A 134,554-nucleotide genomic window follows, 5' to 3' on the forward strand; every position below is an offset into this window, starting at 1 on the left:
TTGGTCAGGGTGTAAAATGGTCTTGTTGTAGGCAAAATGTTCCAAAGAGCACTACCTAGCACAGGCCATGTAGCCTGACGATTGACGGCAATGGCACGTTGAAGAGGAAGGCACAGGCCAGGCTGTGCCAGGGTGTGGCTGCATGTGGTGGGGGTGCGAATTCAGAGATTCCAGGTCACACAGCTCCCGCCTGCCTGATATGCCCCAGGAGCAGATCCAGGGGTGGGTTCAGGTGGTCCACTCATCTGGGCCTCAGTGGCTCCAGTCCAGTAGCACAGCCTTGTTCCCAGTCAGCACTCACAGAGCACCTGCCCCTGACTGATGCCCCTAGGGCTCCAGACACCCACTGGGGTGCAGATGGGGACCCTGCTAGGGCCTGCTGCTCTGGAGGGGGGGCTTCCTGGGAGAGGTGGTCTTTCCAGTTGGCGAACTCTTGGCTCCTCCAAGTTCCTGGCGTTGGCGTGGGGCCTGCAGACCCTGAAGGCGCCCGGGCGCGTCCGCCCCCCCTCACCCCCCCCCCAGCCACCGCGTGCTGGCTGCCTCGCCTGGTGAGCTCATCTCGGGGGGGGGGGGGGCGGGGGGCGGTGTCGCCTGTGCGGCCTGGGCGCTCCAGCTCGTCGCGCACCCCCGCCCCCGACTTCTGGGCGATTTTACCAATTAAGGCTTTCTCGCCGGGCCGGGCCGGGCGGCGCGGGGCGGGCGCGGGGCGGGGGTGCGGCCAACAAGAAGGCGGGCGGCGGCGGGCCATTCGCGTGGAGGCGCACTGCGCGCAGTGGACTAGCAAGCGGGCAAGCGCAAGGCACGGGCGCGACAGGCAACCAGGCGCCACCCCGCGGTCGGTCGCCGGCAGCCCACAGAGACAGCAGGTGAGCGCGGGAGGCCAGCGGCGCGGGGCCCAGGGCGTGGGTGGTGAAAGTGGCATTGGCGTGCGCCTGGCTTAGCCAGTGGAGCTAGGCGCGAGAGTCGCGTTCCCGAGCATACCTGGAGCGGGCGGGTCTGTGCCAAGGAGACTCGGAGCCACGGCCCAGGGTCCCTGCATGCTTGGCAACGAGAGCCAAGCTCCTTGGGGGCTGAGCGTGAGCGGGCACCTGGGAGCTAGGCGGGCGCCCACTTCTCCCTGCTGGTTCGGGGCTGCCACGCGCGGTGAAGCTGGGGCGGGGGTGTGGCCGGGCCTCTAGGCTTGATCCGAGGCTTTGTGCAGCTCAGGACCTAAGCTATCGGCTGAGCCCCAAGACACCGGAGTGGAGGCTGGGAAAAACTGGTCATGTCAGCTGGCCCGTCCTTGGGCCGTTGTGTACACGGTGCGCGCGGCCAAGGTGGATGCAGAGAAGCTGTTTGGAAAAGGGCGCCCTCTCCCAGCCTCACGCAGATTCCCTGCGCCAACCCGGGCCCAGTCTGGCTGTGCCAGTCTTCTGCCTCGGGCCCTCACGTCCTTCCTGGCCAGCAGACCTACAACCAGCTGGCACTAGGGGAATTCCAGTTGAATAACCTCTGCACTCGGAGCCCCCTCTGGAGGGCCAGGCCTGGGGTCTGAAAGTTGGCGTGAGGGCGGAGCGGGGTGGGTCTCACATCCAAGAATCTACTCCAAATAAGGGAAAATATGAAAGAGCTGGATTTTGGCTTCCTGAGACTGCCCGATCTGGGGGCTTGGGGGTGGGGCGCCATCTGGTGGATATACTCCGTCCTCTAGGTGCAAGGACCCTCTCCATGTCCACCCTTCTCTCCCCAAATAGGGAAAGCCTGGGGCCAGTTGGGCTGGAGAAAGACAGGCAGGCTTTCTACTTCCGTAAAGAGTTATGGTGTGGGAAACCCACAATGGCTGTTCTACCCTGTCTCACAGAGTCTGAATCCACTCGATGACATGAGTTTGGGGCCCGGGGGTGGGGGGGCGGTGTTGAGGGCTGGAAGGCAGAACACCCTGCCTTCTGTATCCGTTGATGCTGACACTGACCACTGAAGAGTTCCAGGTGCCCTTTCCCTGTCTGACGGCTAAGGAATAGATGACCACATCCTTAAGGACCCTGGAAAATGCACTAAGTAGAGAGAGATTCACTTCTTGGATGAATATCCATGCTGCTGGAACCTAGGTTGCCAGTTGGGGGCAAGGTACGGAGACATTGGGCAGATAACAATGAAGATAACCTGGAAGACAAGGGTTCCTACAGGGCCCCCCTTTATAACTTCCCTTCACCTTTGACAATCAGAGGGGAGAGTGTTGGAGAGTGGGTCTTAGGACTGGGGAATGCCATTTGGAGCCCCTGCCACCACCATTGGTGGGGGAAAACCCACTAGGGGCCATGCAGACACCCAGGGCCAAGCAGGCATCAACCATATTTGGGCATGACATGCTGGAGTCCCCAGGCCCCCTTCTCCCACCAATCTAGCCCAGAATGGTGCCACACTGAACCTGCACCTGCTTCAGCAACCCCAGCAGGAGGCCCTGAGACCCTTACCCAGGGGAAGCCAGTGACATAGGAGGAGGCAGCCCTGGGGGAGCAGGTTGTCCCTCTTCACATCTTCACAGTACACAGGGTGGCACTGTGCTGGGACAGTCCCCTTGTCCCTTCTCCACAGGGCCTCCCACAGTCTCAAATGATCTGCCTTTGGGACACATCCCCAGCTCCTCGGAAGCTTCCCTTGCCTTCTACTCCTTGGTCCACCTTGCATTGTCTCTGTGCCCCAAGCTGCTCACACACGGGAATCAACAGCCTACCAAGTCAGCTTTAAGAATCCCAGCCCCTAGCAGGCCTTTTAGTCTCTAGAAAGCCAACTTCCAAACTTCCAACTCAGTTCGGGGTCAATGTGTCAGGAGACCAAGCCCCTGTGCCCTCCTTCCCGCCCAGTCCCACAGGTAGGTGGTGAGGTGCGGGCAGTCGGCCTCACTCCATCATCCCCACTCGCGCACTGCATCCTGTCCTCTGCCAAGGCCCACTGGCACGCCTGGCCCCTTAGAGGGCTGGCTGAGAGCTCCTGGAACGCCTGTTGGCAGCCTCCTGGCCCAGTGCCCCACTTCCTCCCCTGGCAAGCAGGCAGGGAGGCGGTGGTGGGTGCCGCCCATGTGGGAAGGCAAGGGGTCTGAAGACTCCCTGCCTGGGCCGGCCAGGACAAAGGCTTGGGAAGTGGCCGGCCTGTGGGCCGTTCCCTGTCGCTCTCCACGCAGGGGCCTCGGAGGGGAGGCTGGCCCTGGTCAGCGCTAGCACCAAGGGTCTGCTCTGGGTCCTTGGTCTTTTCCTAGGTACCCAGGCGCCGACGCCGGGGATGGGTGCAGGGACCCGAACGGGGACCCACGCAACTTCCAGGGCCCGTGCTACCCTACACCCATCCCAGGCAGGAAAGTCCCTGTATGGCGTGGACTCAGCCGCTCAGCTGTCCCGCACTTGACGCTGCTCAGTCTTCCCAGTCCTAGGGCCCCAGGCGCGTTTCTCGGGATGCAGATTCGAGGCAGAGGCACAGACTGGTGGCCCAGGCGTGTCCTTGACCCTTTTCGGCCTGCCACCCTCCCCAGAGCCCGGGTGTCCCGCAGCCGCCAAGGCCAGGGCCAACTGGATAAAACGGGGGTCGCAGGGGGCATTCCAACGGGCGGGGCAGGCCGGACGCGCCCCTGGAAACTCCGCCCCTCCTCAGCTCCGCCTACGGGCTCCGCCCTCCACCCGCATTTAAAGGGCTCGTTCTCTCCGCAGCCCAACCTCTGCTCTCGGCCTCCGTCAGTGTGCGCCTGGGTGCCTGCGACTTTAATTAAAGGGCCGTCCCCTCGCCGAGACTGCAGCACCGCCCCCGGCTCCTCGCGCCTCAAAATGAGTAGCTCACACGCCCGGGCGGGCCAGAGCGCTGCGGGCGCGGCTCTGGGTGGAGGCGCTGACACGCGGGACTCCGAGATGCCGGCCACCGAGAAGGACCTGGCGGAGGACGCTCCGTGGAAGAAGATCCAGCAGAACACGTTCACGCGGTGGTGCAACGAGCACCTCAAGTGCGTGAGCAAGCGCATCGCCAACCTGCAGACGGACCTGAGCGATGGGCTGCGGCTCATCGCGCTGCTCGAGGTGCTCAGCCAGAAGAAGATGCACCGTAAGCACAACCAGCGGCCGACTTTCCGTCAAATGCAGCTGGAGAACGTGTCCGTGGCGCTCGAGTTCCTGGACCGCGAGAGCATCAAGCTCGTGTCCATCGGTGAGGGCCCCACGCGCGCTCCCCGCCCTCCCCTCGCCGGCCTCAAACAAAGGCGCCCGCGGACCGCTAGGCGCCCCGCCCGCTGGCCCGCTGGCCCGCTGGCCCGCACCCAGCTGAGCTCACCGTCTCTGCTGGCCGGGCCTGAGCGAGCCAAGGCCAGGGGCGCGGCGGTCCGGGAGCCCCAGGTTCGGGCCCATTGTCTGGGCCTCGCGCTCACTCAGGCCTGATTGGCACACTCCAACCCCCAGTTTAAGGCGGGCCCCGGACCTTGGGAGCAAAGGCGATGTCTGGCCCGCACAGGGAGCCCGCGCCTCCAGTCGCTTTTGGCAGCACCTTGCTTGTGCTTCGTCTTGGCCTGTGCTTGCTTCGTGGAGGGCCAACCAATGTTCTGTCACTGGCCGGGATAGGCTGGCCTGCGGAGGCCAGAGGCCTCCTGGAGCATCCTCTCCAGATGGGGGCCCCTAGGTGGGGAGAGGAGCCAGGGATGGAGCCAGAGGTACGGCGGTTCTCCCTGCTGGCCCACATGGGTCGTCCTGAACCCAGACCCTGCGTGACAGACGAAGGTGCCCCCACCACACAGAGGGCAGGTCCCAAGGGTGGCAGCTATTTCCGCTAAATGCCAAGCAAGAGGAGAGGCCCACCCCTCAGTTCCAGCCTCAGTCTAGTCAAGCTGAGTCATCTCGGAGTCTTAGGGGTGGGGGTAGGGGGACAACCGGATGTGGGGAGGCAGGGGGACCACACCCCAGTTCTGGGGGGGTCTCCTCCTCTCTGCTCCTTCCCCTCCTCCCTCTTTCAAGCTGGCTGGAGCAGGCCTGGTTCCCAGAGCTTTGCCATATAAGGCAAAAAAATGTTGGAAAGCAGCAGTGATTAGGGGAGGGTGGGGGCGGGGCTATCCTACCAGGCATTCTCCCCGCCCAGGCCTCTTCCCTCCTTCCTTTCCTAGGGGGAAGGGGGCCCACATAATCTGGCCTAATATGGTTCAGGAACAGGCCCACCAATGTGGGGGCCTAGCCTGGCCTCCCTGGACCTTGCCAGGACTACACTGCAGCCTGGATCTGAGCCCTTGCCCCCCACTCCCCTGCTTAAGGGAAGGACCAGGCCTGGGGTTGGTGGGTCCTCTGGGCTGCCCAGCTGGTCCTCGAGGCTCTGCCCGCATGGCCCACTGATGGCCCTTCTGATGGGGCCCACCCCCTCCTCACCTGGCCTCCCTTCCCCACTGACTCAACACACCCCACTGCCTCTGCTCAGGGGCCTTTCAACCCCGGAGGGGATTCCAAAGACCACTTCTACAAAGCCCACCTGCGGGTCTCCTCCCCTCTGTGCAGCACCCCACCCCCCAGCAGACACCGGGCGGGTGGGCGGGCCCAGGGGTTGCCATGGTGACAGGGGTGCAGGATGCCCGCCCAGGGTGGAGGAGGCACTACCCCTAACCACTTCCCCTGTGGTGAGCCGGGCGGCCACCCATGGCCCAGACACCCGCTAGGGTGGTGGGTGGGGGGCTGGTGGGCGGCCCCAGCTGAGCTCTGCGGAAGTCGGGAGCCCCACCCAGGGCCTCTGTCTGACACTGAACAGGGACATGACCCACCCCCTTCCTCCCCACCCCCTGCTGTCCCCCACCCCAGCTCACTGGTCACACCCCTACTCCCATGGGGGCAGGAAGGCCTTGGGATGGCCTCCTGCCAGGCAGTCCCCTGTTAAGCCCCAGTGAGTCAAGTCCAAGCCGCCCACCCACTGGGTCCTCCAGGCCCCTCCCTTGCGCTAGCCTGCAGTGCCATCCGCTGTCAGCTTAGCTGGGAGTGGGGGCCCCACACACTAGCACCTAACTAACTAAGGAGTCCTTGCCCAACACCTCCACTTCCCGGCCCCACCCCCACCCCAGGGCAGCAGTGGAGTTTCCCAACTTTCACACCTCCTTCCGCGCCTCCTGCCTCCGGTCCCCACCCCATCCCTCCAGCACAGGGTTGGGGCCCAGCTTCTGGGCTCTGCTGCCACCTGCCCACCCCCACCCCCAGGACTCCCGGAGATGGGTGAAGGCCATGGGTGCACGACACTCACCAGTCACCCTTGGGAGCCTGCCTGTCCAGACCCTCCCTGGCCCTGCCTGGGGCTGTGCCCGGCTTGCCTCTGGCCCCCACGGGTCCCAGACTGAGCTCCACCGTGGTGTGTGTGTCAAGACGCGTCTGCCCCTCACCTCTGTACCCCCACGCCTCACCCTGCAGACCCCAGGCTTGGAGGTCGATGGCCCTGCCCATGCCCAACCTCTTCTGGGACTGAGGGTTCACCCCCACCCCGGGCTGCTAGGCCCCTCGCCGACCTGGGGCCGCCACTCCTGTCCCGCACAGATAGTAAGGCCATCGTGGACGGGAACTTGAAGCTGATCCTGGGCCTCATCTGGACCCTGATCCTGCATTACTCCATCTCCATGCCCATGTGGGATGAGGAGGAAGACGAGGAAGCCAAGAAGCAGACGCCGAAGCAGAGGCTCCTGGGCTGGATTCAGAACAAGCTGCCGCAGCTGCCCATCACCAACTTCAGCCGCGACTGGCAGAGCGGCCGCGCCCTGGGTGCCCTGGTGGATAGCTGTGCCCCAGGTGAGGCAGGACAGGACCCACCAGGGTGGGGGATGACTGCGGGTGCCTGCGGCCCAGGGGGCCTCACAGCTGTCCCCTCCCTGCAGGCCTGTGTCCCGACTGGGACTCCTGGGATGCCAGCAAGCCCGTGAACAACGCTCGAGAGGCCATGCAGCAGGCCGACGACTGGCTGGGCGTCCCTCAGGTACTTGCCAGGCTGACCAAGGTTGGATACAGTAGCCATCAAGGTGCAGGGGCTCCATGATTCTTGTCTCCCCCCTGTGGCAGGTGATCACCCCTGAAGAGATTGTGGACCCCAATGTGGACGAGCACTCCGTCATGACCTACCTGTCCCAGTTCCCGAAGGCCAAACTGAAGCCAGGGGCACCCCTGCGACCCAAACTCAACCCAAAGAAAGCACGTGCCTATGGGCCAGGTGAGTGGGGGTGGGGTGTGCAGCCTTCCCCGCAGGCACCTTGCCTCCATCAGGAAGTTTCAGCTCCTCCAGCTGCCCGCGCTGGTCAGACCGGAGCTCACTGAGGCTAACGCGGCTGAGCCAGGCTCAGGCAACAGGTCTGCTGTGGGAACGCTGGGAATCAGGGACCCAGGCAGGGACTTGCATGCGCAGGGTGGCAGAGTTGGTATTCCAGAAACAGACCAGGCCTGCCCCACAGCTCTGTGCAGCATGGTCCTCCTGATAGACTTCCTGCCGTGGGTGTACAAGGTGCTTGGCTAAAACGGCAAAGGAGGGATACCTCCTGGTCCCCAGGGTGAGGGGTGACAGTGGGTTTATAGCCTCCTTCCTGCTCCTAGGCATTGAGCCCACAGGCAATATGGTGAAGAAGCGGGCGGAGTTCACTGTGGAGACCCGAAGTGCTGGCCAGGGCGAGGTCCTGGTGTACGTAGAGGACCCGGCGGGCCACCAGGAGGAGGTAGGGGTACCAGGAGGCAGGAGGGGACTGTGGCAGGCCCCAATGGGTGGGGCACCTCTCAGCAGAGGCTCATGGGCTTCCCTCACAGGCAAAGGTGACTGCCAACAATGACAAGAACCGGACCTTCTCTGTCTGGTATATCCCTGAGGTGACGGGCACCCACAAGGTGAGCCCTCAGCCCCCAGGGAGCTGGGAAGGGCTGGTGGCAGGGGCCCCAGGCTGGTCCTCACAGCTGGCCCCTCCTGGAAACAGGTCACTGTGCTCTTCGCCGGCCAGCACATTGCCAAGAGTCCTTTTGAGGTGTATGTGGACAAGTCGCAGGGTGATGCCAGCAAGGTGACTGCCCAGGGTCCTGGTTTGGAGCCCAGTGGCAACATTGCCAACAAGACCACTTACTTTGAAATTTTCACAGCCGGTAAGCAAATGGCCGAAGGGGGCGCGCGGAGTGGAGGGAGCTGTGGTGGTCCCCCAACTGAGCCAACACTCCCGGCAGGAGCGGGCACGGGTGAGGTTGAGGTCACCATTCAGGACCCCACTGGACAAAAGGGCACGGTGGAGCCTCAGGTGGAGGCCCGGGCCGACAGCACTTACCGCTGCAGCTACCAGCCCACCATGGAGGGTGCCCACACAGTCCATGTCACCTTTGCCGGCATCCCCATCCCTCGCAGCCCCTACATCGTCACTGTGGGCCAAGGTAGGCTGGCCCCGGCCCCCCTGGCCTCTGCCCTGGGTGTTCTGTGGCAGGGCAAGGGCTGGTTGGGTGGCTGGCTGCAGCCTCACCCTCCTGCACTTCCACTGTCTGGCCACGCCTTCTCTTCTCCCTGCGGCTCCCTGTCCTCCTCCTCTTGCCCGGTGGCACTCTGTCTTTCCTCTCCATGCTTCCACCTTCGGAAGAGCTCGGCCCAGCTGTCTAGAAACCTGCTGCTCTCTGCTCTGCCCTCGGGGCCACGGTACTTGGACCTGCTCTGTCTTCCGGGGGGGGTGGGGTGGAGGGTGGTGCGAGGGGTGGGGCAGGGGCTGATGTGACAGCAGAAGTAGGGGTCCCCCACCTATGTCTGTCTGGCTCCTATTCTGTCCTAGGGGGAGGGCGGGAGGGGTGGGTGACCTTGGCACTCATTGACCCCTTGGCCTACAGCCTGTAATCCTGGCGCCTGTCGGGCCATTGGCCGGGGACTGCAGCCCAAGGGTGTGCGGGTGAAGGAGACAGCCGACTTCAAGGTGCACACAAAGGGTGCAGGTAGCGGCGAGCTGAAAGTTACTGTCAAGGGCCCTAGTAAGTGAGGGGTGGTGGTGAGGGGGGCGGTAGGGGCCCCCTGGAGCTTGGCCTGAGGTCCCTTATTTTACACAGAGGGCGAGGAGCGGGTGAAGCAGAAGGACCTGGGCGATGGGGTCTATGGCTTCGAGTATTACCCCACAGTCCCTGGCACATACACTGTCACCATCACGTGGGGTGGCCAGAATATTGCGCGCAGGTGAGAGGGGCTCTGGGGTCTGGCACGGACCTGCTGCCCCCTTGGGTTGCACGTCTCACCCAGGTGGCTCTCCCCTTCCAGCCCTTTCGAGGTGAAAGTCAGCACTGAATGTGGCAACCAGAAGGTCCGGGCCTGGGGCCCTGGGCTGGAAGGTGGTGTTGTGGGCAAGTCGGCAGACTTCGTGGTGGAGGCCATCGGGGATGACGTGGGCACCTTGGGTAAGCTGGGGCTGGCTGGGGTGGGTCAGAGCCCTCTTCCTGCCCTGAGGCTCTGGGCACTGATGATCTGGGACCCTCTCAGGCTTTTCAGTGGAAGGCCCATCCCAGGCCAAGATTGAGTGTGACGACAAGGGCGACGGCTCCTGTGACGTGCGCTACTGGCCCCAGGAGGCCGGCGAGTATGCGGTGCATGTGCTCTGCAACAGTGAGGACATCCGGCTCAGCCCCTTCATGGCGGACATCCGAGAGGCGCCTCAGGACTTCTACCCAGACAGGGTAAGCCGGCCAGGTGGCCCCGCCCATTGCCAGCCACTCTGTACCTCTGGCCCCCCACCCTGAGGTCTCGCTGGTCCCCGGTAGGTGAAGGCCCGAGGGCCTGGACTGGAGAAGACCGGCGTGGCGGTCAACAAGCCTGCGGAGTTTACAGTGGATGCCAAGCTTGGAGGGAAGGCCCCCCTCAAGGTCCAAGTGCAGGTGAGGTGTCCCCCATCCCAAGAAGCAGAGGACAGGGCCTGGCACCCTAGGCCTGGAGCACTGACAAGCAAGCTGCTCCCTGTTCCCACATTCCTAGGACAATGAGGGCTGTCCTGTGGAGGCGACAGTCAAGGACAATGGCAAGGGCACATACAGCTGCAGCTACGTGCCCAGGAAGCCCGGGAAGCACACTGCCATGGTATCCTGGGGCGGCGTCAGCATCCCTAACAGCCCTTTCCGGGTGAGCAGCTATTCGTCTGTCTGGACCTAGCCAGGAGCTTGTTTGAAAGGGAGTCAGACATCATTTGTGGCCCAGGATCTGGCATTCTCAGCTCGGCTTCACTTTTTCAAGGGTCACCATGTCCTAGCATGTATCAGGGCTCCTTTTCTCAATGACCGAGTCCCCATCTGGGATCTCAATTCGAGACATGTGTACTTCTTCATCAGTTTTGAATAGAGCGATGACAAACATGCTCCTTCAAGTGTTAGTTTGGGGATCTGCCTGAAATTCTCTGGGGTGCCTACCTAGTGGGAGAATGGCCAGGCCCTGCGGGTTTCCCTGGCAATATCCAGGGATTCCGGGCTGCCCACACCTGCCGCCGCTTGGGGTTTCCAGGTTTCTTCTGAGGCAGGGCCTCGCTAGAAGGTTGGCAGTCCAGTCTATCTCCAGGCACCATGAAAGGAAAGCCTGGGAAAGTTAGCCATGGAAACCCTGAGCGGTTACTTCCCAGTCAGGCTTCCCCTCTTCTCCAGACACCTGGGTGAGGGCTCTGTTCCACCGGCCTTCCCCAGACCAGTCACACCGCTCCTCCCCACCCTGCAGGTGAATGTGGGCGCCGGCAGCCACCCAAACAAGGTGAAAGTCTACGGCCCAGGCGTGGCCAAGACTGGGCTGAAAGCACACGAGCCCACCTACTTTACTGTGGACTGCACAGAAGCAGGCCAGGGTGCGTAGGGCGCTGGTGGGCATGAGGGCGGGTACAGGTGGGTCAGCTCCATGTGACTGGCCTACACCCCTGCACCTGTCACAGGCGACGTCAGCATTGGCATCAAGTGTGCCCCAGGTGTAGTGGGCCCGGCTGAGGCTGACATCGACTTTGACATCATCCGCAATGACAATGACACGTTCACTGTTAAGTACACACCCCGCGGGGCTGGCAGCTACACCATCATGGTGCTCTTTGCTGACCAGGTGGGTACTGCTTGGCTCAACCCTCCTGGCTGCCTTGGGGGTCCAGCTGCTTTCCTCACCTGCTGCCCCGCCCCCATTCTTTCAGGCCACCCCCACCAGCCCCATCAGGGTCAAGGTGGAACCCTCCCACGATGCCAGCAAGGTGAAGGCAGAGGGTCCTGGCCTCAGCCGCACTGGTGAGCAGACCTGTAACCTGGTGGAGGGCAGGTCTGAGGGCTAGGGTGATTGGGCATCTGGGCCAAGGCACACTTAAAAGGCCACTGTGTCCCTCAGGAGTCGAGCTCGGCAAACCCACCCACTTCACAGTCAATGCCAAAGCTGCTGGCAAAGGCAAGCTGGATGTGCAGTTCTCGGGCCTGGCCAAGGGGGATGCAGCACGGGATGTGGACATTGTAGATCACCATGACAACACATACACGGTCAAGTACACCCCTGTGCAGCAGGTAGGTGTCGGCATAGCGGGCAGGGCCGGGACCTGCCTGGGGCCACCTTCCTGAACACTGCCCCTTTTCTGGCGGGGCCCTGGACCAAGGCCTGAGGCTTGTCCTTTCTGTACCTCTCCAGGGCCCAGTGGGCATCAATGTCACTTATGGAGGGGATCCCATCCCCAAGAGTCCCTTCTCTGTGGGGGTGTCCCCCAGTCTGGACCTCAGCAAAATCAAAGTGTCAGGCCTGGGAGAAAGTAAGTCACGGGGTGGAGGTTGTGGCCCCTGGGTGGCCTGAACTGGATGCCACAGCCAGCTCCCTCCTACCGCTTTTTGTTGTCCCCATAGAGGTGGACGTTGGCAAAGACCAGGAGTTCACAGTCAAGTCCAAGGGGGCTGGTGGCCAAGGCAAAGTGGCAGCCAAGATCATGGGCCCTTCCGGTGCCGCGGTGCACTGCAAGGTGGAGCCTGGCCTAGGGACTGACAACAGCCTGGTGCGCTTTGTGCCCCGGGAGGAGGGGCCCTATGAGGTGGAGGTGACCTATGACGGAGTGCCCGTGCCTGGCAGTCCCTTCCAGCTGGAGGCAGTGTCCCCTACCAAGCCCGGCAAGGTAAGAGAGCCTGGAGAGGGGACCCCATCATCTAAAGTTCTGTCCTAGCTGCCTTCCTTTGTGCTCTCTGAGCACTGATCCAGCCTCCTGTGCTCAGCTCCTGACCTTCCTTCCTACCCACAGGTGAAGGCTTTCGGGCCTGGGCTGCAGGGGGGCAGCGCAGGCTCCCCTGCTTGCTTCACCATTGATACCAAAGGGGCGGGCACAGGCGGCCTGGGCCTGACGGTAGAGGGTCCATGCGAAGCCCAGCTCGAGTGTCTGGACAATGGTGATGGGACGTGCTCCGTGTCTTACGTGCCCACGGAGCCTGGGGACTACAACATCAACATCCTCTTCGCTGACACCCACATTCCTGGCTCTCCGTTCAAGGCCCATGTGGTGCCCTGCTTTGATGCGTCCAAGGTCAAGTGCTCGGGCCCTGGCCTGGAGCGAGCCACAGCTGGCGAGGTGGGCCAGTTCCAGGTGGACTGCTCCAGCGCTGGCAGCGCCGAGCTGACCATCGAGATCTGCTCCGAGGCGGGGCTGCCAGCTGAGGTGTACATCCAGGACCACGGCGATGGCACCCACACCATCACCTACATCCCACTCTGCCCCGGGTCCTACACTGTCACCATCAAGTACGGCGGCCAGCCTGTGCCCAACTTCCCTAGCAAGCTGCAGGTGGAGCCTGCTGTGGATACGTCTGGTGTCCAGTGCTACGGGCCTGGTGTTGAGGGCCAAGGTGAGGGGATGTACTGGGAGATGGTAGGGCAGGGTAGTGCTCCTGGCCCTAGAACCCCATAACTCCCTGCTGTGTCCTGCAGGTGTCTTCCGGGAAGCCACCACCGAGTTCAGTGTGGACGCCCGCGCTCTGACACAGACTGGAGGGCCACACGTCAAGGCCCGCATTGCTAACCCCTCTGGGAACCTGACGGAGACGTTCGTGCGGGACTGTGGTGACGGCATGTACAAAGTGGAGTACACGCCTTACGAGGAGGGTGAGTGTTGGGGCTGGGGTGCCGGTGGGCCGGCAGGCTGGTGGGCAGTAGCCAGGTACCTCCTGACTGGTCTGCCCTCAGGTCTGCACTCTGTGGATGTGACCTATGATGGCAGCCCTGTGCCCAGCAGCCCCTTCCAGGTGCCCGTGGCTGAGGGCTGTGACCCCTCCCGAGTGCGGGTGCATGGCCCTGGCATCCAGAGTGGCACCACCAACCAGCCCAACAAGTTCACTGTGGAGACCAGGTAAGGGTGCCAGCCTGGAAGGGAAGGGGCACGCCCTGGGGCATCTCCCAGGGAATGACTGTTGTGTGTTTGGACCTAGGGGAGCAGGCACTGGGGGTCTGGGCCTGGCTGTCGAGGGCCCCTCAGAGGCCAAGATGTCCTGCATGGACAATAAGGATGGCAGCTGCTCAGTCGAGTATATACCTTATGAGGCTGGCACCTACAGTCTCAACGTCACCTACGGTGGCCGCCAAGTGCCAGGTGAGGGCAAGGCCACAGGACTGGGCTGGGTCACTCCCCTCTTCCCTACCTCACCTCATGTCACTGCTACCTCTTCTCTGCCCTCCAGGCAGTCCCTTCAAGGTCCCTGTGCATGATGTGACAGACGCATCCAAGGTGAAGTGTTCGGGACGGGGCCTGAACTCAGGCAAGGTCCGAGCGAACCTTCCACAGTCCTTCCAGGTGGACACCAGCAAGGCGGGTGTTGCCCCACTCCAGGTCAAAGTGCAAGGCCCCAAAGGTCAGTGCCCTTGACCGAGGAGGTGGGTGAAGGAGGGGAAAGAGCCGGTTAGAGGGTCCCAGATTGGCACCTGGACTGGGGGGCCGGCCCTTCGTATGGATGGGGAGGTCATGGGGCGGGCAGGCAGTTTGATGCTGTGCTGTGGGTCTGGGCCAGGCCTGGTGGAGCCAGTGGATGTGGTGGACAACGCTGATGGCACCCAGACTGTCAACTATGTGCCGAGCCGCGAGGGGCCCTACAGCATTTCTGTTCTCTACGGGGACGACGAGGTCCCCCAAAGGTGAGGGGCCAGCCCTAAGCCTGCCAGAGGAGGAGTCTGGCTGGGTGCTGGGAGCTCTCTGACTGAGCCCCACCCCCTGGTTCCACAGCCCCTTCAAGGTCAAGGTGCTGCCGACACATGATGCCAGTAAGGTGAAGGCCAGTGGCCCCGGCCTCAACACCACCGGTGTGCCAGCCAGCCTGCCCGTAGAGTTCACCATTGATGCCACGGATGCTGGGGAGGGCCTGCTGGCTGTGCAGATCACGGTGAGCCTCGCTCCTGGAACAGGGCCTCAGCGGGGCAGGGCTGAGGACTGGGCCAACCGCTGCCTCTGTTCTCCCCGCGGCAGGACCCTGAGGGCAAGGCCAAGAAGACCCACATCCAAGACAACCAGGATGGCACCTACACGGTGGCCTATGTACCTGATGTGACTGGCCGCTACACCATCCTCATCAAGTATGGCGGCGATGAGATCCCCTTCTCCCCATACCGCGTGCGGGCCGTGCCCACAGGCGACGCCAGCAAGTGCACGGTGACAGGTGAGCGCAGCCCCCAGGGGCTCGGGTGTGCCTAGAAGCGAGAACTAGAAGCGAGGGCTCGCTGCCCCTGGAGTGACTCACTTTCACTTGTCCTTTCTCCTTGCTCTCTGCCCTCTCACCTCAGTGTCAATCGGAGGTCACGGGCTAGGTAAGCTGCTTGCTGGGGCCACTCCCCATGCCCCTCCTGCCTTCTCTGTGCTCCCCCAAGGCAGTCCCTGCTGCAGCTCTCTGGAGGGACGGGGGAGGGCGCAGGGGCCAGGGAGGCTTGAGAACTTGGGGTACAGCCAGGAGCTTTCAGGGTGAGGTGCATTGTGAGGGCACCCCATTGTAGGAGCTTTGGGGTCTGGGGATTTTGGTGCCCTGGGGACATGCCTGGGATAGGGCAGCAGGTCCGTCTTCGGCCTCAAGGGCGCCTGTGCTGTGCATGAGCTAGAGCTGGGGGTGCAGTGCCGTGCACCTGCTGCCCTCGTGCTTGGGTGGGCAGCCCCCCTGCCAGCTGCCCTTCTTCGCCTCCCACCCCCTGCAGTGACCTTAGGGAGGGTTGCCAGCCACTCCAAGGTTGCTGAGAGCTGGGGCAGGGCCTAAAAGGCTGCAGCTAGGAAGGGGGCGCTGCTAGGTTAGCAGGGTGACAGTGTGTGTGCAGGATGGGGGGTTTAGCAGCTGTAGTAGGCTGGTGGGTGACATGTATCTCTGTGTGGTGTGCGCACACAGGGTGGAGGAGGTAGGAGCTGCAGGCTGGGGGGAAATGACAGGCATGTGTGCAGGAGTTTTAGGCTGGCAGGGGGGTTACAGATGTGTGCGCAAAGATGGGGGAGGGGCATTTAGCCACATACGTTGGGGTCGCGATCCGCCTGAAGGAGTTTGCCCAGACTCTGAGTGGAGGATGGAAGCAGGAAGGGCAGGGGTAGTACAGCAGGTGAACTGGGCCAGCGGCCACGAATTTGAACTTGGAGAGCAACTGGGAGCCACTAGGGAGATGGCAAACAGATTCAGGGAAGCCTGTGGGCTCTGGTGAAAAGTAGGCCGGCGTCGTGCAACCCCTGAGCCGACGGCTTACTCCGAGCCACCATGCTCCTTGGCAGTGCACAGCGTCACTGGCCCTCCCCATCCTCAGCTGTTTGCCCTGGCTGCGCGCTCTGTGCTAACCCCACTGCCTGCCTGCTGCCCCTGCTCTTGGCTTGGCCGGCTGCCTGTCCTCCTGCCACCTCTCAGTTATCAGGAAACTCCAGTGTCACCTTCAGGCCTGGGGGGCACCACACCCCACGCTGCCGCAGCTCTCCCTCCGTCCACACGCAGGGCTGGGCCGCAGGTGGCAGGAGGGGCCCCTTGGCCATGACAGCAGCAGTGATGGTGTGGCCCTCCATGCCTTTTCTCCTTCCTCCCTGTCCCCGGGTGCCACCTCTTGGGCCCCTCCCCATCAGGGACCATGCCGGAGGTGCCTCAGGAGAATGTTTCCTGCCTTCTGAGAAGCCACTCACTGTCCCCAGCTTGGGAGGGCCACGGGCGGGGGGCCTGGCCAGGCTGGGCGGCTGGCGAGCAACTGGAGCACCTAGCTCATGACTGCCCTCCCCTTGGGGACAAACCCTGCCCCCTCAGGTGCTGGCATCGGCCCCACCATCCAAATCGGGGAGGAGACTTTGATCACAGTAGATGCAAAGGCGGCCGGGAAGGGCAAGGTGACTTGCACTGTGTGCACACCCGATGGCTCAGAAGTAGACGTGGACGTGGTGGAGAACGAGGATGGCACCTTTGACATCTTCTACACGGCGCCCCAGCCTGGCAAATACGTCATCTGTGTGCGCTTTGGCGGCGAGCACGTGCCCAACAGCCCCTTCCAAGTGACGGTGAGGGGCAGGTGACACAGTGGGCGGGGGTTTCTGGGCTTGGGCGGCGAGACTACAGCTCTTGCTTTGCCCCACAGGCCCTGGCTGGTGATCAGCCCACCACCACTCAGCCACCATTGCGGCCGCAGCAGCTAGCCCCACAGTATGCCTATGCCCAGGGTGGCCAGCAGACTTGGGTAAGCACTGCCTCCTGGGGTGCCCAGCCCAGCCCTCCTGGAAGCCCTTCCCTCCGACTTGTCTTCTTTGCAGGCCCCTGAGGGCCCCCTGGTGGGAGTCAATGGGCTGGACGTGACCAGCCTGCGGCCCTTTGATCTGGTCATCCCCTTCACCATCAAGAAGGGTGAGATTACTGGTGAGTGGCAACAAGGCAAGGGGCGGGGCAGCCACAGGGGCAAGAGCTCTGGGCTCCCCAGCAGGCTGCCCTGACCCTGCTCCCCTGCCACCTGCAGGTGAGGTGCGAATGCCCTCGGGCAAGGTGGCCCAGCCTGCCATCACGGACAACAAGGACGGCACCGTGACGGTGCGCTATGCCCCCAGTGAGGCTGGCCTGCATGAGATGGACATCCGTTACGACAACATGCACATTCCAGGTGGGCCTGCCTGTCTTACTACCTCACCTTGGGCCAGGCTGGGAGGGGCCGGGGTGAGGGGAATAGAGACCCACACAGCCCTCCCCCTCCTTGCCTCAGGAAGCCCCCTGCAGTTCTATGTGGATTATGTCAACTGTGGCCATGTCACCGCCTATGGGCCTGGCCTCACCCACGGTGTGGTCAACAAGCCTGCCACCTTCACCGTCAACACCAAGGATGCAGGCGAGGGTGAGCCCTTCCTCCACCATCTCGGGGCCCAAGATACCCTCAGGTGGCCCAGGGCTGGACACGGCAGACATCCCAAATGGAGGCTCTCTCTGAATAGACGCCCCTCTCAACCCAAACCAGCCCCTTCAACAAATAGTCCCTAAACAGAGATGACACCAAACCAAACTCTTGGCTTTAATTTTCCATCATAAGTAGATCCCCAGGCCTTTCTTCTTCGGCACTTTTAGTTGAGTTTTATTTGAGTACAAAGTCCCCCTCAATGGAGTTACACCCTGGCCTCTGCTTGGTGGCCCGGGCCCCTCGCTCTTCTCTCCAGGTGGTTTGTCCCTGGCCATCGAGGGCCCATCCAAAGCTGAGATCAGCTGCACCGACAACCAAGATGGCACGTGCAGCGTCTCCTACCTGCCTGTGCTGCCCGGCGACTACAGCATCCTCGTCAAGTACAATGAGCAGCACGTCCCAGGCAGCCCCTTCACTGCCAGGGTCACAGGTAGGCAGCACGGGGGTCAGAAAGGGTGGGCAGGTAGGCACACACACCCCACCCACGGTTGGACTGGCAGTGATGGATGTCCACCCGTCCATGCCCAGGTGACGACTCGATGCGCATGTCCCACCTGAAGGTGGGCTCAGCCGCCGACATCCCCATCAACATCTCAGAGACGGACCTCAGCCTGCTGACAGCTACCGTGGTCCCGCCTTCAGGCCGAGAGGAACCCTGTCTGCTCAAGCGGCTGCGCAATGGCCACGTGGGTAAGGAGCGGGTTGGCTGGCCAGTGGTGAGCCCGGACCTTCGGCAAGCGGAGCTGACTTACCACCACTCCTTCCTGTTGTGCCAGGCATCTCATTCGTGCCCAAGGAGACCGGAGAGCACCTGGTGCACGTGAAGAAGAATGGGCAGCATGTAGCCAGCAGCCCCATCCCCGTGGTCATCAGCCAGTCAGAGATAGGGGATGCCAGCCGTGTGCGCGTCTCAGGCCAGGGCCTTCGTGAGGGCCACACCTTTGAGCCCGCGGAGTTCATCATCGACACACGGGATGCAGGTAGGCAGCAGCCTGCCAGCTGGCCGGGCAGCACCTGTGGTCGCCCCTGACTCAAGGTTGACCCTCCTGCAGGTTATGGGGGTCTCAGCCTGTCCATTGAGGGTCCCAGCAAAGTAGACATCAACACAGAGGACCTGGACGACGGCACATGCAGGGTCACCTACTGCCCCACGGAGCCTGGCAACTACATCATCAACATCAAGTTCGCAGACCAGCACGTGCCTGGTGAGTGTGGTGGCACTGTTCACCCACTCCCCAGAACCATGGCAAACCTGTAACCTGGACCCTCTCCCTGCAGGCAGCCCCTTCTCGGTGAAGGTGACCGGCGAGGGCCGAGTGAAAGAGAGCATCACTCGGAGGCGACGAGCCCCCTCAGTGGCCAACGTTGGCAGCCACTGTGACCTTAGCCTGAAGATCCCTGGTAGGGCTAAGGAGGTGTCTGGAAAAAGCCTGGCTACTCTGGCCAAGCAGGGGGGTGGGAAAGTGGCTGCCCTCTTACCACTGCCCCCCTGGCCTTACAGAAATCAACATCCAGGACATGACTGCCCAGGTGACCAGCCCATCAGGCAAGAGCCACGAGGCAGAGATTGTGGAGGGGGAGAAGCACACCTACTGCATCCGGTTCGTGCCCGCTGAGATGGGCACCCACACAGTCAGCGTCAAGTACAAGGGCCAGCATGTGCCTGGAAGCCCCTTCCAGTTCACCGTGGGGCCCCTAGGGGAAGGGGGTGCCCACAAGGTCCGAGCTGGGGGCCCTGGCCTGGAGAGGGCTGAAGCTGGAGTGCCAGGTAGGGTGCTGGGGCCCCTGGACAAGCCTTGGGAGGGAACAAGGTAGGGGGAACGAGGAGCAAACCTGAGCATGTGGCTTCTGTCCCTGCAGCCGAGTTCAGCATCTGGACCAGGGAGGCCGGGGCCGGGGGTCTGGCCATCGCTGTCGAGGGGCCCAGCAAGGCTGAGATCTCCTTCGAGGACCGCAAGGACGGCTCTTGTGGTGTGGCATATGTGGTCCAGGAGCCAGGTACTGGAGGGACCAGGGAGGCAGAGCCCTAATGCCGCAGACCTGGGGCCTCCCAGCCCAGCCTCCCCCTCTCTCCCTGCCCAGGTGACTACGAGGTCTCCGTCAAGTTCAATGAAGAGCACATCCCCGACAGCCCCTTCGTGGTGCCCGTGGCCTCTCCGTCTGGTGACGCCCGCCGCCTCACTGTTTCTAGTCTTCAGGTGAGGCACTGAGAGAAACCACCAGGACCGGGACCCCTGCCATCCCGTCAGGCCTGGACGCCTGGACCAGACCAGAGGCGCCCAAGGCAGGCCCGTTCTGGCTGTGGGCGCCCCACTCAGCCTCTGCTCTGGTCGGTGCACCCACGCCCAGCGGCAGGCGGCAGGGCCCTCCCCGCCTAGAAAGTGGGGTTTTTCTCGTGCCTCAGGTCTAAAGGCTTGGAACAGAAGCCCGTGCCCCTTGAGCACCAGGGCTGAGGTCTAAAGAGGGAGAGCCTGCCACTGCCCTTCCTTCCGCCAGTGGGGTGGGGGAGAGCTGCAGAGTGGGGGGTGGGGGGTGGGGGCGGGGCTGGCGTATGCAGCAGGGATGCTGGGTGCCTGTGGCTTCCTGCCCCTTGCTCCTTGGCTCTCTCTCTTTAAACCACACTGGACACCAGGTGGGTAAGTGTGGCCTGTGGGCCTCCCATTCTCCGAGACCAGCTCTCTGCCCTCTGCCCTGTCTAAACCTGTCTGCTGTCCTTCTAGGAGTCAGGGCTCAAGGTCAACCAGCCAGCCTCTTTTGCAGTCAGCCTGAATGGGGCTAAGGGGGCGATTGATGCCAAGGTGCACAGCCCCTCGGGAGCCCTGGAAGAATGCTATGTCACCGAGATCGACCAAGGTGAGGCCCTGTCCCTGTCCGGCCACCCAGCCATCTACCCTGGCCCCCTCAGGGCTGGCCAGTCAGCCCTGAGGGGCAGGAGGCTACAGTCAGGAACCAGTCGACAGCCAGACCCTCACCAGCCAAGTCCTTGCCAGCCAGCCTTCCGGCCCAGCCCTAGGCAGGAGAGGCCCATTGCAGAGTAACCAGGGGCTGGCAGCCAGGCCAGGGGCAAGGTGGGCCTTGCTCATAAAAGTTTCAGTCCAGTTGGTTGTGGCTGCCAGCCCTGGGGGTGTTCCGCCTTCAGGAAGTCCCAGCTGGGCCCTTCCGGGTGGGCATGCTGCTGGGGGAGAAGTGGGCTGCAGCACCTGCCTCTGCTCCTTAGATAAGTATGCTGTGCGCTTCATCCCTCGGGAGAACGGAGTCTACCTGATCGATGTCAAGTTCAATGGGACCCACATCCCTGGAAGTCCCTTCAAGGTCCGGGTTGGTGAGCCTGGGCACGGAGGGGACCCAGGCCTGGTATCAGCCTACGGAGCTGGCCTGGAAGGTGGCATCACAGGTAGGGGCTGCCCCGCGGGCCCATGAAGGTGGGTGAAAGGTGTGACCCGGCCCTGGAGCCAACCCCTGCTTGAACCCCCTTTGTTCCCAGGGAGCCCCGCTGAGTTTATTGTGAACACAAGCAGCGCTGGCGCTGGGGCCCTGTCGGTGACCATCGATGGCCCCTCTAAGGTGAAGATGGATTGCCAGGAGTGCCCCGAGGGCTACCGTGTCACCTACACACCCATGGCGCCTGGCAGCTACCTCATCTCCATCAAGTATGGCGGCCCTTACCACATTGGGGGGAGCCCCTTCAAGGCTAAAGTCACAGGTGAGTCTGCCACCCATCAGACTCTGCCCCACCCCCACTGCCTGGCCCTCAGGTCTTTACTCAGCCCTACTTCCTCTGCTCCATAGGCCCCCGCCTCGTCAGCAACCACAGTCTCCACGAAACCACATCAGTATTCGTGGACTCCCTCACCAAGGCTGCCAGTGCCCCCGCACATGGTGTTCCTGGACCTAGTCCTGCAGATGCCAGTAAGGTGGTGGCCAAGGGCCTGGGGCTGAGCAAGGCCTATGCGGGCCAGAAGAGCAGTTTCACAGTGGACTGCAGCCAAGCAGGTGGGCAGTCGAGGCCAGGGCTGGCCCAGGGGAGAGGGAGTGGGGGAGTAAGGAGGGGCCTGAGGAGCTGGTCTGGGACTGAGAGCGCCCCCATCGTGCAGGCAACAATATGCTGCTGGTGGGTGTGCACGGCCCGAGGACGCCCTGCGAGGAGATCCTGGTGAAGCACGTGGGCAGCCGGCTCTATAGCGTCTCCTACCTGCTCAAGGACAAGGGGGAGTACACGCTGGTGGTCAAATGGGCAGATGAGCACATCCCCGGCAGCCCCTACCGCGTCACAGTGCCCTGAGCCCGGTGCCCCACCCTCACCTCTGGCTGCCTCTCACCCTCCCCCACCTGTGGTCCCAGCTTTCACTTTAGGGCGACCCACCTGTCTTCTTCGGTTCTGTGAGGGTCGGGGGGCCTTGTACCCTGCCCCCACTCTCCTCCTGCCGAGAAATAAAGTTCTGCTTCTGTCTCCTGTGGTGGATGAGCCTTTCTCTTTGGGGGTGTGAGGGCTAGATCAAGCCCATCCTGGCAGCTGACCAGAGCTCCTGCCTCTTACCTCCCTCATGGTCCACTGGCACCTAGGAGAAGGGGCACCAGAACCAGCAACAGGAGCAAGGTTCCGAGGAAGGCCAGGGCGGTTGCTGAGCACTGTTCTCCTGGGGCCATCCCAGCCCCACCAGGCCTGCCTCAGAAGACAGTGTGGTCACTCCTCCACACCCACACTAGACCCACCCAGCAGTACCTACACCTAGACCAAACCCAGCAACACACCCTCAAGGGCCCTGTGCCACCAGCCCTCGAGGGGCATTGGCCACTCTGGCCACCATCCCCTGGGCACTGGATACACCCCCTCCACAGACACACTAGGGCAGGATGCTTCCCTCTGAGCCACAGGCTCCCACCCTAATCCTGACACCTGTCTGAACCTCGGGGGCAGGAGTTGGATACCCAGGAAGGGGAGGCACCTGCAGAGAGCAGACCTTCTGACTTAAGACCCACTATGGTGGCAGCACCCCTCCTCAGAGAGCCAAGGAACCTAGGCTGGGGGAGGGGACTCATGGTGGAAGACATTTGGATGGGCAGAACACTGGTCAGACCCCATCCCTTGCCTCACCACTGCTCCTGCTGTCCCCATTGTCTGGTTGGGAAGGGGGAGGGGTAAGGTGCACTCCAGAAGCTTCTAGAAGCTGCTCAGCTGGAGAGGGTGTAGGTGGCATTCCCAGTGGCCAAGGGACACCCATAGGGCCATGCTGTGAAGCCAATGCTGGTAGGAAGTGAGTTCCTTCCCCCAGGCCCATTGGGGCGGGTGGGTGGGCAGGCACAGGCATGAGACCACCTTGTTTCTAATGTTGCAGCGAACTGCAAAGTACAGTTCAATTGGCTACCTGTCTGCGTTCTGGGAACTGGCTCTAGGGAAGGCAGTCCTGTCTGTCTTGGGCATGGTTCTTTAGCTGGTTCCTTAGAGATCTCAAGGAGTCCTGGCTGCAAACCACAAGGTCAGCAGTTTGGATCCACCAGCTGCTCCGCAGGAGAAAGATGAGCCGTCTGTGCTCTCATCTCCAGCAGCGGTTCTCAACCTGTGGGTCGTGACCCCTTTGGGGGTTAAACGACCCTTTCACCACTGGGGCTGCCTGATACATAACAGTAGCGAAATGACAGTGATGAAGTAGCAATGAAAATAATGTTATGAAAAAAAAGAAAAAAATAATGTTATGGTTGGGGGGGGTCACCACAACATGAACTGTATGAAAGGGTTGTGGCATTAAGAAAGTTGAGAACCACTGATCTACATCCCTGGAAACCCTAGGGTCTTCTGCCCTCGAGAGCCACTCAGGCAACCAACTCAATGGCAGAGGGTTTGGGCTTGTGGGTCTTGGAGATTTCCAGTGGTGTGACAGCTAGCTCCCCTCACATGGCCTTGCTCAGCCTCCTGGCTGAATCTGCTCTGGTTTTTATCTCAGTTTGTCTCACTCCCTACATACACCTCTCTGTCATCATGACAAAGACCGTCCATTTCCCAAATGGAATAACAAGTAAAGGGATGAGGACTACCAAGCTTTGGGGGTAGGGGTGGCTATTCCATCCATACATCCATAATAAAGGGAGAGTAGACAAATGAACCCGAACCCGGAAGGCACGCCAGTAACCCCTTTCTACTAGTAGCAAATGGTGAGCCTCATCGCACTGAATAACCCCCCACGGGGCCTGCCCTTGCTGGAGGAAGGCAGAAGGGGATCTCCAGCTTCCCTGAGACCTCCTAACCCTGTGGGTGTCATACAACACACCCCAGGTACCATGTGATTTACCTGGCCACATGTTCTTCATAGTTTGAGCTTCTGTTGGACCCAGGTCACCAAGAGGGCTAAAGGTGGTGGGAGATAGCCCAGTTGACTGTCCCTTCACTAGTCCTTCAATGTCCCTCTGACTCTGTAACCTAACTTGCCCCTCTTGTCACTGCCAGCCCATCCCTTGGGAAAAGGACAGGTTTGCAAAAGAAGTAATTGCCCCTAGGGACGAATCTGAGAACCTTGGCACAGGGACTACACAGGCTATAAGAAACAGGGCAGGACACACACACAGAGGAGACACAAATAGACAAGTGGGATATACTGAAGATAAGACACCTGTGTACAATGAAAGAATTCACCAAGAGAGTCCACTGACTGGGAAAACATCTTTAGCAATGACACCTCAGACAAAGGCCTTATTACTAAAATCTACAATACTCTGCTAGCTTCCAAAAAGAAAAAAACTAATAGCCCACTTGAGAGGTGGGCAAAGGACTTAAACAGAAGTTTCACAGGGGCAGAAACCCGAATGGCCAATAAACATATAAGAAAATGTTCCCTATCTTTAGCCATAAGAGAAATGCAAATTAAAACAACAATGAGGTACCACCTAACACCCTCAAGGATAGCCCAATTCAAAAAATCAGAAAGCAACAAGTGTTGGAGGGGCTGTGGGGAGACAGGAACTCTCATCCGCTGATGGTGAACCTGTAAGTATGTACGACCACTATGGAAATCGATCTGGCGATATATAAAACAGATGGAAATTGAGTTACCATACGACCCAGCAATCCCCCTACCGGGCATATACCCAGAAGAAGCAAGAAACAAACCATGGCCAGACATCTGTGCTCCAATGTTCATTGCGGCACAGTTCACAATTGCAAGGAGTTGGAAACAACTCAAATTTCCATCAACAGACGAATGGATTAAAAAACAGTACATACATACAATGGAGTGCTAGGCATCACTAAAAAGCAGTGATGAACGCATGAAGCATATCAATGCATGGGAAGAACTGGAGGAAATTATGTTAAGTGAAGTAAGCCAAGCACAAAAGGACAAGTACAACATGCGTCCGCTGAGTTAAGTTTATTTATTTATATATGAAAAAGAGACCAGAAAGGTAAGTGCAAAGGGGGCACAGGGAAAAAGCTACTGTATACAAACACTCCAGGCTTGAGGTCGATGGTATGGCAGGGGCCAGACCAAACCCAGGGGTGCATACGGTAGCCAACTAAAATGGGGGTGGAGGGAGGAAAGGGAAAAAAATGATGTGTGATGGGGGAATAGGGCACTGATCCACCCAAGGGGAGGGTATTGCTTGTGTCTCCACAGGGAAAGAGGGACCAGATATAAAGCCAGTGCCAGACAACTGCAGTGTGCCGGCAAGGAGTGGCAGCCAGTGGAGGGGCCTCAGGGCTCGGCCACCATACCAGCTACGTGGACAACTACCCCTCACCCCAGAAGAATTTACTTGAGAGGACGGCACTGAAGCTGCAGCTAGGGGAGAGGGGCCTGTCTGATCAGAGCAAATGGGAGCAAAGAAGGGGAGGAAGAGAGAGTGGAGCACATCCTGGCCCATCAGGCCTGGAGGACGATATCCCCGCTCTGAACAGCCAATGGACAGAGTGGACAATATGGCTGATCCCACTAGGAGACACATCGTCCCTTGATGGCCCAGGGCCCTAAGGGGGACTGCACTGGAGACTCAGGGCCAGGACTGGTCCAGACTGACCCTGTGACACTGAGGCAACACACTAAAAGTGTGCTACACAGCAAGAGTGGGAGCAGAGCAGGGAGCCCCTGAGGGAGTACAAAGGACAGACTCTGGGACCAGAGCATGGTACTCCATTGGACCTGACTGAAGGGCACGACTAGAGATCAAAAATCTTTCTTTTAAATTTTTTAATTTAATTTATTCTTCTATGGGTAATTGTTTTCCCTTTTTGTTGTCATAGCTGTGTTCTCACTCATTGCCTATCTTTCAATGACTTGGTTTTTGGTGCATATTATTATCTCTACAGATCTGTCTAGACAAGATGGACTGGACGAATAGTCTGGAGGAGAAAACAACGGGACCAATGGTTCCGGGGGGACATGGGAGAGGGGAGGAGGAGGCAGGGAGGTGGTGCTGACCAACCCAGGAACAGGTGAGCAGTAAGTGATCCAAAATCAGTAGCAAGGAGGGTGTGAGAGGCCTGGTAGGGATTCAGCAAGGGCATGGTAACCGAGAGAAATTACTGAAACCCAAATGAAGACTGAGCATGATAGTGGGACAAGAGGAAAGCAAAAGGAAATGGAGGAAAGAACTAGGTGACCAAGGGTATTTATAGAGGTCCAAAGATTGGAATGTACATATGTAAATATATTTATATAAGTGTGGGGAAACAGATCTATGCGCATATATTTAGAGGTTTAGTATCAAGGCAGCAGATGAACATTGGGCCTCCACTCAAGGATTTACTCAATGCAAGAACACTTTGTTCGAATAAATTGGCATTCCAAGATGCACACCTTCCCAACACGATTGCTGAAGAAAAATGTGTGCATAAGCAAATGTGGTGAAGAAAGCTGACAGTGCCCAGCTACCAAAAGATATAGTGTCTGGAGTCTTAAAGGCGTGAAGATAAACAAGAGGCCATCTAGCTGAGAAGCATCAAAGCCCACATGGAAGAAGCAAACGAGCCTGTCTGACCACAAGGTACAGAAGGGACCAGTTATCAGACAGCAAAGAGCTAAAAACCTTATCAGTGGGTGCCCACCTCCCTGATACGATCACTGAAGACAAATGTGTACATAAGCAAATGAGGTGAAGAAAGCAGATGGTGCCCAGCTATCAAAAGATATAGCCTCTGGGGTCTTAAAGGCTCGAAGATAAATAAGTGGCCATCTAGCTCAGAAACAACAAAGCCCACGTGGAAGAAACACACCAGCCTGTGTGACCACGAGCTGTTGAAGGGTTCAGGTATTAAGCATCAAGGAACAAAAAATCTTACCATTGAAAAGGTGGGTGAGTGCAGAGTGGAGACTCAAAGCCCAAACGTAGCCAATCGGACACCCCTTGCTGAGGGGCTGTGGGAAGGAGAGGAACCAGGCAGGGTGCAGGGGAGCAACGATGAAACATACAACTTTCCTCTAGTTCTTAAATACTCCCCCCCCCATTATCATGATCCCAATTCTACCTTACAAATCTGGCTAGACCAGAGGATGTACATTGGTACAGATAGCAACTGGAAACACAGGGAATCCAGGACAGATGACTCCTCCAGTACCAGTGATGAGAGTGGCGATGCCTGGAGGGTGGAGAGAATGTGGGGTAGAAAGGGGGAAGTGATTACAGGAATCTACACATAGCCTCATCCCTGGGGGAGGTGCAGCAGAGAAGAGGGCAGGGGGAGACGTCAGATAGTGTAATATATGACAAAATAATAATAATATATGAATGATGAAGGGTTCATGAGGTGGGGGTAGTGGGGAGGGAGGGGGAAAATGAGCAGCAGATATTAAGGGCTCAAGTGGAAGGCAAATGTTTTGAGAATGATGATGGCAACGAATGTACATATGTTTTTGACACAATGGATGTATGTATGGATTGGGATAAGAACTGTAAGAGCCCCCAATAAAATGATTTAAAAAAAAAAATAATTGCCCCTAGAAGTCAGGCTGCCAGCCGCTGTCTAAACCGTGATCAAGCCCCAGCACTTCCACCAGGAAATGCCGGCAGGGTCCTCAGTTCACTGCCATGGAGTGAATCATGGAGACCCTGAACGACAGGGTAGAAATGCTCCTGTGAGTTTCTGAGACTGTAACTCTTTACAGAGTAGAAAGCCTCTTTCTCCCACGGTTTCAAACTGCTGATCTTGTGGTTAGCAGCCTAACCCATAACCATTACACCACCAAAACTCCGAGGATTCCACTGTACAAGAGCCTCCTCACCCCACTCCTAGGTTCTGCCCACCCCACTGTGTGGCCATGTTAGCCTGAGAGGGGAGCACACAGGTCAGGCCTAGAGGACAGGCTGTAGAATGGAGAGGGCAAAATGGGGCAGGAACTAGTTACCTTTACCACTGGGGATACCCTTACCTGGGGATACCCTTACCACTACTCAACCCAGACACCCATGCACATCAGTGGAAAGGGAGTCTACAAACTCCCAGGTAAAGCAGGGCACCCTGGCCACATGGTGGACACCTGGGCAACGTCTGACAAACCTCAAGACCACGAAGTCAGGACCTAATTCAAAAGTGGTAAGAAGAGAGCAGTGAGAAGCTCCTGAGAGCCCAGAACACTGAGTATGAAGTGGCCACCACCGCCCCCAGAGAAAGCCCAGGGCCAAGGAGCAGGGGCCCCCGAGGAAGGAAGGCAGTGGTCTCCTTCCACCAGGAAGGGGATTCTCCTAGAGACCATCTGTTCCATAGCCACAACATGGGGTGGGGGGGGCTCTATGTCTCCAGGGCCGCTGCTGGTTCTGGTGACAAACGGCTGGAGACTGGCATTTCAGCCTCGATGGCACCACCCAAAGCTGGCCTAAGCCATAAGGCCATCTGCGCAGGGAGGGGACCACCAGCCACCCAAGGAAGTGTAGTGGGAAAGGGCCTGCTTCCAACCACCTTGGGGACAGCCACGCCCACAACCCAGCAGGCTGTGGGCAGGGCTGCTTCAGTGCAGGCATGCCCTTCCAGGCTGCTGGTTCAGCCCAAGCCTCAGGTCAGCGACCCTGTGTCCTCCTTGTCCCGTCCACACACCCCGGCCCCTTCCTCTGGTCGCTGTGGAGTGCTTCCTGTGACACTGTGCCCTGTAACAATAACAGGCAGCTCACTCTCCCGCCCGGTCAGGAATGAATGCCCTGTAACAGTAACAGGCAGGTCACCATCCCCCCCCTCCCCCGTCAGAAATGGAAACATTTTTAAATTGCAGCCTGAAACAGGTGTAGCCCAGCCCAGGATGTTTCCACTCCAAGAAGCAGCCTAGCCTACCTACAGTATCGTTTGGCAGACCACTGGGGACAAACTGATCTTAAATGTAGAACTTACTTCGTTAGCCTTAAAAACTGTTTTGTTTCACTTTCCTGAGAATGCTTTGCCAGTTTCACACAAGAACTTGCCTTCCCCCCTCCCCTTGCTTGGCAAGATGCCCCACAAGGATGAATAATAACTTTCCTTTGAAGCTGTTCGGGGCTCTTGCCTTACAGACTGAACCTGCCTCAGTTGCTGGTGAGGGCCCAGATTCGAATCTATCTGAATAAAGCTTTACTGTTTCCATCTGTTTCAGTAAGTGGTCTGGGTGAGGGTCTCGCTCGCTAACACTTCCAATGCCTGGCTCGCTGCCTCCCTCCTGGCAGCCCTACAGGCAGTTGGTAGGGGGTTGCTGAGCCCTGGCCACCCCATCACCACCTGGCCTGCAGATGGCACCTTTCAGCTGCGACTCCAGGCAGGGGAGAGAGGGTCAGTCCCGTCCCTGTCTTTCTCAGCCCCCATACTGGGGGCAGGGACACCTCCCCCAGCAGCAGCTCTGCCCCAGCGCCCCCATCCCCACTTGGCCAAGCCTTGGTTCCTGGGGGGAAAGATGGCTGACTCATTGCTGCTGCCCGGGCCCAGAAGCGTGTATGGACCCCTCGGGTCACCAGCTGCACCAGGGCTCTCCTGGGGTACCCCTCTGGCGCGCGCGCGAGTGTAGTGGGGGCGTGGAGCCCCGGGCCCTCGCCGTCAGCCCTGCCGGAACCCCGCTCGGGAGCCTGGGCCTCGGCTGCAGGGGCCGGAGGATGGGGGGCGCCCGCGCGGGCCTGCAAGGTCAGAGCTCGCAGCCAGGCGGCGCAAGGGAGCGGTCACTGCCGGCCGGGCTGCCACCCTCTTCCCGCCGTGCGTGCGCGGTTCCCTCCCCAGCCAGTCCCACGGGAGGAAGGCCACGGTGGGGACAGGGGTCCCGGCTGCCCGCGACGCGGGAACTGTCCGGCTCCGGCACAGCCCTTCAGCTGTGCGCAGAGCTCGGGGCAAAGCACGGGCAGACTCTGGTTAGACTGGGGGGCGGCCCTCCAAGTCTTCTGGGACAAAGGCCGGCAGCGTAGTCGCGGGCCCTGCGAGTCCCCGCCCCAGGAATGACCAGGGGGCGGGGTGTGGCCTGGACCCCGTCCTCTGGGAAATCCAGGCTTGGTTGTCCCAAGCCCACCCAGGGGGCCGTTCCTCATCTTCACCGTAGTTCTTTCATTATGAAGGCCCAGCCTAGGCAAAAGATCAGCTCCCAATGCCGCCTGCGGGACGCAGGCTGCCCACGCCCTTGTGGCAAAGCCCCATTCGTTCCTTCGCCACCCGCTGGGCCCCCAAAGCTAGCCATCCAGGAGCTGTGCGCATGTGCCTCTCTAGGCACGCAAGCGCACAACGCTGCTGTATCTATGGTCGCGACGTAGGGAAAGAGCGTCCCTACGCCCTCGTTCGGAACTCTATGGTACTTGCGCAGAAGATGGGCGGAGTATATAAGCCGTGCGCAGGCCCGGGAGCTTCTCTTTTCCTTCAGCGTGGTGAGTGTGGTTGGCTGTGTGCTCGCTGTCCTCGTCCACTGGCTTGGGCCTACCCTTGTCTCCTGACTTTCATCTGTTTTATTGCAGCTACCTGGATCCTGGTGTCGCCATGGGCCGCCGCCCTGCCCGGTGGTGAGTAGCAGATTCTCGGCATTTCTGTAGTTGGGCCGAGTGAATTGTACTGGCCATTGAACACCCCCACCCCCTCCCTAACGCCACTACCAACATTGGGCCGAGGGCGGAGGCTGCTTAGTGCAACTGACCTACTCGGGAAGGACCCGCACGTTTTCCCCCAGCCACTGAGAACGTCTCTCGGGCTTCGATTGTGCTCAGCGTTTCATTCCCATCTAAGTTGCATGCTGCTGTCGACTTTTCCCTCCTCCTAATTATTGGGGTGCTTGGCCAGCAGCTATCTTTCTAGTACTACGGATTCGCCCTCTTAAGCTCGGTTCCTCCGGGTCTTTGTGTGGGATATCTGTATTTCCGGGCGGCCGTCCGCCATCGGCAGCTGCTAGGCCTGTGCGGCCGCCTCGTGTGCCCTGCAGAGGGCGCCGTGGTCACCCCACGTTGTTCATGGGAACTGGGCTGCCAGTGTTGTGGCTACTTTGTAGCGCCTAGTGCAATTTAGTCTCCAGGACGAGAGCTAGGCTTAGGTAGGGCGAAAGGCTCGATGGGCTTGGCCCTGCTATAGGATCTCCAGCGCTGAGGAAAAGCACTTTTAAACATGGGGTTTTCCCCCCTCTTGCAGTTACCGGTATTGTAAGAACAAGCCCTACCCAAAGTCGCGCTTCTGTCGAGGTGTTCCTGGTAAGTAGTACGAGTGCCCTCAAATTGGCTTGACCATGTGAAGCTGCCCAGGGCTTCGCACACACGTAGCTGCTCTTTTCCAGATGCCAAGATTCGCATTTTTGACCTGGGTCGGAAGAAGGCAAAGGTGGATGAATTCCCACTGTGTGGACACATGGTGTCTGATGAGTACGAGCAGCTCTCCTCTGAAGGTGAGGCAGTTCCTTCTTGTTCCACCTGGAGCTGCTCAAGAGCGTTAGCTCCACAGCTGCTCTCTCTGCTGCCCCCGAAGTGACCTTGGGTTTGCTGGAGGGCAGCTCCTCCGAGACCTGTGCTTAGGGAGTTCAGTTTCTGTGGTGCAATCCTGTCTCCTTTCTCGTTTAGCCCTGGAGGCTGCCCGCATCTGTGCTAACAAGTACATGGTGAAAAGTTGTGGTAAAGATGGCTTCCACATCCGAGTAAGGCTCCACCCCTTCCACGTCATCCGCATCAACAAGATGTTGTCATGCGCTGGGGCTGACAGGTGTGTGTGTGTGTGTGAGGGGGCTGTGTTGGGACAGCTCAGTGAAGGGTACCCCTCCTAGCCATTTTCAGCTGACCCAAGCCATACCTGAGCAGAAGTAGGGGTGGGGGCAGGGTTTCTCAAGAAATTTGTGGGTCTTCTGGGTAGCTTTGGGATGTTTTGTTCTCTGCAGCCAATTAAGCCGACCGTCCTCCTCCTTGTGGGGGCCGGTGTGCAATGGCTGCAAACAGCAAGCCTCCTCGGGAGTGTATGCAGCCTATTGGTACGTCTAGGCTGCTCTAAGGGACCTTGGAGACAACCTTTTGCTGCTTTTCGATGCCTCTGGCCTGGCTAATTTCTGCTCTCCCTAAACTAGGCTTCAAACTGGGATGCGAGGTGCTTTTGGGAAACCTCAAGGCACAGTGGCTAGAGTCCACATTGGCCAGGTTATCATGTCCATCCGCACCAAGCTTCAAAACAAGGAGCATGTGATTGAGGCCTTACGCAGGGCCAAGTTCAAGTTCCCTGGGCGCCAGAAGGTGAGCCATACAGCCATCCCTTTATTTGTTGGCCTGTCTTTCCCCTGCCTCACCTTCCTGTCTAATGTTCTTCTCTCTCCTTAGATCCACATCTCTAAGAAGTGGGGCTTCACCAAGTTTAATGCTGATGAATTTGAGGATATGGTGGCTGAGAAGCGCCTCATCCCGGATGGTTGTGGAGTCAAATACATCCCTAACCGTGGCCCCTTGGACAAGTGGCGGGCCCTGCATTCATGAAGGCCTTGGTAGACCTGTGCTACCTCTTGTATCCACCAAATAAAAATTGAACTTCCTGATTATCTTGGCTCTGGATTTCCTACTGGGAGATTGGGGCTGGACCTGGGTGGGAAGACCCTTGGACATTCTGCCCCACTAGCTTGAAAAGTGGCTAGACCATTATAAGTCACAGGGAGGCATTTCCTCTGAAAGCCCTGGTCCTGCCCTGGCTGATAGGTGGTAATCATGATTGAGTTTGGCTGCAGTGGCATGTGTGTACCCCACTGGCAGGAGCCATCCTGAAAGGATCTGTTTGCTAGTCCTAGTTGGGAGTGCCAGATCCCATGCTTCCTGTTCTCACCTGTTCTTGAATCCCTCCCCACAGGCCACCTGTGTCCCCCTGCTCGTGCATGCACACAACAGCAATCCCAGCCTGTAGCCCAGGCATAACAAGTTTTAATGACCTTTATTTTTGTTCTCATGGTTACAATACCACACATCTAGTCCCATAAAGGACCAAATCCTTTTCTTGTAGGGTCACCTGACCCAGACACTGACATGGGCTCTATTTCTGAAGACAGACCCCAGCCCTTGGAAATGTGGGGTGGAGGCAAGATTAGGGTGTCACAGCCACCCCATGTAGGCTCACACCTGATAGGTGGCCTACTGGTTACGTGGCATCTTGGGATCTTAGCATTTTACTAATGAACAGGTCAGGCATGAGCCTTTGGCCTAGCTGCCACCCAGAGGGATATCCCTCCCATGGGCCCAGGGAAGTATTCCTTAATAGAATTCCTTAAGTTGTGTTTTTTTTCATAGAAGATCTTGGGGTCTCTGGTCATTGTCTTGGCTGGGCCCCCCTCCCCTTCCCCAGCTTCCCATGGGCTACTTTGTCCCCTCTCCTGATACCACCTGTAGGGTTTAGTCTAATAAGCAGATGACCAGGCTGCTGTTCTGTGGAGGAGTCATTGCCAGGAGGGCAGATCAGGTGGCAGAGCCCAGCAGCAGGAATGCCAGCAGCAGGATCACCAGGCAGAGAGGCTGCTCCCTTGGCGCTGCCCCTCTGAGCTCCACCTCCACCGGGTAGTGGTCGCTAATGTTGAGAGCCTGGGCATGAGGTGAGACAAAGGTTGGTGCCTTATGCCCAAGGACTGCCTTGATCTCCCCACTGCCACCCAGCCAACCCCGGGGCTCACCTGCTCCTCGCTGAGCTGGAAGCTGTGGGGGAATTCAAAGGCTGAGGCGGTCTGAAGCAGGCCTTGGCAGAGAGGCCCGTGCAACACGATTCGGTCATAGGCGCAGTGGGTGCTGGCCCGCACTGTGGTGTCCACCCCATCAGCAATCGCCCACAGAAAGCCCATCTCCTTCCTCAGCACCAGCTCCTCCAGCCGCTTTTTGGTCAGTGATCCGCAGTCAGCATTGAAGTCCCCCAGCAGGATCATCTCCTGAGATAGGGCAAGGGTCAAACCTACCACTGGGCCCCCTGGTCCAGGTGCCACTCGCCCCCACCCCCACCCATCTCCCCAATGAGCTGCCTGTCTGTTACCCCAGCTCTACCTTGCTCTGCCAGCGCTGGGAGACGTCTTGGAACACATGATAGAGGGCATTCAGCTCCTTCTCCACAGCCTTTGGGGTGGTGTGCAGTGGGACCAGGGCCAGGCTGGGCAGGACTGGAAGGCACCTCATGAGATGGAGGCTCCTGCCACACCCAGCCCCCAGACCAGCAGCCCTACTCCACCCCAACACACCAGGCACCCTAGACCCTCCTACCCTTGCTGGGCAAGGTGAACTGGGCCACGAAGGGTTCCCTTGCAAAGAGGTCATCTTGGTCGTTGTACACATAGGACTCCAGGACCTGTGTCCTGTGTGACCTGTGAGGACCAAGGGGTGGGGTTCCCCGACCTGAGGCCAGAACCTTCCCCCCCCCCCCCAGGAAGAACACTTTGTCCTGCCCCATTCAGCACTCATCAGTCTCGCATTTCAGGTTGATGTGCAGGTTGCTGGGATGGCTTTCCCTTAGTGGTTTGTTGGTCTCAGTTTCCCCATTATTCCAAAGCCAATGGGCTATCATTTCATCTACAGAGACGCCAGCTCCCTGGCACCTCTCAATCCTTGTCTTCCCAAGGACTTGGGTGTGCTTTTAGAAGTTTGGCCCCACACAGAGGAGAGAAAGAGGCAGCTAGTGGGCGCTCTCTTGGCCCTGTGCTCACCGGTAGATGTAGACATACTTCTCCATGTATGTGCTTCGGCCCAGCAAAGGGCTGCTGAGGGAGCGGTAGGACCCTGAGTCATCATATCTATGGGAAGGGAGAGGCCAGGTCATGCACCACAACCCTCCCCCCCCCTGCCCGCCAGGCTCCTGAGGGACCCAGAATTCTAACCACAGTTCCTTCCGTACCGGTTGAGTTCTCGAAGCAGGAGCGGGATGGCACTGCCAGTGGAGTCCACTACTTCCTGCAGCACCATGATGTCACAGCGAGCCAGAATCTGCCAGACACCAGGAAGACAATGAGAGAAGACCGTGCTACCCTACCCATCTTCCAGAGGCAGAGCCTGAGGCCAATGGCAGGGACCCAATGGCTCCAAGTCTGCACTGCCCGGCATCCTGATGGCCCTTCTTCTCAGGGAGGAACTTACCTGCACTAAAGTGTCCATCACAGGCTCCCTGGCCACCTTGGCCAGGGTCAGCCGCTGAGCGTTGAAGGCGCAGATTCGAAAGGCCTGGGCCCCCCCAGCCAGGAGGAAGAGCAGAAGTGCCACGTGACAGAGCATGGCTGCTGGCTCCACAGGGCTCCTCCTGCTCCAGGAGTGACAGGGGTGGCGCAGAGAAAGTGGCCTCCCTGCCACCTGCCCTAAGGCACTGCTTGCCCCCAGCCCCAGCCTTCTTGAGCGGGTGCTTGGACTGCTTTCAGCTTTGGTCTTGCACCCAGTTGTGTGGGAGGCATCTTGATGCAGCTACCACCCTTCTCGGGAGATTTGACCTCTAAGCAAAGCCCCGAGGTGGAATCACTGTACCCAGGCCTCCTCCCACGCCTGCCTGCTGTCAGTGTGTCTCTAGGCTTCCTTCGGTCACTACCCCTTTGGTCGCCACCCTCTCCCACTCCCCTTGGTCACCATCCCCCTCTCCCAATGTCCTTTTCCCTCACTTCCTCACTTTCTGCCACGAGGCGGCTCACCCTCTGCTCTGCTCTGGCCCTGCTGTCACTGCCATCCTCCTAGCCACCTGTCCTCTGCCACTCCTGCTCAGCCTGGCACCTTGCCCTGGGCCAGCTCCATGCTAGCACTGGCAGGCAGGAGGCGCAGGGCTCTCGACCCCCAGAAGGACTCTGGACAAAAAATGACTCTTTCTGGCTTCAGTCCCACACCCAGCCCAGGCTCCCCAAGCTGGCCTGGGTTCCAGCCCAGGGCTTCCATTCCCGCCTCTGCCCTTCCCAGGGCAGGCAGCAGCTTCTGCTTCCCTCAACCCGAGGACTCCCCCCACACCAGTACAGACCAGTGACAGACAGCGCAAGGCCTCACCGCATCTGCCTGCTTGCCTGCCTGCACAAAGACGAGGAAGAAAGTAAAGAGGAAGAAGAGGTTTTCCTCTACCCTCCCCAAGGAGGCGGGCGCTGGCTAGGAAAGGTGGCCCGCCCTCCACTCTTCTCAGGCCAGGCTGTTGGGAGATGACAGATCTCTGAGTCACTGGAGAGTGACAGTCCTGCCGACGCCAGTGCCTAGCAGGAGTAGTCCAGTAATGAGTGGTTAACTGAATGAAAACCAAGAGCCAGTTCCCCGGGCGTCCCCAGCAGCATCTGCTAAGGAAAACAAGGGAGCCTCCCTCTTCCTTCCCCCATCTGTCCAGACAGTTGCCAGCGCTGGGCCCCAGCGGGTGTGGCTGTCTGCTTGGAGTAGGGTGTGGCTCCTCAAGTGCCCACCTCCAGGCCAGGGCGCTGACAGCAGTTTAATATCCTGAAGGGACTCTGCACACCGACTAGGTCCCCACAGAGGATGGCTGTCGTGTCTAAAATGTAATTCAATGAAATAGTGCTTAAAAAGAAGAAATAGTTCTAAAAAAGAGAGAAATAAATGTGTATAGCAGCCTACACAGCAGCCCTCTGTCCGTGAACGGACAAATGGAAAAAGACAATGTGATCTACCCCAAAAAACTCAAGTTCACGGCTAATGAGTCGGTTTACGCTTCTAGCAACCCTGTAGGACAGAGTAGAACCGCTTCCGTGGGGTATGAAGCAGGTTTTGAGACTGTAGCTCTTTGAGAGAAGAAAGCCTGGTCTTTCTCCCGCGGAACAGCTGGTGGATTCAAACTGCTGATCGGGCGGGTAGCAGCCCAATGCATAACCATTCCGCCCCTAGGGACCCTGGGCCCACCCTCAGCGTGGGATCTTTTCTTAGCCCTGCCCAGGAACAAGGTGTTGGTACACAGACTAAGGACACCTGAGTCAAGAACTGCAGCTTCATTCTACTCGGGTCACCCGGAGTCCCAATGCGGCCGAAGGCCGCGGTTTGGCGGGCTCCTTGAGGGTGAAAAGAACGTAGGCGAAACAACACTGTGTCCCCAGTCGGACACATGGCAACTTCATTTCCTTTACTGTCGTGAGGTGCAGCTCAAGCGCTCTAAATTGTATCTCAGTCAAAAATCACAAAGTAATGCAATACGGGCGCTCCGCCAGCTCCGCCAGCCCCGCCCCCGGCCCGCGCCTGCGCAGTCCGGTCGCTCCCGAGGTTTGCTGGGGTAGGCCCGAAGTCGGCAGGGGCGTGGCCTCTCGTCCAGCCTCGCCCCCTATGCCGTCAAGCTGGGGCTCGCGTTTTGCGACAGGAGCTGGCGCGCGGAGGCAGCGGGTTTGCTGCGGGCGTGCTGTTGCCCGTTGTGTTCCGTGAGGCCGCTAGGCGGCCGGAGGGGCGGGCCGGGCTTGCCCGGCAGTGAAGTGACCTGGGCCGCGTTGGCGAACGGCCGCTGGCCATGCCCCTGCACGTACGGTGGCCGTTCCCCACGGCGCCGCCACTGGCCTGGAGCCTGGCCAGCAGCGTCGTCATGGGCCTGGTGGGCACCTACAGCTACTTCTGGACCAGTGAGTGGGCGCGGCGGGGGTCGGGAGACGGGAGACGGGGCACGAGCCGTGGCCCACCGCCCGCCTTCCCCCCACCCCAGAGTACATGAACCACCTGACAGTCCACAACAAGGAGGTGTTGTATGAGCTCATCGAGAACCGGAGCCCCCGAACCCCGCTCATCACCCTTTCCAACCACCAGTCCTGCATGGATGACCCTCATCTCTGGGGTACTGGGGCCCCGGGTTTGGGGCCCTGAGGAGCCTCTGGGAACCCAGTCTGGTCTCCAGGCTGCTGGTGGGAGGGCGGGAAGAGGGGCTTTCCCAGCCTTATGAGGGTAGGCAAGGCAGAACAGAGCCAGGGACCACTAGGACCTTCTAAGATGTAGGGGGCACAAGGGTCCAATCTACATGCCTGGGGAGGGTGACAGACCACACAGGGTGCTCTAGAGAACCCCTTGGGACATCCCATGGGGGTTTCCAAGGGTGACAGCCTTTATAAAAGCAGCCAGCCTCGTCTTTCTCCTTCGAAGTGGCTGGTGGGCTCAAACTGCTGACCTTGAAGTTGACACCCCAGCTTGTAAACTGCACCACCAGGCCTGCTATTCCTCTTCCCTAGGGATCCTGAAGCTCCGCCACATCTGGAACCTGAAGTTGATGCGTTGGTGAGGAGGAATGGGTCCTACCTGCCTGCCTAGATTCACTTCCTCCTGCTCTGCCCAGGAGGCAGTGTCCAGTAATCGATGCAGGGCACAGGGTGGGGCCCCAAAGGCCCTCCCCCTGTGCCAGACACCACAGGGGGCAAGGGCACCTCATGGGTCCCGGACAACGACCTCTGCCCTCTGCAGGACCCCTGCCGCTGCCGACATCTGCTTCACCACGGAGCTGCACTCCCGGTTCTTCAGCCTGGGCAAGTGTGTGCCCGTGTGTCGAGGTCAGCCGCACCCTGTCTGGGTCACTCAAAGGGTCGGGGGCCCAACCTGGGACAGGGAGCAGATGGTGGCTGCTTTGGGCCAACCTATCACGTGGGTCTCTAGGAAGGTGTCGGTGCTGTAGGGTGAGGGGTCTGATGTTGAGACCCCCCCTGGGAGGAAAGGGCCCCCTCAGCCCCCATTTCAGACAGGAAAATGGGGATTCTGAGCGATGAAGTCAGAAACTGAGGTCAGGGTCGGTGCTGGCAGTTGGGATCCGCACCTGGGTCTCTCCCCACCCCTGGGAAAGTACTGTAGGACTCTTACCAAGCACCATATGGCCACAATTGGTCTGAGACTGGAGAGTTAGTGAAGTTCTGGCTCAGGGGTTGAGTTGGAGACAGGCTCTGATTGAGTCTGTGCTTGGAGCACGATGCCGATGGCAGCAGGACCAGTAGCTGAGAGCAGGACAAGGGGACTTGGGTCTTTCAGGGGGCTGGGTGGTGTCTGGTGGGAGCAGCCGAGTTTGGTGTGGGGAGCTGCAAGGCATTGACAGAACAGGCCTTTGCCGCAGGGGACGGCGTCTATCAGAGGGGGATGGACTTCATTTTGGAGAAGCTCAACCATGGGGACTGGGTGCATATCTTTCCCGAAGGTCAGTGGCAGGAAGGGGATGGGTGGTTGGGCAGGTCCTTCCTGGGAGGGTGAAGGCTACAACCCCTGCCTCTCCCACGCGCTTCCCGACAGGGAAAGTGAACATGAGTGCTGAGTTTCTGCGCTTCAAATGGGGTAAGGATGCCCACCCTAGATGGGTGCCTGGGTGGCAGTGGCTTCCACTGGTAGAGGATGGGTCCCCCAATGTTTCTGCTCATCCTTGGACAGGAATTGGGCGCCTGGTTGCTGAATGTCGTCTGGACCCCATCATCCTTCCACTGTGGCATGTTGGTATGCTTTGTGTTTGGGCCTGGAGAGTGGGGGGTGGGGGTGCAAGGTGGCGGGAGCCACCTGGTGGTATTCCAACTTCTAATCTCCACTATGCTGCAGGGATGAATGATGTCCTTCCTAACCGCTCACCCTACTTCCCCCGCTTTGGCCAAGTAAGTGGGGCTGCTGACCTCTGTGTGTCTACCACCTGCCCTGGGACCCCATTGTGGAGGGGACAGAGAGAAGGGCTTCTTGTCTGGTGGGAGCAGGCCAGCTAGAGCTTTCGCTCTGGAAGGGGCAGGATCAGGCTGCGGCCTCATAGCGGGGCCTTGTCCCCATAGAGGATCACCGTGCTCATTGGCAAGCCATTCAGCGCCCTGCCTGTGCTAGAGCGGCTGCGGGCCGAGAACAAGTCAGCTGTAAGTACTTCCTCCTGCCCTGAGCCTCCTGTCCCCAGCCCCCAGACCTCCCTACCCACTCACCCAGCCTTCACCTGTCAGGTGGAGATGCGCAAAGCCCTGACCGATTTCATCCAGGAGGAGTTCCAGCGCCTGAAGACACAGGCTGAGCAGCTCCACAACCATTTGCAGCCCTTGAGATGAGGTGCCTGGACCCAGAACCACCTGCAGTCTCTGCTCTCTGCTCAGCAGGGCCTCCTCAGCTGCTTCCCCACATTGGCAGGAAGGGCGAAGTCACTTAGACACAGCCGCCTGCTTTTGTTCAGGTGTTCCCTCTGAGGGGACCGGGATCGCACTGCCTTGGCCTGGATCCCATGACCAGCTGGTCGGAAAGCAGCTTCCCATGTCCTCAGGGATGCCCATTCATCAACTCTTCCTTCCCCGCCTGCTCCAGGGCCATGCCACACTCCCACCGCCCACTGCCCACGACCATTGTCCTGCATCCTCCACAGCATCTGAGGCTGGGGGTGGAGGGGGTTGGTTAGGAGGGTGATTTTTATCCGGTTTTGGACAATAAATTGTCTATGTTGTGCTGTTTCTCTCTGGTTTCTCTGTAGGGCAGGGACAGGGTCTTCAGCTGCCCCAACAGCCTGGCAAAACAAAGTGCTCACATCTGAGCCAACATGGGCCAGCTCCTCCTGAGGCCTCCCAGGTAGAGCAGGAGGGCAGGTGGGGACTGCACAGAAAGCACCCTTGGGTTAACCCAGAACACCGTCCCCACTGCCCTCCAGACAGTTTTTTCCTGGTTGTCCATCTTTATAGGGAACTTGAACCACCGACATTGTGGTTAGCAGCCCAGCAGTTACCCAACAGCACTGGCAGGGTGCCTTAACCACCTCCCCCTTTTCCCCAAACTGGAGCTGTGGAGCTGAGCCCAGGGTGGGATCTGCAGGACCTCCTGAAACCTTGGAGTATTTGTGATACATTCTCAGACACAGATGATTGGAAAGCACTGCACTCTGACCCATAGTGACCCTATGCACAACAGAACGAAACACTGCCTGGTCCTGAGTTGTCTGGACAATTGTTCCTGTCCCTGAGTGCATGGGTGCAGCCACAGTGTGAACCCATCTGGTTGAGGGCCTTAGAAGGCTGTAAAGAAACAATGGAGCCACTTGTGGTAGGCAGGGTTCACTAGATAAACAAAACCAGGACATTTATGATTGTGTGTGTGTGTGTGTGTGTGTATGGATAGGTTTATACAGCGAGAAGGACTATAACAGCTAATTCGTCTGCATGGCAGTACAGAAGGCTCAATTCTACTCACTTCTGTGGAACAGTTAATATACTGGAAGCGCTTCAAGTCCTGTGGACTGCCGAGTCCAAGGTCAAGGAAGCAGACAACTGAGTCTTCCCTCGGGCAAGGCAGGCAGAGTCCACCCACAGGCAGCAAACCAGTAGGGCAAATCACCAACAGCATCTCAGGAGCTTAGCAAATCAGGCCTGGATGGGATAGCAAATGAGCAATCCAAGACAACAGGATTCACCAGCCTCAAGCTCAAGCAATGCATATATCAGCAGTGTGGTGAAGCAGGTCTTGAAGAAAACTCAAGCTCTAAGCAAGAAGATCCGTGGGTTGGCTGTCCCACAGGTAGTTTAGCTAACAAGTTGAGTCAGAGAACTAGCTAAAGCAGCCCTGAGCTAGTCTGATCATGAGATATCAAGAGAGCACTGGGCGGGCCTTGCTGAGCCATTTATCTCTTTGCCCTCCAATAAAACTGTGGCCTGATTAATCCCACATGTTCGTATTGACCAGGTTGGCATAATAAACCTACCTATCACAGTCCACTCCTTGCCAACTTGTCACCTGTATTCAATTCTTTAGCCATATATAATTTCCAGACATTAATGAAATCACACACCTAACATCATACATCTACATATAAATGAAAACACACTGAATCTAACTGTATCTGGTACATCATACATGAACTAAAGGAAAGATATTTAATAAGCACATATAAAGAAGATAAACTGACAATCACAAACCTCACTTTTGCAATTGATCACATGGTGGTAACTGATAGGTAGAACTGCCTTCTACCTATTCTGTATTACCTTTGCCCTGAGCCAGCACCTCAGTTGGCCATGGTTCTTTGCTTGGTGGGGTGACCCAGACTTTCCTTCCTGAGGGGTCTGGGTCATTAGACGTCCTGTCAGGAATGGGTTGCTGTAACTTACCATTTACTTTAATAACAGGGCATGGTAGCGCTAAGAGAAGGCCTATGGGATCTCCTGGATTCCAGACATATTCTTCTTTACCTCCATTATGTAGTACCAGTCCAATTTCTCCTTGGTAGTCAGGATCAATCACCCCACTTAGTATAGTGACACCCTTCCTGACCTGTTGATCCAAAGGCATGAGAAGTCCAAAGTGCCCAGGGGGCATTCTCAGCTGCCAGTTCAGTGGAATCCGTGCTGTGTTTCCAGGTGGGAGAGTTCCTTTCTTCGGGACCAGGACCTCCAAGCCTGAGGAACACAGGGTTGCTGGGACAGGAAGCAAAAATGCTGCAAGGGGATCACTAGGAGTAATAGTGAGTGGTGCCACTCCAGCTTCCACCCCTTGGTTCCTGGACCCATGAATTCTGGCTACTGGAGACACAGCACCATATATTGGCCGCTGGTTTAGAGCATATACAGCTTCCTGGAGAACATTGCCCCAGCCCGCAAGCTGTTGTCACCTAGTTGGCGCCGTAATTGTGTCTTTAGGAGCCCATTCCATCGTTCTATCAAGCCGGCAGCTTCAGGATGATGAGGAACATGATACGACCAGTGGATTCCATGGGAATGGGCCCATTGCCACACTGTATTTGCTGTAAAGTGAGTTCCTTGATCTGAAGCAATGCTATGTGGGATGCCATGCCGGTGGATGAGGCATTCTGTAAGTCCACGAATAGTAGTTTTGGCAGAAGCATCACGTGCAGGGAAGGCAAATCCATATCCAGAGTAGGTGTCTATTCCAGTAAGAACAAAACGCTGTCCCCTCCATGATGGAAGTGGTCCTATGTAATCAACCTGCCACCAAGTTGCTGGTTGATCTCCCCGAGGAATTGTCCCATATCTTGGACTTAATGTTGGTTTCTGTTGCTGGCAAATGGGACACTCAGCAGTGGCAGTGGCCAAGTCAGCCTTGGTGAGTGGAAGTCCATGTTGCTGTGCCCATGCATAACCTCCATCCCTGCCACCATGTCCACTTTGTTCATGTGCCCATTGGGCAATAACAGGAGTGGCAGAGGAAAGAGGAGGACCAGTCTCCACAGTGTGTGTCATCTTGTCCACTTGATTGTTAAAGTCCTCCTCTTCAGAGGTAATCCTTTGGTGAGTGTTCACGTGAGATACAATTACCTTTACTTTCTTGGCCCATTCAGAGAGGTCTATCCACATACCTCTTCCCCACACCTCCTTGTCACCAATTTTCCAATCATGTTCCTTCCAATTCCCTGGCCTTCCAGCTAAGCCATTAGCCACAGCCCATGAGTTAGTATACAGTCTCACTTCTGGCCATTTCTCCTTCCAGGAAAACTGAATGGCCAGGTGCACTGCTCGAAGTTCTGCCCATTGGGAAGATTTCCCTTCACCACTGTCCTTTAGGGAGATCCCAGAAAGGGGGTGTAGTGCTGCTGCTGTCCACTTACGAGTGGCACCTGCATATCGTGCAGAGCCATCCGTAAACCAAGCATGACTTTTCTGTTCTTCAGTTAAAGTATGGTAAGGAACTCCCCAGGAGGCCATAGGTGCAGACTGGGAGAAAGAAGGTAATGTGAGAGGAATGGAGACTGTGGGCATTTGGCCACTTCTTCATGCAGCTTACTTGTCCCTTCAGTTCCTGCTCTAGCCTGATCTCGTATGTACCACTTCCATTAACAATGGAGTGTTACTGTGCACGTCCAACTTTATGACTGTGGGTCAGACAATACCAAGTTCTTCATGATGGGCAGCTCAGGTCTCCTGGTGACTTGGTGGCTCATAGTGAGATGTTCAGCCTCCACTAAGGCCCAGTAACAGGCCAGCAGCTGTTTTTCAAAGGGGGAGTAGTCTGTAGAGGATGGCAGGACTTTACTCCAAAATCCCAAGGATCTATGCTGTGATTCACAAATAGGGGTCTGCCAAAGACTCCACACTGCATCTTTATCTACAACTGACACCTCTAGTATCATTGGGTCAGCTGGATCATATGGTCCCAGTGGCAAAGCAGCCTGCACAGCAGCCTGAACTTGTTGAAGAGCCTTTTTTTATTCTGGGCCCCACCCAAAATTGGAGGCTTTTCATGTCACTTGATAAATAGGTCGAAGTAGATATGTTGCCTCCAAAATCCGAAGAGGCCCACTAGGCGTGTGTCTCCTGTTTAGTTGTTGGGGGCGCCAAATGTAATAGCTTTTCCTTCACTTTAGTAGGAATATCTCGATATGCTCCACACCACTGGACCCCTAGAAATTTTACTGAGATGGAGAGAATCAGGTACCTGAATCTTCCTTGGGTTGATTTCACCACCTCTTGCACACAGATGTTGTACCAATGAATCTAGAGTCTTTGATACATCCTCCTTAGTGGGTCCAATAAGCATAATGTCATCAATATAATGGACTAGTGTGACATTTTGCAGAAGAGACAGGCGATCAAGGTCTCTTCGGACTAAATTATGGCACAGGGCAGAAGAGCTGATGTACCCCTGGGGGAGAGTTGTGAAAGTATATTGTTGCCCCTGCCAGCTGAAGGCAAACTGCTTCTGGTGGTCCTTTGAGATGGTATTGAGAAGAAAGCATTAGCCAGATCATTAGCTGCATACCAAGTACCAGGAGAAGTATTAATTTGCTCAAGCAATGAAATCATATCTGGACTGGCAGCTGCAATTGGAGTCACCACCTGGTTAAGTTTATGATAATCCACTGTCATTCTCCAGGATGCACCTGTCTTCTTTACAGGCCAAATAGGTGAGTTAAACAGACGTGTGGTAGGAATCACCGCCCCTGCATCTTTCAAGTCTTTGATGGTGGCACTGATCTCTGCAATTCCTCCAGGAACGTGGTATTGCTTTTGGTTTACTACTTTCCTCGCAGTGACAGTTGTAATGGTGTCCACTTGACCTTTCCTACCATAATAACCCTTATTCCATATTTCAGGGATCCAATATGGGGGTTCTCTGTGATACTAAGTATGTCTATTCCAATGATGCATTCTGGAACTGGGGAAATAATGACATGATGGGTTTGGGGGCTCACTGGACCATGGTGTGGTGTACCTGAGCTAAAACTCCAGCAAGGACTTGACCTCCATATGTCCCCACTCTGACTGGCGGGCCTTCAAACATTTTGGGTCTCCTGGAATTACTGTCAGTCCAGAGTCAATGTCCATTAATCCCCCAAAAGTTTGATCATTTCCTTTCCCCCAATGAACAGTCACTCTTGTGAAAGGCTGCAGTCTAGACCTTCGGTGATGTGGCAAGGTCCTTCTTCAAAGGGACCTGGCCTCCCCCTCATTCAAGGGGCTGTGGGTCTGCAGACGGGCTCAGATCTGGGAACTGATTGAGCGGTCGTGACTCTCTATTCTGCTGTCCACCTGATCTAGCACCCTTCCGCCTGTATAGATCACGTAAATATTTAGTAGGCTTCCCATATATTTAACTCCCGGGGGCACAGTGGCTAAGTAGCCAATGCCATAAATCCACACGAGACAGGTTATTCTGATTACTACAGAAACCATGCTGTCCATTACGATAACCAGCGACCAGAGAAGATTGGAAACAGACCAGCATTGCAACCTTGTTAGGAGTTAAATTGTCTCAAATGTTTACAAATGAATTACTGGGAGGGCTATTTCCAACAATACTACAGAGAAGATTCTTGTATGTGTCCCTCTGGGTTTGTGTTCAGCCATCCGTATACCTACCTCCACAAATGGAACCACTACTTGTAGAGGATGAGTGGCCTCAAATTTACCCAGTAACCCCAAACTGCTCTCCAAGTTATGGTAATAAATTGACTCCCATCAGCATTCCCCATACAGATTTGAGGAGAGGGAGGGGGGAAAAGTAAAGTATAATTGTTGACACTTTAAAGAATACTTTTCCGACTATGTTACCCAGCAGATGGAGCCTAGTTGAATTAGGCACAAGGTAGGGTGGAAGAACTTTTGTGAGAATGTGATGCAAGGAGACAAGAGCAAGAAGAGCGAGACCTTACAAGTTAGGGAGAAGAGGGCTAGAGGTTCTACCAGATCTATGAGGTCAGGCAAGTTCACTGAGGAATTCCCACCTTCCACTGGGAGACAAAGGTTCACGTTCTTGGCCAAGGCAACTCAGCAGAGACTTGCAGATTGCTGTGTTGAACAGATTTCAGAGTTGAAGGAGGAAGAAGAAAGGTCTGGCAGTGATCTTTGGCCAATCACAATGATTATGGGATGGGGCAAGACCAGGAAGTGGTTCATGGTGCTGGGCATGGGGGCACCATGTTGGTGACAGCTGACTACATCCAGAAGCAAACCAAGGACCAACCTTGTAAGCAGGCCTTTCAAAGGCTAGCAGTCAGGCGCTTAGGTGCTCTCTTGCACCAAGAGCGCATTAAGAAAAGGGAGCAAAGGTAAACAAGCAGCCATCTAGCTCAGAAGTAGCAAAGCCCACATAGAAGATGCACACCAGCCTGTGTGATCACGAGGTGTCAAAGGGATCAGGCATCAAAAACCAAAAAAATCATATCACTGTGAATGAGGACGAATGTGGAGTGGGGACCCAAAGCCCATCTGTAGGGTCGAGGGGAGGAGACAAGCCAGTCAGGGTGCAGTGTAGCAATGGTGAAACATACAATTTTCCTCTAGTTCCTAAATGCTCCCCCCCATTATCATGATCCCAATTCCACCTTACAAGTCTGACTAGCCTAGAGGATGTACACTGGTACAGATAGGAACTGGAACCACAGGGAATCCAGGGTGGATGATCCCTTCAGGACCAGTGGTGTGAGTGGCGATACTGGGAGAGGGTGGGTAGGGGAGACTGATTATAAGGATCTACATATAACCTCCTCCCTGGGGGACGAACAACAGAAAAGTGGGTGAAGGGAGACGTCGGACAGGGCAAGATACGACAAAGTAATAATTTTTTTTTAGTTTCAAATGTATTTTATTTCTTCAATAATGCCATATGTTAATGCATATGTGGTGCTTTTACTTGAATCATTTTAAAAGTTGATTTTGAAACAATTATTACACCACCAGCTGATTTAATTTCTATTCTCTCCATTCCTTTAGGGTAACTCTGCCAACAGGGGACAGGTTCCATTCGATTCCAATTTGTGTTGCTGTGTATGTCCATACAGCAATACAGAAAGTGGCTCCACCAGCTAAAATAGCATTGCCATATTTGTCATGGAAATCAGGCGCCCATTTCTGGTGGCTGTGCCTTGCCATTGCTTGCTGAATGCTTCGCATTTGAAGACGGCTTAGTGCATTTTTGGCCAAGGGAAACATCGCGAAGAAGTTCACAGAACTGCGGCAACTGCAGCGGCTGGCTCTGAGAACCCGCGTCCGGTACCCTTGCAGAGAGGTCCGAAAAACAAAATCAAAATAATAATTTATAACTTATCAAGTGTTCATGAGGGAGGGGGGAGTGGGGAGGAAGGGGAACAAAATGAGGACCTGATGCCAGGGGCTTAAGTGGAGAGCAAATGTTTTGAGAATGATGAGGGCAATGAATGTACAAATGTGCTTTGCACAATTGATGTATGTATGGATTGCGATAAGAGTTGTATGAGCCCCTAAAAAACGATTATAAGAAAAAAAAAGAAAAGGGAGCATCATACCTGAAGTTAATAAATACTATCTATGGAAAGCAAAAGGCAGTGAACATGTTAGCCTTAAAGCTTCCATTGGAAAAGAAGACAGGTCCTGTGTCCGATGGAAACAACTTCCAATTTCATAGTCTAAATTCTAAGGAAGGGCGGGGTTACTAAAAAAGAACAGAAATCATGAACTAGTCAACAAGGAGGTGATATAGAAGAGCACCAAAGCCGAAAGTGCCGTGCTTGGGGGACAAAGCCCTAAAACGAAATAGGCTGGGTTTGATCAAGGAAAAATGTCACAAATGAAAACAATGGGTCTGCAATCTTGCTGACTTTAGGCCAGCAATTTTGAACACGTAGATGAAATGGTAAAATTTTTAGGAAGAAAAAATATCCCTTACAAAAAAAATCTCAAATAGGAAATAGCCAGAATAGCTCAATCCAAGCCCAAGCATCCTGTCTCCTCTTCCCAGTTCCCAGTTTGATCCCTGATAGGTAGAGATCTCTTAAAGGAACCTGATGCTGACCTTTTTTGTTAATTAAGCTAACTATAATTTTAGGATGATTTCAGGGGATATTCTCCATTCGACGCTTTTAAGACCCCAGGCACCACTCGAGGGACAAGAAGCACTAATTGCAGTATTCGGTTAATTAACTGTGACCCTAAACTTCCAAACCAAGGGACTAAATCCCACGAGATGTTTGGTACATAAGCAGCCCCACCAATCTGAAAAACACAAAATGGCACAGGAAAGAGGAACTCGCCCAGGCACAGAGGAGGATGTGACAAGACAACACTCCTACCCTCCCCTTTGCATTTCTTCATACTGAAAGTGTTCTGGGGAAAGTCACCATTGTTGCCAATTCCAGAAGGTTCTGTCTTCATCTTTTTTTGTTGTTGTTGCCCTTTGGAAGCACCTGCCACTGACATTGTTAATCACCGTGACCTTGAAATTCCACTCTCACAAAGTGTCCCTCCATTTCTTTGCAAGTTCTCCCTCAGATCTCTTTTCTGTCTGCGGGAGGTGCTGTGGCCCTCAGGGTTGTCACCTTCTGAGTAATGACATGCCCCTTTACCTAAGCCAGAAAACAGAAGATGACACGGGGTAGTGTGTGCGGCCGTGCTGCTGGAAGGTATGCCACTGGCATTGAAATATTTGGCCAGTGAAAACTTTATGCACAGAACTATGTCTAATATAGTGCCAGAGGACGAGCCCCTCCGGTGGGAGACCCAACATCCACGGCCATGGAGCCGCTTTTGATGCATAGCAACCCCCTAGAGCAATGGTTCTCAACCTGGGGGTCTTGACCCTTTTGGGGGGTCACATGACTCTTTCACCAGGTCGCCTGATTCATAACAGTAGCAAAATGACAGCGATGAAGTAGCAACTAAAATAATGTTATGGTTGTGCGGTCACCACCACATGATGGACTGCATGACAGGATCGAGGCATTGGGAAGGGTGAGAACCGCTGCCCTAGAGTCTACCCAACTGTGCATCTTGACTGAGCAGGTGGCGTCGGTTTTCTCCTGCTGGGTCCAAACCGTTACCTCCTTTCTCATCTCGGCAGCCACTTACAATCTGGCTGCAGAACAGCTGCCTCCTCAGCGCAGCGTCCACCGTAATGATGGGGATGGTGTAAAACTTTGGGGACCTTAGTTTGCTGCTGCGACATGACTTGAAATGTGAAGTGTGACTTTAGGAAAATGGGAGGTTGCCAAAAAGGGAACGGTTGAATGCTTTAAGATAGATAGCCGAGGCAGTGGTGAGCTGCAAGGGACTGCTACCACTAATTCGGAATGGAACAGCCTCATGGCCTACTATGCTCGGAAAGGACATTAGGGGAAGTCTCACATTCATCGTCAAAAAGAACATTTTCAAGATTTGTCTTGAAGTATAATACTCTCAGTGATTGGATAAGATCCATACACCTGTGAGGAAGACTAGTTAATATAAATATTATTCAAATTTATTTATTTATTCAATGAATACCACAATTTATTTCTTTTTAGACATTTAGGTTGTTTCTCGTTTTTGGTTTTTTAAAATTGTTTTATTAGGGGCTCATACAACTCTTATCACAATCAACATGTATATTACTTGTGTAAAACGCATTTGTACATTCATTGCCCCATCATTCTCAAAACATTTGCTCTCCACTTAAGCCTCAGGCATCAGCTCATTTTTTATTATTCAAACTTATACACCAATCATTAATGCCAGAGATTAAGAAATTGAAACAGTTCACCCTGAAATTGGTCAAACATGCAATCCAGATGCATTGATTATTACTGTTGATCATAATGAGAAAGTCATAAACAAAGAAGGATGGGCAATTGGAAATAGAAATGGCACAGGGGGGGGGGGGGCCATGAGAATTTTGCAAGACCGATTCACTGGAAAGACCTTTTTCAGCAACATAAATGTGGCCCTCATTAGATAGAAAACACAGGATTCAAACAGAATATCTGTGCGGGAAGAGATGATGGAGAACTCCAAGATCAGTTAGCAAAAAGGCCAGAGACTGCAGAACAGATCATTCACTTCTTAAATGTAGTCTCAAGTTCAAGCTAAAGAAAATGAAAATGAGTCCATGAGGACCAGAGCATGACTTTGAGTATATCCAACCTGAATTTGGAGACTATATTAAGGATAGATTTGAATTACTGAACATTAATATCCAAAGACCAGATGAGGCATGGATGAAATCAAAGATGTCATACAATGAAGAAAACAAGAGGTCATCCTACTCCAAAGACCGGGTGACCTAACAGCATGGAAATTTTTGCAAGTAAATTTTTGCTAATAATCATCCAATAATGGTTGCAGCTGTACATTGACAGGGAGTTGCCAGAGGTTCAGGCTGGATTCAGAAGAGGACGTGGAACAAAGGATATCACTGCTGATGTCAGATGGATCTTGGCTGAAAGCAGAAAGATGTTTGCTTGTGTTTTATGGACTATGCCAAGGCATTTGACTGTGTGGGTCATAGTAAACTATGGATAACCTTGAGAAGAGTGGGAATTCCAGACTTCATTGTGCTCATAAAGGACTTGTACATGGACCAAGAGGCAGTTGTATAAACCCAAGTGAGTACTGCATGTTTTAAAATTAGGAAAGGTGTATTAGGCTGTATCCTCTCACCATATTTTTTCAATCTGTGTGCTAAGCTAATCAGAGAAGCTGGATTATATGAAAAAGCTTTGGGAAACAAGATAGGAGGAAGGCTTGTTAACAACCTGCAATTTGTAGATGATGCAACCTTGCTTGCTGAAAGTGAGGAGGACTTGAAGCACTTGCTGATTACGATTAGGGATTGTAGCCTTCAGTGTGGATTACGACTCAATGTAAGGACGACCAAAATACAACTGGGCCAATAGGTAACAGCATGATAAACAGAGAAAAGGTTGAAGTTGTCAAGGATTTTGTCTTGCTAGGATCCACAATCAATGTTCCTGGAAGCAGCAGTCAAGAGATCAAACGTCACAATGCTCCTTAGAGCCAAGGATGGTGAGACTGTCTCACGTGCTGCGGACGTGTTGTCAAGAGAGAGCAGTCTGGGGAGAAGGATTTCATGCTTGGTAAACGCAGGGGCAGTGAAAAGGAGAAAGGCCCTGGAGGAGATGGATCAACGCAGTGGCTGCCACAATGGACTCCAACATTAGGATTGTGAAGATGGCTCAGGATCAGACAGTGTTCTCTGCGGTGGGGCGACGGGTCACTGGGAATCCACCAACTTGGTGGTACCTCAGCACAACAGCCATGGGTCCAGCGTGTGCGTATGGGCCTTGGAGCCCGCCCTGGTCATGCCGTAGCCTGGTTCCCGGCGGTCCGGCCCACCCAGTCCGGTCACAACCGGCGGTGGCCGAGGGCGGGAGGGGAGATCCGTCACAGCTCGGCCCCGCCCTTTTTCCCACTAGGTGTGTGACTCTGACGACCGTGCAGCCAACCAGGGAAGAGGAGCAGTGGTGAGTAGCGTGCCCCTATTCCAATCATCGGTGGGGCTGGCGAGCGGGGGCGGGGCCACCATACAGGCCAATCACGGCGCGGGGCGGGGGTTGGCGCGGGGCAGCGGTCACCTGATCGCGTCGGGCTGCCGGTGGCGGTGGTAACGTCGGCCCAGCAGTACAGGCCGGGTTGTGATGGCGGCGGCGGTGGCGGCGGCGGTGGCGGCGGCGGCTCGAGGGCAGGCGGGAGCGCGACAGGTCCCAGCGCTCGGGCGTATGCGGTGGCTGTTGCTGGTACTGGTCGCGACGGCGGCGGCGGTGACCTCGGAGCAGCAGGTGCCGCTTGTGCTGTGGTCGAGCGACCGGTGAGAGGCCAGGCTCGGGATGGCTGGGTGGCGGGGATCGGCCCGAGCTGGGGGCGGCGAGGCCCAGTGAGCACTGTCCTAGCCCTAGAGCGGCGACGAGCTGCCACAGTCTACCTCCGGCCCCGCTGGCCCTAGCTCAGGGGCCCACGCTCCTCCCGGGCGCCCAGCTTCATGGCTGGCTTCTGCCCCTCGCCAGGGACCTGTGGGCTCCGGCAGCTGACACCCACGAGGGCCATATCACCAGCGACTTGCAGCTCTCTACCTATTTGGACCCCGCCCTGGAGCTGGGGCCCCGGAATGTGCTGCTCTTCCTGCAGGACAAGGTGCACTGCCCAGGTTGGCCCGTGGGAGGCGGGCACCCTTTCCCACTGGCCCTGGGCCCTCAGCCCCTTCCCCAAGATAACCTGTGACCTTGTCACACCTGGGGGTGGGGTGGTGTGGGCGCCTCTGGAAGGCCAGCAGGAGAAGCCTCTGCCCGAAAGATAGCCACGTGCCCCACGCCCTCTGCTCGGCAGGCTTGGCCCTCCCTGTCCTTGTCTTCCCCATTCAAAGTCTGATGGCCAGGAAGGCAAGTGATGTGCCCAAGGTCACACAGCTCATGGGGGAATAGAGCTGTGATTCTAAGGAGAATGGTCACAGAGGGCTCCTTTACCAAGAGCTTGCTGTGCACTGAGCTGGGTTGGTGTCATGACCTGGATCAGACCACTAAGGGATCAGGTGGTCAGAGGTTTGGGGGGTGGGGGGCCAGGACAGTGGGAGTGCCCAAGTTTATCAGCCCCAGAGGTGGTGGGAGACAGCTGGTGCTCACCAGCAGATCACTGCTTGCCCTCCTGCTCAGGCCTAGGGAACAGAGACTAGGGCAGCTCAAAGTTGGTGTCTGGGTGCACCCCCGTGGTACCTTTCCTGCCAGTGGTGGTGGTCTTTGGAGTGTGTCCCCTCTCGGTGTTGAGCTGTTGCTCAGTAGGTAGGTGGTGGTGCTCACATTGCCAAGTTCTCCCAGGAGTGTGAAGTGATGAGGTCAGGCTGGAACTGCCTTGAGGTCTAATACTTACTAATCTTGGACAAACAAAATGCTCTTCGTGAGTTCCTGCTTCTTCAGCCGTGAACGAGGTGAACGAGAGGAAACATCTGGCTGGGGTCTCCTGCGTGTCAGTCATCCTTTTTTTCATTTCCCCAGGTGGTGTGTCTGCTGTATATACTGAGACTGGGTGGGTGGATGGGTGGAGAGGTTAGCAATGAGCGAGCAAGGAAGTTGCTGTTTTCTTGGGACAACCGGTACTTGTGAAAAGGGCGGCCAACACTGTGTCAGCACTGTCTTTAACGGAGAAGGAAGCCAACTAAGGGCACTGAGTGACTGGAGACGCTGTTCCAGACCAAGGTGGTTATTTGAGGGCTCTCAGAGGCTGGACTGTCAGGTGGCAGGTGGGGTGGGGGTGGGGGCAGTTTAAGAGATGAGGTTGGTGGCACTCCTGTTTCTAGTGGCAGTGACTCGTTTTCAGGATCCCTGGCTTCCAGTGCTTTTCTTTCCCCCTAAAGAGGGCTGGCTCACATGCCCCGAGGGTGAGGGCGAGTAGGTGAGGCAATTTTGTGTACTAAACAGTGCTATACTAAACAGCTGGACGGGAGAGTACAGGCCAACTAGCAAAGAAAGGGAGCGAAGTGCTGGGGGTGGAGGGGGGAGCTGAAGGAACAAGAAAGATGGGAGTCCTCCTACCAGTGGTCCAAGATCCCTACTCCTCTCTCTCCTCAAAACCAGGTATGGAGGGGGTATGTGCAGACCACTCTGAAAGGGCCCATGGTAGCCTTCTGTCCTAAACCTGGCCTGTGTTCACCACCGCTCCCTACCCCCTCCCCAGTTTCCCTCTTTCCAAACCCACTTCCTCTTGTTCTTCCACGAGACGCTGACAGAGCCTGACTGCCACAAGTCCACCTCAGCTTTGAAGCCTCCCAACCCGTGACCTCCCGAGCAAGCACCCCCACCCCCAGGCCTCTGTACCAGGGCCTAATGGGCCCTAGCCTGGCCCCTTGACCTTGCCCAACCTCAAGAGGCCGCCTTCCTCTGCCTCCCTCTAGCTGAGTGTGGAGGACTTTACTGCCTACGGTGGCGTGTTTGGCAACAAGCAGGACAACGCCTTTTCGAATCTGGAGGTAAGAGCTGGAGGGGGGGGGGTGGTGTCTGCGTGGGCCATCAGTGTCCTGGGGTCTGAGACTCCAGCACAGGGGTGGGTTTCAGAGCTCTGCCTCACTAACTGCTTTCTATCCTACCCTTAGAATGCCTTGACCCTGGCTCCCTCTTCGCTGGTGCTCCCTGCAGTCGACTGGTATGCTGTTAGCACACTGACCACGTACTTGCAGGAGAAGCTCGGGGCCAGTCCCCTGCATGTGGACTTGGCCACACTCCGGGAGCTGAAGCTCAATGCCAGCCTCCCGGCCCTGCTGCTGATCCGGCTGCCCTACACGGCCAGGTATGAGCCAGACCCTGGGTGCTGGCATTAGCATCCATGGACAGCCTTTCTAGAAGGTCGCTGGGTGGCCAGAGGAGTGAGCGGTTGCCAAAAGCCCCTGCTTGTGTAGCCTCGGGAGCAGGAAGGACAGGGGAGATGGTGCGCCTGGGTGGAGGGGGTACCAAACAGCTGCCCCCCAGGGAAGGGACACTAACGCTCTGTCTCTTTGATAGTTCTGGCCTGATGGCACCCAAGGAAGTCCTCACAGGCAACGGTGAGTGGGATCAAGGACCCCTACCCTCACCTGACCCCCGCCCTCAATTTGCTCATGTGACATAGTTGTTGCCATGACTCCCAAAGCCCCTGACTTCCTCTTCCCTACCTACTGGAGGGCCCTGCCCTGTCTGCTCACAGCCACACTGGGTTCCACTCAATGGGGATGGCAGCAAATTGGGGCCTGGTGTGAGAGTTGGCCTAGAGCCAGTTCCCCTCTACCAGAGAGCATCAAGACATTAAAATTAACCAATTTGTAACCTGTCAAAACCCAGCTTTCAGAACTTGGCTTTGCCAAGGGCCTTAAAGCAACTTCTGCCAAGCTGACCTGGATTCATGGAAGCCCCCTACATGTATCTGTCCTGCAAGCTTCTCACCTCTGGTGGACTTGAACTGCCTACCTCTTGGGTGGCAGCCCAGGTCTCAATGCTGCACACCTCCCAGGAATGCCTTGGGAACCTTATATGGATGGATGTGGCTATGCCATGGCCACAATCATATCGCTACAGCACCACAAAACATAAACACATAGCTATGGAGTTGAGGCCGACTCCTAGCGCCCCTATAGGACAGGGTAGAATTGCCTCTGTACGTTTCTGAGACTATAACTTTATGGGAACAGCCTCGTCTTTCTCCCACTGTGCAGCTGGTGGCTTCAAACTGGTGACCTTGCAGTTAGCAGTTTGACAAGTGGTTGTTTCCCTCTTCCCCTATCTATGTCCATGACCCTACTTCTGTATATCTACACCTGTATAACCATCCATGTTCCAAGGCCCATGCTGCTATCTACCATGTCTCTGTTCTCACTTCTCTCTGTTCTTACTGTTCTGTAGCTTCTCATTAGGGACTTGAGGCCCAGGGGAGGCCGGCTGGATGGTGGGATGAGAAGCAGCCTTGGCCAGGCTGGGCCCATCAACAGCTGCCACAAACATTAGGCCAAGAGCTAACTCTGGGTCAGAGTCTCAAAGCAGCATCCTACAGGCAATGGGCAGGGGGAAGGGGGGGAGGAAGATTTCACCCATTGCTCCATTGGCTAGTGCTCAACATGTGACCCAGCCCTGCTCTCCCTGTCCCTTAGATGAGGTGATTGGTCAGGTGCTGAGCACGCTCCAGTCTGAGGCTGTCCCGTACACAGCAGCCCTCACAGCGGTCCGCCCTTCCCGGGTATGTGCCCTTCCTGCAGGGCTCGGGAGGAGGGAGGCCATGGCCATGGCGGTGGGCCTGGGAGGGTGGAGGGCAGGGTTGGTGAATGGGAAGTGGAGTCCCACTGGCTCCCAAAATGAAGGAAGTGTCTCTAGTCAGGCCAGCAGTGGTCATGTGTCAAATGGGGAAGAGGGTGGCTCTCTGTAGAGGCCAGTGGGTGCTCAGAAGGCTCCCTGGCTATCTCCACAGGTGGTGCGGGAGGCAACCCTGGTGTCTGGGGGGCTAGGTCGGCAGCTGCTCGAGAAGACCACCCAGGCAGATGTCCTTCACCCACCTGTGAGCTACAATGACACGGCACCTCGGATCCTGTTCTGGGCTCAGAACTTCTCTGTGGCCTATAACAAGCAGTGGGAGGACCTGACCTCCCTCACTTTTGGGGCGCAGCAGCTCAACCTAACCGGCTCCTTCTGGAACAGCTCTGCTGCGGTGTAAGAGATGGGGGGGGGGGACAGGAGGTGGGGCTTACTGGGTGAGTTGGTCTGCTACCCAGTGTTATAACTTCACGGTCACCTGGCACTTGGCATCTGCCCTGGGTACAAGAACCTGCTGGAAGAACCAGCCCCCTAGACCAGCTTCTGGGCCACTGGGTGCCCTTGCTATATGACTAGAGCAACTGCTGTCTGTCCGTTTGCCCTCACCCCCTAAAATCCCAACCCGGGCTTCTCAGCAAGGCCAGCCAGAGCTGCAGGAAGAGCCACGATGCCGTGAAGCAGAGGAAGGAGCCAGGAGGGCCCAGGGAGAGCTAGCTGGCTTCCAAGTCCTTCTTGAGTTGAAATTTTCTCTCTCACTGGGCCCTTGTTTTCCCATCTGGCAAGGGGGAGCCCCTGCCTTGGTCATGAGGACCTTGGTCAGCCAGGACCCTTCCAAGGATCTGAACAGACGCCTTTCCTCTGACCCGCAGGCTCTCACTGACCTACCCGCAACTGTTTGGTACCATGGTGACCTTCAAGTGAGTTTCAGGGACAGCCAGGATGGGGCAGGCTGGCCATGGCACAGCTTCCTGCCTACCTGACCTGACCACTCCTACCCCTCCCTCAGGTTCATCTTTGCTAACCGCTTCTACCCCGTGTCTGCCCGGCACTGGTTTACCATGGAGCGGCTGGAGGTACACAGCAATGGCACTATCACCTACTTCAATGCCTCCCAGATCACAGCGCCAAGTACCTACTCCTTCCACTGCCAGTTCGTCAGCAGTACCAGCGGGAGTGACAGCCTGCTCATGCTGCACACGCAGTCCTCTCTCTGGCAGCTGACCCTTCGTGACTTCCAGGTGTGGTGAGGGGAGCAGGGGTGACTAGCTGGGTAGAGGGAGGAGAAGAGTCCCTGGAGCTGAGAGTCGGGCTCCCATAGTGCCCCTGGAGCCTTGGACTGTCCACCACCTGGGGCACCCCACCTTTGCTGTCACTAAATGGAGCCGTGAGGTCCACCCTGACTGTGTCGCTTCTGGCCCCAGATCCAGGCCTTCAATGTGACGGGCGAGCGCTTCTCCTATGCCAGTGACTGTGCCGCCTTCTTCTCCCCGGGCATCTGGATGGGGCTGCTCACCTCCCTCTTTCTGCTCTTCATCTTTACCTATGGCCTGCACATGATCCTCAGCCTCAAGACCATGGACCGCTTCGACGACCACAAGGGCCCCGCCATTGCCCTGACCCAGATAGTGTGACCGCCCTGCCCTGGGGGTGGGTGGGGGTGGGGGGGCTGAGGGAGAGATGGATGGTTATTTTTTCTCCTCTGGTCACGCTGGACTGGAGGGCTGCCTGCTGCTCTCCCTCCCATGCATGAAGCAGTGTCCCCTCCCTCCCCCTGCCCCACCTCTCTTCCCTGGGGCTGCCCCCACTGGTACCTGCTTCGAGATGTACATACTCTGCATAGCTCCAAGGCCACTCTCCCAGGCTTAGCTGGGAGGGGAGGAGCTGCTCCTCCATGGAATCCCTCCTTCCCCTCTCTCCTTATTTATTCTCCTTTCTCCACCATTGCCATCCCTGCTGTTTATAGTGCTTTCCTGTAGCGTTGTATCCCCCCACCCCACGCTTTAGGGGGCTCCCTGTAGCAGCTCGAGGGGTGGGGGCAGTTTTAGTTAGTTGTGTCCTGTTTGGCTCTGATCTCATCCCTTGGTGGTGTCGTGCTAAAACTCCGCAATACAGTGGCTGTGTGTCCTCGGCTGGCAGGTGGGTTGGTGGGTGTCATCGTTGGCACCCTGGCAGGAGCCTGGGCACTCTTGTCCTACCTAATAAAGAAACACTGGCCACCTTGTGTTGGGCCTTGGCTTTCTCATTTCTCCCTGGGCAGAGGGTGCTGGAGCTGCTGGGAGGTGGCCCACTGGCCACAGGGAAACAAGCTTGGTGGGATGTGCTCCCCACGCCCAACCAGGGGTCGGATTTTGTCAGCTGGACCCTTCAAGGTCAGGGTTTTTGCCTGGGATGGGGGAGATGTCAGGGGAAGGGGCGGAGCTGTGTCACTATCTGAGGCTTCTGAGGGGAGGCCACAATGACAAAGGCGGCGCTGGCCTTTGAGGAGATCACAATCAGGGAGAACTAAGGACCCAGTCAGCTCCCCCTCGGCTGTCCCCACGCAGCACCGCCCCCGACCCTCTGCAGCGGCGCGTACGGTGCGTGCGCGCGCCCCAACCTCCCAGGGGGCGGGGCGGGGCGCAGGGGGCGGGACGCGCCCTGCTCCCGCGCACTGATCCCTGATGGGCGCAGCACCAACGGCCCCTCCCCGCTCGCTTGGGGATCTCAGAACCGGGCCGTCCGGGGAGTTGCGTGGGTGCTCAAGCCCAGGCGGCGGCCGCCCTCCAGGAGCAAGTGCCGCGGAGGCGGTGCCGCGCGCTCGAGCACGTTGGGGGGCCGGGGAGGAGCCGGAACTTTTTGACGTGGCGGAGGCGTCAGGCAGTGCGGCACCGCCATCTTTGGTCCAGTGCGGCGGTGGCGGCGACGGCTGTGGTGAAGGAGGAGGAGCCGGAGCTGGCACCCAGGGCCGAACCATGGACGAGGAATACGACGTGATCGTGCTGGGGACCGGTCTTACCGTGAGTTTGCCCTCATAGCCTCTGGGGTCCGCTGCTCCGATTGCCACTACCCATCTTTGTGGTGATGCGCATCCCTCAACGATGCCTTCTGCCCCCGCCACCGGCCGTCCCGTTCCCCAAAAGACAACTACTGCTGCGGCCCCCTCACCACTTCATCTCTGCCCACGACCCTCGCCCCGAGCCCGGCCAGCCGGACAACGCCCCAGGAGCAGACCCCGCCCACCAGCCCCCCACCTTGAGCTAATCCCCAGGGGAGACTAGAGTAGAGGAGACAAGGTTGGGCCAGCATCCCATGTTCCCAGCTGCTTCTGGGGCCAGGGACCCAGTGAATGTTCCAGAAGCAGCGACATTTCTGCCCGCCCCTTGTGTTTCCCATGGCGACCAAAGGCCCTGTCGAGCTGCAGTCTTTGTCCTTGGGTTGGTGACATCAATTGGAGAAGGCACAGGGTCGGGTCCCATCCTTGGAGAAGGCTGGACCAGGGCAGGGCACCCGAGGGTGGCAGTGTGGCCCTACTGTTCCCAGGGACTGCTGGGTATGGAGACTGCAGGGGCGTGGCCTGCCTCAGCACCTCCACCTCTGCTGGTGCTCTAGGCGGGGTGCTGGCTTGTGTCTGTTGTGTCCAGGTGGTGGGGAGGCACCCCTTGTGTTTGCTCCTCAATGCCTATCAGGGTAAGGAAGAGTCGGGGCTGTTGGAGGGGGGTGGGTTAGGTGGAAGGGTACAGGATTGCCACGTCGCCCCCCAGGAATGCATCCTATCTGGCATCATGTCAGTGAATGGCAAGAAGGTGCTGCACATGGACCGGAACCCCTACTATGGCGGGGAAAGCTCTTCTATCACACCCCTGGAAGAGGTAAGGCCAACCGCCTGCCTGTTCTGTGTTTTGGGCCTGAGGGGGGTGGGTTGCTGGGAGCTCCCTGAGTGTCCCTTTCTCTCCTACTTGCAGCTATATAAGCGTTTTCAGTTCCTGGAGGGGCCCCCTGAGTCCATGGGCCGTGGCCGAGACTGGAATGTTGACCTGATCCCCAAATTCCTGATGGCCAATGGTGAGGGGAATGGAGGAGGTAGCATGGGGGGGACTGGGAGGAGCAGGGCAACCAGGTGGTCTGGGGAGAGCGTGCTGCTGATGCAGCCCCTCTGCTCACTCACAGGGCAGCTGGTGAAGATGCTGCTGTACACAGAGGTGACACGCTACCTGGACTTCAAAGTTGTTGAAGGCAGCTTTGTCTACAAGGGGGGCAAGATCTACAAAGTGCCGTCCACAGAGACCGAAGCCTTGGCTTCCAGTAAGTGCGTGTTCCCTGAACCAGAGGCAAGGGGTGGGTGGAGAGCACCACACATGGAATGACAGGGAACATCTCAGGGCTTCTTGTCAGGAAAGGGGTCCAGATCAGACAGGGAGGGGGCCTCCACTGGAAAGACTTCTCAAAACACTCCTATAGGTGGACTTGGAACTTGGCCAGCCCAGCCCCCTCTGCATGGCTAGGGACCAGACCTTGAGAGGCACAGGGACTGACTGAGGACATGGTGGGCAGTGGGCGCCTAGCTGACAGCACGAGGTGGCATAGGCTTTCAGAAGACTCAACTCACAACCTTTTCTGCAGATCTGATGGGCATGTTCGAAAAGAGACGCTTCCGCAAGTTCCTGGTGTTTGTGGCAAACTTTGACGAGAACGATCCCAAGACTTTCGAAGGGGTTGACCCCCAGACTACCAGCATGCGTGATGTCTACCGGAAGTTTGATTTGGGCCAGGATGTCATTGACTTCACTGGCCACGCCCTGGCGCTCTATCGCACTGATGAGTGAGGGAGAGCTGGGATTGGGCTGGCAGGGGTGGGGGACCTCCTTAATCCCCACGTTGCCCTGTTATACCCTCTGTCCTCAGCCACTGCTCTGCCCTTTGTTCCAGTGTTTGATCACCGCTCTTCCCCCAGACCACTCGAGGGGGTGGACAAGCAGGCCTAGTGCTGGGGGGGGGGCAGGAAGGCGGGGGCAGGCTGTTTGAGGGTCTTCCTCTCCCCCTCAGCTACTTGGACCAGCCCTGCTTGGAGACCATCAACCGCATCAAGCTATATAGCGAGTCCTTGGCCCGGTATGGGAAGAGCCCATACTTGTACCCGCTCTATGGCCTCGGTGAACTCCCCCAGGGATTTGCAAGGTGAGGACAGAGCTGTTCAAGATTATATACAGAGCAGAACTGAGGGCAAGTGTTTAAAGGGCTGCCTCTGGTACTTCAATGATGTTTTCATGTTCCTCTTGGTGATCCATGGGGGCATGGGCCCAGCATCTATGGTTATCTGAGTCTGTGCCCTCCTGACACCTTCACGTAGCCCTTGGGAGAGTACTTGAGGCTGAAGCTCCTGAGAGGAACACGTGAACCGAGTTCAACCCTTAGTGTGTGGCAGCAAAAGAGCTACTGGAACCAGCAGCTGGCTCTCCAGGCTCGTGCCGTAGGCTTAGGGTGGGTGGTGTGTGTGCACGTGTCCCCAGCTCCTATGTCTCCTGACTGGACAAAATCACTTTTACTCCCCCCACCCCCCAGATTGAGTGCCATCTATGGTGGGACATATATGCTGAACAAACCCGTGGACGACATAATCATGGAGAATGGCAAGGTGGTGGGTGTGAAGTCAGAAGGAGAGGTAAGGTGGCCCCTCCCTGGTGGCAGCCAGTGGGTGGGGCCAGACATGGCCTTCTCAGAGACCCCATGCCCCAGGTACTACCCACCTTGGCGCTAGGCTTCTTCTGGGTGCAGATACCATTGCTATTGCTAGTCCAGCGTTCTGATGCCAGTGTGTCCCCAGAGGGGCAGCCCTAGCTCTGGGCATCTTGTGGAGGGGGCTGGGGCCTGATAGGACCCAGGACCCAGGCCTTCCTGTGCTTCCCAGGTGGCCCGCTGCCGGCAGCTGATCTGTGATCCCAGTTATGTCCCAGATCGGGTGCGGAAGGCAGGCCAGGTGATTAGGATTATTTGTATCCTGAACCACCCCATCAAGAATACCAACGATGCCAACTCCTGCCAAATCATCATCCCCCAGAACCAGGTCAACAGGAAGTCAGGTAGGCAGGCCAGGCTGTCCCCACCCCCCATCCCATTCTCAGAAACCTCCACTGACTGAGGGCTCCCATGGCAGACATCTACGTGTGCATGATCTCCTATGCGCACAACGTGGCTGCGCAGGGCAAGTACATCGCCATTGCCAGCACTACGGTGGAGACCTCGGAGCCTGAGAAGGAGGTCGAGCCGGCCTTGGAGCTGCTGGAGCCCATAGACCAGAAGTGAGCAGCTGGGCCGACACGCAGGCCAGGGAGGGGGCTAGGGAGCGGCACCTGGGGCGGGCGGGCCTTCGAAGGAGGCCCATCTGCCCACTTCATCTGCCCGCAGGTTTGTGGCTATCAGCGACTTGTATGAGCCCATTGATGACGGCTCAGAGAGCCAGGTAAGCAGCCCTATCTCAGCTTCCTGGATCCCAGCTGCCCCACCATACTCACCCACTGGTGCCCCACCCACCTCACCCTGGGCCCTGCCTGGCTGTTTGCAGGTGTTCTGTTCCTGCTCCTATGACGCCACTACCCATTTCGAAACAACCTGCAACGACATCAAAGACATCTACAAACGTATGGTAGGCTCAGCGTTTGACTTCGAGAACATGAAGCGCAAGCAAAATGATGTGTTCGGCGAAGCTGACCAGTGACTGCCGCCACCAGGCTGGGCCGGCTGCCTGTTTCCGGCTCCCTCTGCTCCCCACCCCAGTACCCTTCACCCCCCTCAACGATTCACTAACCAAATCCTTAACCTAAGCGGTGGCTTGGGAAGTAGGGGTTTGGGCAGCATTCTTTCTTGGCCATTCCTTTATCCTGGAAAAAGAGGGCTCCTCCCTCATGTGTCTCTCCCCACCCTGATTCTTCTGCTCTGTTTGGGAAGAACGTGGAGGAAATGCTGGCTTTTGGTCCCATTGCTCTTACTCCCCTCTCGTAGTGGCCTTCAGAGATATCCCCCCCTCCAGCCCCAGTCTTGTGTGTGTTGGAAGAGAAGGGGCCCTCCCAGCACAAAGTTGCATTCCCTGTAATTTATTATAATTTATTAACCTTGGTCCCATTGGAGGAGCTGGCGCTGAGTCAGCCCAGCCGGCCTTCAGGAGGGGAAGCCGGGCCAGGTGGCTGGAGGTCCAGGTTGCTTTTTGTTTCTTGCCTGTTTGCCTGTGCCCTCTGGTAGTTGCTGCGAGAAAACAAGCAATTTGAGCCAAGCAGAAGGAGGTGGGAAATGGAGCCCTACCCTGTGCCCCCTCCAGTCACCTCTTCCTTAGTGGTGGAACCCCCAGCCCTGCAAAGCAAATGTGCCCCCTCCCCGAGCTCTAGTGTACCTCCAGACCAAGCACCCAATAAACCTGTGTTGAAACCCCAATGGGCCTGGAGCTTTCTTGGGGCTGGGGGTGGGGCCGGAGGGCGTCACTCTTGCTTAGGAACACTGGGCTAGAGCAATAGCTAGAAGACTGTCGGCGGGCACCTTCCCAGAGCACACGGAGCCCACCACCCTGCCAGGCGGTCAGGGTAGTCCGGCCGGCCGGTGGAGGGAACGGGGCGCTGGTGCGGCCCCCAGCTGATGACCCTACAGATGTCTGGGAGCAAGCAAGCACCAGGCCACCGCGGGGCGGGGCAGGAACGCCCGGAAGGGCGGGGCTACCAAAGGGGCGGGACCTACGGTAGCCGACGTCAGCGCGTCAGCTGACTGCCTCTGCCGTCGCCGTCGCTAACGCGGACTCTCAGACCACCGCCTTTCCTGCCGAGCCTCAGGTCCTGGTCGCCGCCGCCGCCGCCGCCGCCATGGCTCAGTACAAGGGCGCAGCCAGCGAGGCGGGCCGCGCCATGCACCTCATGAAGAAGCGGGAGAAGCAGCGCGAGCAGATGGAGCAGATGAAACAGCGCATCGCTGAGGTGCGCGGGCGTGGGGCCGCCACGGAGCATGCGCGCCGCGGCAGCGGCGGCGGCGTCGGCGCTGGCTGCCGGGGACCATGCGTGGGGCCCAGCAGAGTGACGAGAGTGGCACCCAGTCCAAGTTTACCCCTGTGGCCCTCGCTGAGCCGAGGGTGGGCTCCCTCCCTGGGGACAGTGACTGACATGCGCTGCCAAGCCACTGTTTATGAAGCACTCTGGCCAGGGTGTAAAAGGCCAGCAGCTGTGCGTTTGTGGGCGATTGGGCAGGCGCTGAGGAGCCCTAAGGACGTACTGGGTTACACGGGGGACTGGGGGAACTGCTAATGTTACTGCCAGCAGTCGAACCCCCCAGCCACTCAGGAGGAAGATGAGGCTATCCCCATCAAGAGCTGCAGCCACAGAACCCCCAGGAGCAGTTCGGCCCTGTTCTGTAGGGTCGCTTGGAGGCGGAACACACTGAAAGGCAGTGTGTTTCAGTCTGGGGGCTGGAGAAGAGGAATTGAGGTGCAGGTGGAAGCCCGCTCCCAGGTTCATGCCCTTGCCAGCAGGGACTTTCTGCTTTGAAAGCCAGCTGGCAGTGGAGGATGGATGTCCAGTGGGCTGACCACAAGCTACTGATCTGTGTCTTGGGCCTGGAAAGCAGGAAAAGTTCCCCGGGGCTGGGCCCTGTCCCCCTTTTTTCTTTCCCTTCTTCATTCTTACCTCAGACCCCAAGCACGGTTCTTGGGACCTGCCTTAAAAGCTGTTTTTGAAAGGGCTGGGATTCCGGCCTCCAGGCAGCTGGGGGGAGGTGGGAGCAAGAAGTTCCTCACACACACAGACCCCCTTGGACAAAGGAAAGTGGTGGTGGCTTGTGTCCAGGGGCAGATAGGGTCCTAGGAGCTGGTCCCCTGGTGGGATGGCAGCTGCCCCTCATTGCTGACTTGCCTGGTAGGAGAACATCATGAAATCCAACATTGATAAGAAGTTTTCGGCCCATTATGATGCCGTGGAGGCAGAACTCAAGTCCAGTACTGTGGGTGAGTGGGTGTCCTTTTGTCCCTTCCTGGCCCAGGGTTCTCTTCCACTCTGGCTCTGGGTCACTGTCCCCCCCTCCCCCGCTAACATCTCTGCTCAGGTCTGGTGACTCTGAATGACATGAAGGCCAAGCAGGAGGCACTGGTGAAGGAGCGGGAGAAGCAGCTCGCCAAGAAGGAACAATCAAAGGAGCTTCAGCTGTGGGTCCCTCCCCAGAGACCCCTGAGACCAAGCTCTTCCTGCACCCTGTGGATGGGGGGCCCCCACTTCCTTCCCCGGGGTGGGGCTCTCTCGTGCCTACCTCTGGGTCCACAAATGGCATCTTTGTCAGGCCCTTTCCTCTCACAGCTGTGTTCTCTCCTGTCTAAGTTAACCTCAGTGTCTTACCCAGTGAGGCTTTGATGGGGGGGGGGTGGTGTCCTAAGGTGTCCTAAAGTGAGGACTGCTGCTGGCTGGCTCTGTAGGAAGCTGGAGAAGCTGCGAGAGAAGGAGCGCAAGAAGGAGGCTAAACGGAAGATCTCCAGCCTGTCTTTCACCCTGGAGGAGGAGGAGGAGGGGGCCGAGGAGGAGGAGGATGCCGCTCTGTACGAGGAGGAGCTGGACAGGGAAGGTGAGTGGGCTCTGGGGGAGCAATGTGGCCCCCAGCTAGCCTCTGCTTCCTGCTGCCATCCCGGTCCCAGGCTGCAGGCCAGACTCGAAGGTTGCTGTGGGTAGGGGTATGGAGTAAGCAAGCTCCCAAGAGAAGGTGCCATGCTGAGTAGACTCTCGGCAATGATGTAGTATCACTAGTGTGGCAGCCACAGGTTGCACGTGGCCACTGAGCATGGCCTTTCTGGCTCCTGTGTCCTGTAACAGAGAGATTATGGTTTGCGCCATTTCAACAAACTTGGATGTGGTCATGTGCACTCAGTGGCTCCCGAAAGTCTCCAGACACAGCTCAGGAGAGCCTAGAAGCAGGAGGGAGGCAGAGGTGACAGCCATGTTGGATTAGACCTTCAGGAAGGTGGACTTTCCTCAGCAAGAAGAGTGAGTGTGTATGCGCGCGTGTGCGACAGTTTGGTGTGTGACAGTGGTCCAGGCATCAGAGAGTGTGAGGCAAGCTGCCAGCTGTTTAGAAAAGGGAGGTGCTGTTGGCTGGGAGTGGCAGGAGGGAAGTGAAGCAGGTGAGGGTGCTGGATGGCTGGGGAGACAGGCAGGTGGGACTGGGCATGTGGGAGCCACCTGTGGCAGGGCAGCTTGGCCTGTTCAGGAGCTATGGAGTAGAACATGGGAGAAGTCGCCATCATTCAGTGTAGTCCAGTCAGTTCAGACTCTTACTGATCCCGTGTGCCACAGGACAAAACGCTGCGCCATCCTCGCAATTGTTGGTACCCACTGTATAAATCCATCTTATTGAGACTCTTTGTCTATTTCACTGCCCCTCTACTTTGTCAAGCATGAGCTCCTCCTCCAGGGACTGGTCTCTCCTGATGACATGCCAACAGTGTGTGATATAAAAGTCTCACCATCCCCACTTCTAGCTGTACGCGTTCCGAGACTGATGGAGAGTATTTCCCCTAGTGTCTCCCGGATGTGCCTCGCCCTCGCTTCTCCTGCTAGAGGCTTCCCATCGAGGCCTGGGGACAAGCAGGAGTCTTTCCTAAGCTACCCCAGGGTAAAAATGTGCAGCTGGGATTAAGAACCCTGGCCTCAGTTCGCATGGGCGCACGGACGTGCACACATACGTACATGTGTTCCAGGCATCCTGGGGCCCACCGCCGGCCTCCCTGCCTTTCATGGTGTGACCTAAAGCTCTGCCGGCTCGTGGATCGGGGCCCACAGAAACAAGAATTTTTTTGTTCCCATTGAAACTAAACGAGGTTTTTGGCTTAAACATCTGAGGACATGATGAAGATTTACCCTTTTAGGACGGGCCATTCGGCGACACTAATTGCATTCCCCACGCTGAGCACCATCTCTGCTGCCCAGTTCCAGGAGTGTCTCATCCCCCTCCAAACCCTGTCTTTGCAACTTGGCCTGTTGGGAGCCCCTTATAGACATGGACAGAGAATAGGTGTCTGATCAGTTGGCCTTGTCAAGTCGGAGTGTGACTCACCGCCTGGGTTACCTGCCAGGGTGTCAGGATGGAGCGCCTGTGTTCCAGGAACATGTTTTGTGGGCCAACCTCTAAGTTATCCTCACCTCTTGACTAGCTGAGAAATGCCACAGTGAACACTGGTGTGCCGGCTGCAGCCTTCACATCATTTGGTGTCCAGGACTGGGGTTACTGGGTCTTATGGCAATTCTGTGGTCATCTTTTTGGTTGGTTTAATGTGTTTCCATGTGACAGCTGCTACACACATTGTTCAGTGACACAGTTGGGTGACGTGTATCACATGGTGTGTTGTCAGCTGTGTCTGGTATGCTCCTTTTTCTGCCCCCACGTCTCATCTTTGCTTTTGACCTCAGGGGGCAGGCTAGTTGAAAAAGAGCCTCAGGGAGCTCCCCCTGGTTAGCTGGCTTTTTTTCTTTTTATATGATCTTGAGTTCTCCACTTTCCCCCTCCTTGTATTCCATACCATCTGTCATGCTTCTGATCAGCATGGGCGGGGCTGAATGAGGTTGATTATCTTACTCTCTTGCTCCTGGTAAGTAGAGACCTCTAGTTGTGTCTTAGCTGCTTGCAGACTTTTCAGACCTCAGAGGCTACTCACTTTACTAGGATGGAGAGCATGTTTTTTGACAGCCATTATGCCAGTTAGCTGAATTGTCCCAGTTTGTGTTCACACCTACTTCTCCAAGGATCCCCAGTGGATGGTGCAGTGGTTAAAGTGCTTGACTGGTAACCAAAAGGCTGTGGATGAAAGTGGAAGCCCAAAATCCATTTTCAGAGTCCCCACACAGACTGAGCTTCAAAGAATGTGTGTGTGTGTGTATGTGTGTGTTTATATAAACGCATAAACTCATGCCACGGAGTCAGTTCCAACTCATATAGGAGAGAATAGAACTGGCTCCCAAGGCTGTTAAAGCTTTACAGCAGCACTGTTAAACCAAGTCCACATTGAAGAAGCTTATTAGCCTGTGTGATCTAAGGATTGCAAATAAAATCCAAATGCAAAGGAGAGAATGGTATCGGAGTTTAATTTTTGAATACTGTTTTCAGAAGGCTATGGGAGAAAGATGTGACAGTCTGCGACTGTAAAGTTTGTTTTTTTTAAGATAATAATATTGGCATACACTTGACTTATCATACAATTTAATCGTTCAATCATATTAAGATTTGTGCAGTCATCACCACAATCAACTTCAGAACATTTTCTTCTCATGCTCATTGTTGTGAGCTCCCCATTTCCCTCATCCTCCCTTACCATGCCCCTAGATAATAGCCCATTTACTGGTCCCATAAGATGTCCCTATCCTGGACTTCATATACTGAAAATCATACAGAACAAAAATATCCAAGCAAGCAAGGGAACAAAACTGACAATAGTGGTTATATAAAACATAGAAATACCTGAATAAAAAAGAAAACAAAATATTAAAAACAGCTTAAAAATGGGTCAAAAGGGAGATCCAATAATAAGGTATTACATTTTAATCTAACTACATCTGCCTTAATCAACTTTAAAGTGCTCTCTGTCTGATAGCAAGGCTGTTCACATCAATGGACTATGCCCAGAGGGAATTGAACTGGAAGCTCAGTCCGTGTGGGGACTCTGAAAATGGATTTTGGGCTTCCACTTTCATCCACAGCCTTCTGAAAACAGTATTCAAAAATTAAACTCCGATACCATTCTCTCCTTTGCATTTGGATTTTATTTGCAATCCTTAGATCACACAGGCTAATAAGCTTCTTCAATGTGGACTTGGTTTAACAGTGCTGCTGTAAAGCTTTATCAGCCTTGGGAGCCAGTTCTATTCTCTCCTATATGAGTTGGAACTGACTCCGTGGTATGAGTTTATGCGTTTATATAAACACACACACACACACACATTCTTTGAAGGGACTCCGATGATCACATGGTTTAAATACTCAGCTGCTAAAAGTTTGGTGGTTCAAAGCCACCAAGCTACTCCATGGGAGAAAGATGTAGCAGCCTGGGCAAAGATGACAGCCTAGGGGAATCTTAGGGGACAATTACCCCATATCCTGTAATGTACCTGTGAGTTGAAATTGACTTGATGGCAATAGGGCATTCGTCTTGACGTGGCTCTCATCTTTGTTATGTACAACCCTGTATCTCCCAGGCTACCAATATGCTCATATCTCCTGGTAGGGACTTAACACTCATTTTAAAGTTGGTTGTGCCACATTCAGGGCCACTTTTCCCAGCTGCAAAGAAGCGAAGCCGAGCAAGTACCTGAGCTCTGAAGTGCATGTCCCTTTCCTTGGCTTTTCCCTGGGGGGAACCACTACATGGCTTTCCACAGCAGCGGCTCCAGCTTACACTCTCACAAGCAAGGCACACATCCAAACTAGCTAACGTCCTCCCCAGCACTTGTTATTGTAGTTTTCTGACCATGGCTGTTGATGGGGCGCAGTGGTACCTCATGGCAGATTTGATTGCTGTTTCCTTCATGGTTAATGATGTCAGACTTTTTAAAAATCATTTTAATGGGGGCATCACCATCCATCGTGTCCAGCACATGTGAACATTTGTTATCATCATCATTCTCAAAACATTTGCTTTCTACTTGACACCTTGGTATCAGCTCCTCATTTTTTCAGATCCCTTCCCGCCCCCTCTTCCTCATGACCCCTTGATACTTTCTACATTATTATTATTTTGTCATGTCTTACATTGTCCGACATCTCCCTTCATCTGCTTTTCTGTTGACCGTCCCCCAGGGAGGGGGTTATATGTAGATCCTTGTAATCGGTTCCCCCTTTCCACCCCACCTTCCCTCCATGCTCCCAGTATCACCACTCTCACCACTGTTCCTAAGGAGTTCATCTGTCCTGGGTTCCCTGTGTACTCAGTTCCTATCTGTACCAGTGTACATTCTCTGATCTAGCCGCATTTGTAGGGTAGAATTGGGATCGTGATAGTGGGGGGAGGAAGCATTTAAGAACTAGAGGAAAGTTGTATGTTTCATCTTTGCTACTCTGCACACTGACTGGCTCGTCTCCTCCCCATAGCCCCTCTGTAAGGGGATGTCCAGTTGCCTGCAGATGGGCGTTAGGTCCCCACTCTGCACTCCCCCTCACTCACAATGATATGGTGTTTTTGTTCTTTGATACCTGATGTCTTTGACACCTCATGATCACACAGGCTGGTGTGTTTCTTCCACGTGGGCTTTGTTGCTTCTCAGCTACATTGCCGCTTGTTTATCTTCAAGCCTTTAAGACCCCAGACACTATATCTTTTTTTTCTACTTATCATAAATATATTCCAATACTTTTGTTGTTTGCTCCTACATCTCATCACAATCCATACATTCCTCCAGTGTGTTGAGCACATTTGCACATATACCGCCATCATCATTTTCCAAGCATTCTCTTCCCACCTGAGCCCCTGATAGCAGCTCCCCATTTCCCCCACCTCACCCGCCCTCCCTCCCAAACCCTTGATAAGTTAATAGATTATTTTTCCCATATCTTAAATCATCCTCCATCGCCCCTCGCCCACTTTTCTGTTATTCATCCTCCTGGGAGGGAGTTCTAGATTGATCCTTGTGATTGATTCCCGCTTTCTCCCAACACCCTCCCCTAATCCTCCTGGTATCTCTATTCTCCTTGTTAGCCATGAGGGGTTTATCTATCCTGCATTCCTTATGCTGTGGGCTCTTATCTGTAGCAGTGTGCATGCTCTGGTCTAATCCTATTTGTAAGGTAGAATTGAGGTCATGATAGTGGGGTGAATGAAGGAAGCACCAGAGAGCTAGAGAAAAGTTGTGTGTTTCATCAGTGCTCATCTCTTCCCTGCGACCCATCTGTGAGGGGATGTCTACAGATGGGCATTGGGTCTCCACTCCATGTCCCCCCTCATTCACATTGGGTATGGTTTTTTTCTGGGTCTTAGATGCCTGATAGCTGATCCCATTGACACCTCATGATCACACAGGCTTGTGTGCTTCTTCTATGTGGGTTTTGTTGCTTCTGAGCTAGATGGCCACTTGTTTATCTTCAAGCCTTTAAGCCCCAGATGCTACATCTTTTGATAGCCACGCACCATCAGCTTTCTTCACATTTTCGTATGTACCCATTTCATCTTCAGCAATTGTGTCGGGAGGGTGAGCATCACAGAATGTTGGATTGTTAGAACAAAGTTTTCTTGTTGGGGGAGTACTTGAGTGGAGGCCCAATATCCATCTGCAACCTTAATTCTAAGCCTATAGATCTGAATATATAGGTCTATCCTGGTCTCATTATATATATTTACATATGTACATGCCTATATTTAGGCCTTTATAAATGTCCTTTGCCTCCTGGATCTTTCCTCTATTTCCTTTTTACTTCCCTCTTGTCCCACCATCATATTCAGCCTTCATTTGGGTTTAGTAATTCCTCGCTGCTACATTGCTCTTGACTGAGCCCCACTAGGCATCCTACGACCTTCCTTTCATTGATTTTAGTTCACTTGTTGTTCCCTTGTCCCTGAGTTGGTTTCCCCCACCCCCCATTTCCTTTCTCCCACCTCCCCTTCTCCCGTATCTCCCCGGAACCATTGGACCCGTTCTTTTCATGTCCAAATTATTTATCTCTCCTATCTTATCTAGATAGACATGCAGATACATTAATAAGTGCAAAAGCCAGGCAAAGCAAAAAAAAAAACCCAAAGGAAGTCAAAACCAATAAAACAACAACAGCAGCAGGAAGCAAGAATAAAATAACAATAACAAGAAGAAAGCCACTGACAAAAAATGGAGAAGCCTATAAATAGTTCAAGGTCTGTTTGTTGGCCTTTACGAGTATTTTCCAGTGGAGTCTGATGGGGTGCCACACTCTGTCTCCAAGTCTATTTTTGCTGTACCCCCGGGGTTTCATCACTCTGCTCCCCCTGTTGCTCTGCTGCATGCCCTCAGTGCCTTGCCCCAGCGTGATGGGGCCAGACCTCGCACTATTCCAGCACTGTGTCTCCAGTGCTGTCCCCGCAGCGCCATGATTCCGTGAGGGATGATGTGTCCCATGGTGGGGCCGGCCCTATGGTCCTCCACGTGCGTTGTCTGCTGTGAGCAGGAACATCGTCCTTGGGCTTGGTGAGCCAGGATGCCCTCTCCTCCCTCTCCATCCCTTTGCCTTTCTCCCGTGTGCTCTAATCCGATGTGCCCCTCTCCCAAGCTGTAGCCCCAATGCTGTCCTCTGAAGCGCACTCTTCTGAGAGAGGGAGGGAGGGAGAGAGAGAGAGTGTGTGTGTGTATCCACATAGTTGGGATTGGGGCCAGCTCCGCGAACCTCTCTATTGGTTCTCTGGTACATGCTGGTATGTTGTGTTCAGTCAGGTCTTAGAGCATCAGATTGAAGCCTGGTCTCTCCTGTGGAGATATAAACAATACCCTCCCCTTAGGTGGATTAGTGCCCTGTTCCCCCTATACCTATGTCTTTTTTTTTGTCTTTCTTTCCCCCTCTAATTTAGTTGGCTGCCGTATGTATCCCTGGATTAGGTTTGGCCCTGCCATAGTTGCTGGGCCTCACCCCAGGGATGTGTGTACATAGTAGCTTTTCCCCTATACCCCATTTTTTTAAACAATTTATTGGGGCTCATACAATTCTTATCACAGTTCATACATATACATACATCAATTGTATAAAGCACATCTGTACGGTCTTTGCCCTAATCATTTTTTTCTCCTCTTTTCTTCTTTTACATTTTATTAGGGACTCATACAAATCTTATCACCATCCATACATATACATACTATGCCCCATTTTTTAAACTTACCTCAGTGACTCATGTTGTACTTGTCCCTCTGTGCTTGATGTACTACACTTAGAATGATTTCCTCCAGTTCTTCCCATGTGGCAATGTGCTTCATGCATCCATCACTGCATTCTAGGGACGAGACACTGTATCTTTTGATAGCCGGGCATCATCAAATTTCTTCACCACATTTACTTATGCACCTGCTTTGTCTTCAGCGATTGTGTCGGGAAGGTGAGCATCACCCATCACTGCATTTTAGGGACGAGACACTGTATCTTTTGATAACCGGGCACCATCAGCTTTCTTCACCACATTTGCTTATGCACCTGCTTTGTCTTCAGCGATTGTGTTGGGAAGGTGAGCATCATGGAATGCCAGTTTATTAGAACAAAGTGTTCTTGCACTGAGGGAGTACTTGAGTAGAGGCCCAATGTCCATCTGCTACCTTCATACTAAATCTATAAATATATGCACATCACATAGACCTATTTCCCCACCATCATATATAAATATATTTACATATGTACATGCCTGTATTCACACCTCTGTAAATGTCCTTTGCCTCCTAGTTATTTCCTTTTACTTTCCTCTTGTCCCACTATTACGCTTCATTTGGGTTTCAGTAATTCCTCTCAGTTACATTGCCCTTGATCAAGCCCTACCAGACCTCTTACACCCTCCTCACCACTGATTTTGGATCACTTGTTGTTCCCTTGTCCCTGGGTTGGTTAACACCACTTCCTCTCCCCCACCTACCCCTCTCTCATATCCCCTCGGAACTGTAAGTCCAGCTGTTTTCTCCTCCAGATTGTTTATCCAGCCTATCTTATCTAGATAGACCTGCCGGCCTGCGGAGATAATAATACACACAAGGAACAAGACAGAACAAAACAAAGCAACAAAAGAAAATAAAACAACAGCAACAAAAAAAAGAAAAGCATGTAAATAGTTCAAGGTCTGTTTGTTGACCCTTAGGAGAGTTTGGGGGTGGAGTCTGATGGGGTGCCACGCCCTGGCCCCAAAGGTCAGACATCTTTTTATGTGTTTATTGGCCATTTCTTTGTTGGTGGCAGTGAAGTTGTGTAAGAGTCCTTGACATATTCAGGATTTTAAATGTTTATCTGATAGATGGTTCCCTCCCATTGACCCCCAGTCTATAGCAGATACTCTCATCATTTTGTTGACAGAGTTCCTTGTTGTGTGTAAGTATTCCATGTACCTATTGTTCTTTTGGTTGTCCATGCTTTTAGATTTATATCTAAGAATCCATTGTCAAGTCCAAGGTCCCGAGGAGTTTCTCCTAGTTTTTTTTTCTGAAAGTTCAAAAGTTTTCGTTATTTTATTTAAATCATAGATTCATTTTGAGTTCATTTGTGCATGTGGCATGAGATACTAGTCGAACTCGATCCAGTTGTCCCAGTCCTACCTGTTGAATGGATTGATATTATTGCATTGAATGGTGTGACATCCTTGCTGGAACTTCTTTGGCCAGAGGGGTAGGGGTTTTTTCTGAACTTGCAATTCTACTCTATTGGCATATGCGAAGGGGCTTCAGAAACTTTGTGGGGAAATAGAATTAAAAGGTCATGAGATTTTTTCATGAATTCTTTGAAGTCCCCTCATGTGCCTCCTTATTCTGTACTGTTTTGAGTATTGTAACTTTATAGTATGTTTGGGAATCGGGAAATATGAGTCTTTATAACCTTTTAAAAGACTCTTTTGGCTCTTATGTCATTTCTTAAGGATTTGAGTATCAGCTTGTCCATTTCTACAAAAAGAGACTCACTAAGATTTGGAAGGGCTGGCATTGAATCTGCAGGTAGCTGTCGGCACTACTGGCATGTGTCCATCAAGTCTGGTGATCCCTGAAGGGGGTCACAGCCACTTCGCAGAGTGTTCAGGCAGCCTGATCGCAGCCAGCTGGAGAATGGCTTCACCAGCTCGAAGAGCCAACTATTCTGGTTCAACTGTGTGTTCATTGAGGAAACCCAGTCCTAGAGCCCAAGACGTTGGCAGGTCCTGGCCTCCCTTTGCTGTCCGCCCCCCCCCCCCGGTTCAGGGACCTCACATGGGAAAAGGGGTGCTCAAACCCTCTCTCGAGCTGTTAGGAGGGTCAGATGGCAGAGCAGGTGTGTCACCCTGAGCACAGCTTCTGACACGGGGGCCCTCCACACCCCTTCAGGCATCAGCAGAGTCTCCAGGAGTCTGGTCAGCTGCTGGAAACAGTGACCCAAGATGGAGCTGACCTTGAGTTTGTGGCCCTCGTGATCCTGGCCAAGGATACTTCTTAGGGGCTGTGCAAAAAATAGCCTTTGGCCAGCATGATGGAGCAAGACTGGGAAGAGAGGCGGGTACTTCCCAGTCAGGCTGGTCCTAGGGTCTCTGAGGAGGGGGGTGCTAAGCTGAGGTCTGAGTTGGCAGGGGCTGCTAGGTACTGGGGCTGTGGCCAGTTGTGTGAGCTGGGGGGCCTCCTGGGATTCTTTCGCTCCAGAGGTGGTCACGAAGAAGAGGAAGCTGGGGAAGAACCCAGATGTGGACACCAGCTTCCTGCCTGACCGGGACCGTGAGGTAAAGCCACCTTGCCATTCTAGGCCTGGCACTGATGGCTACCTTGGCCTGAGGCTTGCCCAGGGAGCAGGGTCCAGCAGGCACTGGCACTGTGCAGCCCTGGGCTCAGTCCTGTGCCCCTTTCCTGCCACAGGAGGAGGAGAACCGGCTGCGGGAAGAGCTGCGGCAGGAGTGGGAAGCCAAGCAGGAGAAGATCAAGAGTGAGTGAGGGGCACATCTGAGAGTGAGCCCTAGGTGGGGGATGGAGATGCAGTAGGTCTGGAGCCAGGAGCCAATTCTGTCTCACAGGTGAGGAGATAGAAATCACCTTCAGCTACTGGGATGGCTCTGGACACCGGCGGACAGTCAAGGTAGGCTGTTTGGCCCTGGCCCCTTGGTCCCAGAGTGGTGGGTAGCTCTAGTGTCCCTGGTGTGAGCTGTTCTGGGTCTGCCCACCCCGCAGATGAAGAAGGGCAACACCATGCAGCAGTTCCTGCAGAAGGCGCTGGAGATTCTGCGTAAAGACTTCAGCGAGCTCAGGTGTGGCTTGGTCGGGGCCTAGTGGGGCTGGAGCCCTGGCTGGGGGCACTGGTGGGGTTGGGCCACGGGTTGGCTCCCTCCCTCAGGCTTCCCCGAGCCCCACTTCTCTGTGCAGGTCGGCCGGTGTGGAGCAGCTGATGTACATCAAGGAGGACCTCATTATCCCACACGTGAGGCCCTTCCCTGAACTTGGGGTGGTGGGTAGCCTGGAGCTGGCCAGCTGGGGTGGGAGGTCACACTGCCACTGTCACTTTCCTGTCCTTTAGCATCACAGCTTCTACGACTTCATTGTCACCAAGGCCAGAGGGAAGAGTGGTGAGTGGGCCCTGCTGCCCCCACCCCCATCCCCCAATTCGAGCACAAGGTGAATTAGGTGATTGGTGGCCCTTCCCCCTGCAGGGCCACTCTTTAATTTTGATGTTCACGATGATGTGCGGCTGCTGAGCGATGCCACTGTGGAGAAGGACGAGGTACAGGCGAGGTCTGCCTGGGGGGAGAGTCAAGTGGGTGGGCACAAGGGCTGGTTGTGAGCAGCAGGCCCTGTGACCCACACACGCTCCCACCCCTTGCGGTGCACAGTCGCACGCAGGCAAGGTGGTGCTGCGGAGCTGGTACGAGAAGAACAAGCACATTTTCCCGGCCAGCCGCTGGGAGCCCTACGACCCTGAGAAGAAGTGGGACAAATACACGGTGAGCAGCTGCCCGGGGAGACCAGGAGGCTGGTGCGGGTGTGGACTGGCTCACTCTGTTCAAGAAGTAGCTGTGATCCTGCCAGCCGCTGGCCTCTCAGTTTCCTCCTCTGCCTCATCCTCCACCTTACCCCTCCAGATCCGGTGAACACCCGCGAGAGATGGTGAGGCCTGGGATTTTCTGGCTCCCCTCCGAAGTTGTTGACAATAAAAAGTGCCCCTTTCAGACGTGGGTCTTGTGTTGTAAAGAAGTGTGAAGTGTATGTTTTGTTTTTAAATTTTATTGTTGAGCTCCAGTTTGTATGTATAAAAGTCCTCCTTTGAGCCCAGTGGGATTTAGTGCAGTTGCCATCCTAAAGGGCGTTGTTAGGAGGTGCCATCGCTGGGTGCGCAGCAGGAAACCCTGCCCGGCCCTTCACCACCCTCCCCGTTGCTCTCATGCCTGAGCCCACGGCTGCAGCAGCGTCTCTGTCTGCCCATCTCATTGAGGGCCTGCCTCCGTTTCCCTGCCCCTCCACTTTACCAAGCAGGATGTCCTTCTCCAGGGACAGGTCTCTCCTGACGACCTGTCCAAAGTAGTGGAGATAAAGACTCCCCATTCCCACTTCTCTAAGGAGCACTCTGGCCGGACTTCTTCCGAGACAGATTGGTTTGTTCTTTTGGCACAGTGCTTTACAGTTTCTTCTCTGGCACCAGGATTCAAATACATGGATTTGTCTTCGGTCTTCTTTTTCACTGTCCTGCTTTCACACACATGGGAGATGATTGAGAAAATGCCATGACTTGGGTCAGGCACACCTTAGTCCTCAAAGGAACATCCATGCTTTCCAATACTCTGAAGAAGTCTCGTGCAGCATATTTACCTAATGTACGGTGTCTTTGATCTCTTGACTGCTGCTTCCATGAACATTGATTGTGGATCCAAGCAAGACAAAATCCTGAAGAACATCTGCCTCTTCTCCATTTATTTGACCTATTGGTCAGGTGGGAGGACTCTGGTTTTCTTTACATTGAGTTGCATTTTTCCCTAGGGTAAGCTGAGGCAGGCCTATGGGCTCCACAGGAAGCTGGCAGGCATTGCTGGGCCCTCAGCTTCCTCATGCCTTGTGGGAGGGCAGGGAAGGAAGCCCCTGCTAGGGCTGCTGCAGGGCTATGCATCGAGAAGCTTAACTGAGGGGTAGGCCTTGCAGGTATGCTCACAGGTCTGTGCTGACATACCTTCATTTGCTGACTGAGTGGCAGCTTGGGCTCCTGCTCTGTCTGCTAAGGGGCCACTGGGGTCAGCTGGGAGACAGAAAAGGCAGAAGAATCGAGGGTGCCTCAGGACATAGTAGGGGCACAGGGTGGTGTGGCCTGACCCTAGCTCCTGGTAGTGGGAGTGAAATCTGAGGACCTGAATGAGGCCTTTTGTTGGGCTCTCAGGAGGCCTGGGGCGGGGGGATCGGATCGCCTGCCTCCCTCTGTACCCCCCCCCGCACCACCCTCTTCTGCCCTTTGAGCAGCCCCTAGAAGAGCAGGCTTCTCTGTCGCCCAGTGCTGTGGCTTCTGGGAAAAAAGCTCTTGAGGACTGTTCTGGCTTGAAGCCCTGACCACTGGCCCTCTGAGTGGACCTTGTGCACAACATCTGTGACAACGAAGGCCAAGAGTTAACATGAGGAGCAGTCTATGACTGGCATTTATGACAGGAAGACCGGAGACTAGGGTGATGCAACCACAAGCCAAGGAATGCCCAGTATCGCCAGAAGCCAGGGGGAGAGTTGAGGAAGGACCCTTCCCTAAGAGCCAGGGGGGTGAGGAGGGCCTGCGATGTTCTGCTTTGTTAGGGTCAAGATCAAGTGGGGAGGGGGGCCTTCCAAGAAGACCTCTTTTGTGACCCTATGGGCAGACCCAGAGGTGGGGCGGTGGTGGCTTCTGGTCCCCAGAGGTGAGAGTGTGAAAGGATTAGAGGCCAGCGACCACCTGGGGCCCTTGGTGTGGAGACTTGGAGCTGTAGAATCATGAATTCAGAGGACAGAGGCTCCAGGAGTGGGCGGCAGAGTGCCTTCTGGGGGGCCTGGGAGGGGAGGGGTGCTGTTTCTCTGACTTTTGATCACACTGCATCAGGCTTGTGTGCACGGTCACACCTCAGTTGGAGACACCTGCGTCTGGGAGCCAAGCCGAGATGAGAAGACACCTTCCTTGCACCTCCTGCTGCTCCGCACCTCGCTGTTGGCACCTAGAGTGTAGCCGCAATAGCCCCTGGGTCTTTCCATATCTGGCCACAGAGCTGGCCCATTCTTTCTATTTTAAGTGACTGAGAGAACAGTCTCAGAGGTTGGCAGGCTCCCCTCCCTGGGGCCTGGCCCCTTTTGCAGCTCCCCAGCTCTGGGAGAGAGTGGAGGTAACACCTAGCATCCCTCCCATGTACTGTCCCCCCAAATGCCGGGACTTAGGCCAGTCTGCCAGAAGATGTACCGCCTCTCAGGGGAGTTTAACAATTGCCTTCTTTTGACTGAAGTGAAGTTCACATAACAGAAGACTAGCTATTTTCAAGTGTTCAGTTCCACGGAGTTTTGTACGTTCACAATGTACTTGCTAAATTGCCGTGCCGCAACTTGTGATCTCTTCATCGCCCCAAGGAACGCGTGAACCCTCTGCCCCCTACCCTCATCCTAGCAACCACAGTGCGATTTTCTGTCCCTGTGTCTTTGGTGGTTCTGGACAGTTCTCTCTTCATAGGTCTGTAACTTACACGCCCTTTGGCCAACTGTCTGGGTGCTCTTTGGCCCTCCTGGGATTCTGAGCGCGCTTCAGACCCAAAGGAGAGGAACCCTTGGTGCTGGTGCTTGCAGAGGCCGCCACTGTTTGCCAGGAAAAGGTCCTTCTTAGGTAGCTGGGCTTTTCCATCTTTGATGAATTCTGGGTTTTGAGTCCAGATGAGAAGGGATTCATATGCTTTCTTCCCGAAGGGATTTCTCCTAAGACACGAGAGGATCGGACAGTAGGTGGGGATGCTCTTGCAGGAGAAAGACTGGGGAAGGCATTAGCAGAAACCAGAGGCATTCTTCCGAAAAGAGGGACCTTCTCAGAAACCCACACGGGCAGCAGTCTGACCCTGTCCTCTAGGTGGTGTTGGCATGGACTCGGTGGCAGTGAGGTTGCTTTGTTTTGGTTTATCATGGTCATTCTGATGCTAGAGGTCATGGCCTGGACACAGGTGGATAATAATAGACTGAAGGAAAAGGCACTAGGACTTGCTGATACCCCCTAGGAGATGGGGGACAATAGAAGGAAGCGTTAAAGAAATTGCCAGGATTGGGGCCTGGCAATGCTTGAAGAGAAACAGAATTGGGGGAGCCAATGAAGGGTTCATATTTGGGGCTAAAGACCCCTTGGTGGCGCATTGTTTCGACAGTCGCTGCCTCACAGGAGAGAGGTGGCAGTCAGTTAGAGCTCAGAAAGATGGACAGCTTTCGGACTCCTCGGGGGCAGGTCTATTTTTTCCTATCAGGTCACTACGAGTAGAAAGTGACTCGATAGCATAGGACAACAACATTTGGTATCTGGCCTAGGCAAATGTACTAAGGTCAAAGCTGATTAGTGGTTACTAGAGGCAGAAGTGAGAGCTCTAATGGCATAGTGGGTTAAGCGCTGAGCTGTGAACCACAAGGTCAGTAGTTCAAATCCACCAGTCTCTCAGAGAGAAAAATGCGGCTGGGTGCGCCTGTAAAGATTTACAGTCTCAGAATCCCCAAGGGGGAAATTCGGCTCTGTCTAGAAGGAGGCTATGAGTCAGAATAAACTTTATGACAGCGAGTTTGAGTTTTGAGAGGCAGTGGATGCATCTGGGTAGTACAGTGGGTTATGAGTTGGCTGCTATATGCCAGGTCAGCAGTTCAAACCCACCAGTTACTGCTTAGGAGACAGATGAGGTTTTCGGCTCTGGTAAAGGTTTACAGCCTCAGAAACTATATCTAGGAGGCAGTTCTACTATAAGGCCACTAAGAGTTGAAATCAACTCAATGGCAGTGAATAATGTCTTTGTTGTGTCTTTGAGGGGTAAAAGGAAAGGGGCGAGGGTGTGCTTACTGCTTATGAAGCATTGGGTACCTGCCAATGCCAGCTGCTGCTGCTGGTAGCATGATGAATCAAATCAGGGTTACTGAATGGATCATGCAAAAATAGTTGGAATGGCATATGCTGTGTTCCAGATCTATATTTTACCACCATAAAAAAGTAAATTTGCACTCGAGCATGCTGTGTGGAGATTCTATTAGATGTCCAACCTAGGCTGCCAAGTGGAGGGAACTTGGGAGGCTGTCAGAACAGATGCTCAGATGCTCGGGGAGAGATGAGTTGCCCAAGGGAACCAAAGGATGATATCTCAACTTCTGTGTTGAGCAAGTGCATGAGCGGTTGTATCACTTCGTGATCTGGGAAAGATGAGACCTAGAAAAAGGGGTGAGGATCATTATATCGATCTTGGATATTTGGATTTTGAGGTACTTGTGCTCGGTGGAGCCCCAGTGGTGTAGAGGGGTATGTATTGAGCTTCTAGCCACAAAGTCAGCAGTTCAAACTCACCAGCAGCTCCACAGGGTTGATGTGAGTTGGCATCGACTCAGTGGAAGTGGATTCACACATTAGTTATATGAAGCTGTTGAGTAGTCACATATCATCTAGCCCAGTCATTCTACTCCTATGTTAATTTCCCAAGAGTAACTCCTGTATATTTTAAATAAACATCTTGCATTTTTGGCTGAATGCTAAACAGCATATGCATAGGGTGCAACACTAGGAAGTTGATAACTGAAAGCCCCAAAGGGTCAGACCTCTATAGTAGGGCTAAATTAGCTTTGAATAATCCATCAATCCTGGTCCTCCACCTTAAACAGTCCCCAAATACCACTACTAATCTTTTGGCACACAATAGAGCCAGGCAATAGGAAGGGAAAAAAATGTGGAGCCAAACTTAAAGTTCTTAAGGAATCCAGACCTCCTCAACCGATTGAGGCTGGAGGAGTCTCAGAGCCAGTGACCCTGAGCTGGTCTTCAAACCTTGAATAGAAACAATCCCTTGAGGTCAGCTGTAAACTAAGTAACAATTTAGTTCCCAAAGTATAGTTTGCCATATGTGAGTATTCTGTGTTTTTTTTAAAATAATCTCTATAAAAATAAAATAAAATAATCTATATAAAACCATAGAAAGATAGGGCTTTCTACCCTGGTGAAGTTACAGTCTTGGAAACTCACAGGGGCAGTTCTACCTTGTCCAAGAGGGTCGCTGTGAGTCGGCATCGACTCTGTGGCAGGGAGTCGGTTGGTTGGTTGTTTGTAATGGAAGATCATGGGGTCAGCAGCTATTTGAAAGGATAGACCAGTAGAGAAAGGGCAGGCGTCTTCAATGGAAGTGAAACAGAACCAGGAGAATGTTGGCGCAATGTGAGGAATGCCCCCTCACCGCTGACCATTGCGTCTAGAAACCGGAATGGAATGGAGTGCGCTTTGCTATGTATATTCTCACTGACTAGAAAATGAAAGGCCAACAAGAAACAGGCTTGAAAGAGTCGAGCTGATTCACAAATCCCTGCCAAACACAATCCATGGACTTCAGATTGGTAAAAAGAAGGATATTTCTCACTATTTGAAGATGATAGGATTTTATACCAGAAAATTCCAAAGACTCGACCAAACAAATGTTGTTGCTCTTGAAAACGATAGAAAGAGTCAGCAACATGGAAAGGTACAAGATGAACAAACACAAAGCAATCAGGTTCCTGTATGCTAATGAAGAGAGCACAGCAGCAGAAATAAAGGAAACAGTCCCATGTATCATAATCACATAAAAAAGAAAACATTTAGGAATAAACTTAGCCAGATAAACAAAAGACTGATACACAGAAAGTTACAAAACCCTACTACAAGACCGACATAAACAGAAGAATATTCCATGATCATGGATAGGAAATACATGTTCACATGGATTGTGAACATGCCAATACTACCCGTCCGCCCCCCACCCCACACACACACACACACATACACACACACACATTCACGTACCAAAACAAATTCAAGATTCAAGATGTATCAGAGACCTACTTGGAAATCCTAGAATGATAAAGATCATCAATGCGAAAATAGGGAATAGCTTACAGGTCCTACTGCAGGGCACTATCAAATATAATGAAGGAAACATGTATAGTAGATGATGAAATAGATGGCTTGCGTCTACTAAAAATAAGACACTTATGTACAGCAAAAGACCTTATTAAAAGAATAAAAAAGAATGCCAACCTTTTTGTCAAGGACACAACAGACAAGGGATTAATCTCTAAAATCTATAGCAAACCACAACACTCAATTATAAAAAGATGAGTAACCCCATTAAAAAGTGGGCAAAGGGCATAAACAGTTGAAAGCTAACATCCAAATGGCCAACAAACATAAGAAACACTCATGATCACTGGCCATCAGGGAGATGCAAATTAAAGCAACGATAAGATACCACCTTACACCCACAATGACAGTCAAGTTAAAAAAATGCTGGGGAGTCTGCGGAGAGATTAGAACTCTCATACACTGCAGGCAGGTCTGTCGAAATGTACAACCATCTGATCCAGCAATCCCTCTGGAAGTAAGATGTACGAGTCATGGCAGAAACAGACATGCTCTCCCATGTTCATCTTGGCATCGTTCCCAAGAATGGATCAAATGATTCTGGTACATACACACACTGGATTACTATGCACCCCCGAAAACCAGTGAGGAAGCTACGAAGTAACTCAAGATGTGGATGGACCTGTGAATCTAGTTAACCACAAAAGGATAAATATTGGACGAGACCATTACTACACGGATAAAAACCAAGACAACAACTTGCAGGCCCAAGTGAAAATGCTTTAGGAGGGAAGATGCAGCAATGGACCAGAGAGCCGACAGGTGTTGGCTTTGGTGAAAGGGAGGCTAGAGAGTCGCAGATAGGAAAAGAAATTAGAGGCAAGGGTGTGGTAGAATACTGTGGAGGGGGCAACAGGGGGAAGGTTGGTGAGTGATTTGGACTGTTTTTTTTCTTCAAACTGTTCACTAGAGAGGAGATGATCAGAAATCTAACCCCTCCCAGCTAATTCACAAGGAAAAAAATCATTAATAACATAATAGAGTGTCCAATTTAAAAAATCACTACACCTGCAAAGAAGCAGGGAACTGTGATTCTGAACCAGGAGAAGATCAGTTAAAGGAAGCAGATATAGAAATTCCAGAGATGATGGAATGTGAGCAGAGAAGAATTTCAAACACAGACATAATAAATAGTTATAATAAATGATTTAAAGGTAAAAACACAATCATAATAAAGAGGTACATTAAAATACATACCACATGGAATGTCTAGAGCTAAAATTCACTGAATAGAAAATAAGATCAGTAAATAGCTGAATCAGTAGAAACTATACAAATTTAAGCACCGAGAGGAAAAAGACTGAAAAAGTAAAGAAAAATCTAATTTATCATATTAACGGACTGCAAAATAAAAACCAAGCCATCATTTCAATACACACAGACAAAGCATTTTAGTGAAAACCAACAATCACGATTAAAACACAAACGAAGCCCTCTTAGTAAATTAGCAATAAAAAGGAATTACTCTAACTTGACCACCACTCCTCTGTCTGTCTGTTGTACTGTGGTGGCTTGTGTGGTGCTGTGATGCCGGGAGCTATGTCGCTGGTATTTCAAATGCCAGCAGGCTCACCCAAAGTGACCAGGTTTCAGCAGAGCTTCCAGACTAAGAACAGGCAACGAAGGAGGACTAAGCTGTCTACTTCCAAAGAATGAAACATCACACAACCTCACTGCCATCAAATTGATGCCGACTCATGGCAACTTTCCTGAGCAGGGTAAAACTACTCTTGTGAGTTTACAAGGCTGTAACTCTTTATTGGAGTAGAAAGCTTCTTTGTTCTCCTTTGCAGTTTCAAACTGGTGACCCTGTAGGTAGCAGCCCAATGCATAACCTCTAAAGAAATCCAAACAATACTGCTATTGTTTTAAATTTATACAAATACCAGTAAAGCAAGTGATGCAGAAGTTGAAGAATTGTACCATTGTCTTCTGTCTGAAATTGATTTAACATGCAATTCAAGATGCATTGGTAATTATTAGCAATTGGAATACAAAAGTTGGAAACAAAGAGAAAGAAACAGTAGTTGGAAAATATGAACTTTTTCAACACCACCAAAAGCGACTATACACATGGATCTCTCTAAGTGGAATACACAGAAATCAAATCGACAACACCTGTGAGAAGAGATGATGGAGAAGCTCAATATCAGTAGGTAAAATGAGGCGAGGGGCCAACTGTGGGGCAGATCATTAAATGCTCAGATGTAAATTTAGGTTGAAGTTGAAGAAAATGATAACAAGTCCTTGAGAGCCAAAATATTACCTTAAGTTTATCCCACTTTGGTGAAGATCTCAAGCACAGATTTGCTGCATTGAACACAAGTGACAGCAGACCCAATGAGTGGTGGAGGGCATCCCGACCATCCTTCACGAATAGAGCAAATGGTCCTCAAAAAGACAAGAAAGAAAGATCAAAGTGGATGTCCAAAGAGACTCAGAATTGTTCTTAATTGTAGAGAAGCTAAGGCACATGGAAGAAATGATGAAGTCAAAGAGCTGAACAGAAAATTCCAAAGGGCAGCTCGAGAAGACATAGCCAAATATCTTAAACTACTGAAATAAAAAGTGCAAACCCTAGAATTAATTAGAAAGCCAGAAAAAGAAAGAACACATAGCATATTTGCAGCTGAAAGAGTCAAGAAAAAAATTCAAGCCTCAAGTTGAAATATGGAAAGATTCTTTGGGCAAAACATTGAACAATGAAGGAAGCATCAGAAGAAGATGGAAAGAATAGACACAGCCACTGTACCAACAAGAACTAGTTGACATTCCACCATTTCAAGAGCCCATGCTGCTGAACCTGGTCCTGTGCCATCTTCGCAATTGTCCTTATGTTGCAGTCCATAGCTGCGGCCACTCTGTTCGTCCATCTCATTAAGGACCTGCCTCTCTTTGGCTGCCCCTCTACTTTAGCAAGCGGGATGTGCTTCTCTGGGGACTGGTCTTTCTTGACCACATGTCCACAGTCTGTGAGGAAGTCTCACCGCCCTTGCCTCTAAGGAGCACTCGGGCCATCCTTCGTTCAAGACGGATTGGTTTGTTCTTTTAGCAATCCGTCGTACACGTCATATTCTCCTCCAGCACCACAATGCAAAGGCATCCATTCTGCTTCCGTCTTCCTCATTCCATGTCCAACTGTCACATGCACAGGAGGACAGTGAAAATGCCCTGGTTTGGGTCAGGTGTACCTTCGTTCTCAAAGGAAACTCCTTGCTTGTCCATATGCTCAAGGGGCCTTGTTTAGAAGATTGACCCAAAGCAATGTGTCCTTTGATCCCTTGACTGATGCTTCCATGAGCATTGATTCTGGATCCAAGCAAGTCAAAAAGCCTTGACTACGTCAATCTTCTCCATTTATCATGAGTGGACCTTGTTAGTCCAGTTGTGAAGATTTCAGCTTTCTTTATATTGAGTTGTAATCCATACTGGAATCCTTGATCTTCATCCGCAAGTGCCTCGAGTCCTCTTCACTTTCAGAAAGCAAGGTTGAGTCGTCTGCACACGGCAGCTTGTTACTCAGCCTTCCTCCTATCCTGATCCCACATTCTTCTCCCTGTAATCCAGCCTCTCCGGTGGTTTGCGCAACACACAGATCGATTAGTCTCTGCTTTCAGCCAAGATGCCTCTGCCATCAGCAATGATATCCTTTGTTTCACGTCCTCTTCTGAATCCAGCCTGGACCTCTGGCAATGTGCTGCCGCAACCATTGTCGCATGATCTTTAGCAACAATTTACTTGCATGTGATATCAGTGATACTGTTCTGTGGTGTGAGCATTCTGTGGGGTCACCTTTCTTTGGAACGGGAACAAATATGGATCTCTTCCAGTCAGCTTGCCAAGGTAGCTGTCTTCCAAATTTTCTGGCATAGATGAGTGAGTGCTTCCAGTACTTCATCAATTTGTTGAAACATTCCAATTGGTATCCCATCAATGCTTCCATTGCAACTTGAACTTCTTCCTTTAGTTTCCTTCCATTTTCTTTTGACGCTTTCTGCATCTTGCAGTACTTTGCTCTTCAATATTGCAACTCGAAGCTTGATTTTTCTCTCGAGTTCTTTCCGTTGCAGATATGCTGAGCGTGTTCTTCCCTTTTGGGTTTCAAATTTTAGATCTGTGCACATTTCATTATAACATTTGCCTTTGTCTTCTTGAGCTACCCTTTGAATTGTTCTATTCAGCTCCTTGCTTTCATCCTTTCTTCCATTTGCTTTAGCTGCTCTATGATTAAGGACAAGTTTCAGAGTCTCTTCTGGCATCGACATCCACTTTGACCTTTTCTTTCTTTTTAATGACCTTTTGCTTTCTTGGTGAATGATGGTTTTTGATGTTCTCCCAAAGCTCATCTGGTCTTTTAGTGTTAGTATTCAACGCATCAAATCTGTTCTTGAGATGTTTTGGACGTTCAGGTGGGATCGATTTAAGGTCGTATTTTGGCTCTCATGGACTTGTTTTCATTTTCTTTAGCTTTATCCTGAACTTACCTGTGAGAACTTGATGGTCTGTTCTACAGTCGACCCCTGGCCTGGTTTCAGCCGCTGATACTGAGCTTCTCCATTGTGTCTTCCCACAGAGATAAGCAAGTTGATTTCTGTGTCTTCCCTCTGGGAAAGGAAGTCCATGTGCCTAGTCAGCTTTTGCATATGTGACAAACGGTATTTGCTATAAACAAGTAATTGGTTTTGCAAAATTCTTTCATGGGATCACCAGTCATTTCTTCTTTTTTCTTATAAATCATTTTATTGAGGGCTCTAGCAGCTCTTATAACAACCCATACATCCATTGTGTCAAGCACATTTGTACATATGTTGCCATCATCTTTTTAAAAACATTTTCTTTCTACTTTAGCCTTTAGTATCAATCAGCTCCCTCCTCCATCCCCCACTCTTCCACCCTCATGTCCCCTTGATAAATTATAAATTAAATGATTATTTTCATTTCTTACATGGTCTGCTGTCTCCCTTCACCCACGTTTCTGTTGTTCATCCTCCTCAGGGGTGCAGGGGATCGGTTCCCCCTTTCTCCCTCCAACTTCCCCCTACCTACGCTCACGTTATCGCTACTTCCATTACTGTTCCTGAAAGGTTTATCTGCCCTGGATTCCCAGTGTCGAGAGCTCTTATCTGTACCAGTGTACATGCTCCAGTCTAGCAAGATTTGTATGGTAGAACGGGGTTCATGATGGGGCATGGGGGGAAGCATTAAAGAACTAGAGGAATGTTGTGTTTCGTCAGTGCTATAGTGCACCCTGGCTGGTTCATCCCTTCCCCATGACCCTTCTTTGAGAGATGTCCAATTGTCTATACGTGGGCTTTGGGTCTCCATTCCAGCCTCCTCGTTTGCATGGACATGATTGTTTTTGGGGGTCTTCTGATGCCTGATACCTGATCCCGTCAACACTGTGCTTCTTCCATGTGGGCTTTGTTGCTTCCCTGCTAGATGGTCACTTGTTTAACTTCAAGCCTTTAAGACCCCTGGTGCTATATCTTTTCATAGCCAGGCATCAGGAGCTTTCTTCACCACATTTGCTTATGCACCCATTTTGTCTTCAGCTACCTTGTGGGGAGAGTGAGTATCACAGAATGCCAGGTTACTAGAGGAAAGTTTTCTTGTGTGGAGGTAGGACTTGAGTAGAGGTCCAATGTCCGTCTGCCACCTTGATACATAACATATAAACATATGTACAGACCTATATCACCATCATTATATACTAATATATTTACATATATACATGCCTATATTGATACTTCTGTAGATGTCTTTTGTCTCCAAGTTCTTTCTTCTATTTCCTTTTACATTCCTCCTGTGCCATTATCATGTTCGACCTTCATTTGGCTCTCTGTACTTCCTCTCGGCTACATTGTAATTGATCAAACCCTACCAGGCATTCTACACCCTCCTCGACATCAATTTTAGATAACTTGTTCCCTTGTCCCTGGGGTTGTTGGCTCCCCTCTCCCTTTCCCCACCTCCCCCTCTCCCCTGTCGCCCCAACCATCGGTCCCTTTGTTTTTGCCTCAGGATTGTTTATCTTGTATAGATAGACATAGGAAAGAAGGAGGAGGAGAAGGAGAAAAGGGACCTCTAAATAGTTCCAGCTCTGTCTGTTGACCCTTATGTATGTTTTCCAAGCGAGATTGATGAGGTGCCAAGCCCTGGCCCCTGAGTCTGAAGTCTATTTTCAGGGTTCCTTGGGGGACTTCGTTGCTTTGCTCCCCTTGCTGCTCCGTTGTGCTCCTTTCATGTTTTGCCCTGGTGTGGGGAGATAGACTGGGTACAATTCCAGCACTGTGTCTTCAGTGCTGTCCCCTGCAGTGCTGCGGGTGAGGGGACATCATATCTCATGGTGGGGCCAGCCGTAAGGTCCTCCCTGTGCCTTGGCTGCTCTTAGCAAAAATGTTCTAGGGGCTTGGTGGGCCAGGATGCGGTTCGTGTTCTCTCTCTCTCTCTCTCTCTCTCTCTCTCTCTCTCTCTCTCTCTCTCTCTCTCTCTCTCTCTCTCTCTCTCTCTCTCCCCCTTTGTGTGCTCCTGCTCCTGTACGGTCTGGGTAGTCTCCCCACCTCCCCCCAGGCTGTAATTTCAGTGCTGTTCTCTGTAGTGCATTCTTCGTGGGAGGGGGCCAATGTAGCTGGGATTGGGGCTGGCCTTGGAGACCTGTTAGTTTGCTGTTTCAGGCTGGTGTGGTATCTTGCCCTCAAAGTTTGGCACACCAGGTTGATCACCAGTCATTTCTATCACCAAGATCATAGTTTCCAACTTCTGTTCCTTCATCTTTGTTTCCAACCATAGCATTCTAGTCACCAATAAATATGAATGTTTTTTATTGCATGTTTGATCAATTTCAGACTGAAGATGTTTGCATAATTCTTCAATTTTTAAATCAGTAGCATTTTGGTTGGTGCATAAATTTGAATGAAAATTGTATTTAAAAATTGTGTTGATGGGACTTTCTCAAATAGGAACAGTTATAATCCTATCACAGACAGCATTGTACTTCAGGGTATGTCTGGAAGTGTCCTCTCTGGTTAATGAGTGCAATGCCAAGACTGCAACTGTTGAGGGGAGCAGATGCTTTGTCTTTCTTCTGAAAAGTGGCTGGTGGTTTGGGACTGTGGGCTTTATGGCTCGCTGCCTCAAGGCCAACCTACAGCGCTCACAGGGCTCCCCCAGACCCAAACCAGACTTCAGTGCCATGGAGTCTAGGCTTACTCACCGAGCCCTCACTGCCCTTCTGTTTCTGAGGTGGTAAATCGTTAACAGAGTAGAAAGCCTAATCTTTCTCCAGCCTCATGGCTGGTGGTTTTGACCTGCTGACCTTGCAGTGAGCAGCCAATGTACTAGCAACTATGCCATAGGGAAATTCATGGAGACACAAAGTGGATTCGTTTGGGGATCTGGCTAAAGGTAAAACGGCTTCTCTTTGAGAAGCTGAGAAACTTTTTGGAGTAGGTTGTGATGGGTGGACAAGGCCTTGGTGTGTCCCTGTCCACGTTAATGGATGAAGTCAATCGTATGTGAATTATATGTCAGGAAGCCTGTTTTGTGTGTTGTTTTCTTTTTGTTGTTGTTTTGTTTTCTTTTGATGAGAAAGCGCCAGGTTCAAGGCCTTGGACCAGCCAGGGCAGATGCAATGACAGGTGTCAATGACAGTTTAGGTGGCTGCCAGCCACTGGCAGCGGGCCCTCCCGGGTTAGAGGCCAGTGTGAGCAGAGGGTCGGAGTGGGCATCGCCACCGCTCCCCCTAAGGCTATGCGCATGTGAGGCCGCCCAAGACCCACAGCCCAGGCTGGTGGCAGGTGTCCCAGGCTGCTGGGCCTTCCAGTGGCCAGGCGGCGAGGTGGGGCCCGCACGCACGCGCTCTCGGGAACGCGCCGCCGCCCCGGCCCGAGGGGGTGTGGCACGGGCGCGCGTGGCCGTGGGCGGCGCGCGGGCGCGGCCACTGCGCATGGGGGGCGCGGGCGGCGGGCCGGGGCGCCGCGGGGCCGGGTGACGCGGGCTGCTGGCGGCCGGGAGCGGCGCCCCCGCGCGGCGCGGTGGTACGGTCCGCCTTTAAAAGCTGGCGACCGGGCGCCCAGTGTGTGGGCGGCGGCGGCGGCGGCGGCGCGCGGGGCGCGGGCGCGGCGGGCCGGCCGAGGGCTAGGGCGCGTCCACGTGGCCGACGGCCACCGGAGCCAGTGGCGGTGGGGACAGGTAGGTGGCCGCCCCGCCCTGTCGCCTTTGGGGCCGCGGCGTCAGCGCCCCTGGGCTGGTCAGCGCTGCCCGGGCCTGATGGGGGCCCTTTGTGGCGGGGAGCAGCCTGCTCTCTGGACGGCCAAGGCGCCTGCAGCCCCGGGGCCCCGAGGTGGCAGGCCGGGTGAGCTGGCAGCCCCGCGGGGATAGGCGTCAAGGAGCTACGGGTCCCGGCGCCTGCGGCCAGCCTGAGACACCCAGGTGCCCTGACGCCCGCTGCGGGCTGGGTCTGAGGCTCCGCCGCCCCTGCCCAGGCTGAGCGCCTCGGGCGGAGGGCGCGGGCTGCCTAGCAGCGCGTCCTTTCTTCTCGGCATGTTGCTCGAAGGGTCGAGGGATATGGACCAGACTGGACAAAAGAGGCGCGGACAGGGGCTCAAGCTGAGCTCCAAGTTTGCACTTCCCAGGGCCTGCCCCTTTCTCTGGCCCCACTGCCTACCTCACCTCTTCTGTGCCTCCTTGGTCTGGCCCCCACCCCCAAGCCACGCACCCGTTTCCTCCGGGCTTGGGCACGGCCAGGGCCACCAGACCGCAGGGGCTGCAACGACACTGCTCTGCTGTCCTTGCGACCTGGGGCAAGCCTGAGACTGTCCCTGGTGCCTCCACCCCTCTCTGCAGCTGTATTTGGGGCTCGGGCTCTCCCTCCAGAAGCTTCCTAGGACCCAAGGGTGGGTCAGGCATTTAGAGTGAGAGTTGGGCAGGGCCACTGGGCACCCGCCTGGCTGTGCCAGAGTGGTGCTTGATGGATGTCTGTCTGGGTGTATGGCTGGGGAGGCAGGCGTGGCTGGGCTTTGTGTTTGGGACTGCCAGTCAATCAGCCAGGCCCAGGGACCCATGCAGAGGGGGGGGGGGCTTGACTCTCCAGAGCTGCTAGCCCAGAGCTTCTAGTGGCAGGGCCATTGGGGCACACCCCTTGTGATGGTTCCCTCCCTGCTTTGCCCCTTCCCTCACTCGGGTGAGAGTCTCTTGCCTGGGGGTCGCTATCGAGGGGACCTGAGTTCCAGGAGGGCCTCCTGCCTGCCTTTCAAAGCATCTGGCTGAGCTGCCCCCTTGGGTGTGGCCCAGCTGAGGCGAAGCTACCCTGGCTCCCTTCCAGCGCCCAGGGGAGGGGATGATTGATGGCCTTGGGGCGAGTGGCACTTGCCGCTGGTGGAAGCCCCTCCTCCCAGCTGCGGTCACCAGATGGGGCTCTGGGCTGGAGGTGGCTGAGTGGCCCCCATGGGTGGCCTCTGACTCCTGCTCGACTCCACAGGCCTCCCTGGAGCAGCTGCAGACCATGGTCCTGGTCGACCTCCTCTGGCTGCTCCTCCTCGCCCTGGCGGGGGTCGGGGGCAGCGGCAGGCCTTTCCGGGCCTTCACAGTGACCGATACCACCCTCACCCACCTGGCTATGCACCGGGTGACCGGTGAGGTGTTTGTGGGTGCAGTGAACCGTGTCTTCAAGTTGGCCCCCAACCTGACTGAGCTGCGTGCCCATGTCACGGGCCCCGTCGAGGATAATGCCCGCTGCTACCCACCCCCCAGCATGCGGGTCTGCGCCCATAGCCTGGCCCCCGCGGACAATGTCAACAAGCTGCTACTCATCGACTACGCGGCCCGGCGCCTGGTGGCCTGTGGAAGCATCTGGCAAGGCGTCTGCCAGTTCCTGCGGCTGGACGACCTGTCCAAGCTGGGTGAGCCGCACCGCCGAAAGGAGCATTACTTATCAGGGGCCTCGGAGCCTGACGCCATGGCAGGTGTCATTGTGGAGCAGGGCCAGGGGCCCAGCAAGCTCTTTGTGGGCACCGCCGTGGATGGCAAGTCTGAGTACTTCCCCACCCTGAGCTCCCGCAAGCTGCTGGGCGACGAGGACAATGTCGACATGTTCAGTCTGGTGCGTGAGCCGAGTGCTGGCAGCTGGGGGCCAGGCGGGGTAGGCGGTTGGGCAGCAATGTTGGAGCTGAACCTGGCCTCTCCCCCAGGTCTACCAAGATGAGTTCGTCTCCTCCCAGATCAAGATCCCCTCAGACACACTCTCCCTGTACCCTGCCTTCGACATCTACTACATTTATGGCTTCGTCAGTGCTTCATTCGTGTACTTCCTGACCCTGCAGTTGGACACTCAGCAGACGCTCCTGGACACGGCTGGCGAGAAGTTCTTCACCTCCAAGATTGTGCGCATGTGCGCCGGGGACTCAGAGTTCTACTCGTACGTCGAGTTCCCCATTGGCTGCTCCTGGCACGGCGTGGAGTACCGCCTGGTGCAGAGCGCCCACCTGGCCAAGCCGGGCCTGCTGCTGGCGCAGGCGCTGGGCGTGCCGGCCGATGAGGACGTCCTCTTCACCGTCTTCTCCCAGGGCCAGAAGAACCGTGCCAGCCCTCCCCGGCAGACACTCCTGTGCCTCTTCACCCTCCGCAGCATCAATGCCCACATCCGCCGCCGCATCCAGTCCTGCTACCGCGGGGAGGGCACGCTGGCCCTGCCTTGGCTCCTCAACAAGGAGCTCCCCTGCATCAACACAGTGAGCCCGGCCTGCCGCCCTTGCCCTTCTTTGATGCCCACCTCACCATCTCTAGCTCACTCCTCCCCCCAGGGCTTCGCTGTCCTCCCGGATCCTCCTGCCCACCTCACAGCCCCATTGTTCCACCCCTCCTGCCTGCTCTCCCTCCCTAAGCACCTTCTTTAGTCCCCCAGTCCCCATGGGGCTCCAGGGAAGGCAGTCAGGCCTCACACATGGGAGCGGATGGGGTCTAAGCCACCTGGCAGGTGGGTGCCTCCCGCTGTCTGGGCTCATGTAAACCTCCCTCCTCCCCACCCTCTCACCCCCGCAGCCTATGCAGATCAATGGAAATTTCTGTGGGCTGGTGTTGAACCAGCCCCTGGGAGGCCTGCAAGTGATTGAGGGGCTGCCGCTGCTGGCCGACAACACCGAGGGCATGGCCAGCGTGGCTGCCTACACCTACCACCAGCACTCAGTGGTCTTCATTGGCACACGCAGCGGCAGTCTGAAGAAGGTGGGATCGGTAGCCTCTGGGCCTGTGGGACCAGGGGGCCCTGGGGTAACAGTGAGAAAGAGGAGCCTAGTACAGGGCCTGGTTGGGCAGGGCCTGGTTGGTGGCAGAGGGAGGGCACCACGGGGTGCCCCACAGCCAGTCCCTTGCCAGCCTTGCCGCTTGGGTGGCTCTGGGGGCCATAGCCAGACCTGTTGAGCAGGCCAGGGCTCTGGGTTTATGATGTTGGTACAGATGTGGGCATAGCCACCCATGCCCCTCCTTGACCTCACCCTTGGTCTGGGTTCTTTCTCAAGAGGGCTTTCCTCCTTTCCACAAGACCCACTCATGAGGTCCAGTCTGTCTGGAGAGTTAGTAGACGACGGGGTGGCGCCTGGCAGCAGCCGCCGAGCCCTGGGGACCAGTCTGCAAAGTTTGAAAGATAAAATTTACATATCATACAATTAGCCTATTTAAAGAGTGGCTCCCAGTACATTTCTAGAATGTTCTCGGAACGGTGTAGCCGTCACTATTGATTTCTCAAAGGAAACTGGCTAGCTGCCTGACAGTTTACTCGTTGCCTATGGTGGCCTTGGGGCCATGGGAAGGACATGGGTACCTGGTGGGAGACGCGCAGACTGCTAGGGGCTGCAGTGGTATTAGATCTGGTCTTGGGATCCAGGTGCGGGTTGATGGCTCCCAGGATGCCCACCTCTATGAGACAGTCCCTGTGGTCGATGGCAGCCCCATCCTTCGAGACCTGCTCTTCAGCCCGGACCACCAGTACATCTACCTCCTGAGTGAGAAGCAGGTGGGTGGCCATGCTGGGGGCGGGAAGTGGTGGCGGTGGGCAGGCCTAGCCAGGTGCTGATGTGAGGTTGTCCCCAGGTAAGCCAGCTCCCTGTGGAGACCTGTGAGCAGTACTCGAGCTGTGCCGCTTGCCTGGGCTCCCGGGACCCACACTGTGGCTGGTGTGTGCTGCAGCACAGGTGAGGGCCTGGGCCAGGGGCAGGAGATCTGCTTTGAGCAGTTAGGGGACCCAGGAGAGCCCACTTGTCCCAGTTGTGCCCCGTGCCCATTCTGTCCCGCCTCCCTAACCTCTAACTAATGAGCGGAACCTCTACCTCCAATGACGTTCCCTGGGTCCCAGGGGCAGAGGTCTGGTACGCTGTTGCCTTGCAGCCTGGGCTAGAGGGTGGGGCGACTTGGCCCCTGGCCCACTTCACCCATGTGGCCCAGGCCCTCCTGGGACAGCTGTTAAATGGTTCTGGCCTACATCCGGCCCTACACCTCCCCCCCCACCACCACAGGTGCTGCCGAGAAGGAGCCTGCCCGGGTGCGTCTGCCCCTCATGGCTTTGCCCAGGAGTTGAGCAAGTGTGTCCAGGTGCGGGTTCGGCCCAACAATGTGTCGGTGACGTCACTGGGGGTACAGGTGAGTGGTGGGGCGGGAGCACCTGCCCCCGCATTTGCTCCCTCTGCCTGACCAGCTGACTCCACAGCTGACTGTCGCTGTGCACAATGTGCCTGACCTGAGCGCGGGCGTTAGCTGTGCCTTCGAGGAGGTGACCACGAGCAAAGCTGTCCTGCTGCCCTCGGGCGAGCTGCGCTGTCCCTCACCCTCCTTCCAGGAGCTCTGGGCGCTCACCAGGGGGCATGGTGAGTCACCTGGGGTGGGGGGCAGGAGGCCCCTCTGAGCGCCCTACCCTCACAGCCTGGCTTGCTGCAGGGGCTGCCCGCAACGTGCGCCTGCAGTTGCTCTCCCTGGAGACGGGTGTGCGCTTCGCCGGGGCTGACCTCGTCTTTTACAACTGCAGCAGCCTCCAGTCGTGAGTGCCACTGCCCCAGGCCAGCTGTGTGTCCCCACAGTCTAGCTATGTACTGACACCAACCCCCTCCACCGCCCCCTAGGTGCATGTCCTGCGTTGGCAGCCCCTACCCTTGCCACTGGTGTAAGTACAACCACATGTGCACCGACCACCCCCACGAGTGCTCTTTCCAGGAGGGCAGGGTCCACAGCCCGGAGGTGAGGCGGGCTCAGGGGCGGGCACTGGGGGCTTGCTTGGAGCCTAGCTGCTTTTGGTCTTAGTGGGCTCTGCAAGGCCCCAGGCCGGCTCGGCTCTTGAGTGACTGGTGCCCTCCTCAGGGCTGCCCCGAGATCCTGCCTGGCGGGGACCTCCTGATCCCTGTCGGTGTTGTGCAGCCGCTCACTCTGCGGGCCAAGAACCTGCCACAGCCTCAGTCGGGCCAGAAGAACTACGAGTGTGTGGTTCGCGTGCAGGGCCGGCAGCAGCGTGTGCCCGCCGTGCGCTTCAACAGCAGCAGCGTGCAGTGTCAGAATGCGTCGGTGAGGCCCGGGGTCCCTGGAGCTGGGTGGAGAGGGCACACGCCTAGCCGCTCACCTTGTTCTCTCTCTCCAGTATTCCTATGATGGCGATGAGTATGGGGACACAGAGCTGGACTTCTCTGTGGTCTGGGATGGAGATTTTCCAATCGACAAACCTTCCAGCTTCCGAGGTAAGGGCAGGATGGGGAGTGCACGATCCACCCTGGAGAGAGAGGGTTCACCCCCATGACTCTCTACTGGGCTGGGCCTCCCTGACTGCCCCCTCCAACAGTGACCCTGTGCCCACAGCTCTCCTGTACAAGTGCTGGGCACAGCGCTCCAGCTGCGGCCTCTGCCTCAAGGCTGATCCCCGCTTCAACTGTGGCTGGTGCATCTCAGAACACAAGTGCCAGCTGCGTGCTCACTGTCCAGCCCCCAAAGCTAATTGGATGCACCCGAGCCAGAAGAGCCCGCGCTGCAGTCACCCTCGGATCACGCAGGTCCGTGCCACCACTGCCACCGTGCTGTCCTCAGGCTGCTAGTGGTCAGCACTGACCTCTGCCCCCATCCCCATCATACCCTGCAGGTCCACCCACTCATGGGTCCCAAGGAGGGGGGCACTCGGGTCACCATCATGGGCGAGAACCTGGGCCTCAGTTCTCGGGAGCTAGATCTGTGGGTGGCAGGCGTGCGCTGCAATGCTGTGGCCACCGAATATGTTCGTGCCGAGAGGTGAGTGTGGCCCGTGGCCTGGACCATTTGTGAGCAGCCCCCCCACCCCCAGCCTCCTCCCTCTCCCCGCTCATCTTCTTTGCCCCTCAGGGTCGTGTGTGAGATGGAAGAGTCGCTGGTGCCCAGCCCACCACCAGGGCCTGTGGAGCTGTGTGTTGGCGAATGCTCGGCTGACTTCCGCACGCTGTCAGAGCAGCTCTACACCTTCGTGGTGCGTGGGCCACGTGCCCTGTCCTGGGTTGGGTATCGGGGGTGTGTGGCCCCAGTCCCGGCTGGCTCCGCCCTCCCCTCAGAATGGTTTCTCCCCAGACCCCCACCTTTCATGGCGTGAGCCCAGGCCGGGGCCCAGCGGCGGGGGGTACACGGCTCACCATCACGGGCAGCTCTCTAGATGCCGGCAGCCAGGTCACAGTGACTGTGCGAGACGGCGAGTGCCAGTTTGTGAGGTGAGAGGTCCCTGGGCTGCAGGGCCTAGGCTAGGACTGGGCACAGGCCCTCTTCCCAGCACCCACCCCCATTGCTGCTGCAGGAGAGACGCCAAGTCCATCACCTGCCTCTCGCCGGTCTCCACCCAAGGCCCCAGCCAGGCCTTCATCACCCTCGCCATTGACCGTGCCAGCATCTCTAGTCCCGGTGTCATCTACACCTACACCCAAGACCCCACAGTCACACGCCTTGAGCCAACTTGGAGTATCATCAAGTAAGGCCCTGGGAAGCCTAGCTCTGGCCTGGGGCCTCGGGGTGGGGTAGGGGGGAGGTTGGGGACTGGAAGTAGGGATGGGACTAGGTGCCCATGGCCCCCAGTCCCCAGACCAGAGCCATTCCTGGAGAATGAGGGAGCCAAAGGACTTGAAAGGGAGTGTGACACCCTGTCTCCTGCCCCCAGCGGCAGCACTGCCATCACCGTGAGTGGGACTCATCTGCTGACTGTCCAGGAGCCCCGCGTCCGCGCCAAGTACCGGGGCATTGAGACCACCAATGTGAGTATAGGTTCCTGTCCCCACCCCCACCCCAGCCCTGCTGTCCTGCACTTGGGGGTCTCCCAGCCTGCTTGTCCCCACAGACCCTTGTCCCGCCCTTGTCCCCATCCTTGTCCCCACAGACGTGCCAGGTGATCAATGACACGGCCATGCTGTGCAAGGCGCCTGGCATTTTCCTGGGGCGGCCACAGCCGCGGGCCCAAGGAGAGCACCCTGACGAGTTCGGCTTCTTGCTGGACCACGTGCAGACGGCGCGCTCCCTCAACCGCTCTGCCTTCACCTACTACCCGGACCCCAGCTTCGAGCCCCTAGCGCCCTCCGGGGTCCTAGATGTCAAGCCTGGCTCCCATGTGGTGCTGAAGGTACTCGGCCCGAGGGGACGGGGTGTAGCTGGGAGATGCGTGGGCATGGCTGGGAGGGCCGAGGACTGGGCCTGGGTCGATGCACAGCTCTTCCTCCAGGGCAAGAACTTGATTCCCGCCGCAGCAGGCAGCTCCCGCCTCAACTACACGGTGCTGATTGGCGGCCAGCCGTGTGCGTTGACCGTCTCAGACACGCAGCTCCTGTGCGACTCACCCAGCCAGACAGGCCGGCAGCCTGTCATGGTGTGTGCGGTGCGTGGGGGTGGGCGAGGGTGGAGGGCAGCTGGGAGGGCCTGACATCGCTCACCCTGGGCCTGCCCCATAGGTGCTGGTGGGCGGCCTGGAGTTCTGGCTGGGCACGCTACACATCACGGCGGAGCGCGCGCTGCCCCTGCCGGCCGTGGTGGGGCTGGCGGTAGGGGGCGGGCTTCTGCTGCTGGCCATCACGGTGGTGCTGGTGGCCTACAAGCGCAAGACACAGGACGCCGACCGCACGCTCAAGCGGCTGCAGCTGCAGATGGACAACCTGGAGTCCCGCGTGGCCCTGGAGTGCAAGGAAGGTGCCTGCAGGGCTACCTGGGCGGGGGAGTGGCGAATTGGGTGCGCCGGCGGCTTGGCCCCGTTGCTCAGCTCACACCTCCTCCCAGCCTTCGCGGAGCTGCAGACGGACATCAACGAGCTGACCAGCCACATGGATGGAGTGCAGATCCCCTTCCTGGACTACCGCACCTATGCAGTGCGTGTGCTTTTCCCGGGCATCGAAGCCCACCCGGTGCTCAAGGAGCTGGATGTGAGGCCCCCTTCCATTCCCCTCTCCCCTCTCCCACCCCTCATTCCTGGCCACCCCCAGACTTCCTGCTCCCCTGCAGACACCCCCAAATGTGGAGAAGGCCCTGCGCCTCTTCGGGCAGCTGCTGCACAGCCGCGCCTTCGTGCTGACCTTCATCCACACGCTGGAGGCCCAGAGCAGCTTCTCCATGCGCGACCGCGGCACCGTGGCCTCGCTCACCATGGTGGCCCTGCAGAGTCGCCTCGATTATGCAACCGGGCTGCTCAAACAGCTGCTGGCCGATCTCATCGAGAAAAACCTCGAGAGCAAGAATCACCCCAAGCTGCTGCTGCGCAGGTTCGGCTACAGGGCAGGTGTACTGTGGGACAGGCCCGGCCCTTCCCTCTCCCCCCACCCCTCCGCACCTCCTCTGGCCCCACCTCTGGCTCGCTTTTCCAGTCTGGCCTCGCCCCTGCCTAGATGTTTCTGTTCTAGTCCCTCTCCTGTTTAGTCCTTGCCCTGGCCATGGCTGCACCTCTTCTAGTCCCTCCCCTGGCTAGTCCTGCTCCCTGCCAGGCCAGTCCCCACACCTGCATGGCTGTTTCTGTTCTGACCCCTCTTCCGGTGAGTCCTATTCCCCTGCTGGCCTCGCCCCGCTTCCATCACACCTCCTATCAGGCCGAGCCACGCCCCTGCATGTCCGCACCTATTCTGGCACCTCCCGTGGTTAGTACTGCCCCCTGCTGGCCTCACCCCTCTTTTGGTTCCATCTCAGCGGGCCCTGCCCCTGCAGAGTTGTACCAGTTCTGGCCTGTTCTCTGGCAAGTCCTACCCCCTGCTGACCAAGCCCCACCCCTGCATGTCTGCACCCGTTCTGGCCCTACTCCCAGCTAGTTTCACCCTCTGCTGGCTTAACCCCAGTTTGGGACCCACCTCTGCCAGGTCCCACCCCTTGTCTGGCTAGGCCCCGCCTCTACATGGCTACACCTATTCAGGCCCCTCCCCTTGTAGTCCTGCCCCTTGCTGACCTTACCATATTCTGGCCACTACGCCCCTGCCAGACCAAAACCCGCCTCTGCGTTGGCTGCACCTGTTCTGGCTTCATTCCTGCCAGTGCTCTCTTCCCTTAAACTACCGCCCCTCCCCCCCACTTCCCAGAGCAGCCCACCCCCCGCCCCCGCTTCTACAGGGCTCAGGCCTGAGCACTCCTGGCTGCTTTCACCCTAGGACGGAGTCAGTGGCAGAGAAGATGCTCACTAACTGGTTCACGTTCCTGCTGCACAAGTTCCTGAAGGTTCGTGGTAGGCAGGAGGGCTGGTGGCTAGGGGTGAGGGGTGGGGGGCATCCGGCAGTGGGCGAGCTCTGTGGCGGCCACTGCAGGAATGTGCCGGGGAGCCCCTCTTCCTGCTCTACTGCGCCATCAAGCAGCAGATGGAGAAGGGCCCCATCGACGCCATCACCGGGGAGGCACGCTACTCGCTGAGTGAGGACAAGCTCATTCGGCAGCAAATCGACTACAAAACGCTGGTGAGGGGTGCGAGCTGGAGGTGGGCAGGGTGGGAGACAGCTTTGCCCATCACCAACCTTGGGCGCCCTCTCCTGCAGACCCTGCACTGCGTGTGCCCAGAGAGCGAGAGTAGCCCCCAAGTTCCTGTGAAGGTTCTCAACTGTGACAGCATCACCCAGGCCAAAGACAAGCTGCTGGATACCGTATATAAGGGCGTCCCCTACTCACAGCGCCCCAAAGCCGAGGACATGGACCTGGGTGAGGCTTGTGTTCCCGAGGCCTCTCAGCCCCTGGGTTGCACTCTGTCACCATCACGGGAACAGCTCAGTTGGGCTTAGGGGGCATCTTACGGCCATTTGCTGCCCACAGAATGGCGCCAGGGCCGAATGGCCCGCATCATTCTCCAGGATGAGGATGTCACCACCAAGATAGAATGTGACTGGAAGAGAGTCAACTCACTGGCCCACTACCAGGTTAGAGTTTGGGGGAGTGGTGCCCGGTGTCCACATGTAGAGATAGTAGTGGTGGCAGCTGGTGACTCTGACTCCTTGGTCCCCACCACTGTCCCCTCTGACTCTGGGTCTCTAGGTGACAGATGGCTCCTTGGTGGCACTGGTGCCCAAACAAGTATCTGCCTACAACATGGCCAACTCTTTTACCTTCACTCGCTCCCTCAGCCGCTATGGTACGTCTTTTGGTGTGGCCTTTGCCATGCTGGGTCCTTGGAGGCTGGGGAAGTGGTCACGGGGCTACCTACTTCAGAGCCCGTAGAAGTGGGGTGGGTCGGAGGGAACGGAGGCCTAGGCCCTGCCATATCCTGACCACTAAGGGTGGTGCCACTGTCTGCCCAGAGAGCCTGCTGCGCACGGCCAGCAGCCCCGACAGCCTGCGCTCTCGGGCACCCATGATCACGCCCGACCAGGAGACAGGCACCAAGCTGTGGCACCTGGTGAAGAACCACGACCACTTGGACCAGCGTGAGGGCGACCGTGGAAGCAAGATGGTCTCTGAGATTTACCTGACGCGGCTGCTGGCCACCAAGGTGGGCCTGCCCACACTGCCAGGCCCTGTACTCACTGGCCCTGTTCAGGGCACCACAGCCCATCTGCCCCTGACCACCTGTGTCCTTGCCTGCCCCCCCCCCCAGGGAACGCTGCAGAAGTTTGTGGATGACCTCTTTGAGACCGTGTTTAGCACGGCCCACCGCGGCTCAGCGCTACCATTGGCTATCAAGTACATGTTCGACTTCCTGGATGAGCAGGCCGACCAGCGGCAGATCAGCGACCCTGACGTGCGGCACACCTGGAAGAGCAACTGGTGCGTGCCGTGGGGCATCTGGCTGGATGCACAGTCTTGCACCACGTGTGCCATCTAGCAGGTGGCCTCAGGATGATTGCATGCCGGTGGGGGAGGGGCAGTGGGAGGAGCAAAGGAGGGAGGGATGCAGGAGTTGCAGCTGAGGAGGCCAGTGAGCCTCAGTGTGGAGGGGTCCCACCAGCTGCCACCTCGCCCCACGCAGCCTGCCCCTGCGCTTCTGGGTGAACGTGATCAAGAACCCGCAGTTCGTCTTCGACATCCACAAGAGCAGCATCACGGACGCGTGCCTCTCGGTGGTGGCACAGACTTTCATGGACTCCTGCTCCACGTCCGAGCACCGGCTGGGCAAGGACTCGCCCTCCAACAAGCTGCTCTATGCCAAGGACATCCCCAGCTACAAGAGCTGGGTGGAGAGGTGTGCTGGGGCAGGAGGGCCCTTGGGCCATGGGGGTGCCTGTCTGAGGCTGGCCCGATCCTGAAAGGTGGCTGGATTTGGTCTGAGTCATAGATGTCCACGCGACTTATGCTGGGACCCCCAACAGGTACTACCGGGACATTGCTAAGATGGCATCCATCAGCGACCAGGACATGGACGCCTACCTAGTGGAGCAGTCCCGCCTTCACGCCAGTGACTTCAACGTCCTCAGCGCCCTCAGTGAGCTCTACTTCTACGTCACCAAGTACCGCCAGGAGGTGTGTGCGCAGCCGGAGGGCACAGCCTCAGGCAAAGGTAGAAAGCCGGCTGGGAAGGTAGTGCTGCAGGAGACTCGAGGACACGCGGGGCCATGGGGCTTATCTCTTGGAGAGGCTCATCACTGATTGGGGTACAAGATTCCAGCTGGGCCAAGTGGTGGGGTGAGGATAAGCCGCAGTGGGCAGGGGTGGTGGTGTCCAGGGATGGAGCTAGTACCCAGGAAACTCTGAGCCTGCAGATGGAGTCCTGGGGACCCGGGAGGTTCAGAGGGTAGGGCCATGTGTGACCACGAGGAGGAATGTGAGGTCCCTGGTGTTGGGAGTCTAGTACCATGCATCCTGGACAGTTTGGGTACAGATGCCAGTAGCCTTGGTGAGAGCACTTTAGGTGAAGGCAGTGACCGAAAAGTGAGCTTTGGGCATGGAGGATCTAGACTGCCATTGGGAGGAGTGGCCCTCTACCTGTGAAGAGGAGGAGGGGGCAGTGTTCTGGCTGGAGGGTGATCTTGGGAACAGCAGGGTGAGCGATTACAACCCTTCTGGTGTGTGCAGCTTGTGGGGAAGAGGAGACCCCCTGGGGTGTGAGCTGTGCCCAGGGGGGGTTTCCCCTCTCCCAAGCCTCACTCCAGGGGACCCTGCCTCCCCAGATTCTGAGCGCCCTGGACCGAGACGCCTCTTGTCGGAAGCACAAGTTGCGCCAGAAGCTGGAACAGATCATCAGCCTTGTGTCCAACAGTAGCTGAGGGTGCGGAAGTCGGGTGAGGAGGGGGCTTCCCAGTTCTGAGCCAGCCTTTCTCCATGGGGCGGGGGTAGTAGGGGCTCATGAATGGACCCCAGGTTGACACCTGGAGCAGGTGCATGGGGGATGCAATGGACTAATCTGCCCCCAGCCACGTGGGCCCCCTTCACTAGTGCCTTGCTTTGGGCCCTGGGGGGGAGGGAGGGCGGAGGAAACAGGACCAAGCCCCCATCCCAGCAGCAGTAGCAGCAATACCCCCACCCTCCTGCCCTGCTCCCAGGTGTGGCAATAGCCCCTGCCCTTCTTCCTATTTATACCCCAAACACCTATTTATTTAATTTAACTCCTCGCTGTTTCCATCTGTGAACTTGTGCCCCTCCTGGGATGTGGTCCACCTCACCCACCTCCCTCTCCACCTGTCCCGGGATCTCTTGTGACATTGCCAGCCGTGGCCCAGCCCCTGGGACTTGTCTTTGCAATGGCTGGCCCCAACCCCCTGGAAGGGGGTCCCGGCCCTAGCTAAAGCTCACTGTGCTGAGGACCCTGGGCCACTGGCCCCAGCTCCCCTCCACGCGTGACAGGAGGCAGACGCTGTTCTCAGGGGCCTGTTCTGTCTGAGTGGCAGGAAAGCAAGAACCAGGCCAGTGCTGGCGGACCTGGGCCTGAGGGTACAGGGGGGGCTTGCTCCTCCCAGCCCGCTGCCAAATGCCCTGGGTGTTGTCTGTACTGGCTGACACCTGGCCCTCTGGGCTGCCCTGTCCTGTGCCCGCCCCGGGGGGACGAGGTGGCAGTGCCTTACTCCTCCGTGTCTTCTGACCGTCTGTGGCCCAGACCCCAGTCCTCTCCTCTTGGGTTGCATGATGTTTTCTTTGTTCATGGAATGTTTTCCTTTTGCTAAGTAAATGTTGGGAAAATGGAGGCTGTCTGAGCTTTGTCCTTGGGGCCGGTGGGCAGTTAGCATGGGTCTGACAGCAACGCAGTTGGGCCTCCACAGGAGCTAGACCCCCTTAATGGCTGGCGGGGGCGGGGGGGGGGCAGGGGGAGGGTGACCGTTTCTGGAGACTTGGAAAGTGTCAGCTCCTTCCCAGTCCATCAGCGAAACATGATGGCCACCTTTCCTCTCCTTCTGGGACTTCTTCACTTCTCCCTCCCCTGCGGTCTCTCCTGGTCTGTCAGGCCCCCTCTGCCTATTCTCAGGGGGGAGTCAGAGGGACCCTGCAAAGATGAAAGACAAGTTATGTCCCTCCAGCTGTACCCACACTCCCTAAGCACTAGTGACTCCATCTAGTCCCAGGTGTATCTCCATCAGGGCACTCACGGGGTGGAGGGGCAAGCCGGGTGAATGCCAGATCTCACCAGGAGAGAAAGTGTGGTCTCATTCAGGAGCGAGAGTCTGCATTCCTCTGTGCCAGACAAGCACTGCTCCAGGGGCTGGGAACCCTTTGGGGGGTGGGGGTGGGGGTGCAGTTTTTAATGGTGTGGATGAGAGAGCCTGACTGAGGGAGTGACTTTTGAGAAAGACCTGAAGGAGGTCAGGGAGTGAGCCAGATGAACCCCAGAGGAGATGGTTGCAAACACACAAAGCTTGTGCAGAAGCCCCAAGGCCAGAGTGGATTGGGTTCTTTGAACAAGGGCTGGATTCGAGTGAACTAGGGACCTGGGGGGGGGGGCAGGCCAGAGGGGGAAAGGAGCAGGGCCCTTTGAGGCTTAGTGAGCCACATAAGGGCTCTGCCTTTGTCTTTGGGCAAGACAGGAACCTATTGGTGGGCCTGGAACCGAGGAGCAATGGGACCTGAGTCCTGACTTTTTAAAGACAGCCCAGCTGCTTCAGCGGCCCAGCTGTGGGGCCAGGGCTGCAGGCTGATGCTGGGCTTTGCAGTGCGAGGGAGAGTCAGACTGAAGTCCTGTCCCAGTAAACTGGTCCCATGGTTCAGGGCCACATTTGGGAAACTTAACTGTGCCTCCACCCCTGGCCTTTTCTTCTAGTTACCTCTGAATAGTCCCTGTCCTCCCTCTGGGGTCCTGCTCACAGAAGCCTCATCTGCTCTCCTTCTACCGCCCTGTGGCTTGTCAGCAGGGAGGCCAGCTCCATTTGTTCCTTGAAAGGGCTGAGGGCCATGTCCCTGGGCCACATTAGTAGTATAGGCAAGAAATGGCCTGACACTGAGTCTTTGCAAATAGACAAGATTTTCTCTTGCAAGTTATTAACAAAGAGAAAGAAAAACACCCAATTAACTAAAGCCTGTGTGGACCCTGGGGTCTACCAGAGGAAAGGGTTAATGGGGATGCTTACTTACATTAAGCCCACTATTGTACCTCTCTAATCTCTAATATCCATTGCAATGGCGATACAAAAACTCACAGACAAAATGAGAGATGAAAGGGCTTATGAAGGAAGGTAACAGATGGCAATGCTGTGAGAAATGCTCAGGGTAGTTGCGTACGGGGGGGGGGGGGGGCATATTACAAGTGTCAGGTCTGCTAATAAATGCCCCAAGGGTCATACCACTCTGCTGTAAGTTTTGATCCAAGCATTGAGTTCTGGCTCTGTGGGTCAGCAAACCCAGCTCCCTGAATGACCAGAGGCACCCCACTCCAGTAAGCCCTAGTCCAAAGGTACCCAGCTCTACTTCCATGGGCCAGCAAGTCTATCTTCCCCAATTAAGTACCCAGAGGCACCCCACTCCACAAGTCAGTCTCTTACCCCAAAGCACTCAGCTTTCCTTGCTCTGTGGGTTGGGAAGTCCATCACTGTTACAGGCTCTGGCTGGTGGTTTTGTGACTGCTCCTCTGTTGTCCTAGCTGTCTTCTGGATTCAGGAGATTCACTGCAGGGGTCTCTGGTTCAGAGGGCGTGCTCACTCCTGGCTCTTGCCAGTAATGAGATCCCACCTCCTGCAGCTTAGCAAAAGGCCTATTTTATACACAGCAGGATGTCACTCCAGGGAATCCTGATGAAGATTGCTCACAGGTGAATGAATTCTTTTAGTATCTTCTCCCACCTTCTTCCCAGACCCATGCAGGGAAAGGAGGTTTGGTAGGAGTTTGAGATGTTGCCTAGAAGAACCACATTAAAGAATTCACTGCCCCTGCAACAGGCAACATGGGCTGAAATAGGAATTGCACCTGCCTTGGCCACCAGAATGGAAAAGGTCACGTCAGCCGGGCCTTGACTTAGTACTGAGGAAAAATGCACGCTACTCTTAAAAGCAGCTCTGTTTCCAGCAAGCGTGACTTGACTATACTAGCTCCAAGACTCTTCACAGAATCCTGAAACAACACCAAAATATCAGGTACCCAAGATCAAATTCCTCATTATCAGATATCCAACCTTTTTTTTAAAAACAATTTATTAGGGGCTCATACAACTCTTATCACAGTCCATACATATACAAACATCAATTGTATAAAGCACATCCATACATTCCAGATATCCAATCTTAAATAGCCACACTCTCAAACCAGAGAAGGAACCCCGGGGGTGGAATTGATTAGAATTGGGCTGCTAACTGCAAGGCCAACAGTTCAAATCCACTAGCCAGTTTGCAGGAGAAAGATGAGGCCTGTACTGCTGAAGATTAACAGCGTAGAAAAACCACAGGGGCAGTTCGACAAAGCAGAAAACCCCGACTCATAAGAGGGCGAGAAATCACTCAATGAAAAGATGGGAACAGAACACATAAGGCTGCCTTTACTCCACAGAACATCTGATGGAGTCCCTAGAATGAAGCAGCGAGGCTAACAAGGCTACAATATATGACATTTGAACTCTCACTGCCATGGTCCCTATAGGACAGGGTAGAACTGTCCTTGTGGGGTTTCAAGACCGTAACCAGAGGTTTCAAAATGCTGGCCTTGCGGTTAGTACCCCAAGTAACCCACGATGCCATCCAGGGCTCCACATTCTATTCTACAGCCCTGCTGGTGTAGTGGTTATGAAGAGGGAAGTAGTTAGAAACCAACAGCTGCTCCGCAGGCTTTCGATTCCCATAAAGAGTTAAGTCTCAGAAACCCACGGGAACAGTTGTACTGTCCTGTATGGTTGCTGAGTCGCCATCCACTTGCTGGCAGTGGGTTTGAGTGTGTCTGGGCTGTTTGCTTTTCACCTGAAAGTGAAGTTTCTTGTTTTGCCAGTATGTGGGTCCAGAGCTGACAAGGAAGTGGGGAAACCCGCCTTTTGGGGTGAAAGCACCTCTTTTTGGAGACCCGTCTTGTATGGTAGAGCAAGTGCACAATAATGAATGGACAAGTGTCTGCCTCCTGCAACAATCATGCATGATAATCCCATGGAATCATTCTCTCTGACAGGGAAAACGAGGAGGTGAGGGGACCATTTATGTGCTCGGCCATCTCATTATGATGCTTTCTATTTTTTAGTTTTATTGGCACTTCTTCCACATATAATACAATTCAATAGTTCAATTATATCAAGAAGAGTTGTATATGATGCTTCTTTTTATGCTGCCATTTAATAACCTCTTTTTGAAGAATCTGCAGAGGAAACATGCAATGTAAATGAGAAAACCTAATGTTGAACTTTTAAAACCATGCAGTAGGTGTCATTCATTCGGACTCCCATTACCCCTACATATGGTTCCTAGGACTTCGTAAATCTTTAAAGGAGCAGACAGCCTCATCTTTCTCTTGCAGAGTGGCTGGCGGATTTGAACCTTCAACCTTGTAGTTAGTAGTGCAAAGCTACCAGGGCTCTGTGTGTTACATACTAGGGGGCTCCGAAAACCTCATGGAAAAATTCCATGATCTTTTAACTCCATTTCCCCATGCACTTTTGAAGCCCATATCTATTATCCCGGCCCATGTATGAATATACTCGCTGCCTCAACAAACATCCCCACAATGTGGGCCCTAGTGAATGTTGAATGGTGGGGCCTTCCATTTCCCTTGGGCTGACTCAACTACATGTCTCCAGGTTTGCCCTACAGCCCGCCCAACGGAGGCTGGGGGCAGGGACGCCGCCCCACCCCACCCCAGAAGGGTCCAGACTCGGAGTGCAAGAATCTCAATTTTATTTATTTTTGCTGGAACAAACATTTACGCCCCTCCTCCTAGGGCCACAGAACAATTGGGGGGGGGGGGAGCATCCAAAGGCCAGGGGAGGCTGCCGGTTTCCTGGCTGAGACTCAACGGTTGCGATGGGGTCCGAATCGCTGCATAGTCTGGACTACCATAGACAGTTGATCCAGGAAGGTGATGATGGAGATACGCAGGAGGCGGGGATCCTCCGATGTCCACCGGCTAGACCAGGAGAAAGAGGGACGGTGAGTCAGGCCACCGCCCCGCTCTCCCCCCACCCCCCGCCCGCGGGGGCTCCACCGGGGGGACTCACACCACCAGGGCGTTGCCGTTCAAGGCGATCTCCTTGTGGACCACACCGCGCTGCGGCTCGGCATCCGGAGCTAAAGACTCGCGGGCTATTTCTGCCCCATCGCGCGTCCGGAAAGGTACCATCAGGGAGCTGACGGTCATTAAGGAGCCCACGTGACTGAGCCTGAGCCCCACCCCCAGGGTCCACCCGCCACCCGCCCGCTCAGGTCGGATACAACTGGTGCCGGCGGATCCCGGGCCCGGTGGCCCCCAATGGGTCGGCGTCTCCGCCGGGCCCGGGGAGGTGGACTACTCGAACGACCTGAGGAATGTTGGCGGCCAGGGCGCCCTCAGGGTTCGGGTCGCCGGGGCCGCCGCGTTCCTCCAGGTGCTCGACGCCGCCTTCCTGGTCGCCTGCGCCGCCTGCCTGATCGCCTGCGTCTGCGTCCGCGTTCTGCATGGCCGCAGCTCCGCCTCTGCCTCCGCCTCGACTCCGCCTTCCGTGCTCCGCGAGTCTGAACCGCTTCTTCCGCTGAGGCTGAGGCCGTGAGGCGCCGGGCCAAGCCCCGCCCCCAGTGCCTGCGCACAATGGCTCCACCCCCGCGCCTGCGCACACTGGCTCATCGACAGAGGCCTCGTGCTTGGCCCTTTTCCGCTAAGCAAGCCCACTGGGTCCTCAAACTTTGTAAACAGGGGGGTCAGTTCACTGTCCCTCAGACCCGTTGGAGGGTCGGACTATAGTTTAAACAAAAATTATGAACAAATTCCTATGCACACTGCACATCTTATTTTGAAGTAAAAAACAAAACGGGGCAAAAACACCCGGCGGTCTGGATACATGTCCTCTGCGGGCGTGTGGCCGTAGTTTGAGGACCCTTTGAAGTCTAGACCTTCAGAGCGAGGTGGACAGAGGCTCTCTCACCAAGCCCCGCCCCTTAGCTCGGGACCTCACCCTCAGGAGCCTGCGCAGACTGGCTCCTCCTTAGCCCGGCTGAGTGGCATTTTCCCGTGGGTCCCTGTCACTGTGGAGAGTCGGAGCCTCGATTGAGCTGTGCCTCTCACAGTGGGGTGAAGCTCCCAGAGCGCCTGGGCGCCACACCACCCCCAACCCCCATGGATACTCTGTCCCTAGTTGCCTGTCTGGACTCAGAGCTGCTGTGTTAATGAACCTGCTTGGGTTCCAGAGAACCCCCATGGGCTGCCAAACCACTGAGTCACACTCACCAAGCTCCGCCCCTTAGCACATGACTCCACCTCAGGGCGCCTTGGAAAGCAGCCCCCCCCCCAGGGAACCTTCTGGAGTCCTGGTGGCTTAGTGGGTTTGGCCTTTGGCTGCTAACCACAAGATCAGCATGCGGTCCACCAAGGGCTCCTCAGGAGAAAGAGAATGAGGTTGTCTACTCCAGGAAGGATTTACAGCCTCGGGAACCCCATATAGGCGATATAGGGTTGCTATGGGTCTGAATCCACTCTTTGATTGTGAGTTCAGTTTTTGAGTTTTCAGGTGCTTGATGGGTTCCTTGTCAAGCCATCCTGTCTTGAGAAGATGAAGCCAAGCTCCGCCCTTTAGGGCGTAGTTTGACTCCAGTGTACCTGTATGATACTGCGCTACTCAGCTCAGGTTGCCACCTTGGAGAGGACTTTCTGATCATTTACCCATAGCCTAGGCACTGCTTAGCTAATAATCTAAAATGATATTCTTGTCTGTTTGCTTATTTCTTTGTTATATATCTTTTCTGATACCTCTTTCGTGTAGCACTTAGGACAGTGGGTGGCCTGAAGCAGACAGATTACTTGTTGAAGAAAACAGTACTGAGGAAACACAAAGCTCAGTGACTGTCTTTGACTCAGCCGTCCTAGAGTCCACTCCACAAACACTAAATAGCATATACCGAAGGTGTCTCACGACACTGTAATTGGTAAGAGAAGGATATTGGACACAGCTTCAATGTTCACAAACAGAGTAATGGCCAAATAAACTATGGTATAACCATACTATAGTCCTATCCAGCAATAAAAAGAATATGAAACTCTGTGAAATCCATGTGTACCCATCCCAAAGAAAGGTAACCCCCACAGAATGTGCACATTATTGAACAATATCATTAATATCACATGCACGCAAATTTTTACTGAAGATCATTCAACAACAGTTGCAGCAGTGCATTGACAGGGAGCTGCCAGAAGTTCAGGCCAGATTCAGAAGAGGACGTGGAACAAGGGGTATCATTGCTGATGTCAGATGGATCTTGGCTCAAAGCAGAGACTACCAGAAAGGTGTTTACTTGTGTTTTATTGCCTATGCCAAGTCATTCAACTGTGTGGATCATAACAAACTATGGATAACCTTGAGAAGAGTGGGAATTCCGAAACACTTCATTGTGCTCATGTGGAACCTGTACATAGATCAAGAGGCAGCTGTGCAAACAGAACAAGAAAAGACTGCACACATTTATATCAGGAAAGCTGTGTGTCAGGGTTGTTTCCTCTCACCATACTTGTTCAATCCACATGCTGAGCAAATCACCAAAGAAACTGGATTACATGTAGAAGAATTTGGTATCAGGATTGGAGGAAGGTTTATTACCAACATGTAATATGCAGATGACACCATCTTGCTTGCTGAAAGTGAGGAGGACTTGAAGCCCTTGCTGCTGTAGGTCAAGGATTGCAGCCTTCAGTGTGGATTACATTTTAGTGAAAGCAAAAGCCCTCACAACTGGGCCAAATGGTAAAAACATGATAAACCGGGTAAAAGGTTGAGGTTGTCACGGATTTCACCTTGCTTTGGGCCACAATCAATGCTCCTGGAAACAGCAGTCCAGAGATCAAAGGAAAAATGGCACTGAATAAATCTCCTGCACAAAGGCCTCTTTAAAGTGTTGAAAAGCAAGGAGTTTCCTTTAAGGAATAAGGCACACCTGACCCAAGTCAGGGCGTTTTCAATGGCCTCCTGTGCATGTGACAGTTGGACATGGAGTAAGGAAAACAGAAGAAGAACGATACCTTTGCATTGTTGTGCTGGTGAAGCATATGGACAATAAAAAAATCTGTCTGAGAAGAAGTACAACCAGACTGCTCACTAGAAGCTAGGATGGCGAAACTTTGGCTCACAGTATTTTGGACATGTTGATCAGGAGAGACCAGTCCCTGGAAAAGGACAGCACGCTTGGTAAAGTAGAGGGGCAGCGAAAAATAGGAAGGCCCTCTACAAGATGGATGGACACTGGCTACTGTGGGAATTATGGAATGATGCCAGAATGAGCTCAACAATGGGCTCAAAGACAGCAAGAGTTGTGTGGATGGTACCAGGCTGTCATACATCGGGTTGTGACGAGTAGGAGCCCACTTGGCGGCAACTACTAACAACAAATGAACTCCACTTGATGGCAACAAAGCACCACGTAAACCTATTTGGAATTTATCCCAGGATATATTTTGTTAAGGGGCTCTGGGGGCATTGTTCAGGAATTCAAAACCACCAGCTGTTTCTCAAGAGAAAGACAAAGCTTTCTACTCATGTGAACAGTTATCAGCTTGGAAATCCACAGGGGCAGCTCTACTGTCTCCTATGGGGTCGTTACGAGTCAGAGTTGGCTTGGTGGCCATGAGCTTGGTTATGGAATTATTTTCTGTGAAAGAGAGTGACAAGGACGCACACAGAAACATGAAGATCGCCTTCAATTATTGGGGGAAAAAAGACAGGGTGGGTCAACCATAAGCTAACGGGAAAAAAACCTCTGTAAAGAATTGAGATGGGTGTAGACTTCTGGACCCATCTTTTTAATGTAGGTTTAACTTTGGAGCCATGTAAGTATTCTATGTATTCATAATTTGTTGTTTGTTTCATTTGTAATCATTTTATTGGGAGCTCATACAACTCTTATCACAATCCATACATACATCAATTGTATAAAGCACATTTGTACATTCGTTACCCTCATCATTCTCAAAACATTTGTTCTCCACGTAAGCCCCTAGCATCAGCTCCTCATTTTCCCCCTCCCTCCCTGCTTACCCTCCCTCATGAACCATTGATCATTTATAAATTATTATTTTGTCATATCTTACACTGTCTGACATCTCCCTTCACCTGCTTTTCTGTTGTCTGTACCCCAGGGAGGAGGTTATATGTAGATCCCTGTAATCTGTTCCTCCTTTCTATCCCACCCTCCCGGTATCGCCACTCTCACCACTGGTCCCTAAGGGATCATCCACCCTGGATTCCTTGTGTTTCCAGTTCCTATCTGTACCAGTGTGTATCCTCTGGTCTAGCCAGATGTGTAAGGTAGAATTGGGATCATGATAGTGGAGAGGGGGTGGGAGGAAGGAAGCATTTAGGAACTAGAGGAAATTTGTATGTATCATCGTTGCTACACTGCACCTTAAGTGGCTCGTCTCCTCTCAGAGACCCTTCCATAAGAGGATGTGCAGTTTCCTACAGATGGGTTTGGGTCCCCACTCCACATTCCCCCTCATTCACAATGATATGATTTTTTTTTCTTTGATGCCTGATAACTGATCCCTTCGGCACCTCGTGATCACACAGGCTGGTGTGCTTCTACTCTGTGGGCTTTGTTGCTTCTGAGCTAGATGGTCGCTTGTTTACTTTCAAGCCTTTAAGACCTGAGACGCTATATCTTTTGATAGCCAGGCTCCATCAGCTTTCTTCAGCACATTTGCTTATGTACCCATTTGTCTTCAGCAATTGTGTAGAGAAGGTGAGCATCATGGAATGCCAGTTTAATAGAACAAAGTATTCTTGCATTGAGGGAGTACTTGAGTGGAGCCCAATGTCCATCTGCTACCTTAATACTAAACCTGTAAATATATGCACATAAATCTATTCCCTGTCTTCCTATGTAAATATATTTACATATGGACATGCCTTTATGTAGACCTCCATAAATGCCCTTTGCCTGCTAGCTCTTTCCTCTATTTCCTTTGACTTGCCTCTTGTCCCACTGTCATGCTCAGCCTTTATTTGGGTTTCAGTAATTCCTCTCGATTACATTACCCTTGATCATGCCCTACTATGCCTCCTATACCCTCTTCATCACCGATTTGGATAACTTGTTGTTCCCTTGTCCCTGGGTTTGTTAACACCACTTCCTTTCCCCCATATCCGCCTCTCCCAGGTCCTCCCCAGAACTGCCTGTCCCATTGTTTTCCCTTCCAGGTTGTTCATCCAGTTTATCTTATTTAGACAGACCTGCGGAGGAAATAACATGCACCAAAACAAGACAGAGCAAAACCAAGCAACAAAAGAAAACCAAACAACAATAAGCCAATGACAAACAAAATCACAACACAACAAGAACAAAAAAGAAAAGCTTGTACTTAGTTCAATGACTGTGTGTTGGCCTTTAGGAGTGTTTTCTGGTTGAGTCTGATGGGGTATCAAGACCTGGCCCCAAAGTCTATTTTTGGTATTCCCTGGGAACTTCTTTGCTCTGTTCCCCTTGCTGTTCTGTTGCATGCCCTTAGTGTTTTGCTTTAGTGTGGTGGAATCAGATTGGGCACAATTCCCACACTGTTGTGCCCTGTAGGGCTATGGGTCAGTGAGGAATGTCGTATCTCATAGTGGGGCTGGCCATGTGGTCGTCTCTGTGGATTGGCTGCTCTAAGCAGGAATATACTCGTCAAGGTTTGGTGGGCCAGGATGTGCTCCACTTTCTCTTCCTCCCTCTTCATTTGCTCCTTCTCCCTGAGCTGCAGCTTCAGTGCTGTCCCCTGAAACAAATCCTTCTGGGGGGAGAGGTAGGTGTCCACTTAGTTGAGATTGGGGCCGGCCCCTCAGACCTCTCCACTGGTTCCCTACTCTATGGAGGCATGTTGCATTCACATCTTGGAGCACTGGGTTGAAGTCTGGTCCCTCTTTTTCTGTGGCGATATAAACAATACCCTCCCCTTGGGTGGGTTAGTGCCCTATGCCCCTGCTACTCATTTCTTTTTTATTTTTTTCCTTACCCACCCTCCTTTTTAGTTGGCTACCATATGTACCCCTGGATTTAGTCTGGCCCCTGCCATACTACCTGGACCTCACCCCAGGAATGTTTGTATACAGTGGATTTTTCCCTATGCCCCTTTTGCATTTTTTAAGCTTATCTCAGGGAACTCATGTTGTACTTGTCCTTTTGTGTTTGGCTTACTTCACTTAGCATGATTTCCCCCAGTTCTTCCCATGCAGGGATGTGCTTCATGCGTTCATCACTGCTTTTTAGTGATGCATAGTACTCCACTGTATGTATGTACCACAGTTTTTTTAATTCACTCATGTATTCATATTTTTAAAGGATGAAAAAATGCTAACATGCATTAGTAAAAACTAATGCTAATGAACCTAACTGAAAACCACCCAGAGAAAAATAATTCAAGTGCCTTTGAAAGAGCTCTCTGTGCTCCCTTTGTGGTATAGACTCTAAAGACAAAAGCACGGACGTTCCCCTCAGTACAGGGGTCCTTAACCTTCCTCCTGCCGTGACCCTTTCATTCAGTTCCTCATGTGGTGGTGACCCCCCCCAACCATCACATGATTTTCATTGCTACTTCATCACTCTAAGTTTGCTACTGTTATGAATCATAATGTAAATATCTGATGTGCAAGATATAATCTCACTGTTACAAATCGAACATCATTAAAGCATAGTGATTACTCACAAAACCTTATGTAATTTTATATTGATGAAATGTTTATGTGTTTTCCAATGGTCTTAGGCGACCCTTGTGAAAGGGTCATTCCGTTTGACCCCCAAAGGGGTGGTGACCCACAGGTTGAGAACCACAGCCTTAGTATGTTGGTTGGTAGTTATGGGAGTGGTGAATGTGAAAATATTAGGGTGTACTTTGTGATACAGATGGAGCCCTGAGGGGATCATCGATCAAGGTGAGAAGCATCCTTGGAGGCTGCATTCGTGTTTAGGGCATGGCGACAGAATACCCTTGAGTGGCTTGTGAAAAGAGCAAAGTATTGTCTCACAGTTCTGATGCCAGGATCTGAGTGGGTTCCTCCGGAGGCACTTTGAAACTTGAAGCTGCACCCTGATTTCCATGTCACACAGCAGGCTGCCCTCCGCCTCTCAGTGACTCTTCTCTTCCCCCCGCCCCCAACCTTTTAATCTCTTCTTGTTTTTATCTTCTCTTTTATACTGTAGTATGGATGGCTTCATGGTAACAACTGAGAATATCTTCCGAGTCCTTATTTCTAAACCACACTCGGTTCACAAGTAGCTGAGGTTAGGCCTTCAGAGTGCATGTTTTCAGCAGACCCCACCTTGACTGTGTGATCAAACCGAGTGTCACCAAGTGTGGGACAATGTGATCCCATGTAACGGTTTCAATTTAAAAACATTTTTTTCATGATCAGTAAAGGGACAGCAAAAAAGAGGAAGGATCCTTGACAAGATGGATTGACATAGCAGCTGCAACAATGGGCTCAAACATAATTGCGTGGGCAGTGCCCGACCAGGCGGTATCTCACTATGTTGTCCTTATACTGTAGGTTCACTAGGAGTCAGAACAAACTCGATGGCACCTAATAACAACAATCCTTCCTTAGCTGCAGGCGGCACTGCCAGGCAAGGCTTGGGCTGCTCACTGCAAGTCCTGCCCTTCAAACTCATCAGCCATTCTATAAGAGAAAAGATGAAGCTGTGTGCTCCCATACAGACTGAAGTCCTGGAAACATTTAAGTCTCAGAATCCTTAAAAGGGTCACTATGGGCTGATCCCACTATGAGACACAATGTCCCTCTCTGACCCATAGCCCTACAGGGGACAACACAGGAGACACAGTGTGGGAATTGCACCTGATCTGATCCTGCCACAGCGAGGCAAAACACTAAGGGGTACAACAGAACAGCAAGGGAATGGAGTGCCGAGATCCCCAGGGAATGCTGAAGGTGAACTTTGGGGCCAGGGCATGGTGCCCCAACAGACTGGACTGGAAAACACTCCTAAAGGTCACAAACATTCCTTGAACTAACTACAAGCTTTTCTTTCTTGTTGTGTTTTGTTTTTTTTGTCATTGGTTTGTTGTTGCTGTTTTGTTGTATATTGTTGCTTGGTTTTGCTCTGTCTGGTTTTTGTGCATGTTATTATCTCCACAAGTCTGTCTAAATAAAATAAGCTGGATGAACAATCCGGAGGAGAAAACAATGGGACAGACAGTTCCGGGGGGACATGAGAGAAGGGGAGGTGGGGGGAAAGGTAGTGGTGTTAACAAACCCAGGGACAAGGGAACAAGTGATCCAAATCAGTGGTGAGGAGGGTGTAGGTGGCCTGGTAGGACATGATCAAGGGTAATGTAACTGAGAGGAATTACTGAAACCCAAATGAAGACTGAGCATGACAGTGGGACAAGAGGCAAGTCAAAGGAAATAGAGGAAAGAGCTAGGAGGCAAAGGGCATTTATAGAGGTCTGAATAAAGGCATGTACATATGCAAATATATTTTTATATAAGGATGGGGAAATAGATCTATGTGCCTATATTTATAGGTTTAGTATTAAGGTAGCAGATGGACATCGGGCCTCCACTCAAGTACTCCTTCAATGCAAGCATACTTTCTTCTATTAAATTGGCATTCTATGATGCTCACCTTCCCGACACAACTGCTGAAGACAAAGCAGGTCAACAAGCAAATGTGGTGAAGAAAGCTGATGGTGCCCAGCTATCAAAAGATATAGTGTCTGGGGTCTTCAAGGCTTGAAGGTAAACAAGTGGCCATCCCCGCGCACAGTTCCTCATGACCCTTTCACAGGGGTTGCCCAATTCATAACAGTAGCAAAATGAAATGACAGTGATTAAGTAGCAACAAGAATAATTTTATGTTTGTGGGGTCACCACAACATGAGGAACTGTATTAAAGGACGACATTAGGAAGATTGAGAACCACTGATTTAGTCAGATCAAGCCCACTTTAGGATCAGGTTCTAACAACCTAAAAATAGTGACTAATCCAGAAAGTGTTCCAAATGTGACTATTCTGATTCATAAAGTTTTGTTTTCTTTTTTAAAATCACTTTATTGGGGGTTCATACAATTCTTATCACAATCCATACATCCATCCATTGTGTCAAGGACATATGTACATTTGTTGTCATCATCATTCTCAAAACATTTGCCTTCTACTTGAGCCCTTAATATCTGCTGCTCATTTTCCCCCTCCCCCCCACTCCTCCCTACCTCATGAATCCTTCATCATTCATAAATTATTATTAGTTTGCCATATGTTACACTGTCCGATGTCTCCCCCCGCCTTGTTCTCTGCTGTCCCTCCCCCAGGGAGGAGGCTATACATAGATTCCTGTAAGCACTTCCCCCTTTCTACCCCACATTCTCTCCACCCTCCAGGCATTGCCATTCTCGGCACTGGTCCTGAAGGAGTCATCTGTCCTGGATTCCCTGTATTTCCAGTTGCTATCTGTACCTATGTACATCTTCTGGTCTAGCCAGATTTTTAAGGTAGAATTGGGATCATGATAGTGCGGGGGGAGAAACCATTGAAGCACTAGAGGAAAGTTACATGTTTCATCATCGCTACCCTGCACCCTGACTGGTTCATCTCCTCCCCACAACCCTTCAGTAGGGGGGTGTCCAGTTGGCTACCAATGGGCTTTGAGTCTCCACTCTGCACTCACCCACATTTTCAATGATATGTTTTGTTCCTTGATGCTTGATACCTGATCCCTTCAACAGCTCGTGATCACACAGGCTGGTGTGTTTCTTTCATGTGGGCTTTGTTGCTTCTCAGCTAGATGGCCACTTGTTTATCTTCACGCCTTTAAGACCCCAGACGCCATATCTTGTGATAGCCGGGCACTGTCAGCTTTCTTCACCACATTATGCACACATTTGTCTTCAGTGATCGTATCAGGAAGGTGGGCATTCACTGATGTGATTTTTAGTTCTTTGATGTCTAATAACTGGTCTCTTCTACACCTCATGTTCAGCCAAGCTGGTGTGCTTCTTCCATGTGGGCTTTGATGCTTCTCAGCTAGATGGCCACTTGTTTATCTTCAAGCCTTTCAGACCCCAGATGCTATATCTTTTAACAGCTGGGCACCGTCAGCTTTCTTCACCACATTTGCTTATGCACTCAATTTTCTTCAGCAATCGTGTCGGGAAGGTGTGCATCCTGGAATGCCAATTTAATAGAACAAAGTGTTCTTGCACTGAGTAAGTGCTTGAGTGGAGGCCCAATGTCCATCTGCTGCCTTAGTACTTAACCTATAAATATATGCACATAGATCTGTTTCCCCACACTCATATAAATATATTTACATATGTACATTCCAGTCTTTGAACCTCTATAAATACCCTTTGTCACCTAGTTATTTCCTCTATTTCCTTTTACTTTCCTCTTGTCCCACTATCATGCTCAGCCTTCATTTGGGTTTCAGTAATTTCTCTCAGTTACCATGCTCTTGCTGAATCCCTACCAGACCTGTCACACCCTCCTTGCTACTGACTTTGGATCACTTATTGCTCCCCTGTCCCTGGGTTGGTCAGCACCACCTCGATGCCCCTTCCTCCCCCTCTCCCGTGTCCCCCCCCCCCCCCGGAACCATTGGTCCCGTTGTTTTCTATCCAGACTATTCATCCAGTCTATCTTATCTAGATAGATCTGTAAAGATAATGATATGCACCAAAAATCAAGTCATACCAAGATAGGCGATGAGTGAGAACGCAGCGATGAAAACAAAAAAGAAAACAAATTACCCATAGAAGAATAAATTAATTAAAAGAAAAAAAGTTGGTTTTTTTTGATAAAGCAAACTTTATTGTGGGTTTGGGCCCTTCTCTCCTAGTCCTGCTGGGACTGGAGAGCGGAGGGTGTTGAGGGGGACTTTTTGTCTTGCCCCCCCAAGACCCCAAGGAAAAAAAGTTTTAAAAAGAAAGAAAAGCCTGTAAACAGATAAAGATCTGATTTTTTATCTCTAGGTGTGTCCTTTACTCAGGTCCGATGGGGTACCATGCTCTGGCCCCAGAGTCTGTCCTTTGTACTCCCTCAGGGCCTCCCTGCTCTGCTCCCACGGTTGTTCTGCCGCACGCTTTTAGTGGTTTGCCTCAGTGTCGCAGGGTCAGTCTGGGCCAGTCCCGACCCTGAGTCTCCAGTGTTGTCCCCCTTAGGGCCCTGGGCCATCAAGGACGGCGTGTCTCCTAGTGGGATCAGCCATATTGTCCACTCTGTCCATTGGCTGTTCAGAGCGGGCATATCGTCCTCCAGGCCTGATGGGCCAGGATGTGCTCCACTCTCTCTTCCTCCCCTTCTTTGCTCCCATTTGCTCTGATCAGACAGGCCCCTCTCCCCTAGCTGCAGCTTCAGTGCCGTCCTCTCAAGTAAATTCTGGGGTGAGGGGCAGTTGTCCATGTAGCTGGTATGGTGGCCAAGCCCTGAGGCCCCTCCACTGGCTCCCCACACCCTGCTAGCACACTGCAGTCGTCTGGCACTGACTTTACATCTGGTCCCTCATTCCCTGTGGAGACACAAACAATACCCTCCCCTTGGATGGGTCAGTGCCCTATTCCCCACCACACATCTTTTTTTCCCATAAACTTTTAAAAATAAGGTCTTCATAGACAGAGCATAAAAAATTTTGTGAATTTAATACAAGTTAGCTTCTCGTCTTCATTTCCCAACTTCTTGATGTACATTCCTTTTGGCTCCTTCACATATCTTTATTTCAAGATTTATTTTGCTTGACTTTCATTCAACAGATGAATGTTCACATTGTAAAACACATTTAACCAAAACAGAAATAAGAAGCAGCATTTTGGAATCAGTTTGAGCTGAATGAGCCTGGCAATGTTGTTGAATGGGAATGCTGTGGTGTGGCAGGTGGTTGTTAGGGGCCATGGAGTCATTTCCAACCCGATCGACAGCAGAACAAACACGGCCTGGTCCTGCGCTATCCCCACCATTCTTCCTGTGCCTGAGCCCATTGCTGAAGCCTTGGGCTCCATCCATCTCATTGAGGGCCTCCCTCTTTTTTGCTGCCCCTTTACTTTACCAAGCATGATATCTTTCTCTAGGGACTGGCCACTCTCCTGACCACATGTCCAAAGTATGTAAGACAAAATCTCACCATCCTTGCCTCTAAGGAGCACTCTGGCCATGCTTCTTCCAAGACAGATTGGTTTGCCTGGAAGGTCAGCAGTCCATGGGACTTTCAACAGTCTCCTCCAGCACCACAATTCAAAGGCATCGATTCGTCTATGGTCTTCCTTATTCCATGTCCCACTCTTACATGCAATGGAAAACACCACAGCACACCTGAGTCATCAAAGTACCATCCTTGGTCTTAAACACTCCAAAGTGGCCTTGTGCAGCAGACTTCCCTAATGCAAAATGTCTTTTGATCTCTTGACTGCTGCTTCCATGAATTGGAATAGGTGATCAGAAATGCTTATCATTTTTCTTCATAATAAGTGTATAAGTAAAGTTCACTTATTATGCTTGGACTTAGGGTACAGCAGCACCATCCCTCATTCCCTGGCACATGTCAACTACATAAAACGTTAAATGCAATGTCAAATGCAAAGCCTCAAATAAGAGTTCCAGTTCCAAGAGAACAGTGATAGTTTATGTGGTAGTTACATACTCTGTTGTCAATTTGAAACTTAAGAGTGAAGGGGTGGAGTTTAGCCTGTCAATCAGGTCACAGCTTGATGACCTCATTTGAAGGTGCCACGGAGGCAAATAGCTCACTGGAGGCAGGACACACTCACTCCCTATGAGACACTCCTGCAGAGAAGACACATGGAGCTACACTAGAGCCCTGGAGCTGAAGGAGCCACGTGGAGACCCCTGCCAGCGCTGAGATGCTTCCACCGCCACTGGATCCACAAGACTTTCCACCCACTGACCTGTGACCTTCCTGCGTTCAGCGTCATTGTATGTGTTGCATGAGTCAGAAGAGGACTTTATTGACTGGTTTCTGACATATGGGCTAATATGGGACTTACGGACTTGATCAGGACTGGGTTGGCATGTTTTCTCAATATTCAATTGTTCTTATCTATAAAGCTCTTTCTTATACACATTATCAGTGTCCCTGAATTTGTTTCTCTAGTCTACCTGGACTAACACAGTTGAATAATGTAAAAACTTTCATCTAGAGTCGGTCCGCATTAAAGTGGTTCTGCAGCAACAATGGAAGATTTACAGAGACATCTGGAGGTACTTTCATAGGTACATATAAATAGAATGGTGGAAGCTTTTAATATTACCTAATCTTCCTTTTCTTTTTTTAAATCATTTTATTGGGGACTCGTACAACTCTTATCACCATCCATGCATCCATCCACTGTGTCAAGCACATTTGTACATTTGTTGCCATCATCATTCTCAAAACGCTAGCTTTCTGCTTGAGCCCTTGCTATCAGCTGCTCAATATTACCTCACCTTTTTTATGGCCTTATGGATTTCCTGAATAAAAGGACAAATGAACCTCTCCATTCCGCAGCCCAGCCTTTATCTCTATAAATGATGAAACCATATTTTGAAAGGTAGAGTTTTAAGGGTCCTTCTTCCTTAGCCTACATTTAAGGAACCCACCTCTTAATTTTCGGGTGTTGTCATTCACTCGTCATCTTGTACATGAAACTCCAAAGATAATATTGGCATTCATCATTGAATCAAACACTTCGCAAGTTCTTCGAAGCAGTGAAATGTGAGATTCTCCACATTTTCTGTGCCAATACAATGGGTGTGGCAACAGTAGAGGCGATGCAGCCACCACATGGATTGAGTTAGGAGATAAGGAAGTGAAGGTGTTTTTTTGCCTGAGGTGTGAAAGGGAGAGTGCGACCATGAGGAGAGTAGCTGTACACTGCAGGGCACCTCCAGTGTCCTTGGTGGTGGCATTAGGTGGTTTTTTTGTGGCAGCCGAAGTAAAGTGGGAAGAGGCCGTTTCAAGTTCTGTGGCCGTTGCATTATTTGCATATATTTTGTCTTTCTTGATCCTCACTTTCACCAGGCTGCGTAAGATCTCTGGGGCTTCCCGGGTCCCCACCTCCCGGGGTGCTGGGCAGCTGTCCTCCTGTGGTGACCCTGCAAACTCTCTTGTCTGATTGCTTGCACCAGCCACAGGACGATGGGATCCAGCAATTCCACGCTTGTGCATTTCTTTAAAAGCCTCGAATGCAGGTACACCTTCATTGTAGCATAATTGACAACAACCGAGTGACAAGTGTCCATCAACAGAGGAATGGATAAGTACAATGTGTCTGTAGGTAAATGACATGCTGTCAGCCACGCAGAAAACTCATGTCCTGATAACAGCTTGGGCGGACGCTGGCAACACTGTATCCAGTGAAAAGCCCCGCAGCCAAGGTCCCAGCTTTTTTTTTGCTTCTGTTTTTAAAAAGGGAAGATTTTTTTCCTGTTTTTCTTTTGCCGAGAGCAAAACAAGTGCACTGTAGGGTTATCGATGACATTCTTCCAGCTGTCCGATCATTGGAACCCTCTCATGACAAACTCCTTACCCCATAAGGGCTCTCATCTTTCCGCCAAGGTCCCATCTTGTACGGAGTGTGCACAGGAGGCAGTTCCATAGAGACAGACAGTAGAACGGAAACTTCGCAGCATTGGGGCAAGGTCTCCAGGGTGAAAAGGTTCAGAGGTAGGCTGTGGGGAGTCACGCAACAGATCGAACGTACTAAAGACCACTGAATTGCACACTCAAAACCAGTTAGAACGGCAATTGGCGTGGTATACATGTTTTACCACACGAGAAATTAAAAAAAAATTGTGGCCCCATCCACTCACGGTTGTTGAATGCATAACGACAGTGTTCTGGGGGCCGGGCAGGGGAGGCATGGACAGTGTGTATGTCTCCAGCCCGTGTCTGTGGGTGGGTGGGGTCTGGCACAGGAAGGGCGGCTGCAGGGTTCTAGGCGGGTGATGTATGTCTGGAGTCAAGAGGCTAGCCATCTGGGCCAGTGCTCAGGGTGAGACTAGGGTAAGGTCAGGACGTAAGGGAAACAGAAACCTGGGAGTGTGGAGAGCTGAATTGGGCAGGGGCAGGGCCCTGGGGTGTGGGGGGAGAAAGCCCATAACAAATCATCATGGGTCCGGTAGGCGCAATTATACGGTGATAAGTAAAGATTATAGTAAAGTCATGGAGAACATGAGAGAAAGAAGAGAGAGTGAAATAATGGAGTCAGACACATACATGGTAGCATGCTCACCTCAGCCCTGCTTGGTGGTCCATGTGGAGAGAGCCCGAGAGAGCAAGGTTTATTGCTAACCAAGGCTTATCTGTTTCTTTAGGGGGCGTGATTACAGGTAACCACCCAAGTCACAGGAAGGGGCTGTACACTAGGCAATACGAGCAATAGGAGGAGGATATACAATGGGCAAAGGCCCAACAGGAAAGGCATGAGCTGGGGGTGTATATATGATAGGAAGGGGAGGGACTAGAGGTATACATGTGACAAGAAGGGCAGCCCCCAGATTCCTGATGGCGGCCTAACCTTGGTCACCCTTGAGTGGGCTTGACCTCCCTGGGCTCTCCTTCAGGGAAACAATGTACTACTATCCTTATCAGAAAGGAGTGGGCCCTACTTATTGTGGGATAGGCACTGGGGCACCCCAACACTGAGAAGGCCAGTGAGGTGAACAGTAGAGTGTGCCCAGCCATGGTCAGGTCCTCCCTTCAAGCTGCACGAGGGCCTGTCCCAAACCCCATCCGTGAGGTACACATTCTGTGGAAGGATTTCTCGGTTTAGGGCCTGCAGGTGGGTCTGGGGGTACCCCCCAGATTTGGGGTGAAGGCAAGGTCTACAGCCTATAGCCACTCCATCCCCCCCCCCAGTCTCATGTCATGATGGCCCCAGATGCCCTTTCACCCTGGCCCAGAAATTCCCCCCTTTCCTCCCATCTTGGCTCACCTTTTTGTCCCCGCTCCCTGAAGGGTGACCAGCCAGAATCACACTTCACTTCACCCCTGCCAGTGCTCTCCCAAGCTCACAATAGAGTGAGGACTTTCCAGCTACCACCCCCACCCCATCCCTCCATCCCCACTCCTCCCTCAACTTCCCAGGGCCCTCTGGTCAAGATTGCCAATGACCTCTTACTTACACACCCCTTATAGAAGGTGCAGGTCCCCCCTCTCCTTCTCTCCTTTTCTCCCTTCCAAGACACAGGTGTCCTCTTAGTGCTCCTGGGCTCAGGGTACTCCTTGGCCTCCCGGGTCAAATCTTCTGCCCCTACCTCATTTCTACTTGAAGTGCCTCCAGGTTTAGACCTGGGTTTAACCCTCTTTTCCTGACACACCAAATTGTTCCCCACAGATAACTCCTGAAAGTCATTAAATGTTTTTAAATCGTTTTATTAGGGGCTCATACAACTCTTATCACAATCCATGCATACATTGATTCTGTAAAGCACATTTGTACATTCATTGCCCTCGCCATTCTCAAAACATTTGCTCTCCACTTAAGCTCCTGGCATCAGGTCCTCATTTTTTTCCCTCCCTCCCTGCTCCCCACTCCCTCATGAACCCTTGATAATTTATAAATTATTATTTTTTCATATCTTACACTGTCTGACATATCCCTTCACCGACTTTTCTGTTATCTGTCCCCCAGGGAGGAGGTCACATGTACAGCCTTGTAATTGGGTCTCCCTTTCCAACCCACCTTCCCGCTACATTCCCAGTATGGCCACTCACACCACTGGTCCTGAAGGGATCATCCGTCCTGGATTCCCTGTGTTTCCAGTTCCTATCTGTACCAGTGTACATCCTCTGGTCTAGCCAGACTTGCAAGGTAGAATTGGGATCATGATAGTGGGGTGGGAGGAAGCATTTAGGAAGTAGAGGAAAGTTGTATTTTTCATCGTTGCTACATCGCACCCTGTCTGGCTAGTCTCCCCGAGACCCCTCTGCAAGGTGATCTCCAGTGCCCTACAAATGGCCTTTGGGCCTCCACTCTGCACTCACCCACATTTTCAATGATAAGATTTTTTGTTCCTTGATGCTTGATACCTGAACCCTTCAACAGCTCGTGGTCACACAGACTGGTGTGTTTCTTCCATGTGGGCTTTGTTGCTTCTGAGCTAGATGGCCGCTTGTTTACCTTTAAGCCTTTAAGACCCCAGACGCTACATCTTTTGATAGCTGGGCACCATCAGTTTTCTTCGCCACATTTGCTTATGCGTCCACTTTGTCTTCCGCGATCATATCATGGAGGTGAGCACACAATGATATGATTTTTTGTTCTTTGATACCTGATAACTGATCCCTTCGGCACATCATGATCACATAGGCTGGTGTGGTTCTTCCATGTGGGCTTTGTTGCTGCTGAGCTAGATGGCCACTTGTTTACCTTCAAGCCTTTAGGAATCCAGACGTTATATCTTTTGATAGCTGGGCGCCATCAGCTTTCTTCACCACATTTGCTTGTTCACTGCTTTGTCTTCAGCGATGATTGTGTCGGGAAGTGAGCATCATAGAATGCCAATTTAACAGAAGAAAGTATTCTTGCATTGAGGGAGTACTTGAGTGGAGTCCCAATGTCCTTCTGCTACCTTAATACTAAATGTATAAACATAGGCCCATAGATCTATTTCCCCATCCTCATATATAAATATATGTGCATATATACATGTCTTTATCTAGACCTCTATAAATGCCCTTTGCCTCCAAGCTCTTTCCTCTATTTCCCTTGACTTTGCTCCTGTCCCACTATCATGCCCAGTCCCCACCAGGGTTTCAGCAATTCCTCTTGGTTACATTACCCTTGATCATGCCCTACCAGGCCTCTCACACCCTGCTCCCCACCAATTTGGATCACTTGTTGTTCCCTTATCCCTGGGTTTGTCAACACCACTTCCTTTCCCCCCACCTCTCCCTCTCCCATGTCCCCCCGGAACTTTTGGTCCTGTTGTTTTCTCCTCCAGATTGTTCATCCAGCCTATCTTATTTAGACAGACCTGCGGAGATAATAACATGCACAAAAACAAGTCAGAGCAAAACCAAGCAGCAATATACAACAAAACAACAACAACAAACCAATGACCAAAAAAATAAAACACAAGAAGAAGAAAAGCTTGTAGTTAGTTCAATGACTGATTGTTGGCCTTTAGGAGTGTTTTCCAGTCCAGTCTGTTGGGGCTCCACATCCTGTCCCCAAAGTTCACCCTCAGCATTCCCTGGGGACCTCGCCGCTCCATTCCCTTGCTGTTCTGTTGTACCCCCTTAGTGTTTTGCCTCGGTGTGGCGGGATCAGATCAGGTGCAATTCCCACACTGTGTCTCCCATGTTGTCCTCTGTAGGGCTATGGGTCAGTGAGGGGCGTCATGTCTCATAGTGGGGCTGGCCATGTGGTCCTCTCTGTGGACTGGCTGCTCTAATTGGGGTCATCGTCCTCAAGGCCTGGTCTGAAAGTCATTTTAGGAGAAGGCTACACAGTTTCCTGCCTCTAAGGACTCTGAAGTCTCTCCAGGTGTGGGTTCCCGTCTGAGCTCCGCCCTTTCTTGGGAGATTGTGGTTCAATGAAGAAAAAATGATTCAGGTAAGTGGTTACACAACTGTTTACTAGCTTAAAAAGGTGGGTAGTTCACCTTACAAATCCGGCTAGACCAGAGGATGTACACTGGTACAGATGAGAACTGGAAACACAGGGAATCCAGGACAGAGAACCCCCTCAGGACCAATAATGAGAGTAGCAATACCAGGAGGAGAAGGGGAAGGTGGGGGAGAAAGGGGGAACAGATCACAAGGATCTACATATAACCCCCTCCCTGGGGGATGGACAACAGAAAAGTGGGTGAAGGGAGACATCAGACAGTGTAAGACATGACAAAATAACAATAATTTATAAATTATCAAATGTTTGTGAGCGGGGAGGGAGGGGAAAAATGAGGAGCTGATACCAAGGTGTCAAGTAAAAAGCAAATGTTTTGAGAATGCTGATGGCAACAAATGTACAAATGTGCTTGACACAACGGATGGATGTAAGAATTGTGATAAGAGTTGTACAAGTCCCCAATAAAATGATTTAAAAAAGAAACAAATAATAATGTTGAACCAAAAGAAAAAGGGGGTAGTTCAAACCCACCAAAAGGCGCCTCAGAAGATAGGCCCAGCAATTGGCTTCTGAAAGTTCACCTCTTGTAGCAATAATTCTTTCTCATAGCCTTCCCTGGGTCACTCCCCCATTAGTAAGGCTCCCCCTGACACCCTGAGGGTACCAGGTCACCCCTAAACTCCGCTTGCAGTTCCCAATGCCCCTGCCCAGCACACAGCTCCCATGGTCTTCCCCAGCCTTCCCAATGCAACTCCCCCACATCAGCCCTGCTCCAGGACCCCTGCTCTTTCTCAGGCTCCTTTACATAGAAACTCACTCTTCCTCCATCTCTCCACTCCTGTGAGCATGCGGCCCACCCTCCCCACTTAGTCACCACCCGAGCCTGCCCATTTGCCCTAAAGACACTGGGTTTCCGGCCAGTGTGTCTCCTAACCACCCAGCTGTCTACAGCAGCTGCTTCAGTGTCCTGAGTATGCACCTGGATATTCTCCTGTAGCAGAGGGAGCCCTGAGGAAAATGGTGCCCCGGTCTGAGCACCTGCCTATTTCACCCTCTTTAATCCTCCGAACGGTCTCCTCCTCACCCATCTGGAGTGACGCTCCTGGTAGGGGACAGCTGTGGCTTGGGACCACTCAGCATCTTGTGCCCTCCCTCAGGGCCCTGCTTTTGAAGTAGCACCAGCTCTGTGAAGCCCGTGTGTTCTTAGGGCAGTGGCTCCAGGCCCAATACCTGGAGACCAAGTGTGGGGTTCATTCTCCAAGACTGAATGGGTCCAAGGGGATGGTTGTGTAATTAAGGGGTAGGTTAAAGAGCCATCAGACAAGATGAAGCATGCAAGGGCTCACCTCTGTCATTGCTTCAAGAACCAGGTTCGAGCAGAGAGAGCGCATAATGTATTCCCACAAACTTATATCATCTTGGGCACACAGGCCACGGTAAGCACATCTGCAACAGGCATACACGTAACAACACAGGGGCGAGCTAGGGGTATGCACGCAGTTGGAAGGGGACGCACTAGAGGCACACACGTGACAGGAAGGCACAAACGTAACCAGATGGGCAGGCAGGTTCTAGAGTCAAGATGATAGCCTAACCTTGGTCGTACCTGAGTTGGCCTGACCTTAGATGTGTCTGAGCTCCAGGGGAACAATATGAAATCCTTGTCAGAAGGGAGTGGGTGGGCCCTACTTAGGGTGGGATAGACAACAGGGTCTGATTGCTTTAGATGGCACGTAGCCTTCAAGCAGTTGACCTTCAAGTGCTTATATAGTAGCAGCCATGTGCTTACAAGTAGCACCTTAAAATTGGCATTATTTTGGGGGGACATCGTGAGGAATAACTCTTGCTTAGGAGAATGTGAGGCATCTCCAACCCACCAATGTGACGACTCCCTCCATGGGAACCTCACCCTCCCAGACTCCTTAATGTATGAATGTTGAGTTTGTCTGCACACCCCCTCTTCCCAGTTCTGTTTCCCACAGCCAAGTGGTCCTGCCCATGTCCTGACACACTCACTGTCCCGGCCCCAGCACTGGGTCTACAAACCAGAGTTGCTCAAAAAGACAGCACTGGTTTGCTGGGCTCATCTGAGAAGCTACTCTAGAGGGCCAGATGCCCTTGGTGTCTGTGGAAGGGGCCTCCGCCATATTCTCTGTGAGCAGGGTGGCCTTGAATGAAGTAAATCTTGCAGAGCACCGAGGGGCCGCAGGAGGAAGATGAGAGGTTTGCTAAATGGCCCGTTGCTGAAATGTTCTTAGACTCCAATTCCCTTTATTGTTAGCCTCATATCTCAAAACCAAGGCAGTCGAGCTAATACAGTTCCCTTTGAATCAAAATCACCTTTAATGTTAATGTTTCAAAAGAAATTTGCGACCCAAAACAAAACAAAAACACTGGCATATTTTCTTATGTGCAGCTGGAATGAGCACACCACTGGGCCATCCTGCCCTTCTGTCAGGGTCGTCCAGGAGCTTCGGTCAGGCCTTGGGCAGGAGGTGCCTGCTCTCCTAGCAGGCCCACGGTGGGCCAGGGCCTCCTCCTCAGGTGGTTCCTTCCAGTTCAAAGGCGAGGTGCTTACAGGACTTCCCTAAGCCTGGGGCAGGGTGAAGGAAAGCAACCATGGCCACCCAGCCCCTACTTCTGCCCCCCACACCCAGGGGAGGTGGGAGTGGAAAGAAGGCGCTGCACTATGTAGCTTCCATGAAGTGGTCCAGTGCAGGACCAAGAGGCCTTGCTAAGTAGCCCCAAACAAATCACCTGTCCCTCTGATGAATGAGAACCAGCTCTTTCCAGGGGTAGAGCTGTGACATGAAGGGTCATTATACTCCATCTCTGATCCACCCCTGGCCACTGCCGCCTGACTACAGAGAGGCCTGCCCTGAGTTGGCAGGCGGGCTCAGGCTGGAGGAACAAGCCTTGCTGGGCAGAGGGCCCTGTGGCCCAGGTCACACCATAGAGCGAAGCAAGTTTTGTCCCTGGCTTCCAGGTCCCTGACCTCTTTTGTCAGAGCACTTAGGCCCAGAAGCCCCAAGGAGGACCCCCAAGGCTGGCTGTCACCTGCCAGGATACATGTCACATGGCTTCCTATGGTGCTGAGTAGAGGCCAATGCCGACCCACTCCAGGGCAGATGGCAGGACAGAGTCCAGCAGGGAGTTGATGAGGATTTGTTCTCAGAGGGTCACCCAGGAAGCACGACAGCCCGGCCCTGGAGCCTGTTCACAGGCCCACTTTTCACCCAGAGGCCCCTCGCAAAGATGGTGGCCGCACTCCGACATGGCTGGCGCCTCTGTAGTCCTGTGTAGGCGTTGTCGGTGAACCAGGCCAAGGGCTCAGACAGACTGTTACCTAGCCCGATCCAGGGCCACGAAGCGACTCTTTTATTATATGAAGAAAACACACTGGGCGCAGCATGCACCTCCCCCATGCTGAACGGCTCACTTGGCAACTCCTTTCTCTTTAGACTCTGTCACTTCAGGGTGTAAGAAGCGGGTAGCCAAGCGCTCAATGTCATCCATCGTCAAGCGGCTCAGGGACCTTTCGTATTCCTGGGGAGAGAAGGGCAAGGGTGCCAATCAGCAGGAGGCTGGAGGGGGATGGGAGTGATAGCGGAGGGCTGGGCCTCCAAGGTCAGGTTCTCACCCGCTGGAGCTGCTCCTGGACCCTGCTGGCATCTGCAGCGCTGAAGTGGTGGCTCAGAACTTTTGCGACCAACTGCCAAGTCTCTGAGGAGGTAGGGAGGGACCGGGGCTGGGCCTCGGCCTGTCTCCGGCCAGTGCCTGGCTCCAGTAGCACCTTCTCCAGGGGCTTGACCACTAGGTTGAGCTTGGAATTGGGGCCAATGCTGTAATCCGAGAGTCGTTTCCCATCTGCTCCAGAGAAATGGATGGAGGTCGTGACCTCACTGCAGGGGCTGCCCAGGACAGTGAGCCCCCGCCAGGGCACCTGAGGCTGCCTTGCCACCCCGCCCCCGCTTTCCGGGGGGCCTCTCTGGTACCTGCCAGGGCTTTGCCCTTGAACAGCAGCCGCTGCTGGCGCACAGGGATGTCCAGCTGTTCGGAGACCAGAAGCTTTAGAGAAGACACCATCTCATCCTCGGACACCTGAAAGGGCAAGGGCAGGGGCTGAAGTCGCAAGCCCTCGGGCCCCTCCGGGAGCAGCTCTCCCGGCCATCCCGCCCCCGCAGTCTCCCCGCCCGGCGTCTCGGTCACATCCCCTCGTCCCTGCCCTGTTCAGTGCCGAGGGCAGGGGGAGGACGGTGAGGGTGCGAGCTAGACCGGGTGACCCAGGTCTGACGACACTACCTGAAGGGTGCACTCTCGGCCCTGGAGCGCCTTCACCGTCAGCTGCATGGCGGCAGTGTCCAATTGGGATTGACGCGCACCCCTATGGGCCCCAGACGCGCGATATCGCTAGTGCCCTGGGAACGCGCCGGAACCGCCCTGCGCGCCCCGCCCTTGCTCACCCTCTCTGCTAGCCCCGCCCCTCCAACCTGCGGGCCCCTCCCGCCCTTTGCCGCCCGCTCTCGTGGGCCAGCACACCCTGCCTTTCGCTGCTCGCCCCGCCCCCACCGGCCAGGCGGCCGCTTCCGCCCCTCTGGCCCCGCCCCTTCAGCCTTCGCGCCCCGCCTGCAGCCAGTAGCTCCGCCCCTTCCGGCCCGGCGGCCCTTCCGCCTCAAGGCGTCGACTCACCCCGCCCCTTCCAGCTACCGCCACGCCCCCTGACCGCTCCGCCCACTCCCTTGCCTAGGCGTTCTGGTGTCCAGCTCTCTGGCAGGGCCTGGTGGCAGGCGGCGGAACAAAAAAAAACAAGGAGCGAATTGGGCCAGTCTTCCTATGTGGGGAAGAGGCTTGAGAGAAGGGCTGGCTGGGAGTGTGCTTGCCTCCCGGCTCTACAGAATGACGCACTCGCTTCTCTCCCACATCCTTTCTAGTCAGTAGGAGTCCTGGTGGGGCAGCCTCGCTGCGGGAGAAAGATAAAGCAGTCGGCTTCATAAAGGTGGGCGGCCTGGGAAACACTAGGGTCAGTTCTTTGTCATCCTGGCTCACTGTAAGTGGGAGGGACTGCCAGTAAGTGGGAGGTTCTGCCTGCCTCCTGGGGCTCTGGTTCTAGACCAGAGGCGAGCATGGGCATGGGGGTGGGGTGCTGCTGATAGAAAAAGGGCCGGAAAGTTAAACTGGATACCTGGGCCAAGCCAGCCTCCCTCCCACCCCCTTGCCCTCCAAGCAGATGAAGGGCAGGGAGGGGGCAGGAGTCACTCAAGCTGGTCCTTCTCAGCCACCCTCCTCTGAGCTCAGCCCTAGCCCCAGACCCCAAAGGACAAACTGGAAGGGACCCAAGCTTGCTTTGCTCTTTTATTGAAATATAAATTCTGGGCAGCACCCAGCTACCTAACTCAGCATGGCCTCTTTGGCACAGAAAGCTGGAGAATACAAAATCAGTAAAAAAAATACGCCTGGCTTTTCTTAGTGCAGAGTGCATGAGCACTGAAGGCCTTTGGTACACAAGAAAGGGGTGGTGGTGGTCAGGAGATGGGGCCCAGGAGCCTCAGGGCACTGGGACTAGGCTGCTGTAGATGAACTGGCCTATGACCAGGGCTAGCATCTCTGATGTGCCACTCAGTGCCACAATGAAAGGGGCCTGGGAGGCATAGTCAGCTTGGAGGCGGCGGAAGGACAGCTGTAGCATGGCCAGAGCTAGCAGGCTGTTCTGCACCCCGATTTCAATGCTGACTGTCCGCCGCTGAGCCACAGGCAGCTTCAGACACGTGGCCAGGCAGTAGCCCACTGTGAGGCCCACCAGGGGCACCGTCAGGCCCACCAGCACAATGGGGAACCTGACACCGGCCAGGATGAAGACACCCATGCGGTAGGCCAGGAAGAGCCCCCCAAGCAGGAGCACAAAGCTGAAGGGCTTGATGACGAGCAATAGCAGTTGGGAGAACCTGGGGAGCTTGGACCTGATCACCACGCCGGCAGCTATAGGGATGGCGATAAAGAGTAGTGTCCCTAGGATCTTCGTGAAGGGCACATGGAGGCTCTCATGAATGCTGAGCAGGCGGCTATACAGAGCGGAGGACAGTGGCAGGAAGCCAGTAGCAGCCACAGTGGAAATGAATGTCATGGTGATGGCCAGGGTGACGTCCCCTCCAAGGAGGAGGCTGAAGAGGTAGCTCCCCCCACCCCCAGGCGAAGAGCAGGTGATGATGAGGCCAAGTGCCAGGGCCTTGGGCAGCATGAAGGCCTTGGCCATCAGGAAGGCATAGAAGGGCATGACCAGAAACTGGCCCAGGAGGCCCAGCAGCATGGGCTGGGGCTTGTGCAGAAGCCCCTTCAGCACCTCCAGCTCCACTTTGCACCCATACGAACACTTGTTGACGAAGATGAGTGGAAGCAGCAGGTAGAGAATCGGATTCTCCGAGAAGTGGGCCATGTCAGGTCTGAGGGTTGTGAGCCCATCATCGGCTGGCGAGACCCTGATGCGGAAATCGGCCCGCTCCTTGATCAGCAGGGGCGGGATGGTGTGCAGGTCCACCAGCTGCAGGCGGAGGGATGCCAGCCCTGCCAGGCCAGAGTGGATGTTTACCACGAAGCTGCCGCAGCCACTGCCACAGTCGCTGCCCCAGGTGATGGTGCTCACGTTCCTGATTGTCAGCACGGAGGGCTCCAGGGAGATGACCCTGAGCGCGGGACGGAGCATGCTCCCATTGCTCAGGCCTGGGCATAGGCTTGAGATTATGATGACGCCTTCACTGTCTTCCGGAAACTCGAACTCCAGCACTGAGCCGTCCCCAATGCTCAGGGAGCAGCCCCCCACCAGTGGCCCCATCTGGCCCAGGGCTTTGGTCAGGTTGGCACGGGCTGGGCCGCACACGCTCTGGGGGAGGCTGATAAGAAGCAGGGTGGTCCTGAGGATGCGGAGGGGGAGGCCACGCTTCTCTAGCACCGCCAACACCATGGTTTTTCCCAAGTTGTTGGGCGCCTGGCTTCTCAGTGGCTGCTTCTGACAAGGGACCATGCACGGGTGCAGGCCCCAGGCTCTCCCTACAGAGAGAAGGGACAGAGAGGAGCCTGGTTCACTCACTGTTGTCTACTTGATTCCAACTTCAAGTGACTTATAGGACAGAGTAGAACTGTCTTGGGGGTCGGGGGGTATAGGGCTTCTAAGGCTGCAACTCTTTATAGGAGTAGAAAGACTTACCTTTCTTCTGCAGAGCGGGTGGAGGTCTTGCACTGCTGACCTGGTGCTTAGCAGCCTGATATGGAACCCACTACACCAACAGGGGGACAGAAGACAACTGCCAGGGCTGGTCCTGAAGTGCACTGGGTCTCAAGTTCCCCACAGGCTGGCTTGGCACCCATCTCTTACCAGAGGGGCCACCCACAGACATGAGTTACAGTCAGCCGTTGTTTTCCCGGGGCAGCTAGGGGAAAGATGTCCTGATCCCAGTGGATTTAGGTGCACCACCCCAGGCTTGGTAGCATTAGTATCACACCCCCAAACCCAATCCACTGTCAGAGTCAATTCTGATTCACCACGACCTTCTATACTATAGAGTCTATAGGGTCTCGGAGACTGTCTATCGTTACTGGGGCAGACAGTCTCATTTTTGTTCCAGGGGAACGGCTCCTCACCTCACTGCCTCCAAGTAGATTCTGACCCATAGTGACCCTATGAAGGCAGGGTAGAACTGCCCCTGTGGGTTTCCTAGACTGTAAACCCTTACAGGAGTAAAAGCCTTGTCTTTCTCCTGCAGAGTGGCGAGGGGGTTCGAACAGCTGACTTTGCGGTTCCACAGCCCATCGCCTAACCCACGGCACCACTTTAATCCCCCTGGGCTGTGAAA

General features: G+C 54.3%; 11 protein-coding genes, 1 non-coding gene and 1 pseudogene across 19 annotated transcripts in view; 8 read left to right on the top strand and 5 right to left on the bottom strand.

Moving 5' to 3' along the window:
• The first annotated feature begins 713 nt into the window (after positions 1–713).
• On the top strand, positions 714–21,751 carry FLNA (filamin A). Of its 2 annotated transcripts, XM_075539416.1 has the most exons (48): positions 714–866; positions 3,681–4,167; positions 6,510–6,758; positions 6,845–6,942; positions 7,026–7,173; positions 7,551–7,669; positions 7,758–7,835; positions 7,922–8,084; positions 8,163–8,363; positions 8,805–8,942; positions 9,018–9,141; positions 9,223–9,359; positions 9,442–9,635; positions 9,720–9,833; positions 9,931–10,074; positions 10,657–10,780; positions 10,865–11,025; positions 11,111–11,201; positions 11,299–11,468; positions 11,590–11,707; positions 11,799–12,061; positions 12,185–12,782; positions 12,865–13,038; positions 13,120–13,282; positions 13,362–13,522; positions 13,611–13,781; positions 13,938–14,061; positions 14,150–14,306; positions 14,390–14,579; positions 14,704–14,727; positions 16,176–16,423; positions 16,501–16,599; positions 16,673–16,775; positions 16,873–17,013; positions 17,113–17,241; positions 17,558–17,731; positions 17,830–17,991; positions 18,078–18,281; positions 18,354–18,506; positions 18,580–18,702; positions 18,803–19,069; positions 19,162–19,299; positions 19,384–19,499; positions 20,022–20,154; positions 20,519–20,695; positions 20,786–21,004; positions 21,091–21,294; positions 21,396–21,751. In XM_075539416.1, the coding sequence occupies exons 2-48, from the start codon at positions 3,795–3,797 to the stop codon at positions 21,581–21,583; spliced, it is 7,947 nt and encodes a 2,648-aa protein (XP_075395531.1). In that variant the 5' UTR covers positions 714–866; positions 3,681–3,794; the 3' UTR covers positions 21,584–21,751. The 2 variants fall into 2 exon arrangements, with proteins under 2 accessions (XP_075395531.1, XP_075395532.1); XM_075539417.1 differs by lacking the exon at positions 14,704–14,727.
• An 8,337-nt stretch (positions 21,752–30,088) lies between these two features.
• Positions 30,089–32,213, top strand: RPL10 (ribosomal protein L10). The gene is made up of 6 exons (XM_075539055.1): positions 30,089–30,219; positions 30,836–30,894; positions 30,978–31,085; positions 31,258–31,396; positions 31,752–31,914; positions 31,999–32,213. The coding sequence occupies exons 1-6, from the start codon at positions 30,197–30,199 to the stop codon at positions 32,149–32,151; spliced, it is 645 nt and encodes a 214-aa protein (XP_075395170.1). The 5' UTR covers positions 30,089–30,196; the 3' UTR covers positions 32,152–32,213.
• LOC142435310 (small nucleolar RNA SNORA70) lies at positions 31,563–31,696 on the top strand. Its single transcript, XR_012781388.1, has one exon. It is a non-coding gene; the product is annotated as a small nucleolar RNA SNORA70 (small nucleolar RNA).
• Positions 32,214–32,577: 364 nt separating the features above from the next.
• On the bottom strand, positions 32,578–35,798 carry DNASE1L1 (deoxyribonuclease 1 like 1). 2 transcript variants are annotated; one of them, XM_075539092.1, is made up of 8 exons: positions 35,650–35,798; positions 34,768–34,927; positions 34,529–34,617; positions 34,341–34,427; positions 33,901–34,001; positions 33,688–33,800; positions 33,327–33,575; positions 32,578–33,237 (listed from the first exon to the last, which is right to left on the bottom strand). In XM_075539092.1, the coding sequence occupies exons 1-8, from the start codon at positions 35,652–35,654 to the stop codon at positions 33,115–33,117; spliced, it is 927 nt and encodes a 308-aa protein (XP_075395207.1). In that variant the 5' UTR covers positions 35,655–35,798; the 3' UTR covers positions 32,578–33,114. The 2 variants fall into 2 exon arrangements, with proteins under 2 accessions (XP_075395207.1, XP_075395208.1); XM_075539093.1 differs by having other exon boundaries at positions 35,624–35,747.
• A 1,140-nt stretch (positions 35,799–36,938) lies between these two features.
• Positions 36,939–39,998, top strand: TAFAZZIN (tafazzin, phospholipid-lysophospholipid transacylase). Its single transcript, XM_075539163.1, has 10 exons — positions 36,939–37,199; positions 37,280–37,408; positions 37,797–37,842; positions 38,026–38,111; positions 38,663–38,743; positions 38,836–38,877; positions 38,971–39,033; positions 39,133–39,185; positions 39,354–39,431; positions 39,513–39,998. The coding sequence occupies exons 1-10, from the start codon at positions 37,091–37,093 to the stop codon at positions 39,612–39,614; spliced, it is 789 nt and encodes a 262-aa protein (XP_075395278.1). The 5' UTR covers positions 36,939–37,090; the 3' UTR covers positions 39,615–39,998.
• Positions 39,999–46,672: 6,674 nt separating this feature from the next.
• On the bottom strand, positions 46,673–46,968 carry LOC142434856 (cytochrome c oxidase subunit 7B, mitochondrial pseudogene; annotated as a pseudogene).
• A 4,379-nt stretch (positions 46,969–51,347) lies between these two features.
• ATP6AP1 (ATPase H+ transporting accessory protein 1) lies at positions 51,348–57,725 on the top strand. Its single transcript, XM_075538754.1, has 10 exons — positions 51,348–51,552; positions 51,749–51,875; positions 53,626–53,700; positions 53,824–54,017; positions 54,230–54,270; positions 55,348–55,433; positions 55,662–55,900; positions 56,374–56,421; positions 56,511–56,742; positions 56,926–57,725. The coding sequence occupies exons 1-10, from the start codon at positions 51,383–51,385 to the stop codon at positions 57,133–57,135; spliced, it is 1,422 nt and encodes a 473-aa protein (XP_075394869.1). The 5' UTR covers positions 51,348–51,382; the 3' UTR covers positions 57,136–57,725.
• A 497-nt stretch (positions 57,726–58,222) lies between these two features.
• On the top strand, positions 58,223–62,905 carry GDI1 (GDP dissociation inhibitor 1). Its single transcript, XM_075538615.1, has 11 exons — positions 58,223–58,500; positions 59,245–59,352; positions 59,446–59,545; positions 59,651–59,785; positions 60,104–60,302; positions 60,527–60,658; positions 61,043–61,142; positions 61,389–61,560; positions 61,635–61,779; positions 61,886–61,940; positions 62,043–62,905. Exons 1-11 carry the CDS (start codon positions 58,456–58,458, stop codon positions 62,193–62,195), a joined length of 1,344 nt encoding a protein of 447 aa, XP_075394730.1. The 5' UTR covers positions 58,223–58,455; the 3' UTR covers positions 62,196–62,905.
• Positions 62,906–63,223: 318 nt separating this feature from the next.
• On the top strand, positions 63,224–76,323 carry FAM50A (family with sequence similarity 50 member A). Its single transcript, XM_075538943.1, has 13 exons — positions 63,224–63,435; positions 64,370–64,454; positions 64,553–64,652; positions 64,917–65,062; positions 74,788–74,864; positions 74,998–75,064; positions 75,153–75,214; positions 75,307–75,383; positions 75,499–75,553; positions 75,650–75,698; positions 75,783–75,853; positions 75,963–76,073; positions 76,212–76,323. The coding sequence occupies exons 1-13, from the start codon at positions 63,325–63,327 to the stop codon at positions 76,218–76,220; spliced, it is 1,020 nt and encodes a 339-aa protein (XP_075395058.1). The 5' UTR covers positions 63,224–63,324; the 3' UTR covers positions 76,221–76,323.
• Positions 76,324–90,308: 13,985 nt separating this feature from the next.
• Positions 90,309–103,767, top strand: PLXNA3 (plexin A3). Of its 2 annotated transcripts, XM_075538574.1 has the most exons (33): positions 90,309–90,421; positions 91,710–92,330; positions 92,419–92,958; positions 93,269–93,451; positions 94,110–94,238; positions 94,316–94,416; positions 94,738–94,861; positions 94,929–95,085; positions 95,156–95,255; positions 95,338–95,452; positions 95,573–95,773; positions 95,847–95,943; positions 96,062–96,252; positions 96,339–96,484; positions 96,575–96,695; positions 96,794–96,930; positions 97,014–97,184; positions 97,371–97,464; positions 97,587–97,826; positions 97,926–98,069; positions 98,152–98,386; positions 98,474–98,616; positions 98,696–98,952; positions 99,823–99,889; positions 99,976–100,122; positions 100,201–100,360; positions 100,472–100,575; positions 100,691–100,787; positions 100,954–101,144; positions 101,250–101,419; positions 101,622–101,834; positions 101,962–102,112; positions 102,760–103,767. In XM_075538574.1, exons 2-33 carry the CDS (start codon positions 91,734–91,736, stop codon positions 102,853–102,855), a joined length of 5,619 nt encoding a protein of 1,872 aa, XP_075394689.1. In that variant the 5' UTR covers positions 90,309–90,421; positions 91,710–91,733; the 3' UTR covers positions 102,856–103,767. The 2 variants fall into 2 exon arrangements, with proteins under 2 accessions (XP_075394689.1, XP_075394688.1); XM_075538573.1 differs by lacking the exon at positions 90,309–90,421 and having other exon boundaries at positions 91,343–92,330.
• Positions 103,768–107,860: 4,093 nt separating this feature from the next.
• Positions 107,861–108,713, bottom strand: LAGE3 (L antigen family member 3). Its single transcript, XM_075538628.1, has 3 exons — positions 108,412–108,713; positions 108,198–108,326; positions 107,861–108,106 (listed from the first exon to the last, which is right to left on the bottom strand). The coding sequence occupies exons 1-3, from the start codon at positions 108,633–108,635 to the stop codon at positions 107,992–107,994; spliced, it is 468 nt and encodes a 155-aa protein (XP_075394743.1). The 5' UTR covers positions 108,636–108,713; the 3' UTR covers positions 107,861–107,991.
• Positions 108,714–129,035: 20,322 nt separating this feature from the next.
• On the bottom strand, positions 129,036–131,177 carry UBL4A (ubiquitin like 4A). The gene is made up of 4 exons (XM_075538249.1): positions 131,013–131,177; positions 130,706–130,811; positions 130,351–130,577; positions 129,036–130,256 (listed from the first exon to the last, which is right to left on the bottom strand). Exons 1-4 carry the CDS (start codon positions 131,058–131,060, stop codon positions 130,146–130,148), a joined length of 492 nt encoding a protein of 163 aa, XP_075394364.1. The 5' UTR covers positions 131,061–131,177; the 3' UTR covers positions 129,036–130,145.
• Positions 131,178–132,049: 872 nt separating this feature from the next.
• Positions 132,050–134,554, bottom strand: part of SLC10A3 (solute carrier family 10 member 3) — a 4,040-nt gene continuing 1,535 nt past the window's right edge. For 4 of the 5 annotated variants that reach the window (XM_075539021.1, XM_075539022.1, XM_075539018.1 and 1 more), the window contains exon 2: positions 132,050–133,751. In XM_075539021.1, the coding sequence (XP_075395136.1) occupies positions 132,256–133,725 (1,470 nt within the window). In that variant the 5' untranslated portion in view covers positions 133,726–133,751 and the 3' untranslated portion in view covers positions 132,050–132,255. Of the gene's footprint in view, positions 133,752–133,908; positions 133,979–134,554 lie in introns of all 5 variants that reach the window. The other variant, XM_075539019.1, reaches the window with a different exon arrangement.

This window comes from Tenrec ecaudatus, chromosome X, assembly GCF_050624435.1.
Source record: "Tenrec ecaudatus isolate mTenEca1 chromosome X, mTenEca1.hap1, whole genome shotgun sequence".
Lineage (NCBI taxonomy): Eukaryota > Metazoa > Chordata > Mammalia > Afrosoricida > Tenrecidae > Tenrec > Tenrec ecaudatus.

Bases quoted from the DNA above. Each gene is read 5' to 3' on its own strand.
- FLNA (XM_075539416.1), top strand. From the start codon at position 3,795: ATGAGTAGCTCACACGCCCGGGCGGGCCAGAGCGCTGCGGGCGCGGCT. The intron at 8,085-8,162 runs GTAAGCAAATGG...CACTCCCGGCAG, and splicing joins CTTTGAAATTTTCACAGCCG to GAGCGGGCACGGGTGAGGTT. The intron at 13,523-13,610 runs GTGAGGGCAAGG...TCTGCCCTCCAG, and splicing joins CGGTGGCCGCCAAGTGCCAG to GCAGTCCCTTCAAGGTCCCT.
- RPL10 (XM_075539055.1), top strand. From the start codon at position 30,197: ATGGGCCGCCGCCCTGCCCGGTG. The intron at 30,220-30,835 runs GTGAGTAGCAGA...CCCCTCTTGCAG, and splicing joins GGCCGCCGCCCTGCCCGGTG to TTACCGGTATTGTAAGAACA. The intron at 31,086-31,257 runs GTGAGGCAGTTC...TTTCTCGTTTAG, and splicing joins CGAGCAGCTCTCCTCTGAAG to CCCTGGAGGCTGCCCGCATC.
- DNASE1L1 (XM_075539092.1), bottom strand. The intron at 34,618-34,767 runs GTAAGTTCCTCC...GGTGTCTGGCAG, and splicing joins TGATGGACACTTTAGTGCAG to ATTCTGGCTCGCTGTGACAT. The intron at 33,238-33,326 runs GTGAGCCCCGGG...CCTCATGCCCAG, and splicing joins TCCAGCTCAGCGAGGAGCAG to GCTCTCAACATTAGCGACCA.
- TAFAZZIN (XM_075539163.1), top strand. From the start codon at position 37,091: ATGCCCCTGCACGTACGGTGGCCGTTCCCCACGGCGCCGCCACTGGCC. The intron at 37,409-37,796 runs GTACTGGGGCCC...CCTCTTCCCTAG, and splicing joins GGATGACCCTCATCTCTGGG to GGATCCTGAAGCTCCGCCAC. The intron at 38,112-38,662 runs GTCAGCCGCACC...CCTTTGCCGCAG, and splicing joins GTGTGTGCCCGTGTGTCGAG to GGGACGGCGTCTATCAGAGG.
- ATP6AP1 (XM_075538754.1), top strand. From the start codon at position 51,383: ATGGCGGCGGCGGTGGCGGCGGCGGTGGCGGCGGCGGCTCGAGGGCAG. The intron at 54,271-55,347 runs GTGAGTGGGATC...CCTGTCCCTTAG, and splicing joins GGAAGTCCTCACAGGCAACG to ATGAGGTGATTGGTCAGGTG. The intron at 55,434-55,661 runs GTATGTGCCCTT...CTATCTCCACAG, and splicing joins CAGCGGTCCGCCCTTCCCGG to GTGGTGCGGGAGGCAACCCT.
- GDI1 (XM_075538615.1), top strand. From the start codon at position 58,456: ATGGACGAGGAATACGACGTGATCGTGCTGGGGACCGGTCTTACC. The intron at 60,303-60,526 runs GTGAGGGAGAGC...TCTCCCCCTCAG, and splicing joins GCGCTCTATCGCACTGATGA to CTACTTGGACCAGCCCTGCT. The intron at 61,561-61,634 runs GTAGGCAGGCCA...CTCCCATGGCAG, and splicing joins CCAGGTCAACAGGAAGTCAG to ACATCTACGTGTGCATGATC.
- FAM50A (XM_075538943.1), top strand. From the start codon at position 63,325: ATGGCTCAGTACAAGGGCGCAGCCAGCGAGGCGGGCCGCGCCATGCAC. The intron at 64,455-64,552 runs GTGAGTGGGTGT...ATCTCTGCTCAG, and splicing joins ACTCAAGTCCAGTACTGTGG to GTCTGGTGACTCTGAATGAC. The intron at 75,699-75,782 runs GTGAGTGGGCCC...TTCCCCCTGCAG, and splicing joins CAAGGCCAGAGGGAAGAGTG to GGCCACTCTTTAATTTTGAT.
- PLXNA3 (XM_075538573.1), top strand. From the start codon at position 91,569: ATGATTGATGGCCTTGGGGCGAGTGGCACTTGCCGCTGGTGGAAGCCC. The intron at 94,417-94,737 runs GTGAGGGCCTGG...CCACCACCACAG, and splicing joins TGGTGTGTGCTGCAGCACAG to GTGCTGCCGAGAAGGAGCCT. The intron at 100,361-100,471 runs GTGAGGCTTGTG...TGCTGCCCACAG, and splicing joins AGCCGAGGACATGGACCTGG to AATGGCGCCAGGGCCGAATG.
- LAGE3 (XM_075538628.1), bottom strand. From the start codon at position 108,635: ATGCAGAACGCGGACGCAGACGCAGGCGATCAGGCAGGCGGCGCAGGC. The intron at 108,327-108,411 runs GTATCCGACCTG...AATGACCGTCAG, and splicing joins GGGATCCGCCGGCACCAGTT to CTCCCTGATGGTACCTTTCC. The intron at 108,107-108,197 runs GTGAGTCCCCCC...CTCCTGGTCTAG, and splicing joins AACGGCAACGCCCTGGTGGT to CCGGTGGACATCGGAGGATC.
- UBL4A (XM_075538249.1), bottom strand. From the start codon at position 131,060: ATGCAGCTGACGGTGAAGGCGCTCCAGGGCCGAGAGTGCACCCTTCAG. The intron at 130,578-130,705 runs GTACCAGAGAGG...TCTCTGGAGCAG, and splicing joins CAAGGGCAAAGCCCTGGCAG to ATGGGAAACGACTCTCGGAT. The intron at 130,257-130,350 runs GTGAGAACCTGA...TTCTCTCCCCAG, and splicing joins TCCAGGAGCAGCTCCAGCGG to GAATACGAAAGGTCCCTGAG.